The sequence below is a fragment of the Barbus barbus genome, assembly GCF_936440315.1.
Source record: "Barbus barbus genome assembly, chromosome: 40".
NCBI lineage: Eukaryota > Metazoa > Chordata > Actinopteri > Cypriniformes > Cyprinidae > Barbus > Barbus barbus.
In genome coordinates, this window is record NC_136718.1 from 24708364 (window position 1) to 24852542 (window position 144179).

At 36.2% G+C, this 144179-nt stretch overlaps 4 protein-coding genes across 7 annotated transcripts; 2 read left to right on the forward strand and 2 right to left on the reverse strand.

Moving 5' to 3' along the window:
• Positions 1 to 7639: 7639 nt before the first annotated feature.
• Positions 7640 to 15417, reverse strand: e2f1 (E2F transcription factor 1). Of its 2 annotated transcripts, XR_013783358.1 has the most exons (8): positions 14287 to 15414; positions 13705 to 13807; positions 13168 to 13387; positions 12933 to 13085; positions 12649 to 12763; positions 12345 to 12558; positions 9597 to 10108; positions 7641 to 9313 (listed from the first exon to the last, which is right to left on the reverse strand). XR_013783358.1 is itself a non-coding variant. In XM_079401612.1 (7 exons), the coding sequence occupies exons 1-7, from the start codon at positions 14527 to 14529 to the stop codon at positions 9858 to 9860; spliced, it is 1299 nt and encodes a 432-aa protein (XP_079257738.1). In that variant the 5' UTR covers positions 14530 to 15417; the 3' UTR covers positions 7640 to 9857. The 2 variants fall into 2 exon arrangements, 1 of the variants encoding a protein (XP_079257738.1); XM_079401612.1 differs by having other exon boundaries at positions 7640 to 10108; positions 14287 to 15417.
• A 729-nt stretch (positions 15418 to 16146) lies between these two features.
• znf341 (zinc finger protein 341) lies at positions 16147 to 33102 on the forward strand. The gene is made up of 16 exons (XM_079401613.1): positions 16147 to 16213; positions 17334 to 17441; positions 18612 to 18802; positions 18875 to 19024; positions 19934 to 20149; positions 21292 to 21466; positions 22020 to 22113; positions 22281 to 22486; positions 23340 to 23527; positions 24196 to 24404; positions 25394 to 25490; positions 26375 to 26507; positions 29151 to 29262; positions 29342 to 29412; positions 30845 to 31063; positions 32629 to 33102. Exons 1-16 carry the CDS (start codon positions 16183 to 16185, stop codon positions 32841 to 32843), a joined length of 2415 nt encoding a protein of 804 aa, XP_079257739.1. The 5' UTR covers positions 16147 to 16182; the 3' UTR covers positions 32844 to 33102.
• A 2081-nt stretch (positions 33103 to 35183) lies between these two features.
• itchb (itchy E3 ubiquitin protein ligase b) lies at positions 35184 to 59189 on the reverse strand. 3 transcript variants are annotated; one of them, XM_079401323.1, is made up of 24 exons: positions 59050 to 59189; positions 54371 to 54461; positions 52912 to 53053; positions 52568 to 52692; positions 50837 to 50971; positions 50705 to 50750; positions 50372 to 50532; positions 49439 to 49634; positions 49175 to 49270; positions 47812 to 47986; positions 47654 to 47717; positions 47285 to 47369; positions 46933 to 47061; positions 44591 to 44663; positions 44026 to 44097; positions 43746 to 43834; positions 42952 to 43111; positions 42655 to 42788; positions 41420 to 41560; positions 40317 to 40437; positions 39104 to 39208; positions 38934 to 39030; positions 37159 to 37231; positions 35184 to 36124 (listed from the first exon to the last, which is right to left on the reverse strand). In XM_079401323.1, the coding sequence occupies exons 2-24, from the start codon at positions 54438 to 54440 to the stop codon at positions 36025 to 36027; spliced, it is 2589 nt and encodes an 862-aa protein (XP_079257449.1). In that variant the 5' UTR covers positions 54441 to 54461; positions 59050 to 59189; the 3' UTR covers positions 35184 to 36024. The 3 variants fall into 3 exon arrangements, with proteins under 3 accessions (XP_079257449.1, XP_079257447.1, XP_079257448.1); XM_079401321.1 differs by having other exon boundaries at positions 50372 to 50535; XM_079401322.1 differs by lacking the exon at positions 59050 to 59189 and adding an exon at positions 55573 to 56155 and having other exon boundaries at positions 50372 to 50535.
• Positions 59190 to 136703: 77514 nt separating this feature from the next.
• LOC306859482 (uncharacterized protein) lies at positions 136704 to 140829 on the forward strand. Its single transcript, XM_079400522.1, has 5 exons — positions 136704 to 136829; positions 137554 to 137877; positions 138418 to 138569; positions 139098 to 139153; positions 139275 to 140829. The coding sequence occupies exons 1-4, from the start codon at positions 136793 to 136795 to the stop codon at positions 139131 to 139133; spliced, it is 549 nt and encodes a 182-aa protein (XP_079256648.1). The 5' UTR covers positions 136704 to 136792; the 3' UTR covers positions 139134 to 139153; positions 139275 to 140829.
• Positions 140830 to 144179: the final 3350 nt, after the last annotated feature.

The window sequence follows — 144179 nt, forward strand, 5'->3', positions numbered from 1 at the left end:
CGCTTCTATTATTCAAATCCGTTACAGGATTGTTAGGCTGCATTAATTAGATCAACAGGAACCGGAAACACTCCCCATAACACATGATGTACTCGTTACATCATAAAAAGAATGGCATCTACGCTAATATTTGTCTGTTTCGATACTGTTTCTTAGTCCGTGTCTGGATCAGATGGTAGATCGGCGCCGGGAGATGATGTATGTGGCCCTGATCGTCGGCGGAGGCCGGACACCTGGATGAGCCCCGGGGTCATATCCCCAGTCACCGTAGCCACCCGATCCGGTCCGTATCCAGCCCAGATGGTCACTGCAGTCACCACATCCAGTCCGTATCCAGATCAGATGGTGGATCAGCACCCAGAGGCGACCTCTACAGGCCTGAACGTCAGCGGAGACCAGGAAACCGTGATAAGTGCCAGAGACAGATCCCCAGTGAGGACCCCGCCACTTAGACAGCCATCTGAAAAGACCACTGGAACCAGTTGAGCCCTTGCAATCTGACTTTGCTGCAGTTGGAATTGAACTGCTGGTTCGTTTGGCAAGAGGAGAACTGGCGCCCCGACTGAGCCTGGTTTCTCCCAAGGTTTTTTTCTCCATTCTGTCACCGATGGAGTTTTGGTTCCCTGCCGCTGTCGCCTCTGGCTTGCTTAGTTGGGGACACTTCATTTCCAGTGATATCGTCGACCTGATTGCAAAGACACTATTTAAACTGAACTAAGCTGGATGATGACATCACTGAATTCAATAATGAAATGCCTTTAACTGAAAATCTTTTTTTTAATCTTTTCATTTTACATTATTGACACACTATTTGATTGATATTGTGCAGTTGCTTTGACACAGTTTACATTGTTACAAGCACTATATAAATAAGGGTGACTTGACTTAAAAATTAATTAGCAGAACTTCCAACTAAAACATTTCCGAAAAAAAAATCATTCCATAAACAATGTATAATAATCTTGTTGTGCTAACATGAAATCAAAATGGAAGTTTTTTGGCTTTTAGAATGAATATGTCCTATAAGCCAGTGTACTTATATGACACCAAGGTTTCTAGAGTTTTTTCTTCCCAGGAAACATCCCTTGGCAATCATAAACACCCTCGACACACCCCTAATTACCAAAACAAAATCATCTCTGTTTCATCCTTGTTCAACTGGAGAAAGTTATTTCCCAAACAACACTTAACCTCAGTCAAACATTCACATAGGGAGTGAATGGCACATTTATGCCCATGTTTCAGTGGTAAATAAATTTGAAAATCATCCACATACAAAATTTCTCAAAAATAGAACCTAGAGGGAGCATATAAAGGGAAAATAAAATTGGTCCCAAAATAGAACCCTGAGGAACCCCACACACAAGAGGGGCAACAGTAGAAGAATAATTCCCTAAACTGACTGAAAAGGTTCTATATTTCAAATAAAAAGGAAACCATTTCAGGTCTAAACCCTGAAAACAAACCTGGTCCCTAAGTCGATCAATAAGAATATTATGCCAACAACATCAATTGTATCAAATGCCACAGTCAGATCTATCAAAAGTCAAACACAGCTTCCAGAATCGATGCCTCGTAGGATATCAAAACCCTCAGAGTTGGCCTGCTCTAAAACCTGACTGGAATCTAATAGAAAATGTTTTCCTGTAAGCTTTGCAGGGGTAACACTGAACTCAACTGGTGCAACTCCAGATGTGTGTGCACTGTGCATATCAGCTATTATAAACAAAAAACTCCAAAATTGCTGTGTTCCATTTGAGACGATGCACTTTCACAATTCACAATGTACAAGTGCACAATGTAGCACATGATTTGAGATGCAAATCTGACACATGCACATGACCTTTCAAAATCATCAATATGCAATGACACATTTGCAGCTCATCAGAAGATATCTGACGTTTAGCGTGTAACTATGAGAAGCAGGATTTTGGACAAATGAGATTTCACAACAGCTGCTACCCAGCTTGACTCAAAATGTCCTGTCGTTCGTTGCTTGTTACAGCAGGAACTGAATTTACATGGAACAGCTCCAGTTTCTTTCACATGTATACATCACAGTCTCATGGCTCATTGCTTTATTCTGCAATAGTTCCGTTTGTTCATTTTAAGTTTTTGATTCAAAATTATGAACATTTTAAGGGAAAAATTCATTAGAGTCTGGTCAGCTCTCCAAACACAGATGAACAGAATCCAGCCGAGACGAATGTTTTTTCTGACAGAACTAAAACGGCTGTAATGTGACTAGATATAAATGGTTGAGGCCGGCCGACGGCTCGGCGCCACATTACAATTGCATTTATAATGGAATATTGAGTCCAGTATTGACCTGTTAATAATGGCGATGAATGGGGTCACGATAGACTCATTATTGCTGTCAGGAAAATCTAGTTAACACACTTCTGAGCGCTAGCAAAGCATGCAGATTTACTGTGAGAAAAATTAATGCAAGATATTTTAATCTGACTGTAGACCATTTCAGTTAAACAGTGGATACTGCTGTGCTTTTGAAGCATATTTGTTACTTTTAAAACATTCTATCAGACAAATAATGTGTTTAAGTGTTTATAAATTGAGTTTTTCCATCTAAATTAATGCTTTTTAATTATACCTTACAAAAGTTAACGGTATTTGCAATTTTGCAAGTCTTGCGCCCAAGGTTGTCAAACTACAAAGTGCCAGGAAATGTATTGCTGCTATTTTCCTCCTTTTACTCTTTGTATGTTAATTTATTTTAATGTTATTTAATTTTTATTGTTTTGTTTGTTTATGTTTTATCTTCATGTTATTTTATTTTATTGCTATTTATTTTGTTATTGTTAATTTTCTTATTCTATTGTTACATTATTTTTATTATTTATTTTTTAGTTTGTAACCATTTATTTTTTTTACTTTTTGTTCTATTCTATTGTATTATTTTATTTACTTTTTATTCTATTCTATGTAACTTATTTTTACTCTATTTTGTTACTTCATTGCTATTTTGTTTATTTTTATTTTATTCTGTTATTATACTTTTTGTATTTTATTGAAATTAATTTTATTTTATATCTGTCTTATCTTCATGTTATGTTATTTAATTTTAACTTTTTATATTTATTTTATTTTGGTTGCCTTTTTGATTGTTCCTGGGTTTTTTATTGTTTCATGTTATACTTTTTTTAATAACTGTTATTTTATTATAATTTTGTTCATTTTAATTTTGTTTTATTTGCTATTTTGCTATTTTAATTGCTATCTTATTTTCCTCTGCTCTGGACCTGTTTCTCACTTTTCATTCATATCGCACTGTGAAATATGCACTTTTCCCCAAAAGTAAGGCGTTAGATATCATTCAAAGAAAGGAAAAACATGTCACCTATAAACTACGTGCCCAGATTGCTGAGGTTTGTATTGTGCAGCGAGTCTGAATTCCCATCAGATACTGAAGTCTGTTAATTCCTCACTCCAGAACAAAGTTTGGAGACTTCAGCTTCTCTATGACGGATCTCAGAGGCTTTGGAAAAGTAAAAGAGCCCTTAATAATTTATGATAGTCTGAGCTTTTCAAAGTACTCGAGCGAGTCACGTTTCCCCTGACATTTAATTTGTCTGAAAATCAGCGAGCGTGCAAGTCTGATTATCTCGACGAGCGCCACCTCTCCACAAATCTGTGCTTTCACCATCACTGAACATCTGAAACACTGTCAATATCACAAACCAGTGCGTAACCATCAGAAAAGAATGATGCATCTGATCAGACTGCGTTTGCATCTGACCGTCCTGATGGTTTGCTCTTTCACACTTTTGAACTGCATAATACAGATAAATTATTTAAACGTGGTATTACCAGAACAAACATAGCCATGCATGGTAAAGCACATTAACATGGCATTAACACCATTGTATTGTTAGTAAGTATTTGGATGCATTAAAGTGTCATTTCATACATGCATATATAAAAATACCATATTGATTTAAATTGCACATGCATTCATGTGAAAGAAACCACAATCCAATAGCACTGAATTTTGGGTGTGCAGGTGAGATAATTAATTTTGTATTGATATATATATATATATACTTCTGCTGGATCATTTAACAACATCCTCTGACTTAGCGTGCGAATGCGAGAGTAGAGATGATTTGTGATGTCTGTCAGTGAACCAAAAGTATGAAATATATGTTATATATCTCATTATTTTAGGTTCTACCTTGAGCAGATATAAGCTGCGGATGAAATATGCGTTTTTGCTGAATGATACGAGGGTCGTTTAGAATGCATTTGATTGTAAATGAGTCGTGAAATGGAAATTGTGGTGTTTAATGTAGAGTATAGGCGGTGGGTGTGTGCTCAACTTTGACCTGAGACTGAATGACATTGAGCTGCTTCATATGATGCCAAAGCAGCAAGTGTCTCAATAGCTCCTCCAAGCGGTCACGTGGTGTAATCGAGTCAATGGAGACCTCCAAAGGAAAGGAGAGGAACTAACAAAACACTAAAAACAGCCAATTTCTTAAACCTCAGGAGCCCAAATTCAGCCCCAAATCAACAAAACCCACACCTGAGGAGGGAGATCAAAGGAGGAATCTATATATTAGCATACCACAGGGAGCAAGAGTAGATTTAAGCGACGGTCTGCAAGGTTAACCCGACCAGCTCATAGAAAACCAGCACTGAGCTACTGCAAGAGTAGCTGTGGTCAGTGAACGCTTGAGTGTTCTGATTGGTGGAGGATGATGAGTGGGCAGAGACTAGAGCAATCACTGTCTGGTCTTTCTCTTTATTGCTGATCAAAAGAGTCGAGCTAGTAACACTAAACCAACACTTATGACTAGCAGGAACAAGTGTTTCTGATGGTATATAATAAAGAAAAGCTTGTCTAACATTAAACCACACACACACACACTCTTATCTGACCCTTCAATGAAAGTCACTGGAGGTTTTCTGCCTCTGACCTCTTTGGGTTGCTGAATTTGTTAACTCAAAAGGTGACTTCCTAGAAGCTGATGATGATAGTGGTGACGGTCTTGATAATAATGAGGATGATGGTGATGCTGGTGATAATTTGACTGTAATTTTGATGCTATGGAGGTTTTGGTGATAATGTGATGACGATAATATGTGACCCTGGACCACAAAACATGCAGGGGGTCACTTTATTGGAATTTTCTTTCACTTTCACTTTCCATTGATGTATGGTTTGTTAGGACAGAACAATATTTGGTCGAGATACAACTATTTGAAAATCGGGAATCTGAGGGTGCAAAAAAAAAAAAAAAAAAAAAAAAATCGAAATATTGAGAAAATCTCCTTTAAAGTTGTCCAAATGAAGTTCTTAGCAATGCATATTACTGATAAAAAATGAAGTTTTGATATATTTCTGGTAGGAAATTTCAAAATATCTTCATGGAACATGATCTTTACTTAATATCCCAATGATTTTTGGCATAAAAGAAAAATTGATCATTTTGACCCATACAATGTATTTTTGGCTATTGCTACAAATATACCCCAGCGACTTAACACTGCTTTTGTGCTCCAGGGTCACATATAATGAGCTTGACAATGTTGATGTTATGGCAATATTGATGATGATAGTGGTGATGTTATGGTGATATGATAATGCAATTATTATAGTGGTGATGTTATGGTGATGATCGTAATTGAGGGAAATGTTGATAATGGTGATAATGTAAGTAAGATGGGGATGATAATGGTGATGTTATGGTGGCGATGATGATGGTAATGTCAGTGGCTGTGATTATATGATGGTGATCACGATGGTAATTGTGGTGAAAAGGGTGAAGGTGATAATTATGAAGCTGCTTGTGAATGTCACACCAACACACAGCATGTTTGTGCCAAAAGCAGTGGGTGTAAAGGTAACCTTCCTCTGCTTTACACTCCGCTGCAGCTACATCCAGAGCGAGCAAGCGTGAGAGAGAGAGAGAGAGAGAGCGAGAGAGCGAGAGAAAGAGAGAGAGAGAGAGAGAAAGAGAGAGAGAGAAAGAGAGAGAGAGAAAGAGAGAGAGAGAGAGAAAGAGAGAGAGAGAAAGAGGTTCAGTCTCGCCTCTGCAGGACGTCAGTGTCTAGTGGCTCTAGGTCAGAGGTCAGCTGTATCACAGGATGAATGTTTATCTCAAACATGATTTATCAGCAAATGTGAGCACAGACTGCATTTACAAATGGTTTGTGTCATAGGTGGAGGGTGACCCAACTCCAGGGTAAGGCTAAAAGTAGCCTAATATTAGTGTAATCTATTAAATACGTGCATCATAAATTAAGTACTAAAAAGGGATATGATACCATAAAAATTTTTAATAAGACTAAATGTATTTAACGTGATAATTTAATAAGAGTTAATCAATTATAACACTTTCATTTCCAAGGCTATTCAAACAGCGAATAAATTAAGGTTATATACAGAAAGCAAGCAATTACGATTACGAGTTCAAGCACTCTCAAAGCACTCCTGTTATAATCAATGAAGCTGTTTTTACTGTAAAATGAATCTCTTACTTACATCATACGTACATCTGCACTTTGTTGTCTATGAAGTGAGAATTCTTGAGAGTGTAGAATGCAGTCAGCCAGCGTGCACTCAACAGAACTCGTCTGATTGGCTATTGCATTCATAAACTCAACAGAACTGCATGTGATTGGTTAAAATGCTCAACGCTGTAAAACGTGTAAAGAGAACTATGCTGCAACAGGAGCATTAATGCAGCAATTGACACCTGCATTTAATTTTTCGGTGTATTAATCTCGTAGTTTAATGACAGAATTTTTATTTTTGGGTGAACTGTTCCTTTAAATTCATCCATCAGCAGATCTGTAAAGGTGAAAATGGGATTCCCGAGTCCACATAAGTGCAAATTAAAACCCAGAGGACAATGCAAATTAGCCATTAGCAGCACAGAGAAATTAGCATTGTGAGGTTTATTAATCTTCCAGATCAGTTATAATGAGGGTAATTATTTGCATCTGCAGGTTAATTATTCGCTGATTAAATCAACCCGACTCTGATTTTATTGGGCGTTGAGGACATGCTTCCATCACATATTCTCCTCCTGTATAAAAGATGCTCATTTTTGATCACTCAACACAAACCTGTGGCATTTGTTGCATGTACACATGGCAATACCATGTTCTATCATGTACTATGATAGTACCATAATATTATTTGAAGCACCGTGGAGGTATTGCTATCTGTCAATCTGCTGGTCACCAATGTGTTTACATCACTGACATTTCATTTTGTGTTAGATTAAGCTTAGTACAAACCTAAAATATTGTCTAATATCATTGAACTTAAAACTAAGAAAAATATTTAAACCTCAACTACAATTAAAGTGAAAAAATCTTAAAAATAACTAAATCTATAATAGTATATCAATGATATTAAATTAAATATCACCCGTTTCCAAACAGTCAAATAGTGTAACATTTAAAGATAATGTTTTAAATTAAAATATCTGGAATAAACAGATTAAATTATATTTATTCTTGAAAATATCAGGTAGGTTGATCTATATGCAAACGCAACAAATGATTTAAAATGATGCAAACTATTAAAATAAACCTTGAAGATCGTGTAGCTCAAAATTATGAGCAGTTACAGCATCTCATCAAATGTCAAGACAATCACAAGTGATTTTAGGAAGTCAAAAGGTTTATTTATGTTGTCAGAACAAAGACAAACCATTAATCTGTGATTGACAGGTCATAATCTGAAATATTGAAATATCACAAATATCATCCCTTCTGCTGAAACAACGAATCAGTGCTCGAAAACAATAACCTTTAAATCTTGAACTTTGTAACTGCTGCAAATGGAATTTAAAGCCATAATTTGAGGCAATTTAAATGGACTTTAGACCAAAATCTGATTTTATTTGCACTTAATTTTAAAAGTACACAGGTATTCACCGTGCCATTGGCCACTTTTTAAAGTGGTTTATAATGTAAACAGCAAAACCAATCAAGCAAAAAAAAAAATATTGCTATTGTACAACCAGATAAACATGAATCACACTCACCGAAGCGCTTGATCCCATCATAAGAATTGTCCCAGACAACTCCACCTCAAACACAACAACACAAAAACTACCCAACAATTGTCATACAAACATCAAATCACACACACGTGCACATTTACGATTTACACAACTGTCCCTGTCCAAAAAACACATTCAACTAAACAACAAAAGCTGCCTTGAGAAAACAGAATAAGGCAAAAACTGCGCAAATCTACACACAGAAGGCCAATTTGGATTAAATTATACATTTTCTAAAATTAAGAGCTTATCAAACAGTGTCTTTAAACTTCGGAGCCCTTTATAATCAAACCTACCTTATCAAAATCCATTTAAATATCCCACTACATTGACATTATATCATTATAATCCTTTCATGTGACTATATATACTTCGTCCTGTAGCTAATTGCACAGTGGAATTATGACTATAAAACACTCGAAGGCTATAAATCAAACTCCAGTAGGGAAATATAGAAATACAAGACATTATTTCTATCCCTGGACTCATTAAAGGGAATCATAGAAAGGGCTGAAGGAATAAACAAAGATATAGTGCTTTTTTTAAATATCAAGAGTAATATTTAAGATGAGGCTGGAAATTATATGAATATTTACACACATGCACAGGAAAAAAAAACAAGTCAAGTGAATTTTTAGGAGACTATATATATAGTAATTGGGCATTTAATGTACCAGGATCAGATATTAATTATAATAAATACAGAACGACTCCTGTAACAGCAATAAAAACGCACAAACCTATACTTTAAAAGACGCAGAACTTTGTGAATGCAAGAGAATCGGTGACATAATGAACATTTGCACAGAACGTGTGTATAATTGTGATTAGAAATTAATCGATATTATGAATAGTTGAAGTTTATTTTCTGTAAATCCTCTTTAATCGCTACACGAGCGATGACGGATTGATTATCCTGCAGCATGCATAACCAACCTATGCAACATAACCAGACCCTAAATACATAAGGTAACTAATACGTTATCACTCACCTGAAATACTTTACGATTCTCCTGAGAAATAGTCCACAAAACCTGTCAGTTTATATTCAAATCTCTATCCAGTATGATTTCGACATTCTAAAACCTTCACAACGATATTAGATTTACAATAAATTTGAATAAAAACAAATAAAAGAAAGTATTTAAGAAAGTTCACCAAAAATGAATATTTGCTGAAAATTTGCTCATCCTCAGGCCATCCAGGATCTAGTTTGTTTCTTCATCAGATTTGGAGAAATGTAGCATTGCATCACTTGCTCATCAGTGGATCCTCTGCAGTGAATGGGTGCCGTCAGAATGAGTCCAAACAGCTGATGAAAACATCACAATAATCCACACCACTCCAGTCCATCAGTTAACATCTGGAGAAGAGGAAAGCTGCGTGTTGATAAAAACACTGTTTAGAAGCAAAAACTGACCATCTTAATGATGTATTTTTTTCTTTAGTCTTCTCAAGGTTGTCTTCTCAAACTGATGGACTGGTGTGGATTACTTGTGGATTATTGTGATGTTTTTATCAGCTGTTTGGACTCTCATTCTGACGGCACCCATTCACTGCAGCGCATCTATTGGTGATCAAGTGATGCAATGCTACATTTCTCCAAATCTGATGAAGAAACAAACTCATCTACATCTTGGATGGCATGAGAGTGAGCACAATTTAAGCAAATTTTAATTTTTGGGTAAACGATTCCTTTAAAGGTGACTTATTTCTATTAATAAATTAAATGGCGCTGCTCAGAGCAAATCTGGATTCAAAACCAAAGTGTAATCAGTTTCCTGTTCACACTGGGAAACGAATACTTGGATCCATCTGTCAGAACTCCAGAGGGCCGAGGTCGCTGAAGTCGCAGTCGAACAGCTCGCTGACGCCTTCGTGATCCTCCAGGCCGAAGTGATAGTCCTGGTTGTGTGGCGGAGACAGGCAGATAAAACTGTCCAGCGGGAGGCCGATGGCGTCCGCTGCACCACCTCGCTCCAGAAGGAAGTCAGACGAGTCCAAAGGAGACAAATTGAAATCTGGCATCTCGCAAATGCCCGAAAACGGGTCCGAGTCCAGAAATGACTCTGAAACAGAGAACAAAAATTATTTGATTCATTTGTTCTACTACAAAAATTTATAATCATATGAAAAACTTAAGATAATTTAATAGAAAAAGTAACAAGTAAACAATTAGATCAAGAAATAGATAAAAAATACTAATTATTAATAGCACTATTTTTTTTTTTTTTACTTTAAAGGGGTCATGAACTGAGAAACCAAAATTCCCTTAAATGTACTACAACAACATCCTGTAAGTTTCAGAACTCAAAACATTGTTAATCTGAAAACAGCTTATATTAAAGGCAGTCTGCCAAAACAACAGCTTGTGGAGTGTTCTATTCTATGATGTAATAGTGTGGATTCCTGCATAGAAGTAGATCAACTCCTGCTTCTGCGTCGCTGCCTGTTTAGCCCCGCCCACCGATTCTACAGCACTGCCTGTTTAGCCCCGCCCACCGATTCTACAGCACTACCTGTTTAGCCCCGCCCACCGATTCTACAGCACTGCCTGTTTAGCTCCGCCCACCAATTCTACAGCACTGCCTGTTTAGCCCCGCCCAGTGGCGTAGCAAGCTTTTCAAAAGTGCGGGGGATGGATGTGGTTTGTTTGTTAACAATAAAAACGATGAATACAATGACAGAAGGGTACAAAAGGTATAACATACAAGATATAAAAAGCTTCCCATTTAAATGAGTGATACTAGAAAAGTATAAAAATACTCGGAACACACAGAAAATAAGTCAAAACTCTGTTGGGAAAATACACAACAGTAGACTTGCTAAAGAATCAGAAATACTTTAATAATCCCGGGGGAAATTATTTTTGTTACAAACTCCAGATATACAAACAGCATATATTAAGAACAAAATATAAACATATATATACAGTATATATAAAAAAATATATATATAAAACACCCACATCCCCCACGGGTGCGACACCCCTGGCCCCGCCCACTAGGGATGGGCGATATATCGCATCTGGTTGCATGCGCATCTCGTCAGTAAAGCCGGTTCCTTGATTAGCGCTAAATCTCCATCACCTGCTTTCAAATGGAGCGGCATTTAATACACAGAGCCGTAGTTCACTGACAAGCTACGCAATATCGCTTTTATTATTGCAGCTATATCGCCTTCGACAATGAACGCAAATTGCGTAGCTTGTCAGTGAACTACAGCTCCGTGTATTAAATGCCGCTCCATTTGAAAACAGGTGATGGAGATTTAGCGCTAATCAAGGAACCGGCTTTACTGACGAGATGCGCATGCATATCGCATGCGATATATCGCCCATCCCTACCGCCCACTGATTCTACAGCACTGCCTGTTTAGCCCCGCCCACTGATTCTACAGCACTGCCTGTTTAGCCCCGCCCACTGATTCTACAGCACTGCCTGTTTAGCCCCGCCCACTGATTCACACATCTAGTGTTTAGAGAGAGGCGGACACAGGTCTATGCATAAACCAAACGATAAAGATGCTCTGAACACAAGACGCTGTGCAGTACCAAACTGTAGAAAAACAGTGTTTGTGTTGCCTTCTGATCCCAACGTTAGGAAAGAGTGAATGAACTTTATTTTTAATGAAGATCCAGACTGCATCAGTAAGAACTCGGTTCTTTGTTCACGTCGTTTCACCGCAGATTCGCTTACAAACAAGGCACAATTCGACGCGGGATTTTCAAAAAGATTGAAATTGAAGCTTTAATTATCAGGCACCGACTCTTTCACTAATCTGAACATCTCAGATTTATTTTTAATATTTTAAACTATTTTATATATTTATTTTGGAATTAACATTTAATATATTTTATATATTAAATGTTAATATATTTTATGTATAATCATTTTCTATTCTTAGCTGTTTTAATTCATTTTAAATCAATTTTTAAATCATTATAAAAGTTTTTAAATTTAGTTTTTATTGGTGTGATAATTTTTTTATGATTATTTTAATTCCTTTTATGTAAAGCACTTTGAATTACCATTCTGTTGAAATGTGCTATATAAATAAACTTGCCTTGCCTTTAATAAAGGTTTGTTTAATATTTATATGTATAACATTTATAGTATTTAATTTTACAACTAAGATTTGTATTTAAAATGAACATTTAAATATATAATATATATATATACACACACTTACATACACACACACATATATAGTATTTGTTATAGTATATATACAGTGTTTGTTGTGCTAAAGTGACAAGACAATGAATTCAGTAAATTAAGATATTACATGCTTAATCATGCTAACCTGAGTCTGCACCCAGAGGCAAAGGGGAGGAACTGGGGAGAGTAGCCGGTGTTGATGTCACTTCCTCTGAGATGGGATCAGACAGTGGGGGGCTCTGATTGGACGATTTCGCTGGACTACAATCAGTGACTGGACTACAGACCCCAGAACTGTCCTCGGGACACAGAAACACGTCGATCGGGCCTTTGGAGCTCTTAAGTGAAATCTGGTAACCCTGTAATACAGACAGAAGGAGTTTAAGACATTTAAAGGGACAAGGCCACTTTACAAGCATATAGATGTACAAGTGTGTGTTTTCTCTCACCTCGCTGGGTTCAGACACCTGCATCTGCGTCTCCGACGGAGCTCGAATCACCATGATGATCTGGTCCGGCGGGTTCACCGTGTTACGCAGGTCCTGACATCTAACGTATCCCAGCGTGACTTTCCGTTAAAGATCACAACATCCACAAATTAACTCGCTAGTCTACTTGAGCTGCCAGGATCATCGTTTTCAGTTCAGCTTCAAACTGCTCAAATCTACACCCAAACCATGAAGAAAGACTAAAATAAAGAGCTAAAGCCATTGAGAAGACACAAGAAGGATATTTCTTGTTGTGCGTGTCCTCTGTGAGGAGCCGTAGCTGTAAGCTGCATTTGTTAATGAGCTCGTCGAGTTTCTCCTCAGCCTCCGTCAGTTCAGAAAGCTCCCTCTGCAGCGCCTGAAACTTGGCCACGGACGCCCCGTCGATACGGTTCCCTCTGAACACAAGAAACGTGACACACCACAGATAAACAACTACACACTCCGAGTCATTTATGAGTGAATCAGTGATGAACGCACAGCCACTGAATGTTGTTCTTGGACTTCTTGGAGATCAGGTGGATCCCCTCCAGGACGTTGGTGATGTCGTAGATGCGCCGTTTCTGGACGTCCAGCACCTGAGAGGCCCAGTTGAGGTCAACCACGCCATCCGGAGACTGAGCCAGGAGATCCAGGAAGCGTTTGGTGGTCAGATTCAGAGACGTGTCATAGCGGGACTTCTCCGTAGCCACTTTAGGCACTGAAACAAGATTTTCAGTGAAAAACTGGTTTATACTTCAATGCAGGAATGAAATTAACACTTTCATTCAGCAAGGACGCATTAAAGGGGTGAACTATCCCTTTAACTTGATCAAAAGTGACACTAGAGGCATTAATAATGTTACAAAAGCTTTCTATTTCAAATAAATGCTGTTCTTTTGAACTTTCTATTTACCAAAGAATCATGAAAATACTGATATCCAACACTGCTAATAATCAGAAATGTTTCTTGAGCAGCAAATCAGCATATTAGAATGATTTCTGAAGGATCTTGTGACACTGAAGAAACATTCATACCTCTGGGAGGCGCGGGTGTGGCTGGAGGTGCTGGTCCATGTGAAGCAGGTCGGGACGTGCAGATGTACTGATGATCACTGTCCAAATCCAACTTTCTCTTCACCTGAAATCAAAAAGCAGAAGGAAAACAGAGGTTATGACCTTGTAGAGCTATTAACATCTGGCCTGATTAATACACCCATGTATGCATCATAAAACACAAGCATTACATCAGTAACATCATAAAACCTTTAATTGCAGCGTAATTAAAATAATGCATGCGTCATAAAACAATAATGCTGCTTTAACAAACATCTAATTGCATGCCAGTAATCTAGTGGTAATTGAGGAATCTGAGTTGTGACCTTCAGCATAAGTTACTCAAGTACAATGGTGATCACAAACCACTCCTTATTGATTTTGAACCCACAGGATCTGGGTTACAAGCCCAGATCCACTAAAAAACATTAAGCTACATTGTGGAATGGCATTTCAAATGGTGAAAATTCCAAAAAGGAAAGCTAAAAATTGGAATCCCACAGGTTAAAGGTCACATGCATGGTATAAAACGCATGCATGTGTCTAGAGAGGCTGAAGGCGTACCGGCGGGCGTCCCAAAGTGGGTCTCCAGTGGTCTGGCAGGGTTGTGGTGGCAGTGGTGGTGTGATGAGGGGTGGCAAACAGCAAGATGTCACCAGCCGCAGTGCTGGCCGTGGCCGTGCCGGGAGTGGAGATGATGACGATTTGATGATCTTCACTGAGATCAATGCTGCCATTGTTCAAGAGAGACTCAAAATCCGCCAGCAGGTCCTCCGAGGTCTGACCCGATATAAAACTCTCAGACATATCGGGCTAAAACAGCAGGGGTCACTTAGTCTCAGGGTTTATTTGCAATCCTTATGGCTATCAATGCATGGAAACGGGTTGTTTTTCAAAATGCATGCACGAGAGAGAGTATAGTTGGATAAGCCATGCTCTGACATTGAAAAGCATGTTAAAAACAGGCCTTGACTGAACATATGGGTGAGACTCCCAAACCACATCAAGGCCAGAATGTAGGTCAACTTCAGTTTGCAAAACAAAAATCAACTTTAGATCAATAAAAGTTACGAATAAGACCATGCTAACATGTTATTTATAAACATGTTTAAGCTATATTTCACATGCATTATGAGTTTAGAGTTTAAGGAAGTGCTTTGAAAATGGCTGAAAAGCATAACACATACAATTCATCATAAATAAACAACATCATATTCAAATAGCAATGCAATTTCAACCTTTAAAGTGCATAAAACATGAAATTATTCCATATATAAGCGTTAAATTGCTGACGATGCTGCGATATTTTGTAACTAACAGAGTTTGTTTTTAATTGAGCACTGGTAAACGTGTTTGAAGCGTGTTATTATATTGATAAACAGGTTGTATAGAAAGTAAATATAACGATATAACCCGATCCGGATGCGGAATAAAGCCCAAGTCCGGTTTCTGTTCTCATCTGACACTTTAATCCAAAATATTCTTCGCTTTTGTCCTTTTTAATGACTCCATCCAGGAAGTATTGACATAAACTCAAAATAACATCCAGATTCTCGCTCATTTAGCGCATAAATCCATTGAAACGGAAGAAAGGTGCGGCCCGACTGTCCCCGCGCGCGACGCGGCCGGAATCGCTTGTTATTGTTGTGTTTTTTTGTTCCAGCTGATCGGAACCTGCTCAAAGGTTTACGCGCCAAATCTTTTTTGCCGCGAAACTGACACGTGCCAGCGTACCGCGCGCTGATTGGCTAATAAATTGCGTCTTTCGTCCTACGCGTCAGAGTTCCAAGCCGCTGGTTGGCTGGAGCGACTGTCACTCAAAGACGTCCTGTTTCTTTCTTTTTTTAATAAAGATAAAACTTGTTTGAATGGAAAACTACATTTCGTCTCACATCTTTGGATTTATTGAAGTTTTTTTAATGAGTAACGGTTCTATAAGCTTTTGTCTAATCGTCTAGTAAAGTTGTTGTTTCTAATAAAATCTAAATTTGTATTATTTTGTTGTAAATATGTGACAATCATCTTTAATTTCATATAAAATACAAAAATCATAGCTGATTCACATTATGCACAGATTATATCTCTAATAGATTTAACACAGATCCTTTTGGTATGACACGATTTAGAAAGTTGCTTTAGACTACTTAAATTAATATGAATTTATTCTGTATTTTATTCCATTTTATTAAACGTTTATTAAAGCTTTAATGTTACAGCAAATGCTTTATGTGTAAAAATAGTAACACCAAGCTTTGTTACAAATCAATGCAAAATATAATATATATATATAAATTACAAATTAGTGCACGGATTTGAATACATATATAAAAGCATATATGAGATGCCGATGTCAAGAAAATAACTGGGTATATAAACAATAACATGCAAACTTTCTGTTGAATGTAAATGATGTTATTAAACTCCGCCCACCGCTAGCGTTATGCACAGAGGAGCTACAAGATGGCGCAGGCAATATTTGAGGTTCTGGAAGGTATTAATTCACTTTATTTAACATCCTCCAGCATATGCACGAGCTGTAATGTATTATTTTATGTTTACAGTGAGAATGCATGCGCGCTCGAGACGAAGAAACACATTTTACACAGTTGTTTCGCTTCGTGTAAATATCAGTGTGTCAGAATACTAAAATAATATATTTTTAAATATATAAATAACATTAGCGCAGGATTGCTGTCAATTTGATTCATTCGCTTGAATGTACCTGAGAAGAGATTGATGTAGAGGAGGGAGGAAGAGCGATTGGAATAACAGCCTCGTGCTGGGGATCATGGCGGAGGGAGAGAGACACATCCCTGGAAAAGCCACAAAACAGCATTACATCTAAAACATGTTTTTATTGCGCTATAACACACCGACAATCTCATGCTAAAGTAGGAGTTATCTGGTAGAAGTTGTTACATTTGTGTCCACATTTGACTGTTTTTGTGTTACAGATGTTCTCCTTCCCTGAAGTAATATATGATCAAAAGAAATGGTCATAAACATACATTTTCATTAGACAATCGTACATATGTTCTTAAATATATGGGTTTGGAATATTATTTGAGCTAGAATAATTATAAGTTAATAATAATTGTATATAATATGCCTATGTGCAAAGAAAGGACAAGAGATATATATATATATATAAATAAACACCCATGCTTGTATATATTAAAGAAAAATGTTGTTTATATATTAAATATATTTATATATAATATAAATGATATGAATATATTTTCAAAATATAGACTGTATATGTGTGTGTTTATATAGTACACACAGATATGTAAATAAAAACGTTTATTTTGTATCCGATTAATCGTTTGACAGCACTAATATATATATAATATTTGCATATACAGTACTCAACATTTGATGTGGATCAAAAGCTTTAATCAAAGTTGTCCTAAAACCCAAACAATATCTGTTCTTGTCTTAGGACTGTATTATATGAGTAAAAATGATTATTAATACTGCTGTATATTGATGCTTAATTAACAGTATTGTAATGCATTTTGAGCTGGTGTAATTGTCAAATAGTGATTGGTTGGTTTGTTGAATAATTGATGGATTAATTGATTGATTAAGCCACGTTTGTCCCGTTGAAGGCATGGACAATCAGACGGTGCTCAATGTCCAGTCACTGTTGGACGGTCAGGGCGGTGTTTTGGATCCAGGATCACAGAATGTCTCAGGAACGAACATCCAGCCAATGGGTGAGACTTATTCATGCATTTATATGATTAAATATTCCAGTTTAACCTAATACATAATCAATATTCCAGTTTAACCTAATACATAATCAATATTCCAGTTTAACCTAATACATAATCAATATTCCAGTTTAACCTAATACATAATCAATATTCCAGTTTAACCTAATACATAATCTGTCTGTTAAAGGTAAGTCTCCATTTGTATATTTCACCTATATACTGTAATAATTTTTATGCATATTTTGAATTAGCTTTATTTATTTTTTACTTTATTTTTATTCATTTTAGTTTAGTTTAAATTTGTCATGTGATTTTGTCATTTTTATTAGTTTTTTTAAATATATATTTCTATTTAGCTTTAATTTATTTTCATTTTAGTTTTAGTCATTTTATTATTTCAACTTAATTTTTTCTTTATTTCAGCTTTATTTTAGTTACCTAAAATGATTATTAATAGTTTTATTTATTGTTAACAATAACAGCACTTTTGTATGCAGCTTTGTATGTGCATAGTAATTTTAAAAAAGTAAAAAATATATATATTTTCAGTTTTCATTTTAATTTTGGTTTGAATTTGAGTCATTTTGTTATGTGCTTTCATTTGTTGTCGTGTTTTTTAGCTGTAATTATTTTTATTTTAGTTTTAGTCATTTTAGTATTTCAGTTATCTGCAAAGCAACATTCATAATTTTAATTTTAATTTGTTTTTCATCTGATATTTCTATTTTATTTCAGCCTTATTTTTAAATTACCTAAAATTATTAGTAATAGTTTTAATTAACAATAACAACTCTGCTTTTTATATGCATAGTAATGTTTTTTTAATATTTAAAAATATATATATATATTATTATATTTTCAGCGTTGATTTTAATTTTTGTTTAAGGTTTAGTAATTTGGTGATTTTGTCATTTTTAATAATTTTGGCTTTTATAGCTATTTCTATTTAGCTGTAATTTGTTCTCTTTTATTCCGTTTTTGTTTTTAAGTTTGTTTTCATCTAATATTTGTATTTTATTTCAGCTTTATTTCAATTGCCTAAAATGATTAATAATAGTTGTACTTAACAATAAGAACACTGATTTCTATTTACCTTGTAATGATGCATTTGTAAATGCTTCTTCTTTCAGTTATTTGTTTTAACACTTTCATGTCACATTATATCCGCAGACGATGATGATGTCTTTGTGTGTGGGAAATGTAAGAAGCAGTTCAACTCTTTGCCGGCGTTCATGACTCACAAGCGTGAACAGTGTCAGTCCAATACGCCGTCACTGGCCACCGTCTCTCTGGCCTCCAACAACGCCTACACCTCCGTCCCGTCCATCAGCGCCGGACCACAGCTGCCCACTAACAGACAGGTACAGCACACCTGCTGGAAAACACCCTGAGACCATATTACTAATATTGTTTTTATGTTTATAATCCTCAAGGTGTCAACGTACATCACCGTGCCACAGTCGCCGCTCACACACACACTTGTCCAGGGTAACGTGTTGGTCAGCGATGAGGTTCTGATGTCGGCCATATCAGCGTTCAGCTCTCTGGACCAGCCGATGGCAGCCATGCAGGGATCCGCACAGGTAAACACTGAATAGTACTTAAACGAATAGTTCAGACAAAACTAGCCTCACCCTCAGGCTATCCAAGATGTAGATGAGTTTGTTTCTTCATGAGATTTGGAGAAATGCAGCATTGCATCACTTGCTTATCAATGGAAGTGAATGGGTGCCGTCAGAATGAGAGCTGATAAAAACATCTCAATAATCCACAAAACTCCAGTTTATTAACTCCATTAACATTTTAGGAAGTGAAAAGCTGTGTGTTTGTTAGAAACAAATCCATCATTAAAGAATTCTAACTTCAAACCATTGCTTCGGGCTAAAATATGAGTCCATAATCCATAATAATGCTTCCTCCTTTGCTTTCTCCTGTTGTCTCTCACATCAAAATCCAGCCACATATTTGTTTAGAGCTGTTTGGGCTTTTAAACGCTGCTTAATCTGTGCAGATTTCTCTTCTGATTCAGACCACTTTTTCACTGGAGGAAGCGTTATTAAAGACTCGTATTTTAGCTGAGAGTAACAATTTAAAGTTACAGTGCTTTAATGATGGATTTTTTTCTTATTAATAAACAGCTTTTATCTTCTCAAGATGTTAACTGATGGACTGGAGTGGTGTGGATTATTGTGATGTTTTTATCAAATGTTTGGACTCTCATTCTGGCGGCACCCATTCACTTCCATTGGTGAGCAAGTGATGCAATGCTACATTTCTACAAATCTGATGAAGAAACAAACTCATCTACATCTTGGCTGGCCCTACATTTCACTGCTGGTTATACTCTGTATAATTGTGTATGTGACAAATAAAAAAAAAATCTTGAATCTTGAGGGTGAGGACATTTCCAGCAAATTTTCAGTTTTGGATGAACTGTTCTTTTAAGGATTAGAAATAAATTGGTCTTTTCTGACACTGCTTGTGTTTTTCAGAGTAATCTCAGCATGCACGCGGGAACCTCGTACCTCCAGCACCATCAGCAACCTCCACAGCCCCTCCCCCCAACACAGGCCACGCCCCTGTCCTCACAGGTGCCCTCCAGCCACAGTAATTCAGTGGTGCAGGTGTACAGCACGCTGCCCCCTATGGCCGGAGGAGGGACTACAGAAGTGCCTACACTGGGGCTTCAGTCGTTTCAGTCCATTCAGGTACAGCACTGTTCATTAATTCACACGATCACATGTAATGCTTATATTTCACCAGTATTAAACTCTCAAATACACTTAATATCTAACTACATGGTACATATTTGACAGAGATGGTAAATACTAACATCTAAACACAATGTAATGGACTTTCATGTTACAATAGAAAATTATACTATTATAGTAATTAAAATCTTGAATTTGTTTTATTTTTATATTTTCAGTATTTTAAGGTTTAGCATTGTTTTAGTCGGCAAAGTTATTTTAGTATTATTTATATACTATAATAGTATTAATATTTTTATAAAATATTAATATTTTCAGTTCTCTCTTTTTATTTTATTTTTTAATTATTTTGCTGTGTTTGTGTTTCTTAGTAGGCAATGTTATTTTAGTATTATTTATAACTATTGTAATATTTATTTATAATTTGAATTTTATATTTATATTTGTTGTCATTTTAATTTTAATTTTCTTTAAGTTTAAGTAATTTGATGTGCTTGTTATTTTTATTAGTTTTAGTTTTTAATATATACATTTTTAATTTTACTTGAATTTATTTTATTTCAATTACTAATTTTAGTACTTTAACATAACATTTTTATTTCGGTTTGTTGCCAGGAAAACATTTCTAGTTTACATTCAAGTATTTTTAATTTTTAATTTTTCATGTAATACTTGTATTTAATTTGATCTGAGATCTGTTTTAATTAATAAAAACAATTGTAATAGTTTCAGTTTTAGTTAACAATAACGTCACTGTTAGTAGTTGTTGTTTTTATTTCTATTAAGCTTTCTTTTTACTTTTGGTAATTTAATGCTTGAACATTTATTGAAACATTTGTAGGTTTTTAAAGTTTTTCCATCTAATATGTATATTTTATTTTATTTCAGTTACCGTTTTTTTTTTTTTTTATAATACTGGTGGTAATAACATTAGCTGGGCAAAATGCATGCAAGTTTCCCCACTAAAGGACTTTGTCAACAGTTTTTTAAAAGGTGCTATTTATTATAAATAAGAATTCATTATTATTAAATCAAGGCCTTTTCTGATTAAATAAATATGCATGCCTATTCTAAATTTCCTGACGCAGGTTTGGTTGTTTAATGAACGTTTAATCACCTGATGTGTCCATGTTTGGCAGGTGCCCAGTCAGTGTGTGGAGGGCCAGGTGTTCAGCGCCGCTCCGGTTTACAGCCCAGGAAAACAGACCAACAAAAACAAGACCTGCACCATCAGCACAAACCTCTCCGAGCTGGGCGAATATGACAAGGTTATCATCCCTAAGAGAGCCAGAACCTCCAAGAAAACACAGGATGGTAGTTCACACTGTCTATACATCATCTGCTTAAATGTACAATATGTATTTTAGTACTTCTTTTCAAAGTTTGGGGTTAGTAAGATTTTTTTTTTTTTTAGTAGTATTTTTACTCAGCAAGGATGCATTAAATTGGTCAAATGTAGCACCACAACTGTTTTCAATATTGATAATAATCAGAAATATTTCCTGAGCAGCAAATCAGTATATTAGATTGATTTCTGAAGGATCATGTGACACTGAAGACTAGAGTAATGATGCTGAAAATACAGCTTTATTCATAGAAATAAATTATATTTTAACATATTACAATAGAAAACAGTTTTTTTAAATTCTAAAAATACTTCAGTTTTACTGTTTTTACTTTATTTTTAACAAATAAATGCAGCCTTGGTGAGCAGAAGAGGCTTTTCTCAAAAACATTAAAAAATCTTACTGACTCTAAACTTTTAAACAGTATTGCATATAAAGTGACAATTACAAGAATAGCCAGTGAAGGAAATGTAATCTTGATCCAGTTTTGTTTTGCTTAAAAAACTCTTATTTTATTCCAGCAGGGCAAACTAAAGGAAAAGCCCAGAAGCTCAAGTGCAATTACTGTGAAAAAGTGTTTACCAAGAACTTTGACCTCCAGCAGCATATTAGAAGGTAAAACAGATGATTTATATATGAGATTTTATTTTTTTTGGTCAGGGGTTCTTAAAATTTAAACAAATTGTTTTGATGCAAAATAAGAAATGTGAAAACCCATGCACAAACATGTATAAGAGCATAAACATGGCATCTAAAACTTTGTCCAACATTTAAATACACAGTCACACGGGTGAAAAGCCCTTTCAGTGTATCGTGTGCGGCCGTGCCTTCGCTCAGAAGTCCAACGTGAAGAAACACATGCAGACGCACAAGGTCTGGCCCGCTGGAGTTCACAGCACCGCCTCCAGGATGCCCATCACCGTACGCGTACTTCCTCTTAATAGTGACCAAAACTCACAACAGACGGAGGAAGAAGAACAAGAGCAAGGTGAGACAGCATGAGGAACAGTTCACCCAAAAATTAAATTTGCTGAACATTTACTCACTCTCAGGCCATCCAAGATGAGTTTGTTTCTTCATCAGATTTGAGAAATGTAGCATTGCATCACTTGCTCACCAATGAATGTGAATGGGTGCCGTTAGAATGCGAGTCCAAACAGCTGATAAAAACATCACAGTAATCCACACCACTCCAGTCCATCAGTTAACATCTTGAGAAGACAAAAAGCTGAAACAAATCCATCATTAAGGCCTTTTAACTGTTGCTTCCAGCTAAAATACGAGTCCTCTATTGATAATATTAATATAATAGTGAAATAGTCATCTCGTCTGAATCGGGGGAGAAATCTGCACGGATCAAAAACCGTTTACAAGCCAAAACAGTCCAAAGCAGCTCTAAACAAATATGTGGGTGGATTTGATGTGAGAGACACATCTTTCACTGGAGTAAGTGTTATTATGGATTATTGACTCATATTTTAGCCAGAAGCAACAATTTAAGGTTAAAACACTCTGATGATGGATTTGTTTCTCAAAAACACACAGCTTTTCTCTTCAAAAGTCGTTAACTGATGTACTGGAGTGATGTTGATTACTTGTGGATTATTAGATGTTTGGACTCTCATTCTGACGGCACCCATTCACATCCATTGCTTAGACAGTGATGGAAAGATGAATTTCTCCAAATATCTTCCTGTGATGAAACAAATTTATCTATGTTTTTGATGGACTGAAAGTAAGAATATTTTTGGGAGAGCTATTATTTTAATCCTGGTGATTTTTCATTAGATTATATATCTAATATACCAACCTAAAGAGCATTTGTCTAACTTCGTCTCCAGCCATTGAGGAGCAGGACGCTGAGGTCCAGGAGACACAGGGTTCGGCGGAGGGGAAACAGAGCAGTGGGATGAACCAGAACAAGCAGATCATCCTCATCGACAGCTCGTATCAGTGCCAGTTCTGCTCGGCCAGATTCAGCACCTACTTCCAGTTGAAGTCTCACATGACACAGCACAAGAACGAACAGGTACCGCACACACAAACATTTACAGAGTCTAACTATATAATTAAATAATTATATAAAGCAGCATACGGATATATTCTCTGAAAACAAGTTATTTTATTAGTTTTTTAGTTTTGCTTCTCAGGTAAATTTCTCATGTCCTATAGAATAACATACACTACTGTTTAAAAGTTTGGGTTCAGTAAGATTTGTTGTTTAAAAAAAATAAAAATAAATGAATACTTTTATTCAGCAAGGACACATTACAGTGATCAAAAGTGACAGTAAAGACATTTGTAATGTTACAAAAGATTTCCATTTCAAATAAATGCTGTTCTTTTGAACTTTCAAAAAATCCTGAAAAATGAAATTTCAAAAATGTCAGCATGTTAACTTTTGATTTTAATAATGTATTATTAAATGTTGAAATTAACATTAACTAAGATTATTACAAAAAATGATTACATTTAGAAGTATTTTTCATTGTTCATGTTAACAACCTTATTATTTACTGTTTATATTGTTACCAATATTTTTCTGAAAATGAGACAAGAATGCTTGCTAAAATAAAAAAAATAGCATCTTGTGTTTCAGATTTCCACAACCTCAAACATTAGATAAAAATGAAGTAAAGTTGGCCTCTCTCAGTGCGTGATGGTCAATCGTGACTAACCCTGTGAAGTTCCTGTCAGGTGTACCGCTGTGTGGTGAAGAGCTGCTCTCAGACGTTTCAGAAGCTGGATCAGTTTCTGGAGCACATCCACACACACCAGGAGCAGCTGACGTACCGCTGTCACCAGTGCAGTAAAGTCTTCCCATCGCTCTTCGAGCTCGGCCTTCACCAGTATACACACAGCTTCTGTCCACAGCAGAACCAGCGCAAAGAAACCAGCTACTACAGGTCACACACACACACAAAACCACTGATAAACTACTACAGGTCACTCACACACACAAAACCACTGATAAACTACTACAGGTCACTCACACACACACACACACACACACAGCTACTGACAAACTGCTATAGGTCACACACACACACACACACACACACACACACACACACACACACACACACACACACACACAACCATAGACAAACTAGTACAGGTCACACACACACACACAACCACAGACAAACTAGTACAGGTCACTCACACACACACACACACACACACACACACAGCTACTGACAAACTGCTATAGGTCACACACACACACACACACACACACAACCACAGACAAACTAGTACAGGTCACACACACACACACACACACACACACACACAACCACAGACAAACTAGTACAGGTCATACTCACACACACACACACACACACACACACACAACCACAGACAAACTAGTACAGGTCACACACACACAAAACCACTGATAAACTACTAAAGGTCTCAAACACACACACACACACACACACACACACAACCACAGACAAACTAGTACAGGTCACACTCACACACACACACACACAACCACAGACAAACTAGTACAGGTCACACACACACAAAACCACTGATAAACTACTAAAGGTCTCAAACACACACACACACACACACACAAAACCACTGACAAACTACTAAAGGTCTCAAACACACACACACACACACAAAACCACTGATAAACTACTAAAGGTCTCAAACACACACACACACACAAAACCACTGACAAACTACTACAGGTCTCTCTTTGACACACACACACAATGACAAACTACTACAGGTTACACACACAACCAATGACACACTACTTCAGGTCACACACACACACAACCACTGACCAGCTACTACAGGTCACACACACTACTGCAGGTCACAGAGATGAGACTAAGAGGTGCAGATCTGAATGTGTTGTTGTTGTTTTTGTGTTCAGATGTATGAAGTGTCAGAGTAAATATTCCACGCAGGAAGCTCTAGAACAACATCTACTGAATGCCACACACAACTACCCCTGTCCTCACTGCCCAAAGGTCAGACATATTTCAGTATTATTTATATGATATTATAGTATTTTTTTAAAATTTTGAATTAGCTTTTATTTTTATATTTTTGGTTTTTAATTTTAGTTTCAATTTTACCAATTTTGTTATGTGCTTCCTGACATTCATATTGCAAATTCAGTTTAATTAGCTATTTTAGTACTTCAGCTTATACTTATTTCAGCTGTATTTCAAATAATCTGTATGATTTTTAATCGTTTTTAACGTTGCTTTTGTCATTTTCAGTCATGCTCATTACCGAACGCAATACCTTGAATTAGCTTTTCTTTTTAGTTTTTATAGTAATTTACTTTTCAATTTTAGTAATTATGTGCTTTTGTCATTTTTAGTAGTACTTGTTTTTTCTATTTAGCTTTATTTTCATTTAAATTCATTGTCAAGGCAACATTTCTACAGTAGTTTTCATTTCAGTCTTTTTCATCTAATTCTCACATTTTATTTATTTATTTTATGTCAGCATTATTTCAGCTAATTATTTTTAATAGTTTTAGTATTCATTTAGTAAATATTAGTATTTTGAATTAGCTCTTTTTTCAGATTTTCATTATAATTGAACTTTTAGTATTTGTGTTATGGGCTTTTGTCATTGCTATTAGATTTAGTTCTAGTTTAGGAATTAAAATTCCTCATCTTAAATTTATTATTAATTATATAACTTATTAAAAAATATAATTTATTTTATTATATTTCAGCTTTATTTTTTGAATTAGATTTTTTTTATTAAATGGCATAGCACACTGCAGACAGCAACACAGGAGTCAGTTTCTGAATGTTTCTGTTCGAAGAAACAAATAGAAGAATCAAGAATCAAATGAAACCCAGACGTCAGCAGTGAATGTGCTTGTGTCCGTCAGGTGTTTCCGTGTGAGAGGTATTTCCGCAGGCATCTCTCCACTCACGGCATCGGCAGCAAATTCAAATGTCAGATCTGTAAAAAGCTCTTCAAAACCGAGCACTACCTCAAACTACACACAAAGATCCACTCAGGTACTGCGCTTCATGTCCTCTACTCCTAAATACAGTTTTAGTGTTATATAGAGTTTATGAAGCATCTTCAAAGATTTAAGTCTGTTTTTTTTTAGTGCTGGACAATGATTAATCGCAATTAATCGCATCCAAAATAAAAATAAAAAATGTTATATAATATACAGTATGTGTGTACTGTGTATATTTATTATGTATATATAAAGACACACACATACAGTATTGTGTATATTTATATTCATATAATTTATATTATAAATAAATTTTGTTAATATTTAATATATTAACATAACATATTTTTCTTAAATACAGTGGGGCAAATAAGTATTTGATACACTGCTGATTTTTCTAATTTTCCCACTTACAAAGAATGGAGAGATCTGTAATTTTCACGTAGGTACACCTCAACTGTGAGAGACAGAGGCCGTTTCTCAATATGCGTACTTGTCTGTACTTGTGTTCTTGTGGACTTGTGAAACGTCATCAGTCGCTGCCGAAGTACTGTTCCAATTCAAAGTTCACATCTAGCCAAGTCCAGTTCAAATCCCCGGATGTGTTCATGATCCGCCCCTTTTACCGAGGATGCATCGAGAGGTGACTTGTGCGGACTTGATACGGGCCATAACCCAGAATTCAGTTCGTCCTCCCGTCCTCGAGAGTTCGTTCTTCTGAGTCGAACTTGGCAAGTCCAAACTCGAAAGGACGGAAGTCCAGACTCTGCGAACTTGGTATTGAGAAACGGCCAGAGTATAAAGAAGCCCTCCTATCCTCCACTCATTACCTGTATTAACTGCACCTGTTTGAACTCGTTACCTGTATAAAAGACACCTGTTCACTCAATCAATCAGACTCCAACCTCTCCACTATGGGCAAGACCAAAGAGCTGTCTAAGGACACTAGGGACACAATTGTAGACCTGCACAAGGCTGGGATGGGCTACAGGACAATAGGCAAACAGCTTGGTGAGAAGGCAACTACTGTTGGCGCAATTATTAGAAAATGGAAGAAATTCAAGATGACTGTCAATCTCCCTCGGACTGGGGCTCCATGCAAGATCTCGCCTCGTGGAGTATCAATGATCCTGAGAAAGGTGAGGGATCAGCCTAGAACTACACGGGAGGACCTGGTCAATGACCTGAAGAGAGCTGGGACCACAGTCTCAACGGTTACCATTAGTAACACACTACACCGTCATGGATTAAAATCCTGCAGCACGCGCAAGGTCCCCCTGCTCAAGCCAGCACATGTACAGGCCCGTCTGAAGTTTGCCAAAGACCATCTGGATGATCTAGGTGAGGCATGGGAGAAGGTCATGTGGTCAGATGAGACCAAAATATAACTTTTCGCCGTGTTTGGAGGAAGAAGGATGAGTAAAATCCCAAGAACACCATCCCAGCCGTGAAGCATGGGGGTGGAAACATCATGCTTTGGGGGTGCTTTTCTGCAAAGGGGACAGGGCGACTGCACCGTATTGAGGGGAGAATGGATGGGGCCATGTATCGCAAGATTTTGGGCAACAACCTCCTTCCCTCAGTAAGAGCGTTGAAGATGGGTCGTGGCTGGGTCTTCCAGCATGACAATGACCCCAAACACACAGCAAGGGCAACTAAGGAGTGGCTCCGTAAGAAGCATTTCAAGGTCCTGGAGTGGCCTAGCCAGTCTCCAGACCTGAACCCAATAGAAAATCTATGGAGGGAACTGAAACTTTGTTTCCAGCGACAGCCCCAAAACCTGAGAGATCTGGAGAAGACCTGTATGGAGGAGTGGGCCAAAATCCCTGCTGCAGTGTGTGCAAACCTGCTTAAGAACTACAGGAAACGTCTGACCTCTGCAATTGTAAACTGTCTGACCTAATTGTAATTGCAATAAAATGGAAATGAATTATTCAAAAATCATACAATGTGATTTTCTGGATTCTTTCAGTGATTCTGTCTCTCACAGTTGAGGTGTAGCTACGATGAAAATGACAGATCTCTCCATTCTTTGTAAGTGGGAAAACTTGAAAAATCGGCTGTGTATCAAATACTTATTTGCCCCACTGTATATGCATAATAAATATACACAGTACATACACGTTATGTACACACAAACTTATTTTGGATGCGATTAATCATTGCCCAGTACTTTTTTTTTTTTTCTTCAAAAAAACAATTAAGTGAACTGAATTTCTTTTGTGTCTGATATATGTGACCCTGGACCACAAAACCAGTCTTAAGTGTACATTTTTTTGAAACTGAGAATTATACATAGTCTGAAAGCTGAATAAATCAGCTTTCCATTGATGTATGGTTTGTTAGGATCGGACAATATTTGGCCGATATACAACTATTTGAAAATCTGGAATCTGAGGGTGCAAAAAAATCGAAATATTGAGAAAATCTCCTTTAAAGTTGTTCAAATGAAGTTCTTAGCAATGCATATTACTGATAAAAAATTAAGTTTACATATATTTACGGTAGGAAGTTTACTAAATATCTTCATGGAACGTGATCTTTACTTAATATCTTCATGATTTTTGGCATAAAAGAGAAATTTTGACCCATACAATATATTTTGGGCTATTGCTACAAATATACCCCAGTGACTTAAGACTGCTTTTGTGCTCCAGGGCCACATATTACTGTGTACTATTTTGTTGTTTTGCAGGAGAGAAGCCATATAAATGCTCCGTCTGTGAGGCCACATTCAACAGGAAGGACAAAGTGAAGAGACACATGCTGATCCACGAACCCTTCAAGAAGTACAAGTGTCCCTTCAGGTGAGTGAGGCATGAGATGAGCAGAGACGCATCGGTGTGATGTGAATGTGTTTGCTGATTTCTGTGCTTTCTGTGGCAGGACTCATGTGGGCTGCACCAAAGAGTTCAACAGACCCGACAAACTCAAAGCTCATATTCTCTCGCATTCAGGTGAGGATGATGATGATGAAGTCTGTACTTCAGTTGTTCGTCTAATGTTCGTATTTCATTTCAGCTTTATTTCAATTAACAAGACTGATTTTCATAGTTTGCTTTAGTATTATTCATTTATTAGTAGTATATTATAGTTTTAGTTTAATCATTTTAGTTTATGTTTTAGTAATTTTGTGTTAGTGTTTGTTTTTAATTTCTAATTAGCTTTATTTAGTTTTATAAAATTTTGGTTCTAGTTTTAGTAATGTTAGTTCTTCAGCTTAAAATTATTTTCTAATTATCATTACAAATTGTCAAGTTTTGTGTTAAATTTTTCATGTAATTTTTATTCTATTTTAACTTTATTTTATATTAATTTTAACCTGAATGGATTTAGCTTTACCTAACAGTATATTGTAGAATAGTGGACCAATTTATATACTAATATTCATATTTTATTTCATTTCAGCATTATAGCTAAAATAGTTTTTAATAGTTTGTCAATGTTATTTTAGAATTATTGAGACACTAATGGCTTTTATGAATATTTAGAATTTTTATATTTTGCATTTTCTTTTTAATTTTAGTAAATTTGTTGTGTTTTTATCATTTCTATTAGTCTTTTTTAATAATTCTATATTTTATTAAGTTTTATTTCAGCTTTTGTTGTTACTTTACTACATCAAGTTAAATTTAATAAATATGTAAAAGTTCACAAACCTCTTTTTAAGCATATATACAGTGTGTGTACTGTGTATATTTATCATGTGTGTATATATATATATATATATATATATATATATATATATATATAAATACACACATATGCAGGTATATATTTAAGAAAAATGTTATGTTTATATATATTAAATATAATTATAAAATAAATATATACATGTAAATACATATAAATATTTTCTAAACATATACTGTATGTGTGTGTCTTTATATATACATATTAAATATATACAGTACACCCACACATATATTATGTTCACAAAAACTTTTATTTTGGATGTGATTAATTGCGATAAATCATTGCCTACCACTAATATAAATATTCTAAATTATAATTTTATTTATTATTAGAAATCTTTCTATTCAATTCTATTAGTTGCTGCTGTTCATACTGTATATATAACCCTACATTGCACTCCTATTTATATTCTGTACATACTCTGCTTAATACTGTAGGTATTACATACTGTAAGTTATAGCTTCACTTACTCTGATCTTATCTGTATATAAAACACTATATTCTTGCACTTCTGGTTAGATGCTAACTGCATTTCATTAGCTTATTTATAATCAGGAGACAACAAACCTTAATAGCTTGGTGATAAGCAAAACTTGTTTTTATGGACACTGTTAATGCAAAACAAGGCCAAAATGCTCTTATAAATGTGTTTTCTTTCGTGGTGTAAGTATAGTCTCTTTGTGTCTCCTGCAGGTATAAAGCCGTATAAGTGTCAGTTCTGTCAGAAGTCGTTCAGTCGTCGCGCTCACATGCTGGAGCATCAGCGCTCGCACACCGACAACTACCGCTTCCGCTGCGCCGCCTGCAACAAGGGCTTCACCCGCCAGAAGTACTACAGAGATCACAAGTGTCCGCTGGCGGGGGCCGCGCAGGGTGCAGACGGGACGCCGGGACGGGACAACAGTGGCCAGGGTGAAAACACACACACGTTTAAGGCATAGATTGCCCAAAAATGAAAATCTGCTGTCAGTTTACTCACCTTCAGGCCATCCAAGATGACATTTTTTTTCTTCAGAAGAACAGTAAAGAAGATTTTAATCTGAATCCTTCGTGAATCAAATGCAAGTCAGTGGCTGCCAGCTCTTTGAGAGTGAAAAAAATTTGACATAATTTACAACAGTATTATTTGTAATCCAGACCCTCAGACTCTGATTCTTTCAATGAACTGATTCAGTTCACTAGTTTGTTTACTTAATCACACAATGATGTCAAATATACACAATTATTTTATTAAAGCACCAAATAATGATACGAAACATGGATGTTTTATGCATATAAAGTGAATAAACTAGTCTTCATCAGCTCACCTTTTTATATAAACCATGAGAAACCATAAAAACGTTAATTTGGCGCTTCATTCAATTGTTTAGTTCACAGCGGTTCATCAGTCTTGGGTTCGAGTCGAACTGTTTCCTCTGGAAAGGAGGAGCACTGAATCAGTTCATTCATCACAGGATCAGATACGCTGGTATTTCAGCTCATTTGGAGTCGGAGTGACTGTTGAATGACCAAAAGCGAGTTTTGATTAATAACTGCGCTGCTCGAGCTGTGAACGGAGCTGTGAATCAGTCCAATATAGTGAAATGATTCAGCTAGTTCACCAAAAAGAACCACTTTTTAACCAAGATTCACTCCGGACAGTTTGACTGAGGCTCTGGATTACAGGTAATAATGTTGTAAATAATGTTCAGTTTCTTACACAGACCAATCGTTTCGCTTCATAAGACCTCAGTATCAGTGTTGGGGAAAGTTACTTTTAAAAGCCATGCGTTACAATATTGTGTCACTCCCTAAAAAAGTAACTAATTGCGTTACTTATTTACTTTTTATGGAAAGTAATGCATTAATAAAATGGGATTAAATGCATAAAAGATATGTTATTTAATACATTTATTGCAGGTTTGCATTGCGCCGTTTTCATTCATTTTGAGGAATACTGAATCTGGTTTTGTACATGTGCGATGAGTAAATGCATGTTGACTACAGTAAAATCATGTTCACACACAACTCTCGATTTCTCTCAACATGGCAACACAAGAGCTGTCAGTCAATGAATGGGAAAACAAAGTAACTGGAGTTACTTATTTGAAAAAGTAACTCGGATATTTTATTGTACATTAAAAAGTAATGCGTTACTTTATTAGTTACTTAAAGAAAAAAGTAATCTGATTACATAATTTGTAATGTGTTACCCCCAACACTGCTCAATATATCGCCATGTGTTCATTTTGTGTTGGCTGTATATGCTTTTTTGACTCTCAAAATAACGGTAACCATTGACTTGCATTTTATGAGTCATCAAGGACCACAGTTTCAGCTAAAAATCACCTTTACTGTTCTGCTAAAGAACACAAGTCACCTACATCTTGGATGGTCTGGGGACGAGTTAATTAACAGCAGATATCTATATCTCCAACTAGTGGAACTGACTGGTCATTACAACCTCAACAAATCAGCATGTTTTGTTATTTCCACAGACACAGGGGACGGATCTCCTGCTGCGGAGCCTGACGAACATGGAGAAACCGAAGAGGAGGGCGAGGATAATGATGGCCATACGCAGCAGGATGAAGAACGTGAGCAGATGAGAGAAGAGGAAGAGAGGTGCGAGACGAGACTGGATCACATGCAGGAAGACGACGGCGCTGTTAGACTGCTGTCTGAACCCATGTGCTTCCAGACGGGCGACTGATCTACACGCTGCTTGTACATTTTCCAAACTTGCATCACGTTGTTTACAAATCACATCGGCTTTCATAGCCATCTTTAAAAGCAAAAATTGTTTTCTATCATTAAGGGTTCAGATCCCTGTTGCTGATTTTTAATATTCGTTTTATATTAAAACATTATTGTAAGCTGATTTCTTTTTTCTCATATTTTTTTCTCAGACTATAACCTAGTCGATACAGTTTTAAATAAACACTGAATTTCTACACATTTGCATTACGGTTATTGAGTCTTGTTTTATTGCTTGTCCATAAATCATGCAATGAGATGTGGGACAAAAATGTTGCAAAGCAGTGTTGTTATTTTTAATCATTTTCTGTAAAAGTAAAATAAGACAAAATATAAGTATTAGATGAGAAACTTTACCTTAAATGTACTCTATATTAGTTAGTTGCCAAAGCAACATTCTAACTGTAAACTAAAATGACTAAAACAAAAACTGAAATAAAACTAAAGCTAAAAAGACATTTAAAAAATTATAATTTGGAAAATAAAACTTATTAATAATAATAATAATAAACTATTACAAATAATTTTCAGTAAAAATCAAAATAATAGATGCAAAACTTCACCTTAAACACACTAGAATATCATTATATGCTTAAACATTAAGATTTGTACTCATAGAAATTACTAAAGTAGTAAAACATGTTCATTAGAAGGGGTGCCAATACTTTTGACAATATAGTGTATTTTACTTATGTTAGTTGCCAAAGCAACATTTCTAAAATGACTTAAATTACTAAAAATTACTAACTAAAACTTAAATTAAAAATAAAGCTAAAAATAAATTTTACAAAAAAGTAAAACTATTACAAATAATTTTAGGTCAAAATAAAAAAAAAATATAAGATGAAAAACCTAAAATTTTGTTATTGTTTTTCAGTTGACAAAGCAACATTTCTAATTTTATATTTCTATGTTTAAGTACTAAACTTACTAAAACTGAAATAAAAATAAAGGCTAAAAAGAAATATTTTTTAAATAATAACATTGTTATTGTTTTATTTCTGTTAGTTGCTCAGTCATTTCTAATTGTAGTTTTGTTCATGTTTTTTTTAATCCATGTTTTGTGAGGTTTTATACCATAAGCATTGTTTTTAAGATGGCGTATCAAGTTAAAAGCACTACTTTTGCCACACTTAATGCCAATGCTCATTGTTTTTCATTACAAACAGCATGAAGGTACAAAAAAATGCAAGACATTTTCCCATAGAATTATTTATTCAACTGCTGAACATTTTTTCACATTTGACTATACATACAAATCAACGCTAGTAAATAAACTCTGAAACGACCGTGAAAGCGGCCACTTCCACTTTAATACTAAAATTATCGTATTAATCTGAAGACAGAGGAAAGTATTCACACCATGTACAGGATTCAGTTCATATACAGAGTCAAAGTGGTTTGGTTTACATGGATCAGTCAGAAAGAAAAAAAAAAAGTCAAAATGAGAGCCGTATCACATAAATTCTCATTCAAACTGGGTAAATTGGATAAAAATTGCTGTTTAAATAAATATTTGATGTTGATTTATTTTCTGAAAATCTAAAAGATCCTCCCTGACACCCTAAAACAGTCATCCATACGAGGCTTGATAATATTACCCACAATGCAATGCGCTGAACCACAGATGTTCGCTTTATAGCAGGGCTTTGGGCTCCTCCAGTGGTTTAGACAAGATTCACTTCAAATAATTCATGAAACATGAAATAAACTATGATCTGAACAGCCCAAGAGCTTCCAGAATACTTAAAAAGCTGCAGTTAAAGCAGCCACTCTATAGAACTAGAGCGGTACCTGTGATAAATACTGCAAGCTCACAAATTTAGGCCCAAATAAACTCACATTATCGCTTTAGGGATTCAAGGCCAGCGCCGCGACTGAAAACCACACAATTTCAGTTCATTTCAGAGAAATCATTTAGTAATGTGAATCTGTGCTGGAGAACCAGAGCGTGAAATCAGAAACACCGGAGACCAAGAACGTCCTGAAATCACGCAAATTTTAATTTGCATCATTTTAGAAATGTCCAAGCCATGTTTCACCTCAAAATTCATATTATATATATGTATATATATTAAAATATATATAAAAAAAAAAAAAAATTATATTGTCTTAATATATTATATATTTTGAAATGGTTTTTCAATGTTCTTTGTATGTATACATATGTGTATATATATTTTGTTATATATATATATATAACAAAATATACTGAGCATAAAGACCATTACATTACATTTTTTGCACTGCAACAGTATTTTCATGAAAATCAAACATTTGACATTTTTTTTTATTTACATTAGCATAATGTGGAAAAATGCATTTCTGTAAAACAAATCTGTTTAATTATTACATGTATTAGTTTGGTTAAGTGTTTATTATTTTTTGTTTAGATCAGCACAAGTTTAAATTCACTACAACACAATGTTTACTGACAATTGAAAGTGTATATATACTGGGGTTTTTTTTCACTTTACAGTTACAAGAACATGTGGAAAACACATTTTTTCCACATTATAATAATGAGAATTTGCAAAAATGTGTTTTAATTGTCATGAATGTGTTTTAATTTTAAAATCACAATGCAAAATACCTTAATTTTCCTGTGCAAAACAACTTCTAACCGATTTTGTGATGAAACTGGCCATTTCTTAACAGTCTGAATGAATAATTCGGTCAGTTGTGCAACAAGCCATCAGGTCCTCGCCTGAAGATCCTGCTGCTGTCGAGTGCTACACTTTAATAACTCAGTTTGTTTGGATGACAGTGAGGAAAAAAGGCACAAGGAGACCCGTCGAAGGGTTTGTGAACATAAAAACACACATTCACAGAGCTCTGGTGAATCATTCCGATCGTTTTGGGACTCTTCTTCTGGAGTCGTTCAGAACGGCACTCGCTGGATTAATCACATGTAGAAACGTCAGCGTCACGTCTCTGACACGCTTGCATAAAGCCTCCTCGTCTCACGGGGATACAGAAATTAATACCAAGTGACAGGTGAGCGCAGAAACCCTCATTTTCCCATAATTCACCTGTGTCAGATCATCGGTCTGTCCTCTCAGTAAAACTAGTGTGCATGAGATCCTCTTTGTGTGTGTGTGTGTGTGTGTGTGTGTGTGTGTGAGTGAGTGTGTATGTCACTCCTGTCCGAATCCTTCAGTCTCCTCAATAGCAAACATCAGCTTCTCCTTCAGCTGCTCGTAACTGCGGTACGGTGGCAGATCCAGACGATTAAAACTGGAGTACAAAGAAAAACAAGTTTCTATAGGTTTAATATCCACAGTGTACTCGAGGAATACTGTATATGTACTGTTGCTGCATTACAGATGAATATTATTGATTTTAAGATGATTATTATATGCAGTATACAACAATGAATACAAAATATTGCAGTATATGAAGCTCTAAGAGTGTCACATAAAAACAATGAATTATTTATCATGAATTTCAAAATAAATATTTAAATAAATGTATTAAAAATATTAGATATTTAACAATTATTTATTCATTTAGATTATTTAATTATTAAATCAAGTAATAAGTTTGAATGCATAGTGCAAATCTGGACAAATGTACAGTATATGAAGTGTCACTTGAACAGTGAAGGAATCAGTTATCAATGTATTAACTTCAAATTAAAAATATAAATAAATTTGTGTCCAAGTAATTCAATATATAATAATTACTTACTAATTTATTCATTTATATATGAAAATAACAAATAATTAGACAATTTCTTTTAAAAACTTTTTAAGAAAATGTAAAAAGTTAATATAAACAATAATAAAATACGATAACAATCATAAATAATATTATTTATATAAATATTTTCATATTTGAAATAGTATTATTGCATTATTAATATACACTATATAGATATATTTTAACAATAACCACCACAAAAACAACAATTTTATCAAGATCACATAAATGAGTTTCATATAATACAAACATACTTGTGTATACTAATATATACTGTTTTATATATATATATATATATATATATATATATATATATATATATAAAACATATGCATGTAATATATACACGCACACCCACATACACTATACTATTTATTAATTTTTTTATTAAAAATGTGTTTGCCTTTTGATTAATTTATTTGCTAAATCATTAAAAAAAAGTATTTAGACAGTTGAAAAGGTGAAACTACTATTTTAAAACATGCCTTCTCTGGCACAAGTCCATTGTACACATCTTAAACTTAAATTCTGAGATCAAGATAATGTCTGTATGAAGTGAGATTATGTACCATGTGTGGCTGCGTGGAAGCCAGTTCTCCTTCCCAACCTTCTCGATGCAGAACTTCTGCGGTCCGTTACTCCCTGAACCAAAACACACGACAAACGTCACACACTGCCAACAAGATCCAGGACTCAAACAAAAAAATATTAAACCAATAATATAAAATTCTGGTTGCTCTCTACATTATGTCCCAGTCATTATTCCACTTAGTCAATTTTGTGATTTTGAACTACTTTGCTTCCATAATATTCTTCTTTGAAAGACTGCATCTAAAATACACATTTAAGTGTTTATTTTATAACACTTTATCTGTTTGCGTCTGTAGTCGCGCTGCAACTTCAGAAAACACATGCAAATAGAAAAAGCACCAGCAAATCAAGAAAACATCTTCATAAGTTTGACAGCAGGTGGTGCAAATGCTCACAACACAAACAAATAATTTTATTTGCAGCGCGTTTCTTTTTTTGGTTGTGTTGTGAGCATCTGCAGCACGTGTGTTGTCAAATTGATGAAGTTGTTTTCTTAATTTGCAGGTGTTTTTTTCTATTTGTAGCGGGTTGAGTTCTCTTGCCTACCGTAGTAGATTTCAATTACAATCTATATCTTTAAAAGTTTTATCTCCACGTTAGCAGCACTTACAAACACCAAACTTAGCAGTTTTATTCCTATCTATATTCTGAAGGTTTTTACTGAGGGGTTTGTTCATATATCATTCACACTGATTTATATAACATATTTAAAAAAAAAAAAACATGGTAATTTTTTTCTATATTATTTTTTATTGTTGCTTGCATACTTTCTGCCAAATTTCATTTTGTGAAAACTGAAACTTTTTACAGACTAGTAAAAAGAAGACATCTAAAGTACACTTTTAAACGTTTAGTTTAAACACTTTGGCCTGGTTTCACAGCCAGGGCTTAGACTAAGCCAGGATTAGGCCATAGTTCAATTAGTACATTTAAGTAATTTATATAAACATTCTTAGAAAAAAATCATTACTGGTGTGCATCTTGAGACAAAACAAAGGCACAGATATATTTTAAGATCAGTCAGTGCAAGTTTATTTCAGTTGAAACAGCTCAGACTTACATTTTAGTCTAGGACTAAGCTTAAGCCTTGTCTGTGAAACTGGAGGTAAATCTGTTTGTGTCTGTAGATCTCAATTACGATTCATATCTTTAAAGAGTTTTTTCTCCACTTCCGTAGCACTTACAAACACCAAACTTAGCAGTTTTATTCCTCTCTATATTCTGAAGGTTTTTATTGTGGGGTTTGTTCATATTTCATTCACACTGATTTATATAATATTTTATTTCTAAAACATGATGAAAATGTATTTTTTTTCTGGCTGTTGACATCATTTTCTGATTTATGGAGAGATAAAAAGAGATATACAAAATTCCTTTGGTAAAAACCTTTGATTCTAATATGTCAGCAAAACGAAAATAATTTTGAACCTGGCTTTATCCAATGGCCAGATTCATTTTCTGGAAATGTCTAATTATATAACGCCTTATTTACAAATTTAAACAACATTTGTTTTTTTAGAAAACATGTAATGCAAAGTAATTGTCTGAATGTACTGTGATTAATCAACTGGGAAAGTATGATGATGTGTATTAGTTCAAATGTTTCCTCTACTCACTTGTTGGATCTAGTCTTAATGCTATAATACATCACATAATAGTAGTGAATGCATAGTGAATGCTGCTTCATTTTGTTATGTAAATAAAACTGATCTGAATCCAAAATAAATTCCACGTGACCGTCACAGTAACTCACCCATCAGGTCTGCAAAGCCTCCGACAGGCAGACGGCAGGTGCCGGTGACGAACTGCAACAGTCTCATGCGCTTCTCATTGTCCATCTCTTTAATAAACTACAGAGAAAAGAGAGTGTGTCTTGGTGCATTCATTTAAAATGATTTACTAAGCAGATTATTGCATCATTACCTGCCAGAACCACAGGATCTGTTTACTGGTGGAGGTGTAATGTCTGTAAATGGTGTTTCTCTGCCAGTCAGTCAGATCTATTTCTTGCATTCCACACAACATCACCTATGGCACACAAACTCACAGTTAATTACAGAATAGATGCCCGGTCCTGCAGATTTGCTTTATTTAACATCAAGAAGATCAGGCCCTTTCTTTTGGAACATGCTTCACAACTCCTTGTTCAAGCTCTTGTTCTGTCCAGACTGGACTATTGCAATGCTCTCTTGGCAGGTCTTCCAGCCAATTCCATCAAACCTCTACAATTAATCCAAAATGCCGCTGCAAGATTAATCTTTAACAAGCTAAAAAGAATGCATGTCATACCTCTATTCATCAATTTGCACTGGCTACCAATAGCTGCTCACATTAAATTCAAAGCATTAATGTTTGCCTACAGAACCACCACTGACTCTGCACCCCTTTACCTAAATTCAGTACTTCAGTGCTTCTAGAAGCTTGCGTTCTGCAAGTGAACGTCGTTTTATTGTTCATCCCAAAGAGGCACAAAATCACTTTCACAGACTTTTTCATTAAATGTTCCCTCCTGGTGGAATGACCTGCCCAACTCAATCCCAGCATCTTCAAGAATCGGCTAAAAAAACATTTTTCCATCTTTATTTAACCCTCTAACCCTAGCACTCTCTAATCTAATTCTATTCTTAAAAAAAAAAAAAAAATTAACACACACCACCTTTTTGTATTCTATCTATTTGTTTCCTTTTTATTAAAGCATAAAAGGCCTCTAACACTAGCTTTCTCTCTTTTTCTGTTCTATTGGTTTTCTTTTTATTAATAATAAAAAAAATTAAAACTTGCTACCTGTACTGTGTAAAGCTAACTGATACTTGTTACAGCACTTGCATATCATTGATCTTTTGTTGATTTTGATTGCTTCTATTGTCCTCATTTGTAAGTCGCTTTGGATAAAAGCATCTGCTAAATGTAAATGTAATGTAATGAAACAGTATTTAAATGAGATGTTTGATTTGATTCTGCAAGCTTTGGAATGTACAGTGCATTTTCACATATATCCAATATATAAGAATGTCACTGCTCTTTGTTATGTTATGCAATGACATTCAGCTCCGCTGAAGTGTGACTCGAGTGCACATATATTTTCAAGGCAGCACTGTGCGTGGGATTTAAGAGATTTTAAATCAGCATCTCTCACCTCCAGCTCTTTGGCATCGAAATACTGCAGGTACTGCTGCGGAAGAACCTCATTAAATCCTTCAAAGAAGGCTTGAGTCTGTTCCTCGACACCACGAGACAGACGCCACTCCGCCACCAGCCTGAACACACACACAACAGACATTTACAACCAACACACACTCAACAACACCCGAGGAGGCATAAGCTCCATTCCGATCTCTAGAGAGCTGCCTTGCTGTCTTTACAGGAAGCTACCTTCTAGAGAGCATCAATACAGCAACTAACATTTCAGCGTTTATTTATAAGTATTTTGTTAACCTTTTTACATCCATTTAGAATATAATCTTTTTTCAACATTTTTGCAACAATGAAACAACATATATAATGCAAGTTGTTTCAGCACTGAAAAAATGCAACATTTTAAATAAAATTCAAATATATATTTATATGAATATTATAATAATTTATAAATATAATGTTGCAAAAAGCTGCTTGCAATAAATACATTACATGTAAGTTAATGCAACATTTTTTATGTATGTATGTGTGTGTGTGTGTGTGTGTATTAACTGTATCATTTAATATATAATATATAAAATATATCTATAAATAATTTATATTAATTTAAAATATTAATATCTTTAAATAAATTCATATATAATAATACATTATTTATAAAAATTGTTAGATAATTTTTAAATGTAATTAATATGTAATTGTAAATAAAAATGTAATTTAAATTTTTTAAATGTAATTTTTAAATAAACGCATTATATGTAAGTTAATGCAGCTTTTAATATATATTATGCAAAATGTCAAAATTAGGTTTCTTAGAGGCAGAATAAATTTGCTGTTTACTTTTTGGCATGGCCTTAAATTGTTGCCTAGATAGGCAGCTCACTAGAGTGATAGCACTGAAATGAGGGAAACACAGCAGACGGAGCTCCTTTATAATATCATCACTAACTGGACTTTGACAAGTAAAATGAATATAATCCTTTGTAACAACAACAGCATGACCAGTACTAAAGCATAGAGCACTTTATGTGTGTCAGCGTGGGGTCTGGCTTTATTTAGCATCCAGAGTGTTTCATTATAAGACCGAGACGGGAAGAGCGGCACCTGATGTACTCCTCTTTGTTCTCCTCTGTGACCTGGATGTTCCCGCCGTCCGGCTTCAGCTCGTGAGTCGACACCTCACCCAGGATCTCCTTATCCACCGAGAAAAACATCTCCAGCCCGCACTCCTCGATGTTATTATCCCTGACACAACACACACACACACACATTGTGTTAGAGAGGCATTCACGACTCAAATCAATCACGCTGAGCTGCATTTCAGACGTGAGGGTTTATAATCACACCACACACAAGAACGACTCAAGAATTCAGAATACTAACTTATAACACTGACAAAAAGTATCCATATACAAACATTTGAGATGATAATACACAAAATAAGAAAGGTAAACGTTTTAAAAAAATAACAATTTTTTACCTGCATTTAAAGCATATCAGAAACATTATTAATTGTTAGAATAATTTTAATTAACCATTTAATAATATTATACGATAATTTAATATAATAATAATAATATTATTTATTTCTTTGTTAATTGGGCAAAAATCACCCTTTCTATTAAAGACTAATTAAATTTAGCTTTTTTTATCACTGTAATAAATAATTAACAAAATAATAATTTGCTATTTATTTTTATTTGGAGGCCTAAACACATAATACTTAAGTAATCAATGCAACTTTACTCTGAAATTTAAAGTGGACGTTATATAAAGTGGACTTTATTTACATATTTAGTAGCAATAGTATTAATAAGTTAGAATTTATGTTTATTTTTAGAAGAAAAAATATTTTATACAGTAAATAGATAAATACACAAAAAATACATGCATGCATACATATTTATTCATTCATTCAATTCAATCGAATAAATAAATAAAAAAACAGAATTATATGATACATAAATCTATAAATATTGTTTTTTATTTAATATATATTAAACATTATATATATAATAAATATCATTGATAAATAAAAATGATGATTTTTTTTTATTATATATATATATATATATATATATATATATATATATATATATATATATATATATATATCTCGTTTCGTGTATGTTACATTATGACATGAATATTATTAAGTATTTTGTTGTTGTTTCTTTTTTATTTTTAAAAAAGTACTCAAAAAGTACCATGCTATTCTTTAAATTAGCTTATGGAATATATTACAGTCCCATGGAACCACATACACTTCTGTAAGACATTAATGCATTATACTTATTCGTAAAGTATATTCATGCGTTCAGTAAAGCTGGTAAACTGACTTGACCCAGATGAGCGAGTTATAAAACTCCGGGTCGATGGACTCCAGGTCTTTCAGAGCCAAGGGCTTGTTCAGGATGCGCTTGTAGAACGGCAGCGAGAAGCCCGTATCAATGAATTTCCCATGAAACAAGGCCTGCAGGAAGCACAAAGAATGAATGCTAAACAGGCATCATGGAGATTTTTTTCAGTATAATGCTCCTAAATGTCCAAATCCGGTTAAGACAGGAACAGCTGTTTTATATCACACCACATGAAATACAATCAGACACTGACCAAATATGACAAGGCAGCATTACCATGGCGATGAAGCGTCCAATGAACCGGAAGTATTTGAGGTGGTCGGGGTTGATGTAGGAGGCGGGGTTTATCTGGAGGCAGTAGTTGTCTTTGCCAGCGTATTCAAACAGGCAGTACATGGGGTTCAACACCTCGTGAGATAACAGGAAGAACCATTCCCTGCACAAAACACACAACACGCTTTATTTTACAGTATCACACTGGACACAAGCAATGCAGTGTGACGCACCAAACCTAAATCACTCTGAAACAACTAAAAACCACTGCATCAGAGAAGCCTCAGCAATAAGGGAAAACTGCTTTCTTTAATTTGGGTTTACTCTTTATAGGAGCTGACTTGAACCTCTTTCAGTAACCATAAAGTGAACTTCAGTGTAGTTTTAGTATCACCGAGACACTAATATAGTTTTTATTCTATTGTGATTTTATTGTGATTATTATTAAATAATATATTAAACAAAATAAGAAATCTATATTGTAACTGTAGCAATGTAAACATAAAAAACAATTAAGTATTTAATAAACAACGTTATTTTATAACTGTAATATTACAATACTAATATGTTACAATACTCATTTAATAAATTTTTTTGGACAAAAACAAATGTGCTTTTATTTTGACAGATGGAAGTATGTGCTGATGGTTTCAGAGCACATTTATTTAATTAATTAATTTGCAGTCTGCACAATTTGACAATCGCACTAAGCCATATTTTGATATATCGCGCAGCCCTGCTCTAGAATGCTTTGATCTGGTCTTTATTCTCCAGAAAGAGTGAAATATGAAACTTGCCTGGCCACGCCTCCATAGTCAAGCCCCTCCTCCCCAGGGAAGATGATCCACAGCCTGCGGCGGAGATCCTGAGAGCTGAAACTCATGATCTGCAGGGAGACACCAGAACAATGTCATTTCACGTCTCACAGACAAACCGTGCAGATGTCTGACGTGTTTAAAGACATTTACAGGCTCCATGCTATGTCTCTGCTCTGGTTTTTAAATGCTGGAGCTACTAGCAAAAAAACACAACAGTATTACAGCGATCATGGGTTATTTTAAAGTTAGACTGCATTACCTGCTGGAACGAGTCTTCAAACAGAGTTTTGCGGGTGACGGTGATCTTTATGTGCTGTGGCATTGCTAATTGCTGTAATGAAAAATGAAAAACAATCCATTTCATTTTTAAAAAGATGATTTAAATATGACTGAAGTAGATATAATACCCATTTTAGATCCTTTTTGAAAACTTTACCCTCAGGTCGTCTAAGATGTACATGAGTGAGTCAGATTTGGAGAAATGTAGCATTACATCACTTGCTCATCAATGGATCCTCTGCAGTGAATGGGTGCCGTCAGAATGAGAGTCCAAACAGCGGTGATGCGGGTGCCTCCATTCTGACGGCACCCATTCACTGCAGAGGATCCAATGGTGAGCAAGTGATCGCTACATTTCTCAACATATGATGAGGAAACAAACTACATCTTGGATGACCTGAAGGTGAATACATTTTTCAACAAATTTTCTTTTTTGGGTGAACTATACCTTTAATATTGTTCTGACCAACTCCTGATCTTTGCTCATTTCTCCATGCATAAAAACACAACTGGACCATAAATGCAGAACTGAAGGAAATCCTCACCTGACACCAGAATTTTAAGTACTGAACTTTGGCTTTGAAGTCTCGTACGTATGTGATTTGAGGGCCATTCTCACTGAAGGGAAAGGAAGAGTGAAATTGTTTATTACACAAACACAATATACAGTAAAACTGCTTCATATTTTGTTTATTTTGTGACTAAATCTAAAGCACCACAGCAAAATATCTTAAAGGGATAGTTCACCCAAAAATGAAAATTCTGTCATTAATTACTCACCCTCATGTTGTTCCAAACCCGACAGACAAATTAAGATATTTTTGATGAAATCCGAGAGCTCTCTGACACGATCAAGGTCCAGAAACGTAGCAAGAACATCTGTAAAATCCGTTCTTTTACACAAAAATATTTCTCGTAGCTTCGTAAAATTATGGTTGAACTACTGATGTCACATGGATTATTTGACCGATGTCCTTGCTATGTTTCTGGACCTTGATCGTGTAAGGACACTTTCCGTCTATGGAGGGTCAGAGAGCTCTCGGATTTCATCAAAAATATCTTAATTTGTGTTCCGAAGATGAACAAAGGTCTTACAGGTTTGGAACGACACGAGGGTGAGTAATTAATGACAGAAGTTTTGTGTGAACTATCCCTTGAATAATTTAAAGTTAAATATGAAAATCATTAAAATTGCTGTGCATGCTAATCCTTCCTGGTTGCTTCTTAAATGCCCACAGAACAGCTGAAACTCCTAATACAAGTCTCATCTAGATGCCAAGAGCGTTTATTCTGACACTAGAGACGGGTAACACTGAGTGCAGATGTTTGTTTGTTGGGAATATTTTGACATCAGCAGCACGTCTCGCATTCCTCTGACGTAGAGGATCCCTTTGTGTCTTCAAAACACTTGATGTGGATTAATACACACATTCTGAGAGAGGTGTGTTTGCATTCTCTGAGCTGAGTCATCATGTAAGTTTCACTCCTGAGGCACATAAACCCGTTTTTCCTGTTATGCATGTAATGACTGATGAACACGCACGGTGTCGCCTGAAAGAGATCACTGTGCATCTGTAAGCTAAACCAAATGAAGCAAAACGAGAAAATCCTCGGACCAGTCTCAAGGTCATAAATTACATTTATAATATGATTTATACATAATGATTTCAAAAGCATTTGATCGGTAAAAAGAAAAGGAAGCCGCACTGATGCTGACATCAAAATGCGACCATAAACACTTCACCACTGCTGGCATAATAACATTTATCCAAACAACTAACTAGGGATGTGCAACAGCGATTGAGTACTCAAGTATTCGGCCGTGGCCGGCACCCTGAGCTCTGATTGTTTAGCTTGCCACAGCATGCAGTCCAAAATATAGACGTGAGAAGAGAGAGATGCATGGCTTCGAAGTCACGTAGTGATGTCTGGGTTAGCTACATACATATCTGCTTAATCTAATGTAGGATGCGTTGGGATATTAACATTTATTAACATGCTGAGTGCGCTGCATGCGTTTAGTTTCATGCTCAAATGCAATGCCCGATATTGACTGAGTTATTTGAGACGGTCGTATTGCTTATAGATGTTTCTTTTTTTTAAATACTGATGTTATAGTAATGCAGCAGTGCTTTTTTCATCATATTTGTTCAACAGTAGGCATACTTCAATTGTTTTCGTACTTCATAAGGCTTCGAAAACGCACAGGCAATTTCAGGAATCACTTGATAATGTCAATGAAAATATAGCACAAATCTGCCATAAACATAGCATTATAATGAGAACTTAATAGAATGTGAAACCTATAGTAAATTCCGTCCTTGGCCGTGTTTCAGCGCGCTGTTATGAAAGCGCTCACTCACTCTCTTTCTCTCGCTGTAGAGCATAACTGAAAGTTCACAGGCATTTGCATCCTTTTGTGCAGATACAAGTTGTAATGTTACGTCTATGTTATGCTTCTAAGTTATCTGATTAATATCATAGGAAGCATCATAGAACGGGTTTCAGTTTATTGGCATAAAGTCACTCTTCAGCTTCACCTCAGGCAGCTATTCCTTTTTAGATGCTTCTTTTTTAATAACATTGCTGCGTCATAATCATAATCTAACAGTGTTCTAATATGTGTTTGTGTTTTCATAAACAGGTTTTTATTTCAAAATTTTATTTTAAAAACATTTTCATAACAGTCTTCAGATATTTTCATTTCGAACATGAACACTGCATTACTGCTAACATCATAATGCAACTGTGAATGCTACAGTCCTACTAACATCATATTTCAACCGTGAACTGCTGCTGATATCATAATGCAGTGCTGAAACCTGGCAGAACTGCATGATCTAGGCACGTCTGGGGAAAGACTGTGTGCGGGGGTGTTTGCACTTACAGAGAGGATTTTCCAGTCCGTGGGTCGATGTAAGTGGTGGCTCTCCGGTTGTGATCTACGAAGTAAGGGATGCCATCGACAGTGAACCTCATCTCCCAACCTTCCGGCAGTGGCTTCTCATTTAGCAAACTGCACAACACAGAAACAGAGCTATGAGCACACTTTAATAGGCATCAGTTTATGAAGATGGAAATCCATAGACCAACAAGAAAAACTTCTCTGAAACTGGTCTTCCTTAATCATGGCTGAAATGTGATTAAGTGGAGTGCATTAAAAGGTCATTAGTGTAAAAGTGCTTTATTGTTTCTTTCTGTAGATTGGTATTTTAGATGAAAAAGACAGAGGAACTGACCCTTGTGTGCGTGGATCCTCCCACTGCGTCGTTCTGGTCGTGTGATGAACAAAGTAGACTCTGCCAGTACTGTCTGTTCTCTTCTCTGAGAGCGAGACAGAAGGAGACACCAAGAGGAAAGTCAGAAATAATGGAGCCAAGATGTGATTAAGCCTTTGCAAACTTTCACTCACTAGCTGGTTTACACGGTGCAAGCGCTTCTCATTTGTTAAATTGGGACATGTACCGGCTAATTTTAGTGCTGCTTCGCAGATGATAAGGTTACCAGAACAATAAAAAGTAGCTGCTTGTCCAGCATATTACTGATGAGGGTACAGTTTTCCTAGCAGTTTCTCCTGGCAATGAAGGGAAAGTTTGTGGCTCTCTCACCCCATCCATGTGGCAGAGGTCCCAGCGGGTCAAATTCCTTATTCTGTGTGACTGAAGCCTGATCCTGCAGCTCCCGGATGAAACAAAGGAGAACATTATGGCTAACTGTGTGTATTTGTTAAAATATGAAGATAAATGCATATGTTTAATTTCCTCACCCCAATGATGAATCTTTGGTTGAACTGCTGCATGGCTCCCTGCAGCTGACTGCGCTGGTGCTGCCACTGCTCGTAGTTTCGCACCGTCTCCATCGTGGGCTGCTGCCACGTGGTGGTTCTGCTAAAGTGGTCCACAAAATACACACGGCCCATCGGGTCCACACGCCGCTCCCAGCTACGAGAGAGAAAAATATTGATATTTTATTTATCAAAAATATTTATGCATTAACATTTTCATCAACATTTCAAACAATACTGAATAGTATTTATAACATCTCCTAAGAAATGTGTCGCTAAAACAACAACAAAAAGGTAGAATCTGACAGAATATTTTCAACTGCTAGATATAAAGAAAGAATTGCGAGACAAACTCGCAATTGCAAGAAAAAAAAAATAGAATTGTGAGGGAAAAGTCAAAATTGCGAGAGAAAAAAAAAAAAATCTCAATTGTGAGATCTAAGATCTAAATATCTGAGAAGTCCAAATTGTGAGAAACTTGCAATCGCAAAAAAAAATTCAGAATTGCGAGAAAAAGGACAGAATTGCAAGATTTAAACTTTCAATTGCAAGAAAAAAATTCAGAATTGCGCAATATAAATGTGCAATTGCGAGAAAAACGTTAAAATTCTGAGAAGTCCAAATTGTGAGATATAAACTTGCAATTGCAAAAAAATAAAAAAATATAATCTCAGAAAATCTGAAGTTTGAGAGAGAAACCTTTTTTTTTAAAGTCAGAATTGTGGGGGGAAAAAAGTACAAATTGTGAGGGAAAAATTCAGCATTGCAAGATCTAAGCTCACATTTCTGTGAAATAAACGAATTGTGAGATATAAACTTGCATATGCAAGACTAAAAAAATAAGAATTGCGAAATAAGCTTCCATAGAAACTAGTTTAATTGCAGGCCGATTAGTAGAAATGTTATTCAGGCATCCCACCAACTAGTCGGTCTTAAAAATATATAGTATTTCAGTACTAGTACACATCCCTAGTCACGGTGCAGAACAGGTGGTCCTAAAACAAATAATCTGCATTTTCTTAAAATATCATTTCTTTTGTGGTGAAATATGACCTGGAAGTATTCTGGGTTTTGTGAGATTCACTAAGGCCATTAGGCAGTTGTTTTCTATACCATACAGTATATTTCAGAACAATTCAAGTAGGTGAAATAAATGAGATCTTGTGTTAAAACATTAAAAACTTCATTAACAGTCCAGTTCCTGAACTATTAAGCTGAAATATCCAAACTCCACCATACTGCACTGCACTGACTCAGTGTTACAGTTTAAATATATTACAAGTATGCATAGTACATTCTTCTAAGGGTGTAACCAGTAATTCAGTGACAGGGGAGGGTTTCTTACCCCGTCGGCAGAGGCTCCGGTCTCTCCCACGATGTCCTCTTTTCCACATGGTCAACATAATACGCACGGCCGTTCTGATCGACACGCTGCTCCCAACTACACACACACTACAGTTAGTGAGCGAACCATATGGGCACTCATATATAATTCAGTTCAATTATTTTAAAATTTTCAAAAACAAAGCATGCATTTTCTGTTGACAGGCAATTTGTAAATTGGGGAAGGGACGTAAAGAGGAACCGGAGCCTCTGTTTACTGACGTACCCAGATGGGAGCGGTGCAGGGTTGACTATGCTGGGAATCCTGCTGGGGGCGGGGACTACGCTGAGGGACGTCCTACCAGGCTGCTCCACTGTGGGGGCGGGGCTAGAGTCTGGGGCTCCGCCTCCAGTGGGATTCCGAACTGGAGTGTCTGAACGGGACGAATCGCTGCCATCAGGAAGTGAGCCTGTAGAGGAAACTGCAAAGAGGGGGGAAAAATTCACCACCATTTCCTCATTGCAACAATATTTTTCAACAACCAATATGCAGAGCAAATACATGCATATTTTTTGCAGACAGAGTGGCATTAAACTAATCAATAGTGACAGTAAAGACATTTATAATTTCACAAAAGATTTACATTAAAAAAATAACTTTTTATTTATCAAAGGATTCCAAAAAATAAAACACATCACATTTTCCAAAAAAATATTGTTTTCAACATTGATAATAATCAGAAATGCTTCTTGAGCACCAAAATCAGCATATTAGAATGCTGAAAATTCAGCCTTGATCACAGAAATAAATTATATTTTAACAGATATTAACAGCTATTTTAAATTGCAAAAATATTTCACGATTTTACTGCTTTTACTATATTTTTGTATCAAATAAATGCAGTCCCGGTGATACTTCTTTCAGAAGCATTAGTGGGTATACATGACGTACAGTAATAAGCAATCAGAAAATTAAATGTACATTTATTTTACATAATATTTAATAATATGTACCAATAATTATTTATTTAAAAGAATGGAAATTACATACTTGTCTTAATAGGCTATAAAAGATTTGTTATCAGCTGATGCTGGCCAAAATCTACTAATAAATAAGCCTGGATAATATTTTGACTTTCTCTATGACTTGATCCAACATGTTTCAATATGAAAGAGTAGAGCATTAAACAACTAAATGCTATAACCGAATGTGTCTCACCTGGGGAGGACGTGGGTCTGCGAGGGGTCGGCGGCGGAGGTCGCGAGGGTCGCGGGGGTCGTGACCCTCTGGATGACGCTGAAGGAGAGTCCATGCCGTTCACACGGCCGTTAGGAGCCGACGGCAGCTCCTGACCATCTATAACCGATGGAGACGGATCTCTGCTTCTCCAGAGAAAGAGACAGGACATCAGCCATACATGCAAAATGATTAGAGGCATGGGATATTCCTCAACCAATCACAGCTTCCCTTCATTTTTGGTAAACTGTATATAAAGAAACATTCATTTACACTTTCACTTTGATTGTTATTTAATAACTAATATGAAGATACCTTCTGCTCGAGTCGTCATTAAGCTCAGATTCCCCATTTAAAGTATCTGGAAAACAATATCATTAGTTATTTGTGCTATTTTTAGTGTAAAATATTATTGTTATTGTTACTGAAATGACTGGAGCGACTGACTCTGGATGTTGGCCTCAGCCGACTGGAACATTTCAGGATCCACCTGCAGACCGTCTAAACACACGGACAGATCGCCGATGTTATCAGACTGATCTCTGTCTGTGCACAGCTGCAGCGTCTGCACCACCTCACAGACTGAAAGAAACACAACCAGAGAGAGACGCTGATGAAGAGAGGAGTGTGAAAAGCCCCAAACAAAAACAATCAGTGTTCAAATGGCACTCAACTTCATTACAACTGCTGAAAACAGAGAGTAAATGCAGAAAAAGCAATGATTTTTTTTTTTAATTATTCAGTTTTTTAAATAATTTATATTTTTAATTTCTTTAATATAATAATTTATATTTACTAATATATCGATTTATATTCTACAATTATATACATTTATATTAAAAATATTAAATTCATATTTTTACATTTAGATTAAACTATTTAATTATTAATTTTTTTAATAATATATAACATCAATTATATATAACAGAATCATTTAAAAATTATATTAATGTATATTGTATAGTATAAATTTTAGTATAAGTATAAATCTTATATATTCTTTTTATAAATATTTTTTAAAGTTTATTTTTATACTTTTTATTTTTTTATTCACATATTGTACCTATATTATAAAATTATATGTAATATAATATTTATATTATACAATACAAATGATCATTTATAATATAATACCAATACTTTTTAAAGTTTATATTTAAAACCTTGTGTCTAACATTATAACTCCTGTTGCAGCTGGTAAACATGATCACTTTGGCATGTTACGTGAAAACAGTAAATGCAGAAAATTCAATAAAACACTGCTTATATATATTTTTTAAATTACATTTATATTTTTACATTTAAATTCAACCGAATGATTTATTAAAAAATTATTTGTATTTTTACTTATTTAATTAAAATGTCTACATATATTCTTATATTTATATTCCTTAAATTTGATAATTTAATCACTTATATTATGCAATTATATAAATTATAAACATTTTATTGTAACATTTTAAAGTTCATATTTAAAACATAAACATGTACACATTTAAAGTGCACAATCACTTTCTAATCTAGTCAGCCCAATATTATAATTCCTGTCAGAGCTTGGATGATATATCAAAGCAGCATTTAGACAACTAAAATGACTTTACAGCTCAAAAAAAAAAAGGAAAGTATTCATGTAGATGCCATAATTTTTGCTTGAATAAATGTGACCCTGGACCACAAAACCAGTCTTAACTGTCAATTTTTTGAATTTACACATTATCATTAGCTTTCCATTGATGTATGGTTTGTTATGATCAGACAATATTTGGCTGAGATACAACTATTTGAAAATCTAGAATCTGAGGATGCAAAAAAAAATCAATATATTGAGAAAATCACCTGTAAAGTTGTCCAAATGAAGTTCTTATCAATGCATATTACTAATAAAAAAATGAAGTTTTGATCTATTTACGGTAAGAAATTTACAAAATATCTTCATGGAACATGATCTTTACTAAATATGATTTTTGGCATTAAAGAAAAATGTATAATTTTGACCCATACAATATATTTTTGGCTATCGCTACAAATATATCCCAGCGACTTAAAACTGCTTTTGTGCTGCAGAGACAAAAATAAAATAGAGGGACTCCAGTGATCAACACTGCTAATAGAGCCAGGCTTGTGCTGCGCTCTTTAATGTGGTTCCTGTGGTTAAAGTGGCAGAGCATAAACACTCACTCTTCATGTCATGTGATTTGAGCGTCTCGCTGACATTGAGGGTGGCCACACCTAGCAGAACGTCCGACTTCAGAGTCTGGTGACTCCAAACACGGAAGATCAGCTTGCTGAACGGAGTCACAATCCTGATGGACAAACACACGCAGAGACTCAGCCACTTGACTTGGCAAACACCGCAAATAATAGAGTCCACAGAGGTCATTAACAATCACTTCACGTCAGGAAGATAAAAGCAGTCTAATAGAGAATTGAGCCGCATAACAATGTGCTTCTGAAGTTCATTCAGGAACTGGTAGAGCCTGTGGGAAATCAAAAACACAGGGATGAGGTCACAGCAAACTCACACAGTGAGCGGCTGCTTCCATTTGGGCGAGTGTGTGTTGTTGCATTTCTCCGTCTTTTTGGACTGGCCGTCCACACACACCTCCACATACGGACTCGGGCCGAACCAGTTCTTCTTGTTGTCCTTGAGTTTGGCCGAGATCACTGCAAACCGAGAGAACAAACGGTCAAAACAACACGCCGCGTCCATGATGGGTTTTGCAAATGTTTGCAAACATGTTTCACTAAACATTACCGAAGAAAAGCAGGTGTTTGGAGGCAGAAGTACAGGTGAAAATACACTGCATTGAACAAATAACGTGCATAAAAATGCACTTTTTAAATCAGACACTTTTACCAAACACACATTGTTTAATAAAACATCCATACAAATAAACAAGGTTTTTTGCCCTTTAAAAAAAAGATTTTTCTAACAAACCCCATTGTTTTTATTTTTTTTATTTTTAGAATAATAAAAAAAATTAATTCCACATAAATTGCTAATATATAAAGGAACAAAAAAAAACATTCCTCTGATCTTTTAAATGTAAGAATACATGTCTGTACCAGTGTTATTATAGTTACTAAAACTATGAAAATATATTTGCTAATTGAAAAAAAAAATAATAATCTTAGACATGTTCCCTTGGCAACTGAAATAAGTTTAAGTGGAAGCAATTACTAGAAATAAATAAAAACTAAAACTGAAATTAACAATTAAATAAACCAATAATGAATAAAACGACAAAAACACATAACAAAATTACTAAAAATTAAACAAAAATTTTAAATTTTAATTAAAAGTTAATTCCGAATATTAAAAAAGCTATAATAGTATATAAATAAAATAAAAAACTGGTTTGTACTGTACCTACAGTATAAAGAAACATGAGATATTATGTTCACTAGAGCAAACTGTCATCATTTGTTAATGCAAACTGAAACAATTCAAATGAAATTAAATGTTTGTATTTGTATTCACTTTATGTTGTTCAGTAGTTTAGTGATTATGCCATTCAGCACAAGCAGAGAAAGAAACTTTTAATATATCAGAACTATTAGAAAGTTTACAGACATTATTATATAGAAAAAAAGTTCCCTTTTTTAAGATTAGTACATATTAATATAATTAGTATGTATTACTATTATTATATTAACAGTCATACACAAATAAAATGCACACTTCCTGATGAGAGTTTCTTTAGTTTGGAGATCGCTGCTGAATGAAAGCAAAAAACAAGCTGTGTGTTGTGCGTTCATATGTATATGCTATTCTTTTATATTTTTTTTGGCCTTTTGTTCTCTATTATTAGCGACAGAGAGAGGAAAACTGAACCCGTGCACCACAGCTCCTTTACTGCTCCGTGACGCCATCAGAATTGAAGTATTAGTGTTTATTAATGAGACAGAACATCAAAGTCCAGCGGATGAGGAAGAATGTCACATCAGATAAACGACAGGTGGAAACATATGCAAACGTACCCATGATCTGCAGCTGCGCTTTCATAGGGAAGCCATTAGCAGGTCCTGCTTTAGCAACACTGCAGGCCATGACATACGGCTACACTGAGACCTGCAAGCACAAAACACACCAAACAACACGTCACACACACATTTCTGGATTTTCAAGACATTATTTAACTGCATGGCAAACAAAGCAATGTCCAGTTCTGCTTGTTGAGACTCAAAATTAATCTATCAAAGATCTAATGGCATGAATCTCACAAAAAAATCAGCAAATCCTCAAAGTGCTCATTATGCTTAGACTTGTAGTTAGACTAAGCTGAAACTTGTATGGAACTTGTAAACTACTTTTTCTACAGCAGAACAAAATATAAACGTTTTCTGATGCAAAATCTAATGTATTCTAATATAGGCAATATGCATAAATAGTAACTTCAAATGCATCTTAACATCTCTTAATTTTCATGAAAATATACAACACCACCAGTCAAAAGATTGATGTCTGTACGATTTTGTAATGTCTCTTGTGCTCACTATTTATTTGATTAAAAATACAGTAAAATTAGTAATATTATGAAATAGTTTTACAATTTCAAATAACTGTTTTCTATGTGAATATATGTTCAAATATAATTTATTCCTGTGATGCACAGCTGTATTTTCAGCATCATTTCTCCAGTCTTCAGTGTCACATAATCTTCAGAAATCATTATAATATACTGATTTACTGCATTTCTGATTATTATCAATGTTGAAAACAGTTGTGCTGCTTCATATTTTTGTGGATACCATAAATATACACTAAAACATGTTGTATTGTATGTATGCATCTATTTAGATGAACAGATTTTTTTTAAAATGTATTTCAAATAGAAATACATTTAAAATAAATGTTACATTATAAACATCTTTACTGTCACTTTTGATCAATTTAACACATCCTTGCCAATTTAAACATTATTTTAAAATTTAAAAAGTATTTGTCAGCCTTGATTTTCAATATTTATATAATATTTAGATTTATTTTAATTAAGAGAAACCATCGTTTCTATTTTCAAAATATTGTATGCATAAAGTAAATAGGCTACACAGTTAAAAACTAGGTCAGATTGGATGACTATGACAAGACAATAAAAAAAAATGCAATTTTTCCAAGAAATACACGACTTATCCAGCATGACAGAGGAACTGAAACTCAAGGAAACACGAATCAAGCTCACCATATTCCAAAGCTGTAAACCGCAGTAAATGAGGAAACAATTAACTTTGATTTCAATATCTTTTGAGAAGAGAAAAATGAGATTGTGCTTTCATAGCCATGGAAGTGTTGGAAGCTTTCTCTGTTTCCTGCTGTAAGGAGATCCCAGATTACAGGCGCTGAGCTCGCTAACTTCTCCTCCAGTTACGTCACAATCAAACTGAGACGCTCCCAAGCGAGAGACAGAGAGATCAGAGTGATATCAGAATAAACTTTCACTGGAGCTGATCTCTGGGTTAATTATTCATCGCTGATCGAGTGTCGGGCCACAATAAGAGCCCTGAGGAAAGACCGGCGCAGACTCACAGATAAAGACAAAAACACCAGCTAAAGCTTTTTCAATGGCACTGATAAACTTCCAGGTTAGAGATTATGACAGACGTGTTCCTTCATAATCTAAATGTCACTCAGCCAGTGCGAGGAAAGCCAAAGACGAGTCACAAGTTTCTGCTTCTGCCTGATATATCCTCTGCGTCGTCTTCAACATCGACGCTTTCTGCTGTCAGTTTAATGTTCAGTCACTATGAGTTAATCATTGAAGAGTCAAACACCCTTTCAGAACGTCTATCTGTTTGTTTGAGATACGCAACATGACAACTTCTGACGCCACCAATCACGTGAGTTTGGGGGCGGGGCTATCTGTCAGATGGAGGGAGTGTTTGTGGCGATAAAAGGGACAAAAAAACCCCACAAAAGAACCGAGACATATCTGGAGACCAGTATATCAGAACCACCTAGCATCCACCCAGAACACCCTAGCAACACAAAGTAGCGTTTTATAATTCTATTAATATCTTATTTATCTTAAAAACTCAATGATACTCTTTACAAAAGAGTACTGTGGCTGTACTATGGTACAGTAATATCATGGTACTTTTATTTACCACATGAATATTTGTTTGTGACAGCATTTTATAACCAAATATATAATCTATAAACTAGTGCTGTCAGACGATTAATCGTATCCAAAAAAAAGTTTTTGTTTACATAATGTATGTGTGTATGGAGTATATTTATTATGTATATATATAAATACACACACATGCATGTATATATTTAAGAAAAATATGTTATGCTTATATTTTAAATATATTTATATATAATATAAATATATACATGTAAATATTTTCTAAATCTATGCTGTATGTGTGTGTATTTATATATATATATATATATATAATAAATGTGCACATTACACACACATATATTATGCAAACAAAACTTTTATTTTGGTTATGATTAATCACGATTAATCGTTTGACAGCACTAGTATAAAGCAAATATATAATCTATAAATCTATTTATCTACAAACTATTTTGGTAATCGATTAATCTGTTATTATTTATAAGATTAATCAGGTAAGCTTGCCAAATTTTATTTCTATATATACAGTTTCAGTCTTCTATTATATTTAATGTGCGTTTGTCCATAGAAATGTTATTCTGTAAAGTGATGTGATCTGATTAATCGATAATTGTTGTCGATTATTTTCATTATTCACTGTAATGTGGTACAGTGATGGTATGAAATGGTAATATCACAATACTTGTATTAACCACATGGCTGTATGGAATATTTGATTGTGACAGTATTATATAACCAAATCTACATTTGCAACTGACATTTATTTTGGTAATCGTTTAATATGTCAATTATTTACTCGATTAATCGGATAAACTTGCAAAATTTCATTTCAATACTTATAGTCTCTGTCTTCCACCTATAGGCTATCTAATGTGTGTTTTGTCCATAGAAATGTGTTATTCACTAAAGTGAGGTGATCTGATTAATCGATAATCATTGTCGAATTACTTTCATTACTCATGATTAGCTGTTGCTGCCCTAATCAAATCATTACTGCACAATTAAATCAATACTCGCGATGTTACCATTTTCAAAATAGATACCATGGCACTTTTATATACTGTTTTGTTAGTAACTACAAAAGTTACTTTTAAAAGTCATGCATTACAATATTGTGTTACTCCATGAACAGTAAATAACTGCATTACTATTTTTTACAGAAAGTAACGCATTATGTTATTTGCATTACTTTTTGTCACCTGGGCTGGACTTGCTTATTTGTTTTTTTAATTTAAAACAAAAAAAAAGTAATTTTTGCGGCAACCGCAAAGGCCCTTTCACACCAAAAGTGAAATTAGTCTCAGGCTCACTCCCAATTTCTCTCAAAACAGGGGCAGGTGTCAGTGAATAAATGGGAAAACAAAGTAATTTGTGTTACATAATTGAAAAAGTTATTTCATTGCAAATTTAAAAGTAATGTGTTACTTTACTAGTTACTTCAAAAAATGTAATCTGATTACTTAATTCACATTACTTGTAAAGCGTTACCTCTAAAACTGTTACCAAATCAATTTTTAACTGACGTCTCCTGTTAACATGCATTTTTATGTGATTGATTGATGAATCACATGGTAACAAAAAACCCCAGCAGATATAAACACTATATTAAACACATAACAGCCATAAAACTGACAAACATTGAACTCTACAATTTTTTTTTTTTTTTAACACAAAACAGTTGCAGAATGGGTCAACATAAAACAGATAAATAAAATTATCATAATAGTTTTCTTCAAAATAGCAGTTACTATAGTCATTGCTAGTACTGTAAACTATAATAAATCTGCAATGTCTCTCCTTTAAGCAGCTTTCAGGCCTTTACAAAATAATACTAGGTTATAGTGAAGTATAAGTGGAAAAAATGTTTGGTAACACCATGATATTCGCATGAAATTCCAAGGTAATTTAAATAAAATTACCTTGGATTACCTTGGATAAATAATTCCAAGGTAATTTAAATAATACCACAATATTACCATGATAATTAATTACCATGATACTTTTTTCTGCCTTAACTTATTTTATATGTACCATAGTAGTCCAATACATGGTATTCTTGGAACTGCCATGGCCATTTTAATACCATGCTATCAATATACCATTCTGTTTTCGATAATACTGGTGGCTAATAACAAGTAACACAACTCCAGTAACTATTTTTTGAGGAGCAGAAACCATTTTTACCGCGGTATTTTTGTTAATGTTGATGGAGATCAGTCGAGCAGCTTCAGGACAAACCTGTTTAGCTAGGAAATACTTAAATTATCAAATCAGCTGAAACCAAAACCAACAACAAACTCAAGCTAAACATGTGACATGACAGTATTAACATGCTACATGTGTTCACGAGACCCGATCATATTCAGTAAACAATAAACGCACCGATACATCTCCAGGCACATGTTATTGATTCCCTCTGACTCTCATTGTCAAAACAGAGCTATTTATATGAGATACAAATAGTTAAAGTGATTGGACGAGCTGTCAACACGACTCAGGGTCACTAACGCAATACACATATATAAGCGGAAGTAAACTACAGCGCACAGTATCAATCAGCTGACCGTCTCTTACCCGAATATATCGGCGGGTCAGATGCGAGACGAGAAGCCGAACCGATCCGTCTTCAGATAGTTTATTAGACAATCCGTACCGAGCGACTCCGGTTTAGATCCAGGAAAGAACTTCCGCCATCTTCACGGCAACACGTCATCAAAGACGCTGTTCGGAACTCGAGCCAAAAATCCGTTTAACAGGAGTCGCATTCTTTCGTTATTCCGCCAGAGGGCGCTTTATGGCCCAGAGAGCCTGTTCTCCATTGACCCCCATTCAAATCTCTACACGTATTTTTCTTATTACAGAAGATTGTGTGAGGAAAAAGTGTTCTCTTTCTAACATATTAATTTTAAAGTGAAATGTGACAACATGCCCCGTAGGTGGGGTACATTGTAACATGACCATATGACACCCTAAAATGTTATCTGATCTTATGAAAATAAACTAAAATATAATAATTATTTATTTTAAATAAAATAATGGCGTTTTTTAATAATTAAAAGTAATCAGATTTTTGAGTTTGACAATGAACATATTGCAACCATACCTGGGACGGCCCATATGAAGTGAAGTGAAGTGACATACGGCCAAGAATGGTGACCCATACTCGGAATTCGAGCTCTGCATTTAACCCATCCAAAGTGCACACACACACACACATATCTGTATGTGCTATTGCCCTACACCAACCCTACACCTAAACTTAGCCCTCACAGGAAACATGCTGCATTTTTAGATTTTCAAAAAACTTTATGCTGTATGATTTATAAGCTTGTTTCCTCATGGGGACCAAAAAATGTCCCCACAAGATTTACTGGTATTACTATCCTTGTGGGGACATTTGGTCCCCAGGACGTGATGAATACCAGGTACACACACACAGAGCAGTGGGCAGCAGTTGGGGGTTCAGTGTCTTGCTCAAGGGCACCTCAGTCGTGGTATTGAGGGTGGACACACACACACACACACACACACACACACACACACACACACACACACACACACACACACACACACACACACACACACACACACACACACACACACACACACACACACACACACACACACACACACACACACACACACACACACACACACACACACACACACACACACACACACACACACACACACACACACACACACACACGGAGCAGTGGGCAGCAGTTGGGGGTTCAGTGTCTTGCTCAAGGGCACCTCAGTCGTGGTATTGAGGGTGGAGAGAGCGCTACAATCCCTGCCGGCCCGAGACTCAAACCCGCAACCTTTGGATTACAAGTCTGACTCTCTAACCATTAGGCCACGACTTCCCCATCCCATATAAACGAGCCAAAATGCTTTCCATGTCTTGAAATAATAATTTCTGATCATTAAACAATGATTGTCAGTCTTTATTCACCTGTTTCTGGTCGTTTATCATTAAAATGTATTAAATCTCTAATGTCATAGAATAGCAGGACAGGGCAGATTGTAACGCAGCGTTACATCTTACCCCATTTACTTTACACAGTGCCTTCTGCTAGTTATAGAGGCATTAAACAACTATCTAAACTGATAAATAACAGATTGGAGATTAAAATAATAGCAGATTTGTCTCATTTTAAATTAGTAATAAAAACTGAGATTAAAAATTTACTTAAGCCAGAAATATAATATTACTATGGTAAAATAAATGTTCATCGATATCTTCACAAGACTTTTGAATTTTGGCGCACTTTTTTTCTCTATATAATGTTGATATGGTAACTTGTAAATACTGTAAATTTGGATTGTTGAACCTTCTCCTGCGTTCTACTTTACAGAATGAATTTACCTTTAAAAGTAACGTAATTAGTTACTTTTTTAGGGAGTAACGCAATATTGTAATGCATTACTTATATATATATATATATATATAATTTTTTTTTTTTATTATTGCTGAAGTAATCATAATCCACTGTGATTGGTCCATCCTAACCAGAAAACCACGTGACCAGTCTACACGAAAATTTTGCACCCAAATAATGACAAATTTGAATAGGTGATGCATTAACAGCACATTGTGAAGAGCTTTAACTGTGATATGTTCAAGCTAATTACTAGTTTCAATCCTAAAATACCCATTGACTTGAGACGCGTATTGAAACTTTTAATAGCCCACATTCTGCAATAGTCAAACATAAGAAAAATTAGGCTGCTACATGCATAAACATTATTGCATATACTCATACAAAAACACACAAATATATTTACGTTATACTATTTACATAATGTTTGAGTGTAGGGTAGAGTGGGGGGAAACACCCCCCTTAATGATTGTGTAGCCTAATTGTTTTTTCTGTGAAACAAAAGTTAAATGTGTTCAGAAAAGTTATCATAGTTTTACTGACAATGACATAAATTTTAAACAAAGTATGAAAGTTTTCATGTTATTAGATTTTTAACAAAAAAAAAAACCTAGCTGTGGATTATCCTGCTTATAATACACTCTCAAAAAAAGGTAAAAGCTGTCACTGGGGGGTTGGTAAGTTCTCAAAAGAATTTATATGCACCTTTAGGGATAAATAAGGTACAAAGATGTATCTTTTGAAAAGGTACCGCCCCAGTGACAACATTTGTACCTTTTTATTCTGAGCCTGCACGGGCACTTGCCATTCAGCAAATAATATTAATGCATTATTTACCTGCTGTAACTTATCATATACATCAACTTTGATCTTCCTCCCAGAGACATGCAATCTGATGCTGAGAGATACTTCATAAACTCCAGAATCACTGATACTGATATTCCTGATGGTCAATGATCCACTCTCTTGATCTAGTTGTAATCTGTCAGCAAGTTTTTTTTCATAATGGATAAAAGCTTTCCCATTATTCATATGTGCTATGCGGTTGGTAAGATTGCTACTTTTAAAAAAAATCATATTGTCTCTATACTGTCTTTATTTAGTTGAGCTCCTGTATGCAGAGTGAGAGCATCTCCTTCCATCGCTGTCTTCACCTCATCCCATCCACCATTCACTAGATCTGAAACAATATGCATTGGGTTAAATAGCATTGGATTGTATAATTCAAAACAGAATTTATCACAAGTTTGATATTATAAATCATAATCTGACATATAGCCACAAGATAAACATAATCCATTACATTTATTCATTCAGCAGATCCTTTTATCCAAAGTGATTTACAAATAAGGAACATCACAATCAGTTTGTGCAGAGTTATAGTTTTCTAAGGACATCCACATTTTTTGCACATGACTGCTTCATGATTTTACAAAAAATCAATAATAAAATAAAATAAATTACAATAAAATAAAATGTGAAAGAATAAGTACTCTAAAGTGCATGAGCAAACACTCCAGATGCAATTTCTGTTTTTGGCAGAATATAAGAAGCTTGATTCAAAGTTGTGTGGAATGATTAAACATGATAAAAGACGAGTGCATGGTGTTGCTCCAGAGCGGTGTCTAAAGATCTGGTGAGAAATGCAATACTAAATGCATCTCCATCACACTGCAGAATGGCTTACTTCCCACAATTGAGAAGTTGTTTTCTAAAGAGGAACATCTTTAAATGTTGTTTTCCTGCCCACACTGCAAAGACAAGAAGTGGCTTGAGAACAAGTCCATCAGTCTCATAATTTGGTTTGGTCAGAGTTCAGATTTCAACCCTAGCTGCGAGACATTTTTCAATTTCAACTACTAAAGAACTGTCTGAAGCCATCAATATTGGGTGGAACTAACTTCTTCCTGTAAAAAGTTGTCTACAAGTTCACTGACACGGCTTAAATATTTAAGGAAAGCAAAGGGCAAGGCTACCTTATCTACAGTATTTGTGCATTTCTTTCTCATTTCCAGACCAGTGAAATGGTAAAATGTGCAGCATTAAAAGCTAAATATTTAGCCATTTTTGCAGGATCCTTTTTTGGTATATGTTAGTTTTCCACAGAAATTAAAATTTAATTCTGTTGACTTATCTTGTCTTGCTTGATTGTTTGTACTGAAGGTTTGAAACTAAAGGACTTGCATATGTGTGACTTCCTCCCACCTCTGAACCACAAAGAAAATGTCCATTACTGCTGCCTCATATCCTCACCCTTTCTGTTAAAGAGATGCATATAGATTTTCTCTGTTACATATTCTCTTTCGGTTTGAACTTTTGTCCTGCCTGGTTTCCTGGTTCTTTTGTGGTCTTTTTGTAGTTCTTTTGCCTCCTCTCATTACTCCCTGATTGTGTCTAGATGGTGCTTATTAATCTGTTACCCTGTGTGTATACATTTCATCTTTTGTGGATATTGTTGTCCTCAGTTCTGATTTCACCCAACGATGCAGAAAACTCAACCAAAGAATGGATCCAACATCAAGGTCTATTTGCCTCCATCAAAGCAATCGCTCCCTTGAGGACCACACCACACATTCCCTATCTCACTGGTTTCCTGGACTTTGCACTCATTGATTTAGACTAAAACATCTCCAGTCACTACATAATGGTCCACGAGGGAACCTTGTGAGTTCCTGGAATGCCTAGACACAATCAGGCAGTAATGAAGGGAGTCAAAAGAACTACAAAAAGACTACAAAAGAAACAGGAAATTGGTCTAAACCAAGAGAACAGGAAGTGACCATGAAATCAGTTACACCAGCTTGCTGCAAAATACGACTTATCCAAATACTCACACTTGTGGTCTTTACATTTGAGTCTTTACACTTGTCTGCTTGCATGACGCGTTTCCTGTATTTGGCCCAAGGGTTCAAGTGAGCGTGAAGACCACAAGTGTGGTTGAGAGAAGGACTTATTACATCATTACATCTTATTACATGACACTTATAGTGTTGTAAATCTGCAAGTGTGTACAGAGCTTTATTTTGATTTTCAATACTTTGCATTTTAAAATAAACTGTCTGTTCAGAGGTCTCTACTATTGTGGTGCTTCTAATTAAGTTATAAAAAGTAATTGCAAATGTTGTACAAAATAAACATAACATCTTAGCACCGATAAAAGTGCAAGTGTTTGTGTTTTACTTTCAGTAATGTTTAATTAGGCCTATTATTAATATTTAACTTAAACTGGAGAGGTTTCCACAACATCCTGTGAGATCTCAGCAAAAAGCCTTGATTTATTTTCAGAACATGATGCATGATGCTGGGATAGCCTGCACTTAGCCTTGAATACAGTCCTGGAGTGGTATTCAAGATAATGTGGATCTAGTGTCTGTTAAGGGCACTGCGTTGTGGTGTTTTTAAGAAATGGGACAGTCTTGCACACATACTTCATGATGCATGCACTGCTCCCAAGTGGCCAAGACCGGAAGTGTGTGTGTGTTTGGACAAGCCCAGAATCTTTCAGTTCATTCATTTGATTCACTATAGGTTCTTCTCAAGTCAATCTTTTTAAACCTGTTTGAAATAATCACACACTGCACACACTTCTGAAAAATAGATTTTCACTTTTCTAAATATTAGTGATTATTGTTTAGAACTAATATTTTAGAGTGACGTCGAAGTTTTCATTAGTTTTCATGATTATTCCAAGTGATCATCTGCTAAGGAGGGAAGATTGATGTTGATTTTCCCAGTTATTCACTAAAGGAATAAAATAATTGAGCAACTCTTTCTGTAGCAGCTATTCTATCATTACACCACTAGGTGGCAAACAATGACTGTCTTGTGGAGTGTTGAGTGACAGCTGTTGTGTCATTCTTCATAACTCTAATAAAGGATTTCACACAAAAAACTACAACAACACAATACTTAGTCACTTAATGAAAAAATACTTTTAGACTGGGAACAGATATCATATCAGTATGGTTGTTGTTATATAGATGAAAAGACCATTCACACCTCTGCAAATTGGCCTTCACTTTGTTTTTGCTTTCTTTGTGTCTTGAGTGAGAAATTAATTCATGTTGGCTAATTTGACAGATGTAATCGGGTCATTCTTCATTTGTGGTGGCATGGTGTCCCTCTACTTCACAACAATGAAATAAATTTTAAATACCAATAAATCATAAAATGTTTGTATTTTGTAGGGTAAACACAATTTGTGCACCGTTAATAATTACATTTTTTGTTTTAAACAAAATTTGATAAATACATTTATAAACATTTTGATAAATACATACTTATTAATATTTCCAAAATGTCCCCTGATCTTGAAATCTTCATGATGGCAGCTTCCATTTTAGAAAAGTCTGGGTTTAGGCTGATTTGTCTGTGGTGTTGCTGTCTATAGTAACGTGCAATATAAAGTCTGTGGTGTTACTTCAAAATGACATAAGTGGCTGTGTCACCAGTGTTTGATTGCAATTATTTAAAAATCAAAATGCTCTTAAGCTTTCATTTTAATGGATATAGGATAGGCCTATTAAACTAATTTTAAATGCATAGCAATATATTTTATTAGAAAAAACAAACAAACAAACAAGCATTTTTACAAATGCTACCTCTCATTTGCCTCCCCAATTGAAGAATGACCCAATCATTGAACATATGTTTTGCCAAAGCAATGATAAATGTTCACAGTTTAGCCATCGACTGATGCTGTGTGAAGAGTTTAGAAAAATTGGACTTTTGAAAAGTAAAGTATTGAGCAACAGGTCAAAGGTGTAGTGAGGAAAAAAATGTAAAAGAAATACATATGTTGCAACTAATTATTATTAATAATAAAATATTAATAATAAAAAGGGCTATACAGTACAATGACAAATTCACTTAGGTCTATATTAAACTTTGAACTTTTATTAACAATATGAATAAGGAAATATGTTTCACCCGCATTGCAACACAAATAAATAAACGGTGGATTTCAACTTTCTTTAAAAGGATCTTAGTTTGTGGTTCATTAATATCCTATTAATAAAAACACCCCTCCCCCCGCTTAAAATCTTCAGCCCCCCCATATGTCGTCTCAGCCCCCTAAAACTAACTGTTCAGCTTTCTGAACAATCAGACCAGTGCTGCTTCCTCAAGAATGTTTATCATTCTCGCTTTCAAGGGCAAGATGCACGAGTGAGATCTCAGTGTGGTATTCACGCGCTGTGATGATAAATCACATCTGAGCGAGCACAATGGATCTATATGGGGATGCTGCAGACCTATGGCAAGCCGTTTTAGCATTTAAACCTTCGTTCAGACTATCCATAAATATATTTACAGATAGGAAAAATTGTATTTTGACGAGTGATAATTATAATTTGACTAGTCAGAATGACAATTAGAGATATCTGCAAATATAATTGCACTAGTAAGAAATCGGATTTGAGATATCTGTAAACATATTTTGACTAGTCAAAACTCAATTTAAGATATCTGTAATGGTGTTATAGATATCTTTAAAAGACGCGTCATATACCCGCAAATGTAATTAGAGATATCTCTAATTCCGTTTCGACTAGTTGCAATTATATTTGAAGATATCTGCATTGTATTTGCTAGTCCAATCTCCTGTTGCGTGACGTGAAACTACATTTCCTCAGCACCGCCCACAGTTCCGCCTCCCTAAATAACCGCTAACAACTTTAGCCTGCTTTTGTTTTCACGAAGAAAGGATATGAAGTACTTCAGGCATTATTAAGCCATGGCGGGAGCTGTTCTCGAAAAAATAGCAAGAAAGTGTCAACAAATTGAAAGAGCTCAAAGTCAGGGAAATTGTGGTGAGCGCGAACTTTGTGCGATATATGATTGCTTAAGAAATGCACAGAGAATTTCATATTTGCTACCTCCTGAGACGTATGAAGAATTAAACAGAAGTCTGGATGAAATTCGAACGATGCTGTCGACGCATTTGCAGAGTGAGGGAACTACAGCTTTTTCCGTCTCTCGAAGTAACTCAGGTGAATTTCTGGTTTTAAAAAGTTTGCTCTTTATCTGCAGTAATCGCATACACAAACGAGGAATCTCGGAAAGCTCGTCTTTGTCTTTTTTATGCGTTTGTTTATTTTCTGCTCTCTACTTTGATCATGACCATACCCATAGTAATACAACTGTAACTTTCTCCTCGGTCTGCACAAAAGTAGTCTTACCAGTGTACATGCTATGTAACTATTCACTTACAAAATGAATACAGTTGTAATACAAATTAAAATCTATGTACATAATACATATAGTTAAAAGCATGACTGTACAACAAATTGTATGCCTACATAATTTTTATGTAAATAAGGATTAAAATAACAATTCTTTGAATGGCTACTGAAAAACACTACTGATAAGGTTCCACACAAAGGTTAATCAGTCCATAAAAATGTATTTGTATGTGAGATTTCAGATTTCGTATCACACATAAGCATATACCATATTTAGGTTTAAAAATAACCAACAGACACTCAAACTGTTCAAAGTGTAATTTAATTTTTCAACTTTGCCTGGTCAAGTTCAATGACTCATAATAAAGAAATTGTATTTCTTCAACATTTGTAGGCCTACTAAAGAAAACAATGTTGAAAAAGTAGTTTAAATCTGCAATGCTGGGTAATGTACAAAGTGCTTGTTACAGAATCACCCTGTTATTAGACCATTACTTTGTTCCATCCCTTCCTTTCTTTCCTTTCTTATTTGCCACAATTTTTCTAATATTATACTGCTTGCCATTAGGAGCTGCATGCCAGTAAAACAAATATGTTGCTTTCAATTGCAGGTAGCCGAGGTAGACCAGCCATTCAAATAACACGTGACCAAATTGAATTTTTAATGAAGCAAGGTCACACAGTCAAACGAATGGCAAGAATGTTAGGGTGCTCCTCCTCATTCTTGTACAAGAGGTCCAAGCTGCTTGGCGTATCAATCAGGAGCAGAATGTCAAGAGTGGATGATGGAGAACTTGAAAATGTAGTGAGACGACTACAATGCCAGTATCCAAATACTGGAAGTGAGGTAAGGCTTGTTTGATTTCATTTTAAGGTCTGTCCTATCAGTTCATAAACTAATTATTATTATTTCATTTTCTCCAATTCAATGCAAACATTTTAGATGATGCGAGCCTTACTGGTTGCAGAAGGATTAAAGGTTTCCCGCCAAAGGGTTCGTGAGATGTTGGTCCGTATCAATCCAGCGGCTGCTGCAAGGAGATGGAGCAGCACAGTGGCTAGAAGAGTTTATCATGTGCCCTATCCCAACAGTCTCTGGCACATTGATGGCAACATGCGCCTCATAAGGTTAGTTTATTATAGTTTATGTTCTGCTGATGCAGCATAAAAATGGTGTGACAGTGCATTTCTGCGATACTAAAATATAGCCTAGTGTAGACCTGCATTATCAAATTCGGATTTATAGAATAAACAGCCAAACATGTTTAGAAACCTGAATAACCCAGCCATTTATGCTGGTTATGCATCTGATTTCAATTAAAAGTTATTTGTTTTTAAAGGTATTTGGTCTTAAATATGCTAAATAAATCTGTTACAGACTAGTCCATTACTGTGAACCTAAGCAGCCATTGTAAATCACAATACTACAATATCATTATAACAGTTCACCATATTGTCCTGGCCTAAAACCACTAAATGTTAAATCACTGACATTTTAGATCCAGTGACTTTTTTTTTTAAAGCTGGTTTGAAAGAGTCTGTACTGTGGAACTATATGAACGTTTGACTTTTAGAAAACTTGCATTTTCTATATGAATTATTAATACATTACATACAATTATTCTAAGTATAACACAGTGTAGTTTATATTTCACTTCTATAGTCCCTAATATTCCAGTTGTCCTTATGTACACTTCCTAATTTCTTGATTATTAGACCCTGCTTTTTTCACCATTTATTCATGTTAAAATAAAAATTTGTCCAAACAGTACTTGATTATTTGTGCGCCCTGTTGTAAAGGTTAATTATTTAAAAATTTCATTTTAATGTGTCTATTGTGATGTCCTGCATAAAAGAAACCTGGGAACTGTGAAGAAGTGGGACCTGTAGCACTTCTTTGTTTGTTTCTTCACACTGTACTACCTATAATACTTAACTTACATTTGTATTATTTATTTTTTTTCTTTTAGATGGGGCTTTGTGATTCATGGTGCAATCGATGGACATTCACGACTAATCACATACCTAAACTGCAACACCGACAACTGTGCCAGTACTGTACTGTCTCAGTTTATTCAAGCAACATGCCTTTATGGTCTGCCCTCTAGGGTAAGGTCAGATCACGGTGGTGAAAACTTACAAGTGGCCTTGTTCATGAACCTTGTACAAGGACTTCAGCGCCGGAGTCACATCACAGGGGAATCAGTTCACAACCAAAGGATAGAACGTTTGTGGAGGGATGTATTTTTACATGTGCTACATTCATTCTACAGCATGTTCTACAGTCTTGAAGATTCTGAACTTCTTGATCCCAGCAATGACCTTCACAAAGTTTCACTCGGCATAGTTTTTCTTCCACAGATCCAAGCCAGACTACAGCACTTCAAAGAGGCATGGAATCACCATGTTTTGCGGACAGAAAACAATAAAACACCAACACAGATATGGACTGAGGGAATGCTGTCAAGGATGGGAAATGACAGCACAGCTCTCAACAATGTGTTTGGAGACGATCCCTACAGACCAGAAAATTTAAATGAACTTCTGGCTCAACATGGCATTGAGTATTTGCCCACAGCTGAAACAGAAGACATCCCAGCTGTAACTGTTGAACAGCCTCAAATTAACCTCACTCCTCAGCAAATGGAAACTGTGTCCCATGCTATTGACCATATCACAGATTTAAAGACTAAGTTTCAGGTGTGTTGTGCAGAAATTGCAAATCTTTTGGCAAACTAGTGTTGCAGATTAGAGTGTGTTAATAATGTCATTCTTTTGTAATATTTTAATGTAAACGATTTAACTACAACAATGCTCTGTTGAAGAATTAATAGATGCTTACAGTAGATGCTGACATGTAAAAATAATTTTCTGTGAAAAGCTGGTGTACAAGTGAGAACCTGAACAAAGAGTTAAAAGTGAGCAATGTTACTGTGTTTTTTTCCACAATAAACAGTCACATGCACAATGCAGAATAATGCATTTTATTTTGGAATAGATGCACATCTCAAACATATTTGACTTGAAAGTGGTTCTTAAATGGAACTTTAAATTAATAAAAGGTGTACTCAGTTGTAACGGTACCTAAAATTACTTTATATAAAGAGGTAGTATTAAGGCTTAAAGCATGAGACTTCTGTAAGTCATAATGCATTGACAACATTTTTTCTTTGTTAACCTTTTCCTTTAAAAGTGGAAAAATGTACATTCTTTTTTTTTCCACTCCAAAAATTCAGAACATAGAAACTAATACACTTTGTACTATTTGAGGTTGAGTAAATGGTCACAGAATTTTCATATTTGGGCTAACTCCCCCTTTAACAACGACAACAAGATACAAACTCACAACAAGATACAAACTCAACACAATGCAACAAAACCCCATCCATTATGGATGCAGCTCTAGATTTCAGGCAACACCAAAATATGGGCTTTGCATGATTCCCTCCGTCATGTAGGTCTTGAACATTTCATATTCTTTGTGTATCGGCAGTCGTAATATAATGAGGCAAGTATTGGCCTCTGGAAAGATTTTTCCGTCTTGATGGAGGAACTCTATTTCTGGGCGGTGGGGGAAACCCAGGGGTGGCACTGTGGAGGCTCCAGTGGTAAATTCCATTATTCTCTCAAGAGTGACTGCATCACTCTCTCCCTCTGCAAAATATATGTACAGAAAATCACAAACTTCAAAAGACTAACCTATTATAAAATGTGTGGTAAGTGCAGTTCTTTGACAGTGATATTTTAATTTAGCCAGCCTGTCTAATTATGACTACATCTAACTGCATTGTTTCTATATTTTTTCTGATTACAAAAAAAAAAACAATCCTAGGTATTTGTTCTGCATAATGGCTAGATTCACCACAAATAAGATAATTTTTCATTGTGAACACTCCTTTTCTTCAAATCTAAGTCACTGTTTTTATTAATCACTTTTTGTTTTTAGAGGACCAATAACGTAAAACAAAGAAAAGCCAATTAAAAATAAAAGCTACATAAAGTAGCGTTGGCATTCCAGCTATTAATTTAACGGCATGTGTCCCATTCAAACAGTCTGAATATTAATATTTACTGTAATCGTAGTGATTCAGGACAAGACACAAACACAACTTGGAAAATGGATTTAGTAATTCACTCATTAAACTGTATACATTATGAAAAAAAATGACATGGATGTACCTTTAACATTACATAAAAAACATTTCATACCTTCAACATCGATCAACCAGTCCCTCCAGTGGCATACAGTCTGGTTTTCCTTTGCCCTTCTGTTGCTCCCTTGTGGGGAGAAGTTAACATGAAAAAGACTGCAGAGATCCTTTGCCTGAAGGGGCCTCTGCTCATTGATGAACATATCATAAAAAAGTGCAGGATATTTCTGCATCTCTTCCAGCAAACCGAGAGTTTGCAACCCTTCTGAAAACCTGTAAAACAAACATAGCACTCAATGTAAGTTTCAAGCAGATGATAGCTACAGTATGTTGTCAGAAAGGAAAGGCTTAAAAATTTACTTCACCCCAAATAAATTAAATTCTGTCATTAATTATTCTGGTCAACCCATAAGACCTTCATATATGTTCATATATGTTCTACCATGATAACTTTCAGAAGGTGTTAGCATGGTAGTATCTTTATTTGAGTTCTGGAGGTTAACTAAAGTCCTGGGGTGTGAAAACCAATGAGGGTGAATAATTAACAACAGAATTTTAATTGTTGGGCACTTACTGGTCCAAGGCAGCTCTTAGCCTTCCATTCACAAAGAACTCTGCAGCTGACTGGACAAGAGAGTTCCTTTCTGTCAGGCTTGATACATATCTCAAGGCACCAATGATACTTAAGCTGTCTGCTGCTTCTGTAATGGCACAATTTGCCTCCAGAACATTTGTTGCTTCCTGTATCTAAAACAGTTGTGAAAAAAGAAATTTTACAATTGTGAAAAAAAAAAATCTAAAACCGGCATGATAAAGAGGTCATGTGATGCATTTTCTTGTTTTCCTTTTTCTTTAGTGTGTTAATTAGGTGTTCGTGCTTGTATAAGATTTGCAGTTACAAAGCAGTGTCCCACAAAAGGTAAGGTGACACATTTCAACCACATTTATACCAAAGAGCTCTGTTATCAGTGGAAAACGAAACCATCTGTATCAGCATAGAATGAAACTGTTACACAAAGAGAACCATTTGTACTGCTGGTGGAAAAGCAGCTCTAGATGTCCTGTGTTGTTTCACACTGGCGCCTGCTCAAGCAGAGCTGAGCATAATTTACCCATTAACTGTCTTATATGAAATTTGAAAGCTGTAGCTTGCGATTATGGTAAGGGGCATTCAATTTCTGACACACACTTGTGGTGTTCGGTCAATCACAGTGACCGAACAATCAATCACAGCCCCTACTTTGAGCTGGAAGGAGAAGCATTGTAGAAAATGCCACATTTGAGAGAGGCCGGGCATAGAATAGTATATGAAAAATAATTAATGCACAGTATATGAAAAATAATGTGTTTTTTAAACATTGAAGCATGTCGACACATATTTTACCAAATACACAAAATAATGATCTTTAATAATAGCATCATATAACACCTTTAAACAGTTCTCCGTACCTTGATTAGTTGCTCCCTCAATGTATGATCTCCAATCTCATCCACTGAGGCAGGGGATGTTGGCACACCACAGATCTGCTGAAAAAGCCTTTCAGAGAAGAAATGTGGTCCAACTCCTCCATGGACGACACACAAAGCAATCATCTTCCCCACTGATGCATACAACGTAGTCTCCAAAGCTAAAGCAAAACAGAAAAAAATATTGATGTCAGAAATTCCTACAGAACCATTATGAATATTTTTAAGTTAATATTTTATCCCTCAGTCACCACTGGCTTAAATTGTGTTATTAGAATTCAGGTGATCTGATCATAATTGGACTATGTTTAATGCAGGTGAAAACAGGGACTGTCATTCTTACATTCTACAGTCTTACATATCATTAATGTAACTGAGGAAAAATGACATTTTTTAACAGATTCATCTTTTTGACCCTTTGTAAGTCTTATCTGTCAAAATTGTTTTGTCTTAGAATTGCATATGAACTAAAAACGGCAAGCTATATGATCAAAACTGTGTCCTATAAAGTCACAATTGCTAGAAATAAACTCTATAACTCAACTTTAAACTTTATAAGTCACAACTGCAAGTTTGTATCCCATAATTGAGGATAAATATTACCTTTTTTATTTTGTGGCAGCTTCCACATAAAACATCTTTGCATATGAAACAGTTATATATACACATACTGTATGTGTAACTCTCTTGAATACGTTTACAAATTTTTAGTATAACAGCGGTATAAATTAACAAAATGTGAGGTGTTGATTATAGCATTATATTTTGATCTACCCTCAACACTTGAAAGGTTACAGGGATGAGCACTCAGTGTTGATCAAGTGAATGCAGTGATCTCATCATTGCAACATGATTTCTGCTCTCTCACAAAACCCTTTTATCACAACTAACAGTGCAAACAAGATGTAAATACAGCATATAGTACAGTGTACCCCTGTCATTCATTGTAACAGACCCGTATACAATAAAAGTCTTTACTGGACTACCAAGTTAGATATTATTTCTGAAACTAGCAGAATGTTTTAATAGAACAATGTGAAACTTACAAAATTAAATTTTTCATGACCCCATAAAAAATCCAAACACAAGAGATCAAAAAGACTGTTCGACTATTTGACTCTTAAGGTGGAATCCAAAAAGCATCATCTGACCAGTAGTGGTGTGAGGAAAAAATAACTACTTTTTCAAGGACACTGAAGAGCTGAACAGCATTACAACATAACCTGACACAAAAGCTTTCTGCTTTAGCAGGAGTACTGACCTTGAGTGTCTAGAGCCAAACTCCTGTCTTTCTCATTGCCCTGAAAAACATTTGATTGATGGACGGCCCGCATCAACAACCGCAAGTATTCTCTAGTAGGGCCACCGTCATCTATTGCCCCTTCCCCATTTTCGTCAGCATCAACAAACACTACATCTAGTTTTGCTTGTGGGTTGAATCGTCGCCGTTTGATAGCTTGCAGGCTGCAGTGTAATATGTTTTCTCTGAACACATTTATTTGGTTTGCTGTTGGGCAGATGTTTCCATCAATTTTGCTTTGCAGTTTTTTTAGAATGGTCTGTAGGTCAACCCTGCAAAAGACAAAGATTGGATGTTTTTAGTCAAATGCTGAGCATTTTGGTATATATCAGAATATTGCTAGTTGCATAAAGCTCGCTCCCGCATGCAGGGACTTCCAGTCACAAAGCAACCTCATCCCATTATTTTTAAATGAAGAGTTGTTGGCTTTCTGTGTGTGTGTGTGTTTGTGTGTATGTGTGTGTGAGTGTTTATGTGTGTGTTTGTTAATTTGTGAATGCATAAAAATATTTTTTTAACTGTTAGTAAATAAGCATATATAGGAACATACTCATCTAGGACCACGGAGCTCCCTTGAGCTATTAGGGATAGATCTACAATGTCTGATGGCTGGGGAGATGGAGAACTAAGTGGTGTCTCCTCATCAATGTCTATGACAATTGGCTCTGCAGGTTGGTCTTCAAAATTAAAATTAATGAATGGAGTCTGAGCTGTGAACGAAGCCACAGAAGGCTGTACATAGGGCTGAGCAACTGAAGACTGGGCAGTGGGCAGAACAACTGCAGGCTGGGCAGAGGTCGGAGTGACTGGAGACTGGACTGGGGATAGAGCCACTGAAGACTGAACAAAGGACGAATCCACTGGAGGCTGGGCAACATTTACAGGGTCGCTGTGTTTTTCCTGAAATGAAAAGAACAAAGAACAATAATTACAAAACTGTGATTTAAAAAGTAGTGTCGAGCTCACACCCGGAGCAGTGGGCAGCTATTGCTGTGGCGCCCGGGGAGCAGTTGGGGGATTGGTGCCTTGCTCACCTCAGTCGTGGTATTGAGGGTGGAGAGAGCGCTGGTTATTCATTCCCTCCACCTTCAATCCCTGCTGGACCTGGGACTCAAACCCGCAACCTTTCGATTACAAGCCTTGCTCCCTAACCATTAGGCCACAGCTGCCCCCAAGTTAGGCTATATTAGGTTATATTGGCCACAACCCATTGGGTGTGGATGACAATTCGATTCAGAACTACAAACACGAGTACAAAATAATAAAAAAAAAAAAAAAAAAAAAAACAATGTGAGACCAATGGAGAGGGGGTTTGAGTGACTAATAATAAAAATGTAAACTGGAAAAAAAAAAAAAAAATGTTTATTTAATGTTATGTTTCATCTTAACTAACATTTAAAAAGATCCATTATGCCTTGAAATTTTAAATGCATCATTATGCATGAATAGACACTCGTACTTCACATGTAAAACCCATAATTTGCAGATCAACCTGCTACTTATTTTCTCTCCAAATAGTAGGAAATCAATTGAAATGTGGAGGATATTAACTGTGAAAAGATGATTGACAGGTCAGTTTAAAGTACCGTTAAAAGACAGTTTTATGACTGGATAGAATGTCCCAAAGCTTCCCTACTCTTCAGTCACACACTCAAAACTATATATTTTTTTTTTTGAAGAAAATGTAAGAGTACATACTTTTAGGGCACGGTATAGGCAAACTGGGACAAAGGGATTTATTACCACCTGTTTGATTAATTAGTCTTGTTTGATTTCCTTTTTAAGTTGTACCCTTACCGTCACTTGTTGTCCAGCTTTTGCTGCCTGTCTGCCTGCCTTTTTGGATCATTACATTAAACTGGATCAAAGAATAAGTTTGAGAATCAAAATTTAATTGAATAGAAAAATGTGTCAAAAAAACCCAGCCCTGTTAATCACATCTGATCAATCCTTGAAACTCCAAATGAGTAAACAATGCTTTCCTAAATCTTAACAGGGACAATCAGGCCAAAAATTATAATAATTTATCAACAAAAGGTAATGCATATGGCCATATGAAAATCATTATGAAAAAAAAAACTTGCTCAAGTATACTGCTGTAGTAACCTACCAGATTATCCAAGGGTGATGTCCAAAGGATATACAATGTAGAGAACGGTTTGATTCCATGATCTGAAATTGACCCAGTAGAAGTGCTCTCTATAGCATTTGAAGAAGTAGCTTCCTGGATTCTGAACACCTCACTGGCCATTTCATCTTGCCCAATAAAATCAAACAAAACCTAAAAAAAAGGCCCACGATGGCAAATATTATTAAAATAAAGAAATCCCAGAAATGAGGAAAAGAAACTAAATAAAACATCTATGAAAAAATCCTTAATCCTTCTTCACAATGAACTTCTTACTTGAATTGGATCAGCCATGATGAACTTCCTCTTAATTAAATCTCCATTTGGATATTTGACTTTCAGAAATTCTCCATCTAGAGGTTCAACAAGAACGGCCATTCGCTGGCGTCTTTCCTCAATGGCCTAAAAAAAGATATATATAAAAAAAAAAAAAAAAAAGAAAATTCAATAAAATATTTAGTGGCAGCACTAACCTTTTTGCGCTTTTCTTCCAGAACCTCATAGCAGCGCCTCCTTCTGTCCTGCAATACCATAGATTTAATATACATTTTTGTGCACCCAAATTTTAACCATGGCAAGCAAACTGCAATAAGTCAAAAATGACCTTTTCTATATCTGCCAACAAAGAAGCATTATATTCTTCATCTTGCTGGGAACGTATAGCTCGCCACTCCTGAAGGAAATAAAGTACAACTGTGAGTCACAAATCATTAATAGTTACAACCATTGACAACATCAAAAATAATTTCCCTCACATGCAGATTTACAGATTCTGTAGTCTCAGCATTGAAGGAGGTTTCATCAAGTGCTGTAGTATTGGATGGTTGTTGTGAGTTCTGGGAAATGGCTGTGGATGGTGTCATTACCTAGGAGAAGACAAAAAAAAAAAAAAACAACAACAAAGACTCACTGCACAGTAAGGAATTTACTTGAACTGTCACCTAACATTAAATGTGCACTGTGCAGAAACATATTTTATATGTATAAACATAATTTATATTAAGGTTAAATTAAAGGTCAATTCAACTGAACATGTCTTAAAGAAATGACTCATTCATTTGAATATTTAGGCCCAGATTTAATAAACAGGACAAATTAGCACGAGAACACAATCCCATAAATGCACTGATGGGAGTATAAAGTTCTGGGGTAGATTTACATTAAATAACTTCACTCACATGCAGATTTACAGATTCTGTAGTCTCAGCATTGAGGGAGGTTTCATCAAGTGCTGTAGTATTGGATGGTTGTTGTGAGTTTTGGGGAATGGCTGTGGATGGTGTCATCACCTAGAAGAAGACAAAAAAAAAAAAAAATGACAGAATTTGTTAGACTCGCTGCACAGTAAGGAATTTACTTGAACTGTCATCTAACATTAAATGTGCACTGTGCAGAAACATTTTATATGTATAAACATAATTTATATTAAGGTTAAATTAAAGACCAGTTCAACTGAACATGTCTTAAAGAAATGACTGATTCATTTGAATATTTAGGCCCAGATTTACTAAACAGGACAAATTAGCATGAGAACACAATGCACTGATGGAATGTAAAGTTCTGGAAAATACTAGCACATTGACGAGCACAAGTTTTGTTATGCCAAAAGAGGGTTGTGTTAGAGCAAAATGTCAGTATATCTGGCCCTTGGACTTTGTTTAACATGTAGTGAAGTCATACCTGTGAAACTTCAGCTCTTGGGACTATATAGAGCCTGCTCTTTCCAATTGCTTTTTTTAGGTCTTTCACACTATTTGCATGCACTTTTTCTATCTTCCGTCCTTTTCCTGCTCTTGCCAAATGAAAACCTATTAAGTTTAAATTCACAGTTGGGTAGCATTGGCAGACAAAATTGTTTAATTCGGACAGAGTCCAATTTAATTGAATTTTTGATCGTTGGGTTCCTCTCCCTGTTGTTTCGTGTACTGGTCTACCTACAAAATTGAAAGTACACATAAGCAACATAAAATAAACAACAGCTCATCAACTAATCATATACTGTATGTAAGAGATCAGGTTTAATATAATACAGCTCACTACCAAGTTTGGTGAACAATAAGTAACATTTCCTGTTTTTAAAAGGATTTTTTTCCGGTATTTAAAACACTTTAATGCCCATCAAGATTAAAAATTGTCCCTCTGATAGCTGACTGCTTTTTAAACGCTCCTGTGAGTGTTTGCATAGGCACTCTGTGAAGACTGTCAAAGGTTTCAGTTTACAACGGGTCTTTGCTGCATTAACATTTGTAGGTAGTCACTGACATATCTGTTGCAAAAACACAACGTCCAAACAGATGTGTTTAATTTAATCAGTATCTACACCACCAGGAATGGCAAAAATGACTTTTTGTTTACTGCTTCTTCGTGTCTGCACACTCACAAATCCATTCATTATTACTAACGAAGTATAACAAGAAAATCATTGCTGTGTAGACAGCTCCATTGATGACGAGTTTTTGAAACAGTACTACTTTGCATACCTCGCATTGACCTGAAGTACTGAACAGCTTCAGTGATTATAATGCCAGCAATCTTTGCTCACTTTCTGTATTAAAGCTGTATTAATGTTTTTCATGCTACTAACTACAAAATAAAAAGTTTCTGCATTAATAAACTCATTTAAATGTGCAGGTGAATCCAAGAGACTATGATAACCATAGCAATGGATGGAACAAAACAATCGGATAGGGTATGTCAAATGATCTGTGCAAGTTTTAGAGTGTAAAAGCTAAATTATAGAAAAAAATACAAGAGTTAAATAAAGTATAAAATAGTTCTAAATACTTGTTTTTATTATCTGCCCTGACAGTAATTTCCTTTTATGAATAAACAGGATAAGCTAATCTTAAAAATGGTTTTGAAACATTTGAATTGGTAATTACAAAATATAACGCTGTGGTACATCTGAAATCCTTATATATCAAGTATATAATTACCTAATCCCATGTGTGCAAACCGCTCAAGCTCTGTTGTAGATGGTAAAATTGCAATATCTGGGCCTGAGAGCAGGAAAAGGTGTGTCTGCCAGACAGAATTTTCTTGCCTTCCCGGTGGTCCTGGCACACACATAGAAATACACAGTTAAATAATATCTTAAACACTGGTAAATCACTGTTAATTTTGCAAATGGTTACATAGCACAACCCAACTTACTGTTAAGTCGTTGGACCTGACGCCGGAAAAGGCGTCTAGTTGAAGTAAGGAGATTGTTATTATCGTTAGCTGAGAGCTGTTGTCTGGCTCTTGAGATGCTGTTAAAAACTCTGTCAAAGATCGCTGGCTGCATGTCCTGATCTGATGACATGGTAGGCTGAGAGAAAACAGTTTTCCCCAAACGCATCAAGGTCAGGAATTTAATATTGCCTAAAATATCCAGATTTTGTTTTTCCGTTTTCATACATGCTTAATGTAATGAAGCAAGTCTGCACAGACCGATCAGCATATGACATTAACGTAAGCAACAGAAAAACAAAACCTGAATATTAGACGTAGAAATCCTGGCCACGACATGTCCGAGGAAAAAAACGGCACGCATGGTCACTCTACAGAACAGAATATTGTACATTGCAATGTGGAAGTCACCAGCCCATACCTTGGTAGCAGCAATGCCACATTTTCGCAATTAAAGATAAAAGAAAATTATACATTACCATCGAACATGAAGATGGAGCCAAACAAAATAGCTATTTTATTTATAAGAGAATTGGTCTATAAAAGACTCGTTTACGTTCCTGTACGTGCTCTGAAGACATTTCCACTCACATTTAATGACTACATGAAGCACAGCAAATCCGACCATACGTAAACAGCAATATGTAAAAATGTGGATAAACATTTAAAACCTAACAAATAGCCTTATAGGCTATATCAATTTATTACACGGCTCTCTGGAATGCTTGATTCTGATTGGTCAGTTGAGACATTTGCAGGTTCGTTCTTTTCAAATAATAACCGCTCCAAAGTAATAACGCATAGCCGGTACTACTTGTATGTTTAAAATCCCTCCGCGCCAACAAAGATTACCGTTTGGCGCCATCTTGTGACAAACAGAATGTTAGTCACGTGGTACTATATCGTTTCGCGGAAGGATAAAAATGTTAATTTAAAACAAATATGCCAATAAAATGTTTCAAATTCATATTCATGTCCAGTTTTTTTTCCTTATGTGGCAAGTAGCCGTGTAATAAGCGGGATAATGTACAGGCAGCCTGTAGTTATCGCGAAATAAGCCCCTTCAGTGTGATACAAGACCCTCCGCCTCGCATCGGGTCCTGATCACACTGTCGGGGCTTATTTCGCGATAACTACCGGCTGCCTGTACATTATCCCTTACTTGACATTGCAATTTATGAATTAAATCAACATTACGACAAAATGAAAAACATAAACGTAAATTGTTAGGGGGCTAAATATAATATAAATTCCGGCGCTATCTCTGACAACTATATAGTAATAATATGTATTACCTTACAAGCTGTTCATTTACAACGCAATAAACGCATTGTTGTACATGATTTGCAAATAATGCAGTTACAATTACAGTGTTAACCTACAGGAATTATTTAATTACCTGAAAACCAGGTCAGGCCGTTCTGAGATTTTGGCGCGCTCGTCGAAGACCTATGGTTAAGGCGGGGCTTAGCAAAGGGGTGGTTTGTGTACACAATTAAGATATCTATTAAATAATTATGACTAGTCAGAATGTTAATTCTAGATATCTACATTCAGATTCTTCCTAGTCACAAAGCTGAATGTGGATATCTCCAAAGAAAGATCCTCCTAGTCGAAAATCTGATTGAGATATCCATAATTAAATTGCAGATATCTTTAAATAAGTTTTGACTAGGAAGAATTCCAATTCAAGATATCTCTAATCAAGTTTTGCCTAGTCAAAAATCCAATTCAAGATATCTACAGCTGTAATTCGACTAGTAGTAAATTATTTACAGATATCTACAAATGTATTTGTGGATATCTTTAAAAATGACGAATGAAAGATATCTCCAATTGGATTATGACTAGTAAAAACCCAGTTAGAGATATCTTGAATTATAATTTGCACTAGTGGCAACTCAGTTAGAGATATCTCTAATTTAATTGTCACTAGTAAAATTGTAATTAGAGATATCTCTAATTACAATTCTGCCTAGTGAAAATTCATTTATAGATATCTTTAATTACAATTTCTACTAGTCAAAACTCATTTGTAGATATCTGAAAATATTTTCCAATGGAAGTTAATGGAAGAATATGACTAGTCATAAAAGCAATATAGATATCTCTAATGTATATTACGACTAGTCAAATTAACATTGTAGATATCTTCAATGCATATTATGACTAGTCACAATCACATTGTAGATATCTTGATTGTAATTACGACGAGTCAAAATAGCAGAATAGATATCTGGAATTGGAATTATGACTAATCAAAACTGAATTATGACTAGTATGGCAAAGAGTATTTAATGCTAAAACGGCTTGCCATAGCAGACCTGCCCCTACTCCACTGGAGTGACGGACGCGGAAAGCGCTGCGCTGCGCTATTGGCCGCGCGGGGAAACATCACACAGCGCAGCAGCAAACGTTGAACTATTTTTATTTTTATTTATTTTTTTATTGTATATAATGAACAATTTACATTCAAGAATATAATAAAATGTTACAAACATGGTATTCACATTTCCTGGAAAAAAAAAAAAAAAAAAAGAAACATAAGGAGGGTATACATCAATAATCACAATAAAAAAGAGTTTAGTTCTTTGAATGTGTTCATAGTTCTGGTTGCTTTCCGATTTGAAAGACCTTGAAGAGTTTCAAAATAAATTCTTAGATCAACTTTGAAGTGGGAGATGGCTTCCTTTCTACGTTGAACTATTTTGAGCTTTGACCGCTGCGCGGCGAAGCAACTAACCGCACGAGGAGAGTCTCGCTGCAGCCCACAAGATCACCACGCCCCCTGGATCGTGTGAACCGCCCATCGCTCGGCACACGCCATTGAAAAGAAGCGCAGCGAGGAACTCCGCCCCAATCATTCTGGTCGTGAACGCTCAGCCTACACCGACCAATGAAATTCGCTGCTGAGCGGGATTTTACTGGGAAAAGTCGGCATTTGTTGTGGAGTGCTGCTATCGGCGGGGATTGTGACAGATCAAGTCAGATATAAGTAGCGGAACGCGGACAAGGGCTTTTGTCATTCCAGCGCTGTATGTTGAAACTGATCTGGAAGGTTTTCTGGAAACGTATTAAAGATGAAATCCTTTCCCGCTGTCTTCGTATTAATTGCAGGTAGGTACAGAGGGGTTAATGGAAAGATGCTTGTTTTTTATTTAACTGTTAAACTGCATTGTCCGTTTATTACACGGGGATTTGGGCTTGTTTGTTTCAAGTCGTTTAAAAAGTGCTGGTGACTCTGGAGCCCGATCCGTTCTCGGTCCCGGTGCCAGACAAACACTATTCTGTCAGAGCAGAAGATCTTCTGTGTAAAGTGTGTTGTGTGTTTCTTTGCTGTCAGAGCAGAAGATCTGTCTGTAAAGCCCCGTTCAGAAAGATATCGATAAAGATAATGATATTAGCTCCACACCAGCGGACGAGCGTCTTTTATTCTTCATCAGCTGGAAACAAATCGTGCTGAAAGTGATTACAAACATATCGTTTCTCTGTGCCTTTATCGTTATAGCTGTAGTGTTGACTCTGCTGTTCTTTAATATTGAGAACGATTTTTTTAACTATATCGTTATCTTTATTGTTGTCGTCCTTGGTGTAATGCGTCTTGAAGCATGTGTGTAGGTCTGTGGTGGTGACGGCAGAAGATACGGCGGAAGGGAGGGCTGTCAGACAAACTCAGGGGTTTTTCACAGGTGTTTGTTGTGACACATTCAGCCGCCTGACTTAATTTCTCTAGACAGGGCGATCTTTAATTTACTTTGTTTAATTTTGTGAATGTTTTCTGTGTCAGAACATATGTATATGTTTATTATTTTTGTTGTTAAAACAGACAAAGGTATTCATACATAACCTGTTCACTGTGCTTTTTCTACTCGGCACTTAGCACTTGGTTAAATTACTCTTAAGAGACAGACACGCAGTTGCATGCTTATACTGTGTAGATATATACATTTATATATAAAGGTGTGGAGGAAACAGACATGGAGATTACTGAAGACAAAAGTAGGAGTTTAATGAAAAGTAACACCATATGAAGCAAAAAATACTAAGAAACACTTAATCTTGGCAAGAATCACAAATGAAGATGGTTGCAGACGTGTACAGAGTGGTGAAAGACTGACAAAGCAGGGCTACACACACACACACACACACACACACACAGAGAAAACCTTTGAAAATGTACAGCCGTGTGTGATAAAATAATAAAGTACATGACATTACATAAAATATTAGCCTAAAGGGTAATGCAATATAATACGTATTAATTATTAATCAATCTAATTTTATTATAATATTATTATTATTATCAATGTTAAACCGTTTCTGGCAAACATAGCTATAAGCAAATAAAATGTGAGCTGTTTTCCTATAACTCTCTTATGGCTGAATCAATATGTGATTAATAAAATAATAATTAGAATGCTTTATTGGGCATTTATACTGTTACAATATTTGTTGTGTGGAAACAATCGTTGATAAAAAAAAATTCAGAACTTTTACTGTAAATACATACAAGATTTGGGAAAGAACCGGTTGTATCCAATCAATCAATCAATCAATCAATCAATCAAACTTTATTTACAAAGCACTTTAAAAACACAGAAATGGACCAAAGTGCTTTACAGAAAAATAAAACTCATACAAGGCATAAAATACAACTAAAACACATTAAGAGACCATAGAAAACTAAACTAATATCAACAGGTGTCAAAGGACAAAGAGAAAAGATGTGTTTTAAGAGCCGATTTAAATAAAGACCAATCATTCCACAGTTTAGGAGCTGGCACAGCAAAAACACGGTCCTCTCTAAACTTACGCTTTGTTTTGGACACATTCAGGAACTGATCAGCTGACCTGAGAGAACAGGTGGGCATGTAAGGGTGTAGCAGCTCAGAAATGTAGGGGGGGGGGGGGCAAAACCATTTAGGGATTTAAAAACTAATAGAAGAATTTTAAATTGTATCCTAAAATGAAGTGAAGTGAAGCTAAAATGGGGGAAATGTGCTCATATCCATCACAATGAACAATCAGGATAACAACAATTAACAGCAAACTAAAAGATCAAGTCGGAATTTAGCAAAACATTAGAATATTGTTATTCGTGCCACAGGTGTATATTAGTTTTATTGAACTCACAAACTGAAGGCAACTTTTTTCAGAAGTTATTTGTTTCATGTTTAACGGGCTGCTTTTGATGCGGCATGAAGGAATTTCTTAAATAATACAATTCATCCATCAATGCATGCATATTTCTAAATAATATTACTTTTACCTTATTGATGGGGTTGTTTTTGGAATACAAAATCTCGGGAAACACTGTTCTAAAGCATAATAAATACTTTCCTTCTGTCCCAAACAGTCGCTGTGTGTGTTGCTGAGTTACAACTGGAAGCAAATGATGGAGAAGATGTTACCATGTCCTTCAACTCTGATGAACTGAACAGAGCCGATCAAGTGAGGATAACTTTTACAAGACAAAGTCAGAAATATCTTATTGCGCAGTCCTGTCGCTGTGTCCACTGCGGGGACTGTAATGTTGTGGAAACACCAGGAGTCTTACTGCAAGTTACAGAAGGAACCTTACTTCTTCAAGACGTCAGCTCCAGGAACTCAGGCGTCTATGAGGCAACAATCATTGCTGGAAATATTGTGTCTGAAATTAAAGTTACACTTGTTGTGAACAGTGAGTATGTTACCACAATTTATCTGTTTATCTGTATCAGAATCATGAGAAAAAATAATGTAAATGAGCTGGAATGTGTTCAAATACAAATTATCTTGCCAGTGCGCATTTACCGCTTGGCGAAATTTTGCAGGCAAAATCCAGTTATTTCAATAGGAATCTGCAGTAAGTTCAAAAAAGTCGCCCGTGCAATTTTTGCTTGTGTTCAATTCAGTTGGTCACGTGAATCTGATGTGAACAGACAACAGACAAATATTGCTAACGTGACTGCACCTTTAGACTCTGATTAGAAAAGAGTAAAAGCTTTTCTGATCATTTGTCAGATGGTAAAAGTATTTTATTTTTTTTTAAGCTTTTTGAGCAGTGTTGCTCTGCAGTGTTGCTATCAACGGGCAACCAGGTGAGACACAAGGCTAACAACCGATCTAAAGAATCCAGATAGAAATTTGTTGCCCATTCTCAATGGCAAAGTGCCCAAGCAACATCGCTCGGCAACACTGCACAAAAAGTTGCCCCATGTATCATCTTCTTAAGACATGATACAGTAGGACTAGTCGGTAACTTTGGTACTTAGTGAAGGATCATTTGATTTGCTGTTTAGAATCCTCTAATTATTTCTGTTCCTGTTGTTACAGAACCACAAACCTCCATCATCTCAAAACCACCACAAACCTCCATCATCTCAAAACCACCACAAACCTCCATCATCTCAAAACCACCCGACTCATCTGAAAGCCACAGGCTACATGTAGTACTAGTACCTGCTCTAGTTGTATTCATCCTGGGGGTCTTAGGGGTTTGTTTGCTCTATAAAAGGAAGAGGGCAAGTATTATTTTTTTATTTTATATATATATATATATATATATATTGACAGAAATTAGCTGATGTTCTAATGTTTTAAAGCCGTATTCACCAAAAATGTTAAGGCTAAAAGTCGCTCCTAATGCTGACGCTTAAGTTTTGACCATCTATATATTATAATAAGAAATGTACAGAGTACATGTTTCTAGTTAAGTTCAGTGCTAAATGATTTCTCTGGCTTGGAGAAATACTTTAGAACCAAGCAAAACCATTTTACTTGAAACAGTTATAACAGGGTCAAAAACAAATTGCTATTCTGCACAACATTTTGTTTGTGATGAAAATATTCATTTTTATTGATTGTCAACAATGTTTGTTTTGTTTTTCTACAGAGAAGGAATTAAAACGTTTAACTTGGTTACCGTTAATTCACCACTTGTCAACTTTTAAATCTATTTAGATCTGAGTGAAAAGTTGAAAACTGAGTATGATATTTATGTTTGGATGAAAATTAATTCACTTTATTTTAAAACTAAAAACAGGAGCAGAACGATTGCCTGTTTTTAAAACGGCCACAAAGTGGTCTATTTGATTGTTAATTTGATTGTTTAGAATGTAGTTTACATGTATAAACCTGAAACTGTGTCACTTTAGATTTGTCTTCAGCACCTTTTTATTTGATTTGCATTTGTAACTGTGTTTCTTGTGTTAACTCTCAGGGATGTGAGCCAGTAGCTGATGCTGAAGCAGCCAGAGATCCAGCGAGAAGCACCTGCATTCAGTGAAGAACACAAATGACTTATGAAGGACACAAATCATTTCAACTAGCAAAAGCACTGTGAGCAACGATACAGTCAGAAGCCTTTTCAATCTCTAAATCGCCATCATTTACCATGGATTTACTGTAGTAACACTAACTGGATCATGGTATTGTGGCAGAGAAGTGGGATATTCATATTTAATTGTAGTATATTATTCATGTAGACTGTTTGTGCATTTATACTACTGTTTTTCATACAAATACCTAGAAACTGTTAAGTTACATTTTTACCATGGTATCGAGGTGCTATGCATGGTTTTAATTGTGGATATCATGATATAAATGTGTGCTACTATGGAAGACATGTGGTTAATTTTAATAAAACTCAAAACAGTCAGAACAATTACATTTCACCATAATTTTTTTTTTTACAATTTTTACAGATGTTACAGTTTGTATAATCATTTTATAATTGTACAATCATAAGTCATGTATAATCATTTTGTATTCTTAAAGCTGTAGTCTACGATGTTGAAAATCAGTCGAGAAAGCCAGATTTTAAAAAAACTCATCCCGCCCCTCCACACGCACACCCCTCCCCTCTGTGCTACCTGATCCCTCCCACCGGGAAACGACCTGAACAACGTCACTCAGTCAAGCAGGAGTAAACATGGAACAGAGATGTACCATGTGCGATGTCGGCTAACATTCCAATGCCGACCGGTAGCATGATCATGTTGTCAGACTGATAAAAAGCTATTTATGTAATACACCACACATAAAAGTATAAATAAATGCTTACCTGCTCAACAAAAAGTCAGCCATGTCAGCGTCGGTTTTAAGTCCAAGGTTTCTCTGAAGCTTCCTCCAACGGGCAATGGTGGACCCTATATTGATTCGGCTTTGAGTCCGGCGTTCTTCACATTTTTTTTTTAATCTCTGCTCTTTCCTCAATTGACTTTCTCTTTCTTCCAACCTTGACTGTTGGGGCGAGCAGGGGCCGCTTGCTGCTGTCTGTTTGTTGGTTTTTCTCCATTGCTGAGTTGATGCTGCCTACTTTCGCGCGAAATTTCATGTCGCAGGAGGGGGCGGGGTGGGGTGCGGTGGGTGGAGACGCGAGTGGAGCAGGGGATTGGATGAGAGCAGTTAACCAATGTAAGCTGTCCAAATATAGAGCTTCAGGCCCTGCCCATAAAGTCCGCATGCTGTAGGCTGGGAAATTGACAGAACAAATCCATATTATAAGTAGCGGAACGCGGACAAGAGCTTTTGACATAAATCCAAAGAAGAAGAAGAGCTTTTGTCATTCAAGCGCTGTATGAACCTGATCTGGAAGGTTTTCTGGAAACGTAGGCTATTAAAGATGGAATTATTTCCCGCTGTCTTCGTATTAATTTCAGGTAGGTACAGAGTTAGGGGTTAATGGAAAGATGTTTTTTATTCAACTGTTAAACTGCATTGTCCGTTTACTGCACGGGGATTTGGGCTTGTTTGTTTCAAGTCGCTTGAAGATAGAAGCGGCAGTGCTGGTGACTCTCTGACTCTGGACCCCGATCCGTTCTCGGTCCCGGAGCCAGACAAACGCTATTCTGTCTGTGTAAAGTGTGTCGTGTGTTTCTTTGCTGTCAGAGCAGAAGATCTTCTGTGTAAAGTGTGTCGTGTGTTTCTTTGCTGTCAGAGCAGAATATATGTCTGTAAAGCCCCGTTCAGAACCATATCGATAAAGATAATGATATTAGCTCCACACCAGCGGACGAGCGTCTTTTATTCTAAGCGCATCATGTTTATTCTTCATCAGCTGGAAACAAATCGTGCTGAAAGTGATTACTAACATATCGTTTTGTGATGTCAGCCGTAAAAGCTTGTGACTCATTCCAAAAATATGTACGAATATTCATTTCTCTAGACAGGGCAATCTTTAATTTACTTTGTTTAATTTTGTGTATGTTTTCTGTCACTGCATATGTATATGTTTATCATTTTTGTTGTTAAAACAGACAAAGGTATTCATTACATAACTAGTTAAGTTGCTCTTAAGAGACAGACATGCGGTTGCATGCTTATACTGTGTAGATATATACATTTATATATAAAGGTGTGGAGGAACCAGTTTAGCCATCGACTGATGCTGTGTGAAGAGTTTAGACAAATTGGACTTTTGAAAAGTAAAGTATTGAGCAACAGGTCAAAGGTGTAGTGAGGGAAAAAATGTAAAAGAAATACATATGTTGCAACTTATTATTAATAATAAAATATTAATAATAAAAAGGGCTATACAGTACAATGACAAATTCACTTAGGCTTATATTAAACTTTGAACTTTTATTAACAATATGAATAAGGAAATATGTTTCACCCGCATTGCAACACAAATAAATAAACGGTGGATTTCAACTTTCTTTAAAAGGATCTTAGTTTGTGGTTCATTAATATCCTATTAATCAAAACACCCCTCCCCCCGCTTAAAATCTTCAGCCCACCCATATGTCGTCTCAGCCCCCTAAAACTAAAAGCTATCTGTTCAGCTTTCTGAACAATCAGACCAGTGCTGCTTCCTCAAGAATGTTTATCATTCTCGCTTTCAAGGGCAAGATGCACGAGTGAGATCTCAGTGTGGTATTCACGCGCTGTGATGATAAATCATATCTGAGCGAGCACAATGGATCTATAAGGGGAGGCTGCAGACCTGCCCCTACTCCACTGGAGTGACGGACGCGGAAAGCGCTGCGCTATTGGCCGCGCGGGGAAACATCACACATCACACAGCTGCGCGGCGAAGCAACAAGCGCACGAGGAGAGTCTCGCTGCAGCCCACAAGATCACCACGCCCCCTGGATCGTGTGAATCGCTCGGCACACGCCATTGAAAAGAAGCGCAGCGCTTTCCGTGTTCCGTGTCTGACGAGGAGTGTCTCGGAGTGTCTGACAGCGAGGAACTCCGCCCCAATTATTCTGGTCGTGAACGCTCAGCCTACACCGACCAATGAAATTCGCTGCTGAGCGGGATTTACTGGGAAAAGTCGGCATTTGTTGTGGAGTGCTGCTATCGGCGAGGATTGTGACAGATCAAGTCAGATATAAGTAGCGGAACGCGGACAAGGGCTTTTGTCATTCCAGCGCTGTATGTTGAAACTGATCTGGAAGGTTTTCTGGAAACCTATTAAAGATGAAATCCTTTCCCGCTGTCTTCGTATTAATTGCAGGTAGGTACAGAGGGGTTAATGGAAAGATGCTTGTTTTTTATTTAACTGTTAAACTGCATTGTCCGTTTATTACACGGGGATTTGGGCTTGTTTGTTTCAAGTCGTTTAAAAAGTGCTGGTGACTCTGGAGCCCGATCCGTTCTCGGTCCCGGTGCCAGACAAACACTATTCTGTCAGAGCAGAAGATCTTCTGTGTAAAGTGTGTTGTGTGTTTCTTTGCTGTCAGAGCAGAAGATCTGTCTGTAAAGCCCCGTTCAGAAAGATATCGATAAAGATAATGATATTAGCTCCACACCAGCGGACGAGCGTCTTTTATTCTTCATCAGCTGGAAACAAATCGTGCTGAAAGTGATTACAAACATATCGTTTCTCTGTGCCTTTATCGTTATAGCTGTAGTGTTAACTCTGCTGTTCTTTAATATTGAGAACGATTTTTTTAACTATATCGTTATCTTTATTGTTGTCGTCCTTGGTGTAATGGGTCTTGAAGCATGTGTGTAGGTCTGTGGTGGTGACGGCAGAAGATACGGCGGAAGTCAGGGCTGTCAGACAAACTCAGGGGTTTTTCCACAGGTGTTTGTTGTGACACATTCAGCCGTACAGTGCCTGACTTAATTTCTCTAGACAGGGCGATCTTTAATTTACTTTGTTTAATTTTGTGAATGTTTTCTGTATCAGAACATATGTAGGCTATATGTTTATTATTTTTGTTGTTAAAACAGACAAAGGTATTCATACACATAGGCGTAATTTACGGGTGGGACGGGTGGGACATGTCCCCACCACTTTTTACCAGGCTCGATATTGTCCCCACCACTTTTAAAAAGTAACTGAAAAATAGATTGCGTAAGGTATGTATTAAAGGAAAAGCACCATCTACAAATCGGCACTCTTCATAATCTAATTCATTCATTTAACAAATTTTTCCGCCGGTCAGAAGTTTTTCAACATCCTCAAAGATGAATATTAAGTCTCGTTGTGACACTATCGCGAGATACGCGATATGCGTCATGGGATATGTAGTTTCCTTTCCCTATAATTAATTAGTCTACAGATCCTGTACCTCTTTTAAAATTTATTTGTAGTCTACAATGTTAATACTGTATTTTAGTCTTAAGGTCTCTGCACACTGAGTCCGAAATTTTCGCATGCGTTTTTTCGCATTCGCAATCTTAAAAATTCGTCACGCACAGAGACCTTGCACACTGTAAGTAAATCGTGACGTATTGTCAAGTACGTCAAGTATTGTCACTGAGTCCAATGCGTTTTAATTAATCCGTTGCGAAAGAATTCGCAAAACTATACAAAATGTCTTCAAGCAGTGAGGATGATTTTGTTGGCCTCTCTCTTTTTAAAAAAAGAAAAAGAAAAAGGAAATATTGGGTCCATCCAATCCTTAGATTGCGCAGAGAGGAAGGAGAGTTCCACCTCCTTATCAAATAGCTGCGGGATTATCCCGAGAGATTCAAAGTTTATTTCAGGATGTCAGTGCCTCAGTTTGATACTTTGCTAGCGATACTGAATCCACATATTAAAAAGAAGACCACCAATTTCCGTGAACCAATTTATCCTGAACAGAGACTGTCTGAGGTATGGATACACACACAGACACACACACACCCCGAACTGCGGCATCGGAAAGGTGCGCGCCAGGCATAAAAAAATAGGCAACAGCAGTTCTTTATATTCTGTATCTTTGTATTCCGCAATTTGTTTGTCATAAAGTGCTCTGTGCTGCAAGACGAAGTGTATTAATTTGTCTGACACCATTTTGGATTTTGGCTTTCGCTTGTACGGTGGCTCTGAATGGTCAAAACACCTTCTCAAAGCATCTCAAAATGCTTTATACGGATGCGAGAAACGCAAAAAAATCGAACCCGATCCGATTTTTTTTGACGGACGACAATTTCGGAGGCAGTGTGCAAACGTGATTGACAACGTGAGGTCGTATTTATTTTTCAACGTGCGAAAATTTCGGACGAAAAATTCGGACTCGGTGTGCAATGGCCTTTACTGTGCGTGGCTGCTTCACTAAAAAGCTTCTTGTATCACTTCCACGCTTTCTTTTGGACATTTTGTTGATGTTTTAACATTTATGCTATAGGTAGCAACATTTACCGTTAACTAGCCTTTACATGTGGGGTGGGGGAGGAAAAAATAGAGCTTTTATAAAAACGTCATAAAAAAAAGATTCGTCAAAACAATTTCATTTATTTAATTAATAAAGGTAGTTTAACTATTTCAAACACAAATTAACTCTCATTCATGTTTTACACAAGGTTTTGCGTAGTTCAGGATTGGTTAAATTATTTGATTGGATGAGGAAACATTTTGTGGGCTTGTCTTGACTCTTGACGTAATGTTGATTCTTCGTTCAGCGGCAGCGCGTGCATTGATCACCTACTTTTAGCAAGTTGTCCTTTTAGCAAGTTGTTCCACATTGTGAATGTTACGTTTTTCTTATTTGGATTTTTATAGACATATTTGTGAATGTGATGCATGTGTGGAAATTAAGTGCATTTCCAACTCTGAACTCAGTCCCCAAGTAAATTCGGTTATTAAATAAACAAATAGCAAAACGTTTTGTGCGGTGTCCCCACCACTTTTCAAAGCAAAGTTACGCCACTGTTCATACATAACCTGTTCACTGTGCTTTTTCTACTCGGCACTTAGCACTTGGTTAAATTACTCTTAAGAGACAGACACGCAGTTGCATGCATGCTTATACTGTGTAGATATATACATTTATATATAAAGGTGTGGAGGAACCAGGCATGGAGATTACTGAAGACAAAAGTAGGAGTTTAATGAAAAGTAACACCTTAACATAAGAAGCAAAAAGTACTAACAATCTTGGCAAGAATCACAAATGAAGATGGTTGCAGACGTGTACAGAGTGGTGAAAGACAGACAAAGCAGGGCTATACACACAGAAAACCTTTGAAAATGTACAGGCGTGTGTGGTAAAATGATAAAGTACATGACATTACATAAAATATTAGCATTATAACATTTTAGACTGCCAGTGTTCGCATAAATCATATAAGATTTCCCTTCATGCTGAACGCGAAAAGAGATATCCAAAGACGACGATTCCAAAAACAAACACTTGGCGTCTAAATGACAGCACGTGCTTTAATGCTTGATTCTTACACCTAGAGGAATCATTTTTATTCCTCTAGCAAGTTTCCGAAACCTGAGTAGTTCTCGCTCAATTTCACAGTTAGGTATAAACGCTGGCACGTTAGAAATTGTAACTTTTGTTGAAAGCAAAGCCAGCGGTGAAATAACACAGAAAACACCACTTACCCACACTCCGCTCTCAATCAACCGACCAACCAAACTCTGCTCCTTCAGGAAGATCACAACGGCCTTGTTCATGCGCGAGGCAGAACTGTATTCTCAAATCCAATTTGTTCACCAACCGCGACAAGCTACATCTTCCACTGGTGCATCATCTTACTCCATGACAGAGTGAAAGAGAGGAATCCCATGCACCCGCTCGAGTTCTCACACCCTGCCACTAGACAACGAAAAAAAAAACCTTAAACAACTTCCCAAGAAAAGAGGAAACGCACCCCTCACTCCCAACATGCAACTTTCACACGCGATAGACGGGGAAAGATAGAACAAACGAGCTTCATGCCCTGCCCATAAAGTCGGCATTTATTCAGCTGTTAAACTGAATTGTCCGTTTATTACACGGGGATTTGGGCTTGTTTGTTTCAAGTCGTTTAAAAAGTGCCGGTTACTCTGGAGCCCGATCCGTTCTCGGTCCCGGTGCCAGACAAACACTATTCTGTCAGAGCAGAATATCTTCTGTGTAAAGTGTGTTGTGTTTTTTAGAACTATATCTTTATTGTTATCTTTATTGTTCTGTAGACATCCTTCTGGTGTGAACGGCTCTTAAAGCGAGTGTGATGAATGTTAGACCTGTAAGAAGATGAAGCGTGTGGTTTTGTGATGTCAGTCGTAAAAGCTTGTGACTCATTCCAAAAATATGTACGAATATATGTACGAATATGCACGTGACTTCATTTCTCTAGACAGGGCGATCTTTAATTTACTTTGTTTAATTTTGTGCATGTTTTCTGTGTCACTGCATATGTATATGTTTATAATTTTTGTTGTTAAAACAGACAAAGGCATTCATACATAACACTTGGTTAAGTTGCTCTTAAGAGACAGACATGCGGTTGCATGCATGCTTTACATTTATATATAAAGGTGTGGAGGAAACAGACATGTGAGATAGCGTTGGACATGGAGATTACTGAAGCCAGAAGTAGGAGTTTAATGAAAAGTAACAGTAACATAAGAAGCAAAAAGTACTAAGAAACACTTAATCTTGGCAAGAATCACAAATGAAGATGGTTGCAGACGTGTACAGAGTGGTGAAAGATTGACAAAGCAGGGCTATACACACAGAGAAAACCTTTGAAAATGTACAGGCGTGTGTGGTAAAATAATAAAGTACATGACATTACATAAAATATTAGCCTAAAGGGTAATGCAATATAATACGTATTAATTATTAATCAATCTAATTTTATTATAATATTATTATTATTATCAATGTTAAACCGTTTCTGGCAAACATAGCTATACGCAAATAAAATGTGAGCTGTTCTCCTAACTCTCTTATGGTTGAATCAATATGTGATTAATAAAATAATAATTAGAATGCTTTATTGGGCATTTATACCGTTACGATATTTGTTGTGTGGAAACAATCGTTGATAAAAAAAAAAAATCAGAACTTTTACTGTAAATACATACAAGATTTGGGAAAGAACCTTAGTTGTATCCAATCAATCAATCAATCAATCAATCAATCAAACTTTATTTATAAAGCACTTTAAAAACACAGAAATGGACCAAAGTGCTTTACAGAAAAATAAAACTCATACAAGGCATAAAATACAACTAAAACACATTAAGAGACCATAGAAAACTAAACTAATATCAACAGGTGTCAAAGGACAAAGAGAAAAGATGTGTTTTAAGAGCCGATTTAAATAAAGACAAATCATTCCACAGTTTAGGAGCTGGCACAGCAAAAACACGGTCCTCTCTAAACTTACACTTTGTTTTGGACACATTCAGGAACTGATCAGCTGACCTGAGAGAACAGGTGGGCATGTAAGGGTGTAGCAGCTCAGAAATGTAGGGGGGGGGGGGGGGGGGGGGGGGGGGGGGGGGCAAAACCATTTAGGGATTTAAAAATGAATAGAAGAATTTTAAATTGTATCCTAAAATGCACTGGCAGCCAGTGAAGTGAAGCTAAAATGGGGGAAATGTGCTCATATCCATCACAATGAACAACAGCAAACTAAAAGATCAAGTCGGAATTTAGCAAAACATTAGAATAGTGTTATTCGTGCCACAGGTGTATATTAGTTTTATTGAACTCACAAACTGAAGGCAACTTTTTTCAGAAGTTATTTGTTTCATGTTTAACGGGCTGCTTTTGATGCAGCATGAAGGAATTTCATAAATAATACAATTCATCCATCAATGCACGCATATTTCTAAATAATATTACTTTTACCTTATTGATAGGGTTGTTTTTGGAATACAAAATCTTGGGAAACACTGTTCTAAAGCATAATAAATACTTTCCTTCTGTCCCAAACAGTCGCTGTGTGTGTTGCTGAGTTACAACTGGAAGCAAATGATGGAGAAGATGTTACCATGTCCTTCAACTCTGATGAACTGAACAGAGCTGAACAAGTGAGGATAACTTTTACAAGACAAAGTCAGAAATATCTTATTGCGCAGTCCTGTCGCTGTGTCCACTGCGGGGACTGTAATGTTGTGGAAACACCAGGAGTCTTACTGCAAGTTACAGAAGGAACCTTAATTCTTCAAGACGTCAGCTCCAGGAACTCAGGACTCTATGAGGCAACAATCATTGCTGGAAATATTGTGTCTGAAATCAAAGTTACGCTTGTTGTCAACAGTGAGTATGTTACCACAATTTATCTGTTTATCTGTATCAGAATCATGAGAAAAAATAATGTAAATGAGCTGGAATGTGTTCAAATACAAATTATCTTGCATTTACCAAAATCCAGTTATTTCAATAGGAATCTGCAGGAAGTACAAAAAAGTCGCCCGTGCAATTTTTGCTTGTGTTCAATTCAATTCAGTTGGTCACGTGAATCTGATGTGCTGATTTGAAAGTGCCTTCTGTGTGAACTGTGCTCAAACATCACTACACTACTGAGAACTGACAACAGACAAATATTGCTAACGTGGCTGTACCTTTAGACTCTGATTAGAAAAGAGTAAAAGCTTTTCTGATCATTTGGCAGATGGTAAATTTATTTTATTTTTTTAAGTTTTTTGAGCAGTGTTGCTATCAACGAGCAACCAGGTGAGACACAAGGCTAACAACCGATCTAAAGGATCCAGATAGAAATATGTTGCCCATTCTCAATGGCAAAGGGCCCAAGCAACATCGCTCCGCAACACTGCACAAAAAGTTGCCCCATGTATCATCTTCTTAAGACATGATACAGTAGGACTAGTCGGTAACTTTGGTACTTAGTGAAGGGTCATTTGATTTGCAGTTTGCAATTATTTCTGTTCCTGTTGTTACAGAACCACCACAAACCTCCACCATCTCAAAACCACCCGACTCATCTGAAAGCCACAGGCTACATGTAGTACTAGTACCTGCTCTAGTTTTATTCATCCTGGGGGTCTTAGGGGTTTGTTTGCTCTATAAAAGGAAGAGGGCAAGTATTACTTTTTTTTTTTATATATATATATATTGACAAAAATTATTTGCTGATGTTCTAATGTTTTAAAGCCGTATTCACCAAAAATGTTAAGGCTAAAAGTCGCTCCTAATGCTGACGCTTAAGTTTTGACCATCTATATATTATAATAAGAAATGTACAGAGTACATGTTTCTAGTTAAGTTCAGTGCTACATGATTTCTCTGGCTTGGAGAAATACTTTAGAACCAAGCAAAACCATTTTACTTGAAACAGATCTAAACAGTTATAACAGGGTCAAAAACTAATTGCTATTCTGCACAACATTTACCACTTGTCAACTTTTAAATCTATTTAGATCTGAGTGAAAAGTTGAAAACTGAGTATGATGTTTATGTTTGGATGAAAGTTAATTCACTTTATTTTAAAACTAAAAACAGGAGCAGAACGATTGCCTGTTTTTAAAACGGCCACAAAGTGGTCTATTTGATTGTTAATTTGATTGTTTGCTTGTTTTTGAATGTCTTAAATAATGTTAAAGAATGTAGTTTACATGTATAAACCTGAAACTGTGTCACTTTAGATTTAACACAGTCTCATCCCAACTCGATGAGACCGGGTTGTTAGATTTGTCTTCAGCACCTTTTTATTTGATTTGCATTTGTAACTGTGTTTCTTGTGTTAACTCTCAGGGATGTGAGCCAGTAGCTGATGCTGAAGCAGCCAGAGATCCAGCGTGAAGCACCTGCATTCAGTGAAGAACACAAATTACTTATGAAGGACACAAATCATATCAACTAGCAAAAGCACTGTGAGCAACGATACAGCCTGTCAAAGCAGTAACTAAATCAGCATACTATCCTCCTGAGACCCAGCTATGGAGTTTTTGCTTCTGTAGTGGACATTCTATTTCAGTGAATTTCTCTGAGACCTCACATGTAACAGTTGTAAGTCTGGATGTCCTGTACAGAGCACATTCAGGGCTTTATAGAGATACTAAATGATTGGGAGTTTCACCATGACCACACCCTCTCCTCGGTCTTTAAAGATGGCTAAATTTAATTTAGTGAAACATTTTACATCCTTATGGAAATATGATTATATTTTGTAATTGTCATTTAAATCTGAATAATTTTCTAATTGTTTGTCATAAAGCAACATCTCAGGAAAATGTTATGGGTTTTCAAATTCAAATATGACTTCCTGTTATGAAACAGGACATCATTTCATACATGTCCACTGTGGAGGACACCAGGACTAAAAGGATGTTTATTATGCATTTTGGGAGACATAACAATTGAATAGGAAAATAAATTATATATCTATTTTGTTATGAAATATTAAATATTATTATGAAAATCTGGCCAATTATTACTCCCATTATGACAATTCTTTTTTCAACATGTTGTCCCAAAAGCAAACCATTAATATGCAAATTAGATACAGTATAGATACACTGTGTTTAATGGGAAAACCAGTTTATGGACATTTTTAAACACATATTGCATAAAACAAAATGGTATATCAAATCATTTTGTTATATATTTTATAACATAGTTGAGAATAATACTTAAACAAAGTTTAGAAGAAAAAAAATCCTGAAACCTAAAAATGTATTAGTGATTTAAAAAAAAAATCCCATTGTTTTTGCCTATTTGATGTCTATTCATGCCATTTTATTTTTAGAAAAACTTAGTCCTAGTGTCCTAGTGACACAGAATAAAACATGAACAAAATATAATTTTTCAAAAATGTAAATTTTCCATTTGTCTAATACTCTAAACAATGTAATGACATGAAAAAATACTAAATTTTTATTGAAAACAAATACAAAATTGGGGGGGGGGGGGGGGGGGGGGGGGGGGTTGGCCTCAGGAGGATATCATCTAAAAAAAAAATTGCAAGAATTATATGTTTTGTTTCCAGTCAAGACTTGATTATTGTCTTGCTGCAGCTCATCCAGAACTCTGCTGCCAGGATTCTGACTAGAACCAGAAAATCTGAGCATATCACACCAGTCCTCAGGTCCTAATACACAAGGCCACGTGCGATTTTCTAGCTTATTTACTTTAACTTCTCAGGTAATGCCAATGGTATGACCTATTTCGGATGCTATTTTAGAGCAGCGCTCTAATGCTGCTATAATGTTGTTGGTTTTTCATAATCAGAATTGTGTAATTAATGTCTAATATGCTAACATAAAAATACTCTGAGAATGTTGCCAACCATAGAATAAAGACTTCAGATGACATGAAACTGTGGTCAAAAGTCTAAATGTGAATATATTGGAAGGGAGGTGTGTGTTGTCTGTTGTTATATCTCCACATGTCAAAATCCACACCCAAGGTCACCAGAGAGGAGTTGTGTCTGAGTGTGTTTGTGTTTCTGTTTGTGTCTGCATCTGCATTTCCTGGTGCTCATAAAACACAACCATGCACATTTGAAATAATTCAGAGGGGCACGGAGCAGCAAACTCAGATGTGGCTGTTTTATCTGGACCACAGGAACAGGGGTCAGATGGGAGCCACTTGTGCTTTTAGAGGGCACACTTTAACATTCATCAAGTCGTTTTCCCCTTAAACCCATTTGAGTTTGTTGATACAATGAAGACATTTGACTTATTTGAGGGCATAAGCATAATGTTGTATCACATTCGCTAACCTGTTTACATTCTTATGGGAAAAACAATGACAGCAGTCGTGAACAGTTTGTTGTGTGTTATGTTGTGTAGCGGGTTTGCTGTTTAATAATAATAACAAGGGTTGAGTGGTAGAGTTAAGAATTGTCCTTATTTAACGGAATTCAGATTTTGTGATGAAAATATAAATAAATCTGTAAAATAACAGTAAAAGTACTGGCAGTACAAATGGAAAAATACACGGGCCAGTTTATGGTTAGATTCTCTCCTGCTGGAGACTTAGCTTTGGTCCGGGTCCATCTGCCACACTCGTACTGGAATATGTTTACTTTAATTTTAATTTAAATGATTATACATAAATAACATGACTTTAATCTGTAAACATCTCAGTGATGTGCATTGCAGAGCTAGAGCAAGCCAAGCATTTGTGGTTAAAAAGTGTATAAAATATATATTTTTAAGGAAATGGCTGATTGTTTTGCTAGATAAGACCCTTATACCTTGGCTGGAATTGTGTAGAGTTTGGATCTTGAAATCGTTGACCACCATAGAAGTCCACTATATGGAGAAAAATCCTGGATTTTTTTTCATCAAAAAACTTAATTTCTTTGCAACTGAAGAAAGAAAATGTATTCTAGAAGGGAACTAATCCTTTAAAGGAGTAATTCACCTCCAGAATGAAAATTTCAGTTTACTCACCCCCACGCCATCCAAGATGTTTATGTCTTTCTTTCTTTAGTCAAAAAGAAATTAAGGTTTTTGAGGAAAACATTCCAATTCCAATTAATAATCTAGATAGATTATAACAGAAGATTATAAGTATGCACACAATAAATAACTTTACGACTGGAAGAGGAGACCGAAAGTCTCAATAAGACCAAAGCTTTTAGGAGAAGAAAAAAAAGCAAGTGGCAGAAAAAGAGTTTAAAAGACCCATATGAAGGAAGGATGCTTCACTATTGAAAACTGTGTAACAACTGTTTCTGTAGCTTCTATCATTACAACTAGGATAGTTTTCTAAAGAATAAGGTACATTTTCAACAGTATTAGAACACATCTCCTAAAACAGTGTAACATAATTAAAATATTTTTTTAATACTAATAATAGTCAGTAAAATGAATATGAAATAGGTTATTGTGTTTTAGGCTCACTTTTTAGTCTAGTTCACGTTTAGTCTAGTTGTGGATTTCAAGAGGAATTTTCTAAAAATAGTAATAAAGTCTAATTTATTTGGCCTCATGTTGTCTCTTGGGGCTTAAAAGTTCTGGACACCATTTACTTACATAGCATAGACCTACAGAGCTGAGAAATTATCCTTGAAATGTTTTTACATGTTCAACAAGAGGAATAAAGCCATGCACATCTTGGATGGAATGGGGAGAGTGTTTTAAATGTGGGTTTACTCTAGTGCTCATTGTGCTTCTTGTGTAACAGGTTATGTTGGGAAGGGAGCGGATCACATAACAAGTAATAAAATATTAAAATAGTAGGGCTATAGATTTCCGTAGGAAAACCCTGAACAGAAACAGTTTTTTTCTGTCACATGGCCTCGCATCTATCTAAATGTAAAAATACCATTCATGAACATGTTGTCAGAGAACGGCCAGGCTCTCCTTCCAACCAATTGCCACGATCCACGTCACCAGAGTTCTAATCACCCGCACCTGCACCTCATCAACTAACAATCACCACACACTTAAAAGCACTCTCCTCAATCACAACAGTGTCCGATCTTGTTGTAACCCACAAGGACCGACGCTCTCAAGACTCACAGCTGAGTATACTACCTGACGACACTTACCTGTTGAAACTTACCTATTATCCTGCTCCTCTTCATCTTCCTCATTCTCAGATCCTGACATCAATAGACGGACACTGTTGTGGACACCGGACACTGGACACCATTCACGGGACACTGAGCACTCCCTTGCACGCTGGTTCATCCATCTTCCCGCATCCCTGTCAAGAAGACACAGACGGAGTCTATCCCTGTTCACGGGTCTCCAGTATCCCATTAACGTTCACTCACCTCTCCGAAAGACATACCCCTCAATTCTTCGGATCCTAAGATTCACTAATAAACACTTGTTGATTCTACTTGTCACGAATCTGGTCCATGCTCTTCCGGACAATCACCACCAGAGGTCACCTGTTCACCACATTGACCCTCACACTACGCAGTACACTGGACTTCAGTTCCCACAATGCATTGCACAGATCACAGCTGTCACCATTCACACATCACACACACCTGATGCTCATTATTACACACACTATATAAGCCTGGGACTTGCTCTTGCTCGCTGCCGAGTATTATTTGCATTTATCACTCTCCTAGCGACAGCAAATTTACATTCCTGCCGTGTTTGACCCTGCTCGTGTTTCCTGGATTTACCCTTCGCCTCTGCCGTTTGGACTCTGTTCGCTCCCCGTTTGGATTATTGCTCTCGTCTCTGGATTATCTCTCTGCCTTGCCCCTTTGGATACTGTTCGCCGATCGTCGACCCACGCTTGCTCCACGGATTGCTTTGTCTTGCCTCCACCATACCTGTTTGCCACTGTCTGACCCTGCCTGTTTACTGACCATGTTTTATAATAAAGCCTTGCATATGGATCCGCACGTCTCACATCTCGTCAGCCCCGTAACACTACTAACCTGCTGTGTCTGACCAGTTCTTTACACATGTAGGCCTAAACTTTTTTTTTTTCTTTGTCTGGACATTTGCGTGAAAGAAAATATAGAGCCTGCCCCTCTTGTAACTTTAATTGAATACCCCTGACTTATATCATAAATAAATACTTTATTTGTATAGTTTGTAATATCTGTGTCACATATTTCCTTATGTTTCATGGTAGATCCGTCTCTTATTATGGAATTTGATTACAGAAAAACTGTTTTGAACATGGTAACAGATTAAAACATATAAGGCTGGATGTACATTTACATCTTAACAGCTCTTTTTGTTTCTCTTTTTTTTTTTACAAAGCAGATCATATATTTTGTCAATAGCCTATTAAACAGCTTCGTAAATAGGGAGATTTCAATAGGCCTACATGGGATTTTATTAGCGAGCCATCAAATGCCTTGGGATTCGCCTCGGACACGTGACCAAAGACTCCAGACTTGACTCAGACTCCAGCAATAAGGAATCCAAGTTAAAGACTTGTGAACATCTCTGCGAAACCCCATGTATCATCTCATGATACAGACTAGTCAGTAACTTTGGTACTTAGTGGTGAAGGGTCATTTGATTTGCTGTTTAGAAACCTCTAAAGATTAGAGGTTTCTAAAGATTAAAAATGTAAAGTCATAATTCATAGTTTGTGTCCGGGAGTATTTTGAGGTTTCATGGAAGGCAGAAATAGTCTGAAAAGAGCTTATAATGAAAAATATGCGGACGCGGTTTTCGCCTCAGAAACGGTCTTGGCCTTTTTTTACTGAACGGAAGAGATACTTTTAATATAACGTCCATGAGTGTCTTATGTCATATTTACACAAGATTTTACATTATCTGCACCTTTTGAGGTGTTAATAGACGGCAGAGCCGGCCCAAGGCATAAGCGAACTAAGCGGCTGCTTAGGGCCCCGTGGCCACCAGAGGGCCCCCAAGAGTAGTCTAGATGAATTGACCGTTTATTTTATTTTATCATATATTCGTGATATATGTCAATGGACAGTGGTAATTATACAAAAGTGAAATATTAAATAATTAAATATTCTATACATTTAATTTTTTATTATTTCCTTAGCGACGTGTCATGCAGGCACAATGAGCATGTGTAGCAGTTCCAGATCTGCACATAAGAAACTTCACACCAGAGATGGCAGGGACGGTTTCACATCACTTCCATTTATTAATCCTGGAACACATGGGACACTTAATCAGAAAAACCATTCTCCACGCTATCCTCTTTCAGCGTCACACACAAGAACAACCGGGAGATAAGGAGAAACTTTTTGCGTCTTGCCTTGCCAGCATCCAATTGCGGTCTCAGGCTGACGATTACAACAATTTTATGTTAACATCGTGCAATACATTAAAACATAAGAAATAAAGAAATTGAAATAAAGTTACTGGTTGTATGTTGTTCTTTTCACATACATTATCAACAATTAATGATGTATAAGATTAATGGTCGCATGAACCAGCAAACAAACATTCCCCAAAATATCATGCACATTCACAACGACACTATAGAGATATGAATTAGGTGTACAATCCAAATGTGAAGCAATAGAATATTTTTCAGAATAAGGGGAAAGAGAAAAATAATAAAACATTCAAAACCAGTTCACATACATTATCATTCAAATCACTTTTCACTGTTTGAATTAAAGAACTGAACATACCTGGAACACATGGGACACTTAATCAGAAAAACCATTCTCCACGCTATCCTCTTTCAGCGTCACACACTGCACAAACCATCGATTGATTATCTCCACGTGCGTCAGATACAATTCACGTAAAACTCACATAAATCTCATAATATACAAATATACATACTCAAAATCGATTCAGAACACATTCAGTTTAGAATTAGATTAACTTTAGTCAAATGAACACTGTTAAACGTACCAAGAACAACCGGGAGATAAGGAGAAACTTTTTGCGTCTTGCCTCGCCAGCATCCAATTGCGGTCTGAGGCTGACGTAACTCCCGCACTCCCCAAAGGCATAGCGCGTAACACAGATAAGAGTCCCATTTACACAAAACACCATAATTAAAGTTCCTACACGCAAAAACACAGAATGACCCTTATAGGCATTTAATACATAATTGTCGTTTGGCTCCACAGAAAATAAGTTTTGGGAAGTTCATCACAAAGAATACAGTAAAATTATTATTTCTCTTCCCAACTGGTTACATTCACCCCCCTGAACTTCACAAAACTAGTCTAATACTAGTGACTAATGGACACTGGGGATGTGATCACACTCATTCAAAACTAGTATCTTCATGCAACATATGTGTTACCCAACTTACTGGGAGGGCGACAAAAGAAAGTTGGCCAGACTCTCAAGTGTCTGCCCGCGAAAGAAAAGTGCCATAAACACTACTTCACAGATACTTAAAATGATCACACTCAAACAATACCCCAGATGAATAACACCAAAGGGGAATTTTTTTATCATTACTTAAGAAGCTTTTGACCAGAGAATGCTGAGCGAGGGGCTACGCAGGAGGGTTTTCTGGGTCATAATTTGAATAAGTCTATTAACTGGTTTTACCAATCTGCCAGCCCTCGTCCTTACGGAGTGATCTGTTGCAGAAGGAGGCTGAACGATCTCCTCAGGGACTCTGTCATACGGTACTGACTCTGTCATGTCATGTTCAATTTCATCCACATCTGTATAAGCAGCGTTAGGCTCAGAACTCTGAACAGTTTCCCGATTCTCACTTCCGAGAACTGAACCATCAAGGACATCCTCAAATCCTGCACTAGAACGTAGATCTCTCGTTCCCTCTTCCACTGATGAACTGACTGAACAAGCTGGGGGGTGAACTGGTCCAACAACTTCATTACCAACGTCCTCTGATCCATTAAAAGTAGCATCAATCACAGACTCATCAGTTTCATAATCCGAGTTTGATACCTCAGAGATTGGTTCTAAACAGCCTTCCCTCTCTTCAATGGGTAAGAAGTTAGCTCGTAAGAGCAGATTCCTGTGAACCACCTTCTCCTGATTGGTCCGAGTGTTTCTGACACGGTAGGTATGACATCTTGTATCCACAGATACCACAACATGCAATGTTGAGTCCCACCTGTCGGCTAGCTTGCGCCGTCCACGCTCCCCTTTGTTGGCGAGCAGCACAAAATCACCTTCCTCAATGTCTCGTCCTTTGATGCTTTTGTTATAATAGTCAGTTTGCCATTGTTGACTCGCGGTGTTGTTGGCCTGAGCAACTAACATAGCTTCCTTGAGGTTATCTTTCAGTTTCCTCACGTACTGATCATAGTCTGTGACGTTATTATCACGATCCACACTCTGGAACATCAAATCGACGGGCAATCTGGGAATACGACCAAACATGAGGAAAAAACGGAGCAAAGCCAGTTGATTCATGAGCAGTACTGTTGTAAGCGAACGTCAGGGTTTGCAGCATTTGCGGCCAGTCCTGTTTGGTTCTCGGGGGTAACGCCCTGATCATATTACCCAAGGTGCGATTAAACCTTTCGACTTGACCGTTGCCCATTGGGTGGTATGCCGTGGTTCGTGACTTCTGTATGCCAGCAATCTGCAACAGTTCCTTGATCAGCCTGCTTTCAAAGTTTGCCCCTTGGTCTGAATGAATTCTTTGTGGAAATCCATAAACACAAAAGAACTTATCCCACAAGTGACGAGCGACTTGAGATGCTGATTGGTTCTTGCACAGAAATGCATTTGCCATTTTTGTAAAGTGGTCTGTTACCACAAGAACGTCTACACTCTTGCCAGAAGAATCCTCGGCAGACCAAAAGTCTATACAGACTAGTTCCAATGGCCTGACAGTTCGAATACTTTCTAAAGGGGCTCTTCCCTCAGGTTCAGGGGTTTTGCTGACCACACAGCGTTGGCAGCGTTTCACATAATCTCGGGTATCGTTCTCCAGCCCAACCCATGAAAATCTCTGTCTAGCTAAAGACAACGTTCTTCCTTGGCCTTGATGGCCTGCCTCGTCATGGATGCCACACAAGACTTCACTGATCAGAGAATCAGGAACTATGAACTGGTAACGTGTAAACTTAGTCACTGGATCTTTGCAGACACGGTATAGTATGCCATCCAACAGCTTCAATCTGTCCCATTGCTTCAACAGTTTCAGTGCCTTGTAAGGTTCCTTGGCTCTTTCTCTCCGAGACGGCCTTTTACCTCGGCACACATAAAGAAGAACTCTCGAGAGCACATGGTCACCTTCTTGCTTCTCTCGAAGCTCATCCAAAGAGTAGACAGGTAAGGGGTTCTGACCAGCAGGCATCATCCGTTGGGTTTCTTGAGTAAGCCAGGAAATTACTCTACCTTCTGCTCCCATTTCCCACTTCGTATGAGCTTCGAAGACAGCAGAAACTTGATCAGAAGACAATGAATATTGCTCTAATGGATGTCCAGCATACTGGCTGTTCGCACTGAGCCTAAACGAATCCTGTACCGTTTCTTCATGTAACAGTTCGGACTGTCCCAGCAGGCGATCGTAGGGTTCAGCCACGAGTCTATGGCTCACATGACCAGGGACAAACGGTTGACGGCTCAGTGCATCAGCAACCACATTCTTGGTGCCGGGTATATACTGGATGTCAAATGTGTACGGGGCCAACTTAGCCACCCACCTCTGTTCGCACGCGTCTAGTTTCGGCTTTGTTAAAATATAAGTCAATGGATTATTGTCTGTCCAGACTGTGAAAGAGTGCCCCTTTAGCCAATGGCTAAATTTGTCACAGACAGACCATTTTAATGCAAGAAATTCAAGACGGTGTGCCGGGTAGTTGGACTGAGCTCGAGTAAGCGCCTTACTTGCAAAGGCGATTGGCCGCGCCTTGGACTCCCCTACCGGAACTTGTGATAATACTGCCCCTATTCCATCCAGTGAGGCGTCCGTAGAGAGGATAAATGGACGGGTGAAGTCAGGGTGCGCCAACACTACAGAGTTCAGAAGAGCTGACTTAAGTTGTTCAAAGGACAGGGCACATTCTTTAGTCCAATCTATCGAGCTGAGTTTCCTGAAGACAGCACCACCTCTTGAATAACCTTTTTTTCCTTTGGTTGCTGCAGTCAATGTGAAGAGCGGTTTGGCAATACTGGAACAATTGGGGATGAACCGTTGGTAATACATGACCATACCCAAAAAGGATTTGATCTTCCTAGGGGAAGGTGAAACTCCATCCATCATGAGGTCCTTTTCAGTGATGGTGGTAATGGCTGCAATTTTGTCGGGATCTGTTGCAACACCGTGCTCATTCACAACATGGCCGAGAAACCTGACACTCCGTCTAAGGAAATAGCATTTCTTGGGTGCCAACTTCAACCCGTGAGCACTTAATCTCTCGAAGACCATTTCCAACCTTTCCAGGGCCTTTTCTTCACAGGGAGCCATCACTAGGAGATCGTCCAAATAACACAGCAGGGTAAGGAAGTTTTGGTCACCAAATATACTCATCATAAGCCGCATGAAACTCGCCGGGCTGTTGCACAGTCCCTGCGGAAGACGATTGAATTCGTAAAGCCCTAGAGGAGTGGTAAATGCTGTCAGTTTCTTGTCGTCTTCACACATAGGGACGTTGTAGAAGCCAGACGTGAGATCCATTGCACTGAACAACGTATTCCCTCCCAGAGCAGCAAGACAATCGGCTTGATGAGGAAGAGGGTGTGCGTCCTTTATGGTGCGTGAATTTAACCAACGGTAATCAACACAGACTCTGAGATCTCCACTCTTCTTCCACACGAGAACCAAGGGAGAGGCCCACTCGCTGCTGGATTTGCGAATGATGTCCCGCTCTTCCATCTCTGATAATACCTGGCGTAGTTTCTGATATTGCCCTGGAGGCACACGCCGATAAGGCAAACGGAAAGGCCGGTTGTCAGAGAGATGGATGTGATGCACAATGTCTTTTGCTCTCCCGCAGTCTAGCTTGTGCTTTGAGAATACATGTTCATACTTCTGAACCAAGCTCAATAGCTGACCTTTCCACTGAGATGACACTTCACAAGAGTCAATGTCCAAGTCGCTCAATCCCATCTTCAGCAGAATGTCACGCAAGTCTGGATCATGTGTTTCATTATGCACAGCTTGACTCTGGGCTTTTACAGTCTCGAAGGGTCGCTCCACATCCGTTTCCAAATCCTCCAATGCCACACAGGGAGAAACGTTGGCTACCCTGGAATTTTTCTTCAGAGTGATGGGCTTGTCGTATGGGTTCAGCATTCTAACTGGCACCCACCTGTCAGCAGTCATAGAAACCACCACACGTCCTACTATGATATCCTTCTTATGGGTTGGCGACTTGGTAGGTTCAATTAACACCGCACTGCCTTCGGAAATAGGTGATGTAGGAGGCAGCTTGGCCCACACCAGGTGCTCCTGCTTTGGCAGCAACGTGACAGCCTGAACCAGCTTGGCAGTTCCAATTACATCAGGCATCTCATCACCTCTCCATCTATTAAGGCCAGAAAGCATGTTAAGGAACTGCTCAGCTTCTGCCTCTTCTGTCGATTCAGGTCTATTTACAACACGCCAGTACGTAGGGTTCTGCTTAAACTGACTCAAGATAAATTTAAGAACGTTGGTGCCGAGTATCAACTCGTCTCGTTGTCCCGTAACAACCAGCGTAGGTACACTGACTTCATACTCATACACTCTCATCTTCAGCTGGTACATACACTTCGGCACAACCTGAACTCCGCCACATCCAACCAGCATAACATTGGCTTGCATCTCACACGGATCCAGAGTCAATCCTGCGTCAAGTAGACGGGACACTGCAACTTCACTGATAGTGCAGGCCATAGAGCCACTGTCCAACAAGGCTCTTAAAGGAACGGCGTCATTGACTAAAGCATCAGTGTAGAAAAGGCTGTCTGCCCGTGCCAGCTGGGCCACATTCTGAAACAGAACTACATTATCACTTGTCACTGACCTGCACGTCGACTCGTATATGCTTGATGCATCTTCTTGGAGGGTCTGAATTCCTTCACCCGCACTACCCCCTCCCCCGTGCGGGTGTGTCAGTTTCCCTGAATCGGGGCATGGCTGACAGACTCTGCACTCCTTCTAGGACAGGTACTGCGCTGGTGACCAACTTCTAAACAAATCAAACATCTTTTCTCTGACATGCAATGCGACCGTGTTGAATGGGTTCTCTCACCACAGACACGACATCTGGATGGATGAGACCAAGAGCGTAACTGTGGTCTATCAGGGGCAGCCTGTATATTAGTGCGCTCAAGAACCCTTTCCAGCATGCTGAGCACCCGCTCTAATGTGCCAGTGTCAGTCAAGGCCGTGTTCGGAGGTGCTGTGGTAGTCTCAGGCTTTGTGGTCTGGGTACTGGGAATGCACGCTGCTGCATTCACCGCAGTGTTATCCACAGTAGTCGTTTCTGGATGGCTGACAACGGCAGTCGCTACTTGAAACAAGCGGTCAGGAAGAGAGTGAGAGTGCAGTTTCTTTGTTCTCGACTCCCTTTGATGCTCATCAATGACTTCTTGCACCTCTGCTGATGACCACTTGGTAACAGGCTTGTATCTAAACACATTAGAAAGTCCATCATCAGGGCAATTTCTAATAAACATCATCGCGACTTCCTGCGAGATGTTCTTCATTTGACTACCCTGTTTCTGCAGGTGATTATCAGCAATTTCGGCTGCATTATTAAGACGGACCCAGTAGTCGACAGGGCTTTCTTTGGCATATGGCAGTGTAGAATAGAAGTCTGCCAGTGGAAGACAAGACTCTGGGCTTTCACTAAAATAGCGTAGAAGAATTTTGTAAATAACTTCAGGGGTAACAACCATGTCAGGTGAGGGGTTACTTTTTAGTCCTACTTTGACTATGTTTTTAGCTCTACCCAAAAGGTGGTTCAGAACCTCACTGGAATGCTCTGCTTTAGGACAGTCACACTTTCGTAAGTATACCTCCATTAACTCTATCCATTCATGAACAGAGTGTTTGTCTGTACCATCACCACGGAAAATGGGAGGTTCTCTATTGTCAGATCGTACAATCAGATTAAACCTAGATAGGTCAAGAGAAGTGCTAGCATGCTCACTTTTAACTGTCAAAGGGCTGGTCTGATGCCCCAGAGTAGGACTACGAACGGCTAAAAGCCTATCCAAAATACTGTCGCCAATTTGGCTACCCAGCTCTTCAATGAGATCTGTTAACTGCAGCCTAGAATCATCAATGATAGGAGCAGAAGTAAAAGAAGCACCAGAATTAATGTTTTCCCCCTCTTGTGAGTAACGCTGATTACCATTACAAGGTTGATCATTTTCCTTACGTCTCACAACACCATCTGTACTGATTAACCCTCTACCCCTCCCCAGGACTGGTGTAGACATGTTATACATCTTACTGTCTGTACTGATCACTTGTATAAACGCAATAAATTGATTCAATGTCTTAATGATTCAGGGTCCGATTCAAAAGTCAATGTCTCAGAATGTCAGGAAAAATTGAATGTAATTGAGATGAGAGAAGTTAATTATCTGACACTGGAAGGCAGGACGCGATACTCTGCTTGACACCTGGCAAGTAACTGTGGCCGGCTTGCTGAATCCAGGAAGTTACAGTGAAAATCCCACGTAGATGGTCAAACCCCGGTGATCGGCGGCGGCTGATCGGTTGTATCCTAGGAGGTCACGGCACCAGTTTTATGTAGCAGTTCCAGATCTGCACATAAGAAACTTCACACCAGAGATGGCAGGGACGGTTTCACATCACTTCCATTTATTAATCCTGGAACACATGGGACACTTAATCAGAAAAACCATTCTCCACGCTATCCTCTTTCAGCGTCACACACAAGAACAACCGGGAGATAAGGAGAAACTTTTTGCGTCTTGCCTCGCCAGCATCCAATTGCGGTCTCAGGCTGACGATTACAACAATTTTATGTTAACATCGTGCAATACATTAAAACATAAGAAATAAAGAAATTGAAATAAAGTTACTGGTTGTATGTTGTTCTTTTCACATACATTATCAACAATTAATGATGTATAAGATTAATGGTCGCATGAACCAGCAAACAAACATTCCCCAAAATATCATGCACATTCACAACGACACTATAGAGATATGAATTAGGTGTACAATCCAAATGTGAAGCAATAGAATATTTTTCAGAATAAGGGGAAAGAGAAAAATAATAAAACATTCAAAACCAGTTCACATACATTATCATTCAAATCACTTTTCACTGTTTGAATTAAAGAACTGAACATACCTGGAACACATGGGACACTTAATCAGAAAAACCATTCTCCACGCTATCCTCTTTCAGCGTCACACACTGCACAAACCATCGATTGATTATCTCCACGTGCGTCAGATACAATTCACGTAAAACTCACATAAATCTCATAATATACAAATATACATACTCAAAATCGATTCAGAACACATTCAGTTTAGAATTAGATTAACTTTAGTCAAATGAACACTGTTAAACGTACCAAGAACAACCGGGAGATAAGGAGAAACTTTTTGCGTCTTGCCTCGCCAGCATCCAATTGCGGTCTGAGGCTGACGTAACTCCCGCACTCCCCAAAGGCATAGCGCGTAACACAGATAAGAGTCCCATTTACACAAAACACCATAATTAAAGTTCCTACACGCAAAAACACAGAATGACCCTTATAGGCATTTAATACATAACAATTGTCGTTTGGCTCCACAGAAAATAAGTTTTGGGAAGTTCATCACAAAGAATACAGTAAAATTATTATTTCTCTTCCCAACTGGTTACACATGTTGATAATAACCTATGCGCCGGACGCTGCCGTGTGGATCCGTCGGATTAACATCACGTAAATTCACCTATTTCTCCCGAAATACATGAAAGTAAGTGGTCAGTTAGCTGGGAGAAAAACAGAGTAAACTTTATGGTAACCTACACAATGTGTAGACTATTTGATAGGAATAAAACATGTCGTCCATTAATTGAAAGGATTATTATTGCCGCTTTCCACAGAAATCAGCGCGTAGCCTATTTAACAAATTAAATGTATTTTTTTTTTTCACTTAACTGAAGTGTATTTAAATGTCTGAAACCTAAAATAAACTGTATTTGGTTGAAAACACTGAACAGTTATGAAATATGAAAAGCACAGAGCGCGTCTTTCTTTTTATTTTTTTCTGAGCTCGTCTTTCTCAGGCTCAGCGCCAGCCAAAGCGATCGCGGGGGGGGGGGGGTTCAACATGGCACAAATCAGAGGTGCGTTTCTCACCATTGTTAGCTAACTGTGGTCGTTATTTCCACTGAACTCTTATTTGTAACGACAGAACTTGCGACCATAGTTGTTTTTGGGAAATGCACCCCTGGTCAGATCAGTGAAAAGTGCCATAACTTTCCTGGGTAGCCTACATATTTTTGTAATAAAAATAAGCTTCTGTTTCATAAACTGATAACAGCTTAACATTATTTACCTCAGCCTACATTTTGCGTCTTTGCTATTATATTCCAATATCATTATGCCTCAATTAGCTAGATATAAATTAAGAGTTGTTGTTTTATATTTACAGATGCTCTCTGTTGTGTTTAATATTTATTATAAAAAGTATGACTTGTAATAAAAGTACAACTTCGATTAATATTTATGTTGTTAAAATAACATTCTGTTCTGTAAATGCATTGTCTGCTGGTTTATTTAGCTACTTTTCAGCACATTAAGTATGCCACTTAATACTTTAACCCCCGGTTTCTTGTTTCACAGACAAGACTTAAGCCTAGTCCTAGACTAAAATGTAAATATGAGCTATTTCAACTGAAAGAAACTTGCACTTACTGATCTTAAAACATGTCAGTGCTTTTGTTTTGTCTTATGATGAACACCAGTAATGATTTTTTTCTAAGGCATGTTTATAAACATCACTTAAATGTCCTAATTGAACTATGGTTTAATCCTGGCTTAATCCTGGTTTAGTCTGTCTGTGAAACTTTGACCTAAGACTTTGAATGTTAAAGTGAAAATTAACACTTGACCACTGTTGTAAGTTTGCAACTATTACAATCATAAATCACAAAAGGGTAAAAACATGCAGTATGATGTAAAAGGAAGGGAAGTGGTCTGTGGCCAAGTATGGGGACCCATACTCTGAATTTGTGCTCTGCATTTAACCCATCCAAGTGTACACTCAGTAGTGAACACACACCCGGAGCAGTGGACAGCCAATGCTGCGGCGCCTGGGGAGCAGTTGGGGGTCCGGTGCCTTGCTCAAGGGTCTCACCTCAGTCGTGGTATTGAAGGTGGAGAGAGTGTTGAGTATTCACTCCCCCACCTACAATCCCTGCTGGACCCGAGACTCAAACCCACGACCTTCAGGTTATAAAGCCAACTCTCTATCCATTAGGCCACAACTGACCCTTAAGCAACACAGCTACAACAAACACTGATAATGGGTGTGTTAGATTTATAGTGTGTTAATAATCAAGCTTTGACAATAACCAGTCATATTGGCTGCACCAAGGGGCCCCCAAATAAAATTCTGCTTAGGGCCCCATAAAGGCTTGGGCCGGCCCTGATAGACGGTTATCAACACACTTACATGTTAATTCGTTTTCTTATTTTTCGCAGTTAAACTGAATGTAGTTTCCTAAAGGAAACGGGGTTATGTAATAAAGACTATCTTAATTGTTTTGAGGCTGATGAAGTGATAATGGTTAAAAGTAATGTTTTGCATGTAATATTTCACTTGTTGAGCTTGTGTGTGTGCGCCGTGTGAGGACGCGATATTCTCAGCTTCTTCAGAAGAGAGGGAAAGATAAGGCAAGTAAACTTCATAATCCTATGTTATCAATATATATATATATTTTTTACTAAGAGTAAAATAATGTTTGTTTTTGTTTGTCTGTAGATGTTGAAAGCCAGAGACAGGAGAGCATCATTCTTTTGAGATTAAATGTAAGTTATTTTTAGAAAATAAATGTTTCTGTTGTCTCTTGCCTGTTTACTTCACATTTTGATGAAACAACAGTGTGAATACGTGCTTATATTGTATGTAAACCATTGTCTGTGTTTTTCATTGCAGAGCTGAGCAGAGTTGTCTGATTTGGAGAGTCATCATTCTTGGTCTCCTTTCTTAAAGGAATAGTTCACACAAAAAAATCATTTACTTGCCCTCATGTCATTCCAAACCTATAAGACTTTTGTCTGTCTTTAGAACACAAATGAATATATTTTGAGTTTTCTTTCATATTTTTTTGTTAATCCATTGAGAGTCAGATAATCTGTATTTTCAAGCTTCATAATACAGTTATTGTTGAAGTAATCCATTCCAATATTTATATATGAATAAACCTTAAATTATATGATAGCGAATGTCTGTTCAGAAGAAAATATTAAGAGACAAAATTTAAGAGAATATTAAATATATTTATTTGTGTTCCATAAATTAGCAGAGTTTGTATGTCTGGAACAACATGGGGGAGAGTAAATTATGACCATTTTCATTTTTTGGTGAACTAACCCTTTAAAGAGCAGCCCTCACATGGAAATATGTGAGGTATGTGAATGGCATGTCTGTTTTAATGTTTCAGTGAAGAAGTTGCTTTCTGAAAGCAATATATTTAAACAATATTACATGCCCTCACACTAGTGCTGCCATTATAGCATTCTAGAGCGCTGTGGTAGACAGACATTAAACATACACACAAAGCAGATTAAATTATAAAACAGACTATTTACCTACTGATGTGGATGCACTTCTATCTGAAAATGGATAGTTTAATTAAATGTTTTCTTTTTTCAAATGTTTTTCTCTTTTTAGGCCACTGATGAAGAACAGGCGGTGACTGGGATGAATGCTGGTCAAAGAAGAGAATGACTTTTCCCCCAAACTGATGCAACCGTGGTTTTAAAGGAGGACGCTGCCCTGGATGCTGTGCTGATGGGGCTTCTTCATGACTACATCAATTATGCTAAAGAGATCATGAAAATTGGCAGTGATGCATGATCTGTATTCATGGACTATGAAACAAACTGTAAGTGTATAATTGGTAAAAACCAAATGTTAAATGCTTGTTCTGTGCGGCGGTTGTGGTGATGGCGCAGTGGATAAGACACATGCCTTTGGTGTGAGAGACCTGGGTTTGAATCCACTGTGAGACACCAATGTGTCCCTGAGCAAGACACTTAACCCCTAGTTGCTCCAGAGGCGTGCGACCTCTGACATATATAGCAATTGTAAGTCGCTTTGGATGAAAGCGTCAGCTAAATGAATAAATGTAAATGTAGTAAAAGTCATTCATACACACGCTCACATTCTTTCACACGCATGCATCTGTTGAATGTTATAATATCTGTCTTAATGTTGTGGTTTATTTGTGTACTGTCATGCCAGAATATTTTGTAAAGTATACTTAACTATTAACTAATTGTACAATTATTGTATAGTGTTTTTGTAGCCTATATTTTTATGCAATATATAAAATTGACCAAAAGTCCAATTTGATCAGAAGTTATATTCAATAAATGTTCAATGCTTCATTTATAAACTCTGTAGCTGTTAATGCCATACTTTTCTGCATTTCTTCTTACATGCATGTTACTTTTTGACTGTTTTCTCTTGTTTTTAATAAATATTTACCTTTTGAAAGTCATTCTTTGTGTGATTTTAAAATGAACAAGATTTGTAGGTTTAATTTGGGATCATTTTAGCCTAGCAATGTTGTAATTTTAAACCATAAAAAAGCAACCCAGCATGTTGGGTTAAAATAACCCAGCGCTGGGTTCGTCCCTTTTTGACCCAGTGCTGGGTTGCCAAATAACCCAAATTGGGTTGTTTTTAACGCAGCAGTTTTTAGAGTGTAGTTCAATTAGGACATTAAAGTAATTTTTATAAATGTCCATCTTGAGACAAAACAAGGACATATTTCAAGATCAATCAGTGCAAATTTCTTTCAGTTGAAACACCTCAGACTGACATTTTAGACTGAGACTAGTCTTACGTCTTGAACCGAGACTTGAACCCACATCTCTCCACACAATATATGCATGTATATGGTTTACAGGCAGGGCCCAGGTGTCTCTCCACACACTAAAAGACATTTGTTGCCACCTAGTGATGAAATGATAGAGCCTGCAGAAACAGTTACGAATTAATCTTAATGAATGCAGTCAATAGATTGGAAAAACCTGCAGAAATCAACATCCACATTATAAAGGCAGCATAGGGAGAGTGGGTGAGTCAGAAGGTTATAAAGTGGAGTTATAAATTAAAACCAGATGTGATTATTTCAAACAGGTTTAAAAAGAATGATTGAGAAGAACCCAAGTGAAAAAATTTACAAATTGAAAGATTCTGGGCCTGTTCAAATACTCACACTTACACTTACAGTCTTGCACTTGAGCCCTTGAACTCGCATGATGCATTTCATGTGTTTGGCCCAAGTGAGCATGAAGACCACAAGTGTATAACTTTTCATTACATGATGAGACACTTGAATAAATGCAAGTGTTTACAGAGCTTTGTTCTGATTTTCTGGCACAGTATTTGAGGCTGGAGATGATGATGATCAGTGATATGGGGTTTTGCTAGTGTTATCAGATTGCCATCTATAGCCCCTTTCACACAGTAATACCAGTAAATTGCCGTAAAATTACCGGAACGACTTTACCGGTAAATTAAAAAATGCGCTGTTCACGCAACGACGTTCCGTCTTTTTTTCTGGAAAAGCACCATTCACTCATCCATTCCAAAATACTGGTAAATTCCGTGACATCATTAACCTCCAATAGCTGCGCTTGTATTTGTAAACATGGAGGGTATGCAGTCAGTCTTTTTGTTGATGGTTTCATTTTTATTTCAAACTTTTGCATTCATGCAGCTGCTTTTGTCCCAGAGACATCGTAATAGATGACTACAAACCAGTGTTTAATTTGAACATTTCGAGGTCCCGGAACAAAGCAGGGTGATGGATACGGCATGATTAGAGGAGGGAAAGGTAACGGAGCATTCAGCCGATCATGTTAGTGGCCAGCTTAAGTGATTAACAGCGTGCATCAGTTGCTTTTATTAAATTTTGAAAACAGCCATTTCCAGGCCTGGGGGAAACTGAAAAATAATGACATTTTATTTCTAATTTTAGTTATGATTAATCATGTCCAGAATTTCGTGGGGGATTGTGTGTATATTAGCTACATAGTTAGGCTACCTCCCGCAGATGTCACGTTTATAATGAGGGAAATTCCTGCAAACATTTATTCAAGATAGCAAGTGGGTTATACGAGTAAATAAATCCACACAAACTAGCAGATTAAATCGGTCATTTGAAAACAGTGTGAGTGATTCAGCTGGTCCGGGTCTTCTCTCTTTCTCTCTCTCAAAGCGGCTTCACATCAGCTGCACACCGATCCAAGACTTTCGCTCGCATTTCGGGACAGTTGACAAAATTGACCCTTGCTTAATCGGGTCATTGTTGCATCGTCACAAAAATGTATAATTTGCACGTCTTTTAAAGCCAGTAGGTACTCGCGCTCTCCAGAGGCTGTTTCAAGGCGCGCCCACAGTCACATCCAAAGCCGCCTAGCGAGTATCATATTGAGTTATTTTACGTAGTTTATCTGTTGTACTTAAGTGGCGAAATACACACAAAATTTCGCAAAAATGGCTGTCCTGGCGAGTATCCAGGTTTTTTTCCTAAGTAAATGTGAACAGTTAAAAAACAAACAAACAAAAAAAACACTTATGTTACACAAATGCAGAGGTCTGTGCGACGGACATGGGCGGATACATGGGGAAGTGTGGAGTGAATGCGTCATCTGTGTCAGTGTGTTATGATTGGCCCGGAGTAGAGTCTTACGTCAGCGCGTTCTGAACTTGTACGTGCTCATACCGGTAATTTTCCTTCTGCGTTCACACACAGCAGAATACCGGCAATTTACTGGTAATGTTACAACTTCTCATACCGGTAAATTGCCAGAACGAGTTTACCGGTATTTTTGAAAAGGTCCTGTTCACACATGATCTCTTTACGGCAATTTACCGGTAATTTTCCGGAAAACTCTGTATGTGTGAAAGGGCTCACTTGGAGTGATTGACATCCGTTTAACAACCTGGCAATGGATATAAATGAAAAGCTAATTTCATTTGGCTAATGCAGGAAACTATTGCAGAATAAAATAGTAAAAGTTACATCATTATGAGCCCAAAATGTGTTATTTGCCTGCTTTACACCAATAAAGAGTGCTTGTCAGTGACCTTTCCATTTGATTCCTGCAGTTAAATGAAAAAGTGGGTTCATTTGTCTTTCTATGTTGATGTTTCAGGAGTTATGAAAATCTGCATTTTTCACCACTCGCGATGACATCATTTCATGATGGCCACCAAACGAACCCCATGTGACATCTGACCTCTGCAACATCATTAGGGTCCAAAAAAAACAGGTTACAAAAAACTGCCAAGTGGGTACATGGGAACCTCTCTTTCCTGCTAGACTAGAGGTTTGTGGCCAGATTGACTGACTCCAGGTGAGATTTTGACAAAATCTCCATTTATATTAAAAGCCACGCAGTGAGGTGTAAACTTCTGCATAGAGTAATTGGTGTAAATTGTTCTTATTTAATTTAAGGATCTAATTTTTGTTATTTAGCACTGCCCAGACTAAATAAAAGTATTTTGTGTTTGAGTAATGTGTGCATATAAAGAGAGATTTGGGGAAAATCTGTTAGTATGTCAGTGTGGCCACTAAACACCTACTACAACTTTTGAAATGTAAAAAATAATATTTCTGTGTTTCTAGGACACAGTGAATCCCCACTGAGCTATAATATTTACTTGAAGTCCCCCTGAGATTTTAAATTCATATTTCAATAATTGAACAAAACAGAGGGTCACAGTTTTCTGATGTTGCTTAATAATCACATGACATGCAGGTAAACAAATACAATATTTTCCTTTTATTTTTTATTTTAATGATCTAATAATTAAACTGAATGATTTAATGATTCAATTAATGAAAAGCGAATGATTTCAGGAAACACATAAAGAGCAAAACTTTAAAGGCATGGAAATGTTGACGGTATGAAATCATTTTGTATTCATCCTTTTAATAAGAGATGGAAAGCATTTCATACAAAGTCAAGAAAAAAGTTAATTTCCAGTTCCTTGTTTTATCTCTTGATTCTTCGTGCTGCTCCTCTTCATCAGGCATCCTCATCATCATCAGGGAGTGAATGGACACGGACGCACTGAACTCTGGGCTGGATCTGATTTGGTCTCCTCAACAGAGAGAGACAAATCCATTTCTATGAACCCACTGGCTGTAAATTTAAGAGAAGATAAAAATTAAGCACTGTGGATTATATTTATCCTGGAACAAATTAATTAAAAAATTAATACTACGTTCTTTAAAAAAATAAAGAAAGTAAGTAGAAGACATACTCGCACAGGGAAAGACAGAAGTCATCATCTTCCAGACAGCAGACAGACAGAAGGACACTGATGAACACAAGCCTGTGACTGCAGACCCTGTACAGAAACATTACAGTTACTCATGCTGCAGTATAGTGGTGTGGGCTCAAATTTAACTTTACATTTAATTCTTAAATTCGCTGGATGATATCCTATAGTCTCTCTCCTAACAGAAAACTTTCTGCAGTCAGTGACTCTAAACCACTGTAGATTATAAACTATATCTGGATCAGGTGATCACTCTCTCATCTAATTGTTTCTGATATCATGTTTGATTGCACACTGTAAGACATAATGCCTCAACATAATTCTTCTTATTATTCTTTTTTGTAGGCTATATCAAATCCACTTTCAAGAAAATCCTCAGTTTTTCATTTTTCAAAATTCATGGTAAGTTTGTGTTAAGTGGAAAAGACTCTAAAAATGCTAAACAAAAGTTAAATATATATATATATTGACATTAACTATTTTTTAGCATAATTATTTTCAACAAATAAGCTTTTGTTTACTTAAATGATAACATTTTAGGAAGACTTTCTCAGAATGAAAATCCCCGCAGCTCTTTTTCTAATCTGACAGTCTTTGAGAAGAGTCAAAGTGAAACTTCAGACAAACTTCAGAATCAACCTCCTCATCACTCCTCGCTCAGAAACCAGCTGCTCACAACTGTTCGGTGTTTTCACATAAAGTGCATTTCAAATTTCAGGCATTTAAATAGACATTTCAATTAACTATATAGCAATAAATAAATAAATAAATAAATAAAATAAATAAATTAGCCTATAGTTTGCACCCTGATTTTTATGGAAAGCGGCAATAATAAATTTCTATACATTGTGTAGGTAACTATAAGTTTACTGTTTTTCTCCCAGTTTACTGAGCACTTACTTTCATGTATTTGTGGAGAAATGTGTGAATCACGTGATGTTAATCTGACAGATCCACAGGACAGCGTCCAGCTCGCATTATAGATCAACTAACATGTTCATTAAAGCTTGTTTAAACGACAAAACCATTTCATTTACACATATCTGACAATCATGACTGCAGCATATAGTTTATGATACAGTTAACAAGTTTGTGGATATTCTGAATAAAAAACCCCGGAAAAACTAAATAAAATGTATACATTTGTTATGGAAATAATAAGATGATACGTAGATTATTCAATTACTTAATATTGCACTTTTGTATAATTACCATTGTCCATTGGCATAATATATCACAAAAAACAATAATTAAATTAAAAATTAAAATAATTAAATAAAAATAATAATAATAATAAAATAAATGAAGCATGTAGGCTATACTCTTGGGGGCCCTATTGCTTATTGGCTATGACTTCTGCTCTGATAGCGTTCATTAATTACCACTAAACCAGACACTCCGCTAATTAAGAGCAAATCTCTAAACTCTGTCACTCAACACTGATTATTATAAAACAGAAACCTGCTACACAACATAACACAAGACAAACCGTTCAGAATTGCTGGTGTTTCAGTAACTTTATTGTTAATAGTTCACCTGTTACAGTTAACAGTAATATTTAGATACAATTAACAACATCATATTTGCACACAAATACTTTAAACTTCACTCTGCTTATTTTTCTACTTTTAGTTTTATTATATATATCTATATACTTTTTTTTTTTTTTTTTTTTTTTTTTTTACAAATGAACAGTTTCTGAAAGTTTTAATAAATCAAATATAGTTTATTGACTCACTTGTATTGTAGTTTTGCATGTTCAATTCGAGAAATGATCTCCAGCTGGATTTGGGGGAACAGCCTACTTGGTCCAGAGCTCAGAATAAGCAATAAATATATACTAGAAGAATACTTCATGCTCTGTTAGAATATTATTCCACTGATAGTTAGCAAAAGAGGAGGGCCGGTGTATAGGGGACATGTTTATTAGTCAAAGGAAGTGAAAGTTGGCCAATCGTCAGTCAAGCCCGTGCCTCACACATTACTTTTGTGAGGCACAGCAATGATGAGCTATCACAGGAAACCAAGAAACAGGAAACAGCTCCAGAGTAGAATATATACCGCCCACAATGCCTTTACTTGTACATTTTAAGCATTTGGGTAACTGTACATGAGAGAATGCAGTAATGAGAATGTGACGTAACGCTGTGTTGAGTTCTGGGAAACTGACATGCTTTGTTCCATATTTGCATATTGGCCGAATAGTAGGCTACGTCTGTCAGTCCCTGATTAAACCCACTACCTCTCACTCAATAAAAGAATCACATTTCTGTGTGTTTTTGAAGGATTTGATTGTGTTGGTTTAATTATTAACATTACATTCTTTGCTAGTAGGCCTATGACTCTAGGCTTGTGAATTAGCAGAACTTGAACAGGGGACTTTCTAAAATGCTTAAAGTGGATTCAACTCATTACTCAAAATGAGTTTTCTCTCCTATATCTCCACCTCAGTAGCACTTACACACACCAAACTTTACATCTTTATTCCTGTCTATATCCTCAAGGTTTTTACAGATGAAACAATGAAACTTCTTTACATTTATTCTGGAATTGCTCTTACACAACTTCATTTTGGTGTGACATTCTTGACTTTATCAAATGCTATGTGAATACGAATTTTGAGTTTACTTATAGCAATGCCATTTTTGGCTTTCATGAATGTGAAAAAAAGTGATGCTTATTTTATAAACCTTATTTTCCTGTTAGCTAAATATCATATTCATAAATGTAAATTTTCTAAATGCAAACCTCTTTTTTAAGATTCAAAATTGAACTGAAAATGTATTTTGATTCAATTGAGTTCTCTAAGATTTTAAAAGCAATGAGAACGGTGGCTTTGCTGAGGGACTTGGGGATTCCTTTGGACTGAGAGACCCTGGATTGTTATGTTATTGTGAGTTAACAATGGTGACAATTGTTATTGTTCTTTGTCAAGTATTCAAAAAAAAAAAAAACCTTTTATACACTTTAATACATTAACTAACATCAACTAATGGAACCTTATTGTAAAATGTTACAATTATTTGTTATTAAAGCATATACGCTCACAAAAACACTTAAATTAAACAGAAAAGCAAGCAGGTGCATGATTTAGCATGGCAGCCAATACAAATAATTAATAACCGTTTCTGTACCTAAATCCTGCGTTTGGACCAGGCTCTTCATCTACATCCTCATCTATATAATGTAGTAGTTAGCTATCTCTGTCGTACGTGGCCGCTTGTCAAGCATGAAAAACACAAGCTTTATTTAAATTCTGAATATATTATCGTATACAGCATGCAAAGAGCTAATAAAACGCTATATAAGTATTGAACACGTCACCATTTTTCTCAGTAAATATATTTCTTAAGGTGCTGTTGACTTGAAATTTTCACCAGATGTCGGAAACAACCCGAGTGATCCATACATACTAAGAAAACAAAACAAATAAGTTCAGTAATTAAGTTGTGTAAAGAAATGGAATGACACAGGGAAAAGGTATTGAACACACGAAGAAAAGGAGGTGCAGAAAGGCACAGAAAGCCAAGAGACCAGCAGAAATCTATCAGTAATTAGAAGGCAATCCTGCCCCTCGTTAGTGAAAATTAATATTAGCTTCAGTCCCAACACCTACAGTACCAGGATGATGAAGATGGGTGACAATGATCTCAAACACAGCCAAGAAAACTCTCAACTGGTTTCAGAGAAAGAAAATAAAGCTGCTAGAATAGCCAGACAATCACCTGACTTGAATCCAATAGCAAATAAGAAAGATCATATTTCATAGAAGAGGCTCACAGAGCCTTTAAAATTTGAAGAATGGGTCAAAATCACTCCTGAGCAATGCATGCCACTAGTTTCTCCTACAGCAAGCGTCTTAATGTTCATTTATAATAATACAATTGTTGATTTCTGAATTAGTGAGCTCAATTTAAAAAATAACATTCCCTAAGATTAATAATTGTTGTAAAAGCCATCATTAGTTAGTCCACTGTTTGGTAAGTAATGTAATTAGATGAAAGCTTATAGTAAACTGTTACCAAAAACCCCCAAAATATCTACAACTGGAAACCAAATATTTCTTTTGAACCTATTTTAAATGCCTGTTTCTTCTAAATGTCAAGCTGTATTAAGTAAAACATGAAATAGTTTAATGACTCTTGTATTTGTGTTCAACAAATACTGTAAATAGTACTCGCTTAAACTATTAAAATAGCTGATTATTAATACCAGCATGCATAAAGCAAACAGCAGGAAATTATTTCCATAAATATCTACATAAAAAAACAAGCATCAGTTTGCCTTTTTAGAATATGTGATAAACTTTTCTTCACTCACTTCAGTGTTCAGGGACATAATTTATTCAGCACTGTTCCCAATAGGTTCTTTATAAGCTGCAATAATTTACAGTTATGATAAATACAATTAACTATAAAATATGTAAGTACATTTAAATCCAGGTATAATCTTTTTTTTTTTTTTGCATGTGCAGACTAATTCTTGTGTTATGAATCTATAAATGCACTTTCACAAAATAAATTATATGTATTATTTTTTTATATGTATTATTTTTATTTTTATACATGTACATGCATGACAAATTTGTATTTGTTGGATCATGAATGAAGAGACAAGGAGTCCAGGATGGAGATGAGTCTTTTATTAATGGTGTTTACTAGTCAAGTGTCAGATGAGAAGCACCAGAGAAAGCTACATGTCTGTCTGCCTGCTCAAACACTGACATACGGCTCAGTTCTCAGGAGCACCATGTACTTGTTCATCAGCTCTTAACAGAAACATAGAAGGTAGTTCAGCCTTGCATATAAATACTGTGATTATATGTAACAGTATGAGAAGAATAAAAACTGAAAATATTAAAAGCGTATGTTCCCACATAAATAGCTGTCATATAATTTGAACACACTTCATAAATTTCTTATTTAACATTTATATACTACTCTGAAATTAAGTTGACAAGTGCATTTTTAACCAGACAGATGAGAGGTACAATATGGGCCACAAAAATATTTTTAAAATATACAGAATTCAGCAAGGCATTAAAAAACTTACACATTACATTTAAAAAAAAATTAAAAAATTGTGCACATAGAAATAGAGCAAAACTTTACGGTGCCCTTTGTCTTTTAAGGAATGAAAATACATTCATACTGTCATACAGCAATGACATTTGATTCATAAGGCACACAAAACTGGAAAGCACTTATGAAAAGCTACAGCTTGCCTAACTTCAATGCCACAAGAGACCAACAATTATGGTTAAAAGATACCCCGATGATATTTATGAACACCTGAGGAAGAATAAATAACTGCATCTGATAGTTTGGCAGGTTCATGGCCTCAAAGGCTACATTCTCACTCTCAGCCCAAATCTGAAATGACTGTCTTTTATTTTCTGGAATATCTGCATTGGCTTCTATGGCAGTGAAGTTGTGTTGGAATGTCGAGGGCAGACAGCTTCTAGCTGTTGGGATATAACAGTTTTACTAAATATGATCAGATTCCAATCAGATATGCACAAAAATCAGATCTAGACCAACAGCATGTATGGTGTTTTGGCCAGTAACAGGTTTTGGCTGATAAAAGCAATTCTCTTTGTTAAATTGCTTTGTTTAAAAGCAATTATCTTTGTTTTATCTTTGTCATTGCTGATGATCGGGGCTGACTGTATCCTGCCAGTCATGTGTCGTGCACTTACGAAATCACAAAATAAAAAAAATTAAAAAATGCCATTTTGACAACTTGGTTCTAGACTTCATTAGCTATTAAAACATTATAGAGGCGCTTATTGACAGTTATTAATGTATATTTAATAAAGTTATGTGCAAATAAATTTTTTTTTTTGTATAACTGTTTTAATTTAGTTTTTATTTGAGTGTGATTAGTAGATCCTAAAATAAACAGCAGCTGAATATAATAGTTTGTGCTCTGTTGTTCATTTCAGTTTTAGTGTACCAGACTTCACTGTATCCTTTAGTTTATAGTATTGCTTGGGATAGATTGTGTTTCTTAAAAACTGACATATAGGCCTGCAGCTAAAGCGTTTTACAGCATGAGGAAACGCAAACCATACAGACGTTACCATCAAACTATCATCAGATATCACTCTGGATATCCGTGAATCCCTATTATTTAGAGATTTAAAACTCCATGAGCTGATCTTCAGTGTTTTCAATTATTATTATTATTTTTTATTTTTTGAAGATACTGAATCTGTAAAGAAAACTGAATTTAGTGAGGCTCAACATGGCAAAATACAAAATCCTTTATGAAAAAGTCATGTGACGTGAAAAGAGCTGAAGAAATTCATAAACCAGTGAGGAGCTTCATACCTGGAGACAGCATCAGTTCATCAGGCTGCTCCAACATCAGCTGCTGACTTACATTCCTGACAAAAACAAACAAACAAACAAACAAACAAAAAATTACAAGATGCAAATAAAATAATATGATGCGAGACAAAGATTACAAAGATTGAAAATTTACACATTTCAGGTTTACACATGTAAACCACATTCTTTGTAAACATTCAAAAACAAGCAAATAATTGTATTAACATATCCAACTATTTTAGTTATAATAGGCAATAATTCTGCTATAATAAACTTGGATTAACTTTCATCCACTTGCTCCATAAACATCTTACTTTATTTTCAACTTTTCACTCAGAGCTAAATATATTTAAATGTTGATAAATTGTAATTTAAAGGTGCCGTAGAATGCATTGATACAGTATTTTTAAATTGTTCTCTGATATCTACACAGAAGGTATGTGGCTTAGGTAAGGGCAAAAAATCTACAGAAACGATTTTACATGTCCATTTACAACCCTAGGATTTCTCCCTAGAATGAAACGGTCTGTTATTGGCTTATTTGGCAGGGTCATGAATAAAAATGAGCTCTGCTCTGATTGGCTGTTTCACAGTACGGCTCATCAGCAAGCAGGAAGCACAGGGAGGAAAATATATATTTAAATACTTTCTCTCGCAGTTATATCGTTGGGTAATTATACTGTATATAAAACGCGGGCATCAGGGAGCCGTTATTAATATGCGAGGCATTGAAACTGCTTTTGAACGATCCATCGATCGCGTTATATTTTCACTTTCAAGAGACGCGATCACACAAACTATGTTTACATTATGGAGCAACAGTACTTAACACACATTTCACAAGATCAGATGCTTGTCAGTGGTGCTCAGGATCTGTAAGTCATTCGCCATCATCCTCTTCTCTCCTTACTGAGAGTGAAATCGTATGTACTGTAACAGGCTACCGCTAGCAAGGAGCTAACCATGTCCCTTTAGTGGCTCGCGTTATTTGCTTTCTGTGCCTTTCTGAATACAGACACCAACCCATCCCTGCACTTCACACCCCCTGCACGGCCTGGAACATAACATTTATTGTGTTATTTTCGCTGTTGTCCTTGCTTGTTTATTTACAATACCTGCAGAGCTTCTGATGGTTCGGCCGGCTTAGAACAAGGACGGGTTTATGCAAATGTTGGGGGCGTAGTGATCCCGACTGTTGCGTCACAGTCGGTGTTATGTTCTGATTCGCCTGTTTTTCAGTGGTCTTTTTTAATCACGAGATTTACATATGAAGGAGAAAACTATGGTGTTTGAGGCTCACTGTATGTCATTTCCATGTACAGAACTGTTATTATTTAAATATGCCAGGGTAAAGACAGTTTTTCATTCTATGGCACCTTTAAAGTGACTAAGTTAAATGTTTCAATTCCAATCAAATGACAGAACTGAACATAACTTAAAATGTACTCTGTCTATTTTACATTACTCTTACTCTTGAGTCGTATGATTAGGAGTGAAATGCCCCTAATTTTTACATTTATGCATTAGGAGCAACTTTTAGTCTTAAGATTGTTGGTGAATATGGCCCCAGATCAATAGAACATTAGACAACTCAATTCTGTCAATGTAAGAACAAATTTAAGTAATACTTGCCCTCCTACATTTACAGAAGAAATAAACCCCCAAGACCACCAAGATGAAGAGAACCGGAGCAATTAATCCATATAGCCTCTGGCGTTCAGAGGAGTTGGGAGGTTTGGAGACGGAGGATTGTGTTGGCTCTGTTCTGGAGGAAAATGGTGGTTCTGTAAGATACAAGAAGAAGAGAAATATTTAGAGGATTATTAAACTATAGATCAAATGACCCTTCATTAAGTACAACTTTAATACATTAATGACCATTAACTTTTACCATCTGCTAAATGATCAGAAAACCTTTTACTCTTTTCTAATCAAAATCTAAAGGTGCAGTCACATTAGCAATATTTCAGCAAATAATGTCCGCTGTCTATTATCAATAGTGTAGGGATGTTTGAGCACAGTTCACAGAGAAGCCACTTTCAAATCAAGCAGCTTTCTGCTGGTCAGCAAATCAGATTAATGTGACCAACTGAACACAAGCAAAGTTTTCATGGGCAACATTTTTGAACTTCCTGCAGATTCCTAATTTTCATGACTTTATGAACACAATCGTTACCATTTACATGATTTTTTTTTAAATAATGATATACAGGTACATCTCAAAGAATTAGAATATCGTGAAAAAGTTCATTTTTTCTTGTAACTTATTTCAAAAAGAGAAACTTTATGGCCTAATCCTGGCTTATTCTAAGCCCTATCTGTGAAACCAGCCCCAAATAGTAGCCTATATTAATGACACTCTTATTTTGCATTTCACCACCAGGTCATTATCCTTTTTTATTATTATTATTATTATTTTGTATGTGGCAACTTTCCCCAATTCTGTAACTCATGAATGAACGCAAGGCCACATGTTTCTGAAAAGAGGGCTGAAAGACTAGTAAAACTAGCATTGTTTTTAAATTCATAAGCATAATAATTTTACATGGAGATAAGCATTTAAACAATAAAAACAAAGGACCCATGAAAGTTTCAGCACTGGAAAGAGCTAAATAATGCTGAAAAGAATTAACTGAGTGCTGGCTTTTGGATGCTCCATACTGAGACAGCAAACATACGTCTCAAATGAATAAAAAACATTTGAAATAAAAAACCGTTGTTAGCACACCCACACTCTTAAGAAATGGTTCTATATAGAATGGTTCTATCAGGTACTTAGAATTTAGAATAGTTCCATGTAGAACACTTTCTAAGGGTTGAATCAAAAGAACCAACACAAGTAGCCTGGTAAAAGATTCTATAGAACATTTATGGGTTCATTTTATGGATTTTAGTTTTATTTTAATTTAATTGTATGACTTAAACAGCTCTATGGATAGCATAGCCTACTTTATCACTAGAAAAACTAGAAAACTAGAAAAGTGTTGTGTGATCATTTAAGATGCTTTTATTAATATTTACAATGCATTAGGCTATATAACACAGCCATTCATACTGCAACAGTTACAAGAATTAACAAGAATCCATGTTTCTTTCTTTATTCACACTTTTTTCTTCTTAAATTGACGAAACACTACATAAAGTATATTCCATTTTAGAAATATTGTTTCATCAAACACGGACACGTCACTTTGAGATGAGATGAGGGGCTTTACATCTCAGATATGAAACCTTAACTAGTCAACAGGAAACAGAGGAATCTCTCTCAATTAAACCACTTCTAAACTTCCACCACATTCTAAAACACGATTCAGTAGTTTGTCTCGGTTTGTCTCTGTTACCATGCACTTCCTGCTGCTGAAGAGCTTGTAAAACACAATAAAAGCCAGTCTCAGTTGACACCTTGCGCTTTGAGGAATCACACTGAACATGCAAAACTCCAATACAAGTGAGTCATATAATATATTTTAACTTATATAAAATGTTAATTTGTTAAAAAAAAAAAGTAGAAAAGTAGAGTGAATTTTAAAGTATTTGTGTACAAACGTACATGTAGCCTATATATTATGTGATGTGTTTTTAAGTATTAATGTGACTGTATTCATGTCTGTGACAGGCAGAATGGACAATTAAGATAAACTAATTTGCTTTTTGTAACTCTTCCAAATAAAACTGATTTTTTTATCTTTTATTAAAAATGTATCTATCACAAATACTGGTCATAAAATGAGAATATCATGAAAAAGTTGATTTATTTCAGTAATACCATTCAAAAAGTGAAACTTGTATATTAGATTAATTCATTACACACAGACTGATATATTTCAAATGTTTATTTCCTTTAATTTTGATGATTATAACTGACAACTAATGAAAGTCCCAAATTCAGTATCTCAGAAAATTAGAATATCAATTAAGACCAATGCAAAAAAAATGATTTTTAGAAATGTTGGCCAACTGAAAAGTATGAACATGAAAAGTATGAGCATGTACAGCACTCAATATTTAGTTGGGGCTCCTTTGGCCTGGATTACTGCAGCAATGCGGCGTGGCATGGAGTCGATCAGTCTGTGGCACTGCTCAGGTGTTATGAGAGCCCATGTTGCTCTGATAGTGGCCTTCAGCTCTTCTCAATTGTTGGGTCTGGCATATTGCATCTTCCTCTTCACAATACCTCATAGGTTTTCTATGGGGTTAAGGTCAGGCGAGTTTGCTGGCCAATCAAGAACAGGGATACCATGGTCCTTAAACCAGGTACTGGTAGCTTTGGCAGTGTGTGCAGGTGCCAAGTCCTGTTGGAAAATGAAATCTGCATCTCCATAAAGTTGGTCAGCAGCAGGAAGCATGAAGTGCTCTAAAACTTCCTGGTAGACAGCTGCGTTGACCTTGGACCTCAGAAAACACAATGGACCAACACCAGCAGATGACATGGCACCCCAAACCATCAATGACTGTGGAAACTTTACACTGGACCTCAAGCAACGTGGATCATGTGCATCTCCTCTCTTCCTCCAGACTCTGGGACCTTGATTTCCAAAGGAAATGCAAAATTTACATTCATCAGAGAACATAACTTTGGACCACTCAGCAGCAGTCCAGTCAAGACGCTTCTGACGCGGTCTCTTGTTCAAGAGTGGCTTGACACAAGGAATGCGACAGCTGAAACCCATGTCTTGCATACGTCTGTGCGTGGTGGTTCTTGAAGCACTGACTCCAGCTGCAGTCCACTCTTTGTGAATCTCCCCCACATTTTTGAATGGGTTTTGTTTCACAATCCTCTCCAGGGTGCGGTTATCCCTATTGCTTGTACACTTTTTTTCTACCACATCTTGTCCTTCCCTTCGCCTCTCTATTAATGTGCTTGGACACAGAGCTCTGTGAACAGCCAGCCTCTTTAGCAATGACCTTTTGTGTCTTGCCCTCCTTGTGCAAGGTGTCAATGGTCGTCTTTTGGACAACTGTCAAGTCAGCAGTCTTCCCCATGATTGTGTAGCCTACAGAACTAGACTGAGAGACCATTTAAAGGCTTTTGCAGGTGTTTTGAGTTAATTAGCTGATTAGAGTGTGGCACCAAGTGTCTTCAATATTGAACATTTTCACAATATTCTAATTTTCTGAGATACTGAATTTGGGACTTTCATTAGTTGTCAGTTATAATCATCAAAATGAAAGGAAACAAACATTTGAAATATATCATTCTGTGTGTAATGAATGAATCTAATATACAAGTTTCACTTTTTGAATGGTATTACTGAAATAAATCAACTTTTTCATGATATTCTCATTTTATGACCAGCACCTGTATTTGACTATTCAAAATTTCAACTAATCTCAGGTTAACATTATTTAATTTGTTATATTTTTATTTAAGTGTAAGATTGGTGTATTTTAGAGACAACTCGCTTTAACAAACAGACCTGGAGACGGAGGACATTCAGATGAATGCAGATAAAAAACAAACATGTCCATCAGATGGAGCTAAATGTCAGTATTACTTTACAGGAGCTGCATCAGTCTGCTGTCTCTCTGCTGTCTGGAGGATGCTGACTACTGTCTTTGCCTGTGAGGGTATGTTTGTTTGTTTGTTTGTTTGTTTGTTTGTTTGTTTGTTTTTTAAGAACGTGGTGTAAATTTATCAACGAGCTTGTCTTTTAATGGTCAAAACATGAGTTTTGTATTATTTGTTTCTGAAAAAGTCCAGAATGATGTTTCCAGCGGTTTTCCTCACTCTGGAGGTGTACATTTCCTGGAGGTTGGGCAGGGGAGCATCAATAGCCTCCTGATGACTATAAAGTTGAAATATTTTTATTTGTTTACCTGCATATGTGACTATTAACCAACATTAGAAACACGTGAACCTATGGACTTAAATATATCTATATATATTAGCTCAAATATGGTCGGTAGACAAAAAGTCTTTCTCCTAAAAGAGTTTATACTGTTTCGGCTATTAAAATAGTTCAGTTTTGTGTGTAATGGCAAAATTATTATATTTCGTTTTGTTTTTTTATGAAGTTAATTTAGAAAAACGTTTGGGGCATTTTTGTTCGCTAAATAGCCTATAAGTTTGTTTGTTTTTAAAGTAACGACCAAGCGGCCAGCGGCATGAGCTGATCATAGCCTATGTTTGATAAATTTAGCCTTCTCATATCATCACGACTTGCCTAAAATAAAATCTATAGATATACTAAAACAGTTCAAGCATATAACAATGTTTAAATGTTAAACCTGCGCTATAATAATAATGTGTCTAAGTTTGTGCGGAGAGTGATATTGTAATACCTCTGTCATACCCATGTCATTATACAAATTTGTGTCCTCATAAACCACATAAACATGCACACACACACACACACACACACACACACACACACATGTTGAGAACAAGTATTGTCTGTTCAGTGGTTTTTATTTATAAAAAGAGAGATGAGTTGCAGGCACTTGTGCAGTGCACTTTTTATGTCATCCCACTTGTGTTGGGGCACATGCTTTTTCCCATGGACCCCCCCTGACTGGTTCTTGGTCCCCCCCTGTGCCGCCCAGAATCGCCCCTTGAGTCGGTTGAGAGCAACTGCGCGCGACGGCACAATCCGACACAGCCGCCTCTCCGACGCGAGAGTTTTCATGCGCTACTCGGCATGCGCACATCAATACAGCGTAATTTTTGTTACACTGTACAACAATAATTACTATTTTTACATTATTGTACGGGGTAGGTTTAGGGTTGGGGTAGGTGTAGACGTTAATAAAACACAATCTAATAGGTATACAATTCATTTCATTGTTCATTTCCGGTCGGAGAGGCATTTAGTTGAATATTTTGCTTTGTTTTAATCTCAACGTGGCATTCATTAATGTAACCTTTTTATTATTTAAGAAAACCGATGATGGCACGCATGTGAAATATTAATTAATGTCTACCCCGAACATGAAAACGAAAAATCACGCCTGTTGAAAATTCACGCATGCTCTGCGCACTTTAACCGGATGCTACCAGCCTACATCGATCTACATCTTTTTTCTTTCTTTTTTAGTAAGGCTTGAACAAATACAGAACAAAAGTGTCAAGGGTATACACACACAAAAAGATTAACTATACATGTATAAAGTCAACAAATAAATTAAAATAAAATAATGAAAGGCCTTACTAAATCACAATAACTTAAATATATCAAATAGATACAGTTTTTACAGCTTTTTTGTTTGTACTCTCCTTAATGATGCTTATATGGATATCTAATTCCTTAAGTAACTACCACAGAAAAAAAGAGGTTTCTGATTGCTGAATTTACAACGATGTATATGAAACTTAACAAGTATAATCAGGAGATTAATTATGTAAGCCTCATTTTCAGACTTCTTGTCATAGAACAAATATTACATGTTCATATAGTAAAAGAAAGTTGCACAACACTGTCATTTATAAATCTAGAAACCTCCCATTATAACCTCAGAAAATATGAGGAACCGTTTCAGGGTGTCGTGCATGAACACAATGAACAATTTACATCTATATCTTCAATAAATCTGGTTAAAAAATGCTTAGCAGGGTCATATTTATGCAGTATCTTAAATGAAATTTCTTTAATTTTATTTGTAATGAGATGTTTATTAGGTAATACCCAAACTTTGCTCCAGTTAATATTTCTGATAAACTTAGACCAAAAGAAAATAGCACTTAGAACTATTTATTTTTTTAAACAAATAAACGTATAGCCTTATTATTATAATTTATTTTTTTTGCTAGATGAAAAACAAATCCTGCCACAGAATATAAGGCTACATTTATAGTTAAATCATGACGTGAGCGATTCAAATCTGCGCCTGGGAACCAATCAGAAGCTTACAACAGCCTGCTTGTGCTACTTCCCCTCCCACGAAACATTTGTCCTCTTCGACTTGTTCTTCTTTTGCTTTGGTACCGTCGTACTCACAAGTAAGTAAAGAATTTTACCATCCGAGAATATTGAATCTGTTAACTTACTAAAATATACAGAATAAATATATACATCAATAATAAAAACGAGCTAGGTTAATAGCTAATGATAATACGCAATTAAAATAATTGATGTGCGTGTGTGTGTGTGTGTTTTCATTAAAGAAAAACACCAAAAAATAGCATTGTGTAAGCAAACTGGCATTTAAAAGGGATAAAGTCCTGAAATATAATACTTTTTTTGTAGCTATAGGATCAGGGCTGATTCTGGTAAAAATGTTTCAGTGAAAGCAGAGAAAAGGTGGATATATGTAGTATTTTTATGACTGTTTTCTGACATCTTTGTCCTCTAAGGACCTCTGAGCTAGTTTTTTTTGCACAATGGTTAAGAAACAGGATACGATACAAGCTCACATCGACGGTCTAAATGAAGTAAATAGTTTTTCTGAATATCAGTTTTATGAAATTGGCCGCTGGAATATCACAAACAGGAATGTCAGATACAATGGCAAGTCTTAACATGCACTGCTCAGTACAAAAAGACTACCATATCATGCAGTGATCGAAACTGAAATGGCGCTTCACTTCTTCACAAGACTAGCTGGGGCCGCCCCTGCAGTTGTTGTTTTTGCTCGCATACATGCTCAGATAGTGCGAGTTAAAGGGACAGTTCACCAAAAAATGAAAATTCTGTCATCATTTACTCACCATCAAGTATTTCCAAACCTGTATGAATGTCTTTGTTCTGCTGAACACAAAGCTAGATATTCTGAAGAATGTGAGAAACAGAGAAGTTCAAAACAGTCTGGTTACAAGCTTTCTTCAGAATATCTTCCTTTGTTTTCAGCAGAACAAAGACATTTATACAGGTTTGGAACTACTTAAGGGTGAGTAAATGATGACAGAATTTTCATTTTTGGGTGAACTATCCCTTTAATTCTTCATTTTTAACTGAGGAAAAACTGTAAAAAAAATTAAGCTTCGAGAGTGTTTAAAACAGCGCCATCTGGTGTTAAATATAAATATAGCAGTCAAAGGCCTAAACATTACCACTCCATAGATCGATTCAAGTTATGTGCACAAATGAAAGCATAACCGTGTGTGTGTGTGTGTGTGTGTGTGCGCATGTTTATGTGGTTTATGAGGACACACATTTGTATAATGACATGGGTATGACAGAGGTATTACAATATGAAGGTGGTTTATGAGGACACTGCCTATGTCCCCGTAATTCAAAAGGCTTAAAAAACATACTAAATGGTGTTTTTTTGAAAATCTAAAAATGCACAAAGTCTCCTGTGAGGACTAAGTTTAGGTGTAGGGTTGGTGTAGGGCAATAGCACACACAGTTTGTTCAGTATAAAAACCATTACGCCTATAGAGTCCCCATAAACCACAAAAACCAACGTGTGTGTGTGTGTGTGTTTGTTTGTTTGTTGAATTTCCGTCCCTGATAAATTAATTTACCCATTAAGGTGTGCAGTTTAATACCAGTACAAATATCAATATGATATAATAGAAGAATAATGTGCACACATGAAATGCATGACATATGTAATTTTCCTGGAATATTACTTGTATGAATGGGTATCTAAAATGTAACTAAGTCTGAATTAAAACTTACGGATCTATAGCTGTATAAAGCACTTTTACCTGACACAGGTTTAGATAGTAGATGGTAACAATGCTCTACCAGTCCTAGGGGGTGCATGAATGCAGCACAACATTTACAGTTTTATGATTTGGGCAAATTATCATAGTTTTAGGACTATAGGTTACAAAATATGGTAGATGCAGAAGAGAAGAAGTGATTATTTCAAGATTAAGGCTTGGACATACTGGTTTAAAATCAACTCTGTTTTAAGGGGAAAAAGCAGATAAGCGTGATGATTGTAATGTTCCAGAAAATGTGGAGCATAGCTTATGAGATGTAAAAAATATATATAATTCAGAAATAAAAGGAGAATCTTGCAAGATGATATGAGTTAGAACAAGAATGGAGTTTGAAGGGGACAGATGAAAAAAAATGTGGGAATGTAGTAAGGCTCTCTTTAATTTTCTTAAAGAAACAGGGTTGCAGCATAGTATATAGACTGTGTTTTTTTTTATGTAAAGTAGGCTATATGAAGCCCTGAAGTTGCACACCCCGGTACAGTAGGTGACGGTATGCACCTAAAAGTTGTTTGCAATCCGCCATTAAAATCAGAGAGAAGTAGTTTCCGCCGCTACCCCTAAGAATATTATTGCACAGCAGTATTTAGATCAGTCTTATCCATCATGGTTACATATATTTACTGATGTTTCTAAAGACCCTGTCTCTGGTAGAACAGCTGCTGTAGTATTTATTCCAAAGTTTCAAACTAGTGTTAAGATGAGAATAACTGATCATGTATCCGTGTATACAGCAGAATTAATTGCCATGGTGGTAGCACTCCAGTGGGTGGAGGATATAAAACCAAGGTTAGTAGTTATATGTTCTGACTCTTACGCAGCAGTATCGAGCCTTGCATGTGGAATAAAATCATCAAGGCAAGACATGATATATGAGATGCTTGCAAGTTTGTTAAGAATAAGTAATGTAAGCGTAATAATCCTGCTCATGTTGGAGTGGAGGCCAATGAAGAGGTTGATAAGCTAGCTAAGCAAGCCCTTAAACACACAGAAATAGATATCCAAGTGTCTCTTAGCAAAAATGAGATTAAAGGGAAAATTAAAGAATTCATAAACAATGAATGGCAAGAACTGTGATAGCAAGGGTAGACATATGTATAATATTCATCAGCAAGTAGGAAATGGAAGAAGAGTTTTTAGGAATAGGAAAGAAGATGCAATTATTTCTTGCATCTGAATAGGGTATTCTAGTTTAAATCAATCTCTCTTTAATATAGGAAAACATGAAACAGGTCAGTGTATTTATTGTAATCAGCCTGAAACTATAGAACATGTTTTATTAAAATGCAAAAAAATATGAAAAAGAAAGGTTAAAACTCATTAAGGAAGTAAGAAATATAGGTGTTGAATCATTTAATTTGACAAGCCTTTTGAAAAAGCATGCAGAACAAGGTAAAATATTTGGTGCTATTATAAAATATATTAAATAAATATGACAAATCAGGAGAATTAAAAGTTATAAATTACTAATATATATGTTTATTTTCAGAATATGTTTTTTTTAATTATTATTATTGTTAGCACTTATTAGTGCTTCACACTCCAGTCCAGTTGGTGGCATTAAATGCACCAAAAGTTGGTGTCCTATCAAAACATTAGAAGAAGTTGTTGTTTCCTCCGCTGGTGCTGCTCGAGACAGACTGAAGGCAGAAGTGGTCTTGTTTGGAGCTGAGTTTTGTTAAAAAGATGAAGCTCTTTTCAACTGTCATCGCATTGTTTTCGGGTACGCAGAGAGTATAGGATGCTTGTGTTTACTCGACTGTAAAACTGAACTGGTTGAGTTGTCAATTCCTTTAATTATACGCGCCTTGAGGCTTGTGTTTTTAGGAAGTGAGTTATCTCAGATAGATTCGAGCAGCCGCGAGTTGAGGTTTGGGACTTGTCTCCAGAATACAGTCGCGCATTTGTGCAATAATCGTTTGACAAATCTGTCGATATGTAGTGTGTGATGAGTTTTCTATCCGTCTTTTCTGTTTAAATGTGGTTGTTGATGGGGTGTCATCAGTCAGAGTATCTCAGACTGCGATATTTTTTACTGAATTAATGGCAAAATGTTTTTTTTAATCACTTCAAGTAATTTGGTTGATGCATGTTTATGCCATTAATATGCTGCATTTGATGCAACAGTAAGGAATTTCTTTCATCCATCGATGCATGCATATTATTTGAGCTTAAAGGACAATTAAATCACCATTTAATTCAGTGCATTTATTCTGTGATAAATGATCAGTTGGTTATTGAATAACTTACCTGTGGAGGAGTTTCTAATCAGACTAGAAATTAATAAAAACTATTCAAACTAATACTAACAAAATAATGTATGGCATATGCAGACTGTGTGCTCTGAAGACTGAAATGCCTAATATAGTACTTTTATTTTATTGAATAAATAAGACGACAACTTGTGTTATAAAGCATAATAAATATTTTCTTTCTGTCCCAAACAGTCGCTGTGTTTGCTGGTGGGTTGAATTTGAAGGCAGCAGATGGAAATAATGTTACTATACCCTTCAAAAATGCTGGACTGGAGCGAGCCGAGCAAGTGACGGTAACTTTGATGAGAGAAAATCAGAAAAATGTGATTGCACGATACTGTCGCTGTGCACTCTGTGAGGACTGTAGTGCCGTGGAAACACAGGGAGTCTTACTGAGAGTTGAAGAAGGAACTGTAACTCTTCTCCATGTCAGCTCTAATGACTCAGGACTCTATGAAGCAAACATCATCATTGACAACAATTTGTTCAAGAAGAATGCTACACTTGATGTCAACAGTAGGTGTATTACTATAATATGTCTGCCTGTAATGTTCCAGAATCGGGAGTGTGAGAAAAATAATACAAATGATCATGATTGTGCTCATATAGTCATAAAAATGAAGTTGCTGTTATCTCTACTTGAGCTGTAATGACTTGACATTGCAAAGCATTTTATTTAAAAAACAATTTTTTTTCAGAAACATTGACATGAATTAAAACTGCCGAGACTGATTCCAAACAGGCAAATGGGTTTTGCAAAAGTCTCAGTTGAAAACAATTAGGAGTAACATTTAGGTGATCTTGATGTAAAGACTCATCATTTGATCCACTGAATGAATTTAAGATTTATTTAACGATTTGGAAAAGAAAAAAAAGGATTGTTTGCATTATTTATTGGGTAATTTGTGTAAAAACCTTTTCAAATAATTTGGCAGATGATAAGAGTTGCTAAAGTAGGACTGGTCAGTAATGTATTAAGGTGGTACTTAGTGAAGGGTCATTTGATGTATGGTTTAATAATCCTCTAAATATTTCTCTTCTTCTTGTATCTTACAGAACCACCAGTTTCCTCGAGAACAGAGCCAACACAATCCTCCGTCTCCAAACCTCCCAACTTCTCTGAACGCCAGAGGCTATATGGATTAATTGCTCCGGTTCTCTTCATCTTGGTGGTCTTGGGGGTTTATTCCTTCTGTAACTATAGGAGGGCAAGTATTACTTAAATTTGTTCTTACATTGACAGAATTGAGTTGTCTAATGTTCTATTGATCTGGGGCCATATTCACCAAAAATCTTAAGACTAAAAGTTGCTCCTAATGCATAAATGTAGAAATTAGGGGCATTTCACTCCTAATCATACGACTCAAGAGTAAGAGTAATGTAAAATAGACAGAGTACATTTTAAGTTATGTTCAGTTCTGTCATTTGATTGGACTTGAAACGTTTAACTTAGTCACTTTAAATTACATTTTGTCAATATTTAAATTTGTTTAGCTCTGAGTGAAAAGTTGAAAATAAAGTAAGATGTTTATGGAGCAAGTGGATGAAAGTTAATCCAAGTTTATTATAAAACTCACACCATGAGCAGAATTATTGCCTATTATAACTAAAATAGTTGGATATGTTAATAAAATGATTTGCTTGCTTTTGAATGTTTTCAAAGAATGTGTACATTTATCTTTGTCTTCAGCTTCATTTTATTTGATGTGCATCTTGTAATTGTTTGTTTTTGTCAGGAATGTAAGTCAGCAGCTGATGTTGGAGCAGTCTGATGAACTGATGCTGTCTCCAGGTATGAAGCTCCTCACTGGTTTATGAATTTCTTCAGCTCTTTTCATGTGCCACATGACTTTTTCATAAAGGATTTTGTACTTTTCCATGTTGAGCCTCACTAAATTCAGTTTTCTTTACAGATTCAGTATCTTCAAAAAAAAACAAAAAACCCTGAAGATCAGCTCGTGGAGTTTTAAATCTCTAAATAATAAGGATTCATGGATATCCAGAATGACATCTGATGGTACTGATAGTTTGATGGTAACGTCTGTATGGTTTGCGTTTCCTCATGCTGTAAAACGCTTTAGCTGCAGGCCTATATGTCAGTTTTTAAGAAACACAATCTATCCCAAGCAATACTGTAAACTAAAGGATACAGTGAAGTCTGGTACACTAAAACTGAAATGAACAACAGAGCACAAACTATTATATTCAGCTGCTGTTTATTTTAGGATCTACTAATCACACTCAAATAAAAACTAAATTAAAACAGTTATACAAAAAAAATTCATTTGCACATAACTTTATTAAATATACATTAATAACTGTCAATAAGCTCCTCTATAATGTTTTAATAGCCAATGAAGTCTAGAACCAAGTTGTCAAAATAGCAGTATTTTTTTAATTTGGTGAGAATTTTGTGATTTCCTAAAATGATACTGCATTAAGTGCACGACACATGACTGGCAGGATACAGTCAGCCCCAATCATCGGCAGCTTTTGAACAAAGAGAATTGCTTTTATCAGCCAAAACCTGTTACACCATACATACTTAAGCCTTATTCATACTGTTGGTCTAGATCTGAGTTTTGTGCATATCTGATTGGAATCTGGTCATATTTAGTAAAACTGTTATCTCAACAACTAGAAGCTGTCTGCCCTCGACATTCCAACACAACTTCACTGCCATAGAAGCCAATGCAGATATTCCAGAAAATAATTCAGTCATTTCAGATTTGGACTGAGAGTAAGAATGTAGCCTTTGAAGCCAATGAACCTGCCAAACTATCAGATGCGGTTATTTATTCTTCCTCAGGTGTTCATAAATATCATCGGGGTATCTTTTAACCATAATTGTTGGTCTCTTGTGGCATTGTAGTTAGGCAATCTGTAGCTTTTCATAAGTGCTTTATGAATCAAATGTCATTGCTGTATGACAGTATGAATGTATTTTCATGCCTTAAAAGACAAAAAGGCACAGTAAAGTTTTGCTGTATTTCTATGTGCACTTTTTTTTTTTTTTTTAAATGTAATGTGTTTTTTAAAAGTTTTTTAATGCCTGCTGAATTCTTATATCTATCTGTATATTTTAAAAATATTTTTATGGCCCATATTGTATCCTTCATCTGTCTGTTTAAAAATGCACTTAACTTAATTTCAGAGTAGTATATAAATGTTAAATAAGAAATTTATGAAGTGTGTTCAAATTATATGACAGCTATTTATGTGGGAACATACGCTTTTAATATTTTCAGTTTTTATTCTTCTCATACTGTTACATATAATCATTGTATTAATATTCAAGGCTGAACTACCTTCTATGTTTCTGTTAAGAGCTGATGAACAAGTACATGGTGCTCCTGAGAACTGAGCCGTATGTCAGTGTTTGAGCAGGCAGACAGACATGTAGATTTCTTTGGTGCTTCTCATCTGACACTTGACTAGTAAACACCATTAATAAAAGACTCATCTCCACCCTGGACTCCTTGTCTCTTCATTCATGATCCAACAAATACAAATTTGTCATGATGCATGTACATGTATAAAAATCAGAAAAATAATACATATAATTTATTTTGTGAAAGTATGCATTTATAGATTCATAACACAAGAATTAGTCTGCACGTGCAAAAAAAAAAAAAGATTATACCTGGATTTAAAAGTTGTTGCATATTTTATAGTTAATTGTATTCATCATAACTAAATTATTGCAGCTTATAAAGAACCTATTGGGAACAGTGCTGAATAAATTATGACCCTGAAGAACAGTTTCTCACATATTCAAAAAAGGCAAATTGATGCATGTTTTTTTAATGTAGATATTTATGGAAATAATTTGCTGCTGTTTGCTTTATGCATGTTTTACTTAATACAGTTTGAAGTTCAGAAGAAATAGGCATTCAAAATAGGTTCAAAATAAATATTTGGTTTCCAGTTGTAGATACCTTGGAGTTTTTGGTAACAGTTTACTATAAGTTTTCATCTAATTACATTACTTACCAAACAATAAAATACCAATAACCAATACTTTTATTAATGGTTCTCAGTTAAAGAACAGCATTTATTTGAAATATAAGTACTTGTAAATATCTTTACTGTCACGTAAATCAATTTAATGCAACCTTGTTGAAGAAAACAATATATATATTTTTAATCTTACAAGACTGAATGGTATCACATTTTCCACAAAAGATATGAAGCAGCACAATAGTTTTCAACATTGATAATAATCAGAAATGTTTGTTGAGCAGTAAATCAGTATATTATTATGATTTCTGAAGATCATGTGACACTGAAGACTGGAGAAATGATGCTGAAAATACAGCTTTGATCACAGAAATAAATTATATTTTACTATATATTCACATAAAAGACAGCTATTTTAAATTGTAATATTATATATTTCACAGTACTGTTTACTGTATTTTTTCATTATCAAAATAATTTGTACTCTTTTCCACAACTGGAGCTCTATTCCTTAAAATGCTAGAGGTCAAGCTCCGGCAAAAGGACAAATACTGTATATGACCAACAGAAAGGCTCCATAAAAACAGTCTGCATTCTGCACTATTCAAGTCTTAGACGAAACCAGAGCAGTGTGTCATGTGGACTGATATTATAGGTATTTAACTTTAGTGATATTAAACTGCCCCCTTAAAAATTATTTACTATTTGCCATATACACCAGGAAAGACAAACTATAATGTAAAGAATATGCCAGTCATTTATTATTATTATTTTATTATGCAAGTAAAGAATGTGACAATGTTTACCAAATACAGAACGCCATAGATCAAACATATAAGAGAGGAAAAAACAAAACAAAACACTAATTAAAGAAGGTGACAATATTTACATGTGCCAAAACATACTGATGGCCAACATGACAAGTCCGTTCTGATTAACTCCTGTATTTGCATTCATATGTCTGTGAGCGTGTGTGTGTGTGTGTGTGTGTGTGTGTGTGTGTGTGTGTGTGTGTGTGATTGTGTCTAGGGTTGGGGAAGGAAGCATACAACTGAAATAGCATCATAATAGATTGATAACAGATAGAAGTAGTGTAAAAAATAAATAAAATAACAATAAATAAATGAAGACGAATAATAATAATAGTAATAATAAAGACAACAAATGTAATTAGCAACAATAATAATCATAATGATAATAATAATAATAATAATGATTTCTTCAAAACTGTGAGAGGGTGGATGACAATGAAGAGGGCAAGTAAAAAATAATATTAATAATATTAGTTGTGAATTATAAATTGATGTTTAATAAAAAGTGAGACATGTAGTGCAGCCCAAGTCAGGGACCCGGCCCACCCACACAGCCCACTTGCCCTGTATGTAAATAAATTTATTTTAATTTTCTTGTATATATCTCAGCTACTTTGTGATGCATTAAAACAGTGAGACGTATGGTGCAGCCTAGGTATACATGCATACCCTGTATGTATGTATGTATGTATATTTATATATATATATATATACACACACACATTTTTTTTTATATATCATTTTCCCATGGCCTCCTTATATATATATACACATGCACAGGTTCGTAACAGGTGTGCATGTATTTCAGCTGATATGTGATGCATTAAAAAAAAGTGAGGCATGCAAGTCATTTATGCTGTGGTGCGGTGTGTTGGGGACCGGGTTTGGTGCAGCGCTTTGTGCCAAAAAGTCCAGGGCCACTTGTAGAGGAGAACCTCTGGATGGTTTTGATAGACCTTGAAAACTGGTGACTCCGGTATAAGAGAGTAAGGGCTCAGAGATTATATCCAAGAAAGTTTTAATGAGTTGGGTCCATAAATACAAGTCAAGTGTGTGAGCAATGACGTTGCATAGATGTATACAAGTAAGTATTGGCGTTTAGGTGTTTGTCTATGTGTTCGTCTGAAATAGAGGAAAATTGTGGAAATTAGATATAAAGAATATTTCAGTCTTTCTATTAACAGATGTTAAACATTCACATTCTGAGCATAAACAGATAAACAATCATCAATGGTCTGAAATTCACAATTCTGATAGTGTAGCATCTCAAGTTATCTTTAAACGACTAAAAGATCAAGATTAATATGTTAAATTAACAACTACGCACTATTGCACGTGTCTCTGAAGCATGTTAGCTTCCCAACGTAGATGAACGAATATCATAATATTGTGCAGATATACGCTTACAAGATTAATATAACATCAACATTAACATGCATGTTTCTGCTAGAGAATGCTAAATAAACTGTGGTGTATAAAGCACAGTGTCTTAAAGGGAAAGGAAATAGTTATCAGTAAGATGAAAGATATATAACCTCTAGTGGTTAAATATGAAGGTGCAACTGAAGGGAAACACTTTCCTACTCCACTTTCTGTCCCCAGTCTGTGTTCAAAGTGTACGTATTCAGCTAACGCCCCCCCGAAACACTGTTTTAGCGGTTAGGAGCATTCACAAGTTACACTTGTTTATTCACAAGTTTCCCGTTTGCATGTTTCGTTGTTTCTCTTCGTTCTCTCTTCACAAAAAAAAGAGTGTGGGTGTGGTTTACACACTGGCTTGACTAACGATTGGCCGACTTTCACCTTCTTTTTCCTCCATTGACCAATAAACATGTCCCCTATACACTGGCCCTCCCCTTTTGCTAACTATCAGAGGAATCGCATGAAGTATTCTTCTAGTATATATTTATTGCTTATTCTGAGCTCTGGACGAAGTAAGCTATTCCCCCAAATCCAGCTGGAGATCATTTCTCGAATCTCATCGAACATGCAAAACTACAATACAAGTGAGTCAATAAACTATATTTGATTTATTAAAACTTTCAT

Excerpts from the sequence above, each read along its gene's own strand:
- itchb (XM_079401321.1), bottom strand. The coding sequence starts at position 54,440 with ATGGCCTGCAGTGTTGCTAAAGCAGGACCTGCTAATGGCTTCCCTATG. Across the intron at positions 50,972-52,567 it reads CAAATCACATGACATGAAGA|TCTGTGAGGTGGTGCAGACG; the intron begins GTGAGTGTTTAT and ends TGTTTCTTTCAG. Across the intron at positions 40,438-41,419 it reads AACAAAGAGGAGTACATCAG|GCTGGTGGCGGAGTGGCGTC; the intron begins GTGCCGCTCTTC and ends GTGTGTGTTCAG.
- znf341 (XM_079401613.1), top strand. The coding sequence starts at position 16,183 with ATGGCGCAGGCAATATTTGAGGTTCTGGAAG. Across the intron at positions 22,487-23,339 it reads GGAAGAAGAACAAGAGCAAG|CCATTGAGGAGCAGGACGCT; the intron begins GTGAGACAGCAT and ends CTTCGTCTCCAG. Across the intron at positions 29,263-29,341 it reads AAGTACAAGTGTCCCTTCAG|GACTCATGTGGGCTGCACCA; the intron begins GTGAGTGAGGCA and ends TTTCTGTGGCAG.
- LOC306859482 (XM_079400522.1), top strand. The coding sequence starts at position 136,793 with ATGAAGCTCTTTTCAACTGTCATCGCATTGTTTTCGG. Across the intron at positions 136,830-137,553 it reads TGTCATCGCATTGTTTTCGG|TCGCTGTGTTTGCTGGTGGG; the intron begins GTACGCAGAGAG and ends TGTCCCAAACAG. Across the intron at positions 137,878-138,417 it reads TGCTACACTTGATGTCAACA|AACCACCAGTTTCCTCGAGA; the intron begins GTAGGTGTATTA and ends TGTATCTTACAG.
- e2f1 (XM_079401612.1), bottom strand. The coding sequence starts at position 14,529 with ATGTCTGAGAGTTTTATATCGGGTCAGACCTCGGAGGACCTGCTGGCG. Across the intron at positions 13,388-13,704 it reads CACACCCGCGCCTCCCAGAG|TGCCTAAAGTGGCTACGGAG; the intron begins GTATGAATGTTT and ends ATCTTGTTTCAG. Across the intron at positions 12,559-12,648 it reads AGGTGTCTGAACCCAGCGAG|GGTTACCAGATTTCACTTAA; the intron begins GTGAGAGAAAAC and ends TCTGTATTACAG.